At 37.9% G+C, this 144,179-nt stretch overlaps 1 protein-coding gene across 4 annotated transcripts; it reads left to right on the forward strand.

Moving 5' to 3' along the window:
- The first annotated feature begins 36,135 nt into the window (after positions 1-36,135).
- Positions 36,136-120,264, forward strand: LOC145985194 (uncharacterized). 4 transcript variants are annotated; one of them, XM_083118919.1, is made up of 22 exons: positions 36,136-36,620; positions 40,133-40,432; positions 47,354-47,635; positions 49,369-49,797; positions 50,828-51,430; positions 56,665-57,063; positions 59,658-59,759; positions 62,192-62,302; positions 63,676-63,876; positions 71,500-71,601; positions 74,680-74,787; positions 78,372-78,578; positions 81,388-81,492; positions 82,153-82,260; positions 100,360-100,558; positions 101,921-102,069; positions 102,916-103,012; positions 104,393-104,658; positions 109,657-109,750; positions 112,124-112,197; positions 117,782-117,882; positions 119,733-120,264. In XM_083118919.1, the coding sequence occupies exons 1-21, from the start codon at positions 36,423-36,425 to the stop codon at positions 117,854-117,856; spliced, it is 4,209 nt and encodes a 1,402-aa protein (XP_082975045.1). In that variant the 5' UTR covers positions 36,136-36,422; the 3' UTR covers positions 117,857-117,882; positions 119,733-120,264. The 4 variants fall into 4 exon arrangements, with proteins under 4 accessions (XP_082975045.1, XP_082975047.1, XP_082975044.1 ...); XM_083118921.1 differs by lacking the exon at positions 112,124-112,197 and adding an exon at positions 112,269-112,342; XM_083118918.1 differs by having other exon boundaries at positions 117,782-120,264.
- The last annotated feature ends 23,915 nt before the right edge of the window (positions 120,265-144,179 follow it).

A 144,179-nucleotide genomic window follows, 5' to 3' on the forward strand; every position in this document is an offset into this window, starting at 1 on the left:
TAAAATATTCGTATTTGTTCTGACGTGAGCGTGACTAATTTATGATTAACATGCTCGTGCTTTATCGCTCGAAGAGTAACGTCACGCGTTATTTTTAAATGTTATCTGTAGCTCGCATGTGTTGTTGTTTCGTAAATTTAGCTCCAGTTAAAGTTCTGTTGATATTGAATGAAAACTAGCGTCATGGTTGAAAGTATCTGTAGCTAATTACGATGCAGCAAAACTTTATTTGTTTTATAGAGGCGGAAGGTGCTTGAGATAGTCAACAAACACGGTTGGATGACAGCACAGAGGTCCTTGAATTTCTAAAGAGAGTTGTATGTTATTAATATCCCACACTCAAAGAACGCCGTTTCGTGAAATTAAGAAGGGCCACCAAATACGGACGCCCGTAGAAAACTTATATCTTCAAAAAGTGAGATATCTATAGGATGTAAAGCTTGCGACGTCCTGTTTATCGTAGCGTATTATCGTAAATTAATTGGAAAGTCTTTGAGTGATTTTGGTTTGAGTAGTGATTTGGTTTATTTTACTTCGCATTTGCAGGGACGGCGCTACAGGGGGGGCTAGGGAGGTTTGAAGCCCCCAAAAACTACTCTCTGCCCCCCCTCCTGTAGCCATCCTAGATATTTGTAATACGGTAGAAGCATTTCGATTGAAAACTTAAAAAGTAGAATCTTACATTTTCCATTATAAAACTTTCATTGGGGCAAGTTCAATACATTTTCTAGTTCGGTTAGATCGAAAGGTTACCTTAATTATGATGTGTTGTAAAATTAAATAGAAGGACAACAGCTGCAGATATGCCTGGATAACAGTGGCCACTGATCATTTATTTAGGCTGGCCTCGTGGCAGAGTGGTTAGCACAATGGGCTACGACGCCAGGGGTCCCGCGTTCGAATCCTGGCCTGGACATGGATGTTTGTGAGTGTCCATTCATCAATTTCATCACTCGTATTCATATCATCACTCATTCCCATCTTCGCAAATTAGCCAAAAGTGGCACAGAAAGCGAAGTAAAATAAAGCAAATCAATAATTTATTTGATACTAAGTAATTGGCCAATCGAGTTGCCAAACTTGCTACGAAATCTGGTGCCTGTCTGGTAGGTGAACTTATTAGTGACTGTGAGATTGTTCTTTGAATGTCGGCATCCTACAGTTTCTGAACAGGTCTAGCAGTTGTGACAAATGAATTTTACATGAATAAGTAGGGCGACGTTCAAAATCTAAAGAAGCGTTATGTTTCTTTTCTGTCTGTTAGTTCCTCATTGGAGAACCGACAATTGTACGAGTGTTAGCGATGTTCTCTCATTGGTTTCGTCGATATATCAATTCTTATCGCCGTCGTCGTTGCCTAGTAACCAAGGGGCCCCGGGTTCGATACCCGGTGGAGGCACAAGTGTTTCGGAACCCACTTTAAACTGTAGGTCCAGTCCCGATTAGCCTTACTGTGCATAAAGTGGACTTAAAACGCCAAATCAATGAATCAATTCTTATCGCTGCAAATATTCGAGAGGGACAAATACGATGATAAGAATCAAAGAGTACACGAACTACCATATTCTTAAATGCTAACATTAAAATTGGGCTCCCAGCCCCGATAGTCTAGCTGTAAACCTGATATCAAGGAGTCCTGGCTTCCATCCCCGGTCGAGGTATAACATTTCCTTAAGTGGTTCGGTTGGGATTTCACTAGAAACTGTAGCTCTCGTCCATACTGTAGCTCTGTGTGCATATTGTGGACCTTAATACAAATCTAATCAACTAATCATTGCAATACGGTACGAAAATCAGCATGCTTGGGCAATTTTATTGCTCGCAGTCTTAGTCCTACAACTTAATTAATTGAAGGGCTTGGGTGTAAAACATAGTAAGTGACATTTTGGTCATTTCTGAGTTCATTAAGGAAAAAGGGTTATTAGAAGCTATACTGTAGACAAATTGTTTTCGTGTTGCGTTTACCAATTTCAGAAGGCTTCATTGAGTCCAATGAAAATTGTATGATATGGCAATTTCACTCGAAAATTGAGCGATGGCCCATTTTACTTTGTAATTACCATAATGTCACTTACCATGTTTTACACCCGAGCCCTTCAATTATCATTTGTGAGGTTAGAAAGCAATTTCTGCTGTACCGTCATAGTGGTATCCGTGCAGGAGAATCAATCTTTGATCCAATTCGGATTTTCATTAATGAAAATGCTCAGTGCAAGGGTTGCAGCTCTCTTAATGAATTTGTAGTGAAAATATGTTTGTTCCTTGAGAGTGGCACCTCCTATGTTGGCGGTATTTCAATTTTCCTTTATTAAAGGGCGAGGTTCAGCCTGCGGCTGTTATACCACCTAACCCCGTGTCCTCCCCGTTTTTAGCCCTAAGTTCTGAATTTCAGTCGTTGAACAAGAAAACGTAAGATGTTTTATCATGACAGCAGAGAAAATAATATCATTAATACAGTTTCTATTCAAGGGTGGTATTGAATATTTCATGCCTACTTTATTAAGTTAGTACCACTTTTCTGAAGCACAAAAAGGTACAATCCTTTGCCGCTCCCTGTTGTTGTCATTTGAACAATTTAGAGTTATGGCACACTATGAGGTACTTAAAATAAAGACCCTTCAGCACCTCCTTGCAATGGTTGAAAATTAAAAACTGCCTTTTACGAACTTTACAAGCTTTGTGTTATCGAAATGTTCATACCCCCATCAACGGCTGTTTGCAGCAAATCAGGTGTTATCTTCGTAATTGAATCGGTAACAAGAGGTTGAGTGCTCCATCTATTCTCTCTTTGAGAAAGAGCTTGAAAATCTTTGGATTTAAACGAGGTTGTAGATGCTCATGATTAGAGCCCGGAAGTTCAGGCATTTATTTTCGTTAAAATAGGCAGGCAAAAAGGCATTTATAATGTGGAAAATAGGCACTAAAAATGAAAAAAGGCAAAATAAACCGATAAAAAGGCACATTTGGAAGTCGCTTACTTTTATCTATAATTTCTGGCAAGATGTTAAAATCTACATTGGGAAGAGCATTTCAATTTTCACCAAATTCACGCACGTAACCGTGTAACTTACCACTTAATGGCACACTAAAGTTCGGCATGATGACAACTACACGATCCTTTCCCTCCAAAGTGCAGAACTAAACTAAAGATAGAGAAATTGATTTTGGAATCCATGCAAAGGCCCTTGAGCATTAGTGCTGTTTCTTGTCAATAACGTCCTGACACGGACGCTGGACGTGATGACGTAATTGTGCAGATGTTCTGCAACAGGTTTTCAGCAGTCAATCATACACAAGGAAATGTTAACCGAAAGCCAATATCCTAACTCAGCATGAAATACTTTTCTCTCACACTTTTCTCCTTCAGCAATGTTGAAACATGCGTGAGTTCAATATTACTTAAGTAAGGCGAAAATTATTCACATAATAAACGGAAAAATAAATGCCAACAACGTTTTTTGGGAGAAAAATAATTTATATACACACTTTTTTTTAAAAAAAAATGGTCCAATTTAATTGAAAAAGGCAAAAAAAAGCATTATAATTCAAAATAGGCAGTGGGGTCTCAAATAGGCAAAATAGGCAAAATGAAAAGGCTTCTAAAACATTCGAAACAACATAAAAAACGTATATCCGGAAAAATTTTATCAATATATCCAGTAGATAAAAAGAGGCATTTTGCCAAACTTCCGGGCTCTACTCATGATAATATACGTATCTTATCGTATTTCTTGATGTCGTTCATTTTCTCATTTTAGCAAAAAAAAAAAAAAAAAAAAGGTACTCAAACTCTATACATAGAAATAGTGTTATGTTTATATTTATACGTTTATCCGTAGCTTTTATGACGTATTTTGTACTGTTTATATGAATAGTAATTATTAAGTCTGTGATATTATTCCACTCAAAAATGGCTTTGGAAGAGACAACAATAGAATTATTGCATTTTACTTGACATTAAAGATCCGTGCATAAAAGTACCTTTGTGTGTGATGGAACAAATTGCAGTGATTTTTCTTTGGATGTAACTCTAAATATGTTACTGGTAAAAATATACCGTAGAAAAGTTTTACGTAAATACCTTTTAGCTGGTATAAGTTAGCCTCCCGAGAATTTGACTCCGAAATCTTTAGCCCCCACTTATTTCACGCTGGCGCCGTCACTGCGCATTTGTGCGACTTTTGGCTAATCGAGAAGATAAAGATGAATATTGATAATTACAATGAAATTGATTAAGGGACAGTCACAAAAAAAAAGCCATGCTCAGTCCGGGATTCGAACCCGGGACACTTGGGGAAAGTCTTAGAAGAGGAGGTAAGAAAATGAAAGAAGTAATAAAGAGGAAGAAAGAGAAAGTGCGAAAAACAATGGAGTAAATGAAGGAAAGAGGATTAAAAAGAAGGAAAAAAGAAATATAATAGAGAGGCAGGACGGGAAAGAAAGTTAACAGATGAGAAATAAATCAAGGGACATAAAAGAGGCGAGAAAGAGACAGTAAGACGACAGAGTGAGTGGAAGATAAAATAAAGTCAAAAGAGGGAGAAAACAAGATAGAAAAAGGAGAAAGAAGAGATTAGAGCAGTGGCGTAGCGCAGTCTTCTGCGGAAAAGAAGGAATAATTGCCCCTGGACCCCATCTCCTATTGAGGTTTTGGGGCCTTTTGAAGTAAAACTTATCAGGTGTAGACAATGTGGGAAATTCATTTCAGCTCTTATTTCAATATGAAAAGGCCTGGGGCCTCCTTGAAAATATTTAATGTGAAGTTACATTGTAAATATCAAGTGTAACCTCGTATTGGCAGTAAATGCTCATGAATTACCAAGTTCGATGTTAATTGTGTAGCAATATGGAATGGACTGGTTGAGCAACTGAATCTCACTACACTACTTTTACGACAAACTGCGTAGCTATAGCGGTATGAGATGAGGGATATTTTCCTATCGATTAGCTACTATCTACGGAGCAAATAAGTTAATTCTGCATTTCGGAATGAACCTTTATGACAAGTTACCCGGGTCCCTCCTGCTGAGATAATGCACCATTCAGGCACGTATCTAGAAATATGTTTCGGGGGGGGGGGTGCGAACCAATTGTCTCAGGAATAATAATAATAATGTTTAAATTAAAATAATTATATTAAATAAAATTAATACTAAATACAATACATAAATTAATATTATATTATTATGCACAAATAGGTACAAAGACTGTATAAGAATAGAGATATAACAGCGCATATTCATTATGTAACTTAATTGTAGTTAAGATCAGAATAATTTACATGAAAACAAGTGCCCTGGCAATGAAATTATTGTCAAATTGATGAATAATTGAATATTTATCGAATAACAAAAATTATGTTACATGTAGTTGGAGAAAAGTAGGTTTCCGATTAATATTTTATGCATATTGAGTAGTAGTGTGCATAAATCTTCTTTGTAAGGTCATTCAAAGCCGTATGATCCCAATCGCTTTCTGAAAAGTTCAAAGGAAATTAATAACCATGGATTATGCAAGAAATGGTAATATTTTCATTACTTAATTTTACTACTTCATAAGTCTTTGGAGGGGGTCCGCACCCCTGAACCCCCTAAATACATCCTTCCTGTCCTTCAAAGCCATATGATCCTAATATAATCCTTGTCTTGCAATAAGTTCAGAGGAAATTATACAACAAATGCTAAACGTGTATATTTTCATTCTACGAGGGTTGTTCCGAAAGTTCGTGCACTGAGATTACTATTCACACTCTATACACCGATTCCAGTGATGTACTAGCTTCTCAAACACATGTTGCAGACCATTTTCTGAGAGTTGGTGTAAGGTAGTAGATGTGAGAGCTTTCACTTCCTGGTCTGTGCTAAACTTCCTTCCGCGTAACTCATTCTTAAGTGTTGGAAACACCCAGAAATAGCAGAGTGCGAGGTCTGGGCTGTATGGAGGATGGTCTAGAGACTTCCCACCATTTTTTTCCAAAGCTGCTATAGCTTGTCGTGCCACATGTGGCTTAGCGTTATACTGTAGGAGAAACCAACCATCATGAAGCAGTACATGTCTTTTTTGTGTATCTTTTTGAAAATTGCTCCCTTCGTGACATCTTGCTACACTAGCATTCAGTTTAGCTGCCAATTCACGAATCGATAAACGTCTATCTTCTTTCGCAGTGTTCTCAACGTTCACTGATGTTGATGGACGCCCACTTTCCACCTTGTCCTGCACATTGGGTTTACCTTCCTTAAAATGCTTCCGTATGGCCGATCTGCCCATTGCTTGGTTACCGTAAGCCTCTACGATCATCTCAAACGTTTCCTGTCCACTTTTGGGTAACTTCACACAAAATTCAATAGCGATCCTTTGTCTGGTAATTATCGGTATATCATTCTCATCCGCCTTTGTAATACACTCTGCAGTTCGAATTTTATAGCGAGCAAACAAACAACAGCTGTGCGTTGGTTCACTCATACATTAACAAAGCACGCCACAGGATATCTACACGTGCAACAATCACAGCCTTGGCTTACACAGAATCGGCGCAGTGTAGCCGATCCACGAACTTTCGGAACCTCCCCCGTATTTAATTTTCGTACTTAATAAGTCATTCGGGTGGGGAGGGGGTCCGGACCCCCTAAATACGTCCTTCCTGTCCTTCAAAGCGGTATGATCCTAATATAATCCTTGTCTTCCAATAAGTTCAGAGGAAATTATACAACAAATACTAAACGAGTATATTTACATTATTTAATTTTCGTACTTAAGTCATTCGTGTGGTGGTGGTGGTGGGGGGGGGGATTCCGGACCTTCTAAACACGTCCTTCCTGTCCTTCAAAGCCGTATGATCCCAATATAATCCTTGTCTTCAAATAAGTTCAGAAAATTATACAACAAATACTAAAGGAGTATAGTTTCATTTAATTTTCGTACTTACGTCATTCAGGGGGAGGGGGGTCCGGACACCCTACACACGTCCTTCCTGTCCTTCAAAGCCATATGAAACCAATATAATCCTTGTCTTCCAATAAGTTCAGAGGAAATTATACAACAAACTCTAAAATAATATATTTTTCATTATTTAATTTTAGTACGAGGGTCACTATTTATATTTTGAGCCTTGGCAACACTGATTGAAGTTAGGCGCAATTTGACGTTTGCACGGGATCGTCTGGCATTATTGACCATAACGTACTTCAAATGTTTTTTCAATAGCTTCATTTGTGTTGTTTATGTTGCCTTGGAGATTGCGCGACAACAATAAAATAGAATTAACTCGTGAACATTTTCGTGCGATGATTTTTTACGATTTTCGACGTGGATTATCAAGACAAGAGTGCATCGATCAACTTACTTCCACACTTGGCGACGAAGCCCCATTCTTTTGCCACTGTGAAACGCTGGTATAACGAATTTAATCGTGACCGCCATTCGCTCACCGACGAGATTCGCGAAGGTCGTCCAAAATCAGTTGTTGTTCAAGAAAACATTGATGCTGTGCAAAACCTAATACTGCAAGATCGTCATGTGACTTACTGTGAGATTGAGGCAACCATAGGCATTAGTTCCACCAGCATATATAAAATATTACATGATCATTTAGCTGTGAGAAAGGTATGTTCTCGTTGGATCCCACACAATTTGACAAAAACTCAAAAAGACGCTCGCGTCAATTGGTGCAAACAAATGCTCAATAAATACAATCGTGGTGCTTCAAAAGACGTATATAAGATTGTAACAGGTGACGAATCATGGATATATATGCATATGAGCCGGAACATCAACAGCAGTCGACTGTATGGGTGTTTCAAGATGAACCCACTCCAACAAAAGTTGTTCGCGCTCGAAGCACATCGAAACAAATGGTCGCCTGTTTTTTCGGGAAAACTGGTCATGTGGCAACTGTGCCCGTAGAACGGTCAACTCTGAATGGTACACAACAATTTGTTTGCCAGAGGTCTTCGGTCAAATACGGAAAACAAACAAACGCCGTCGGATCATTCTTCATCAAGACAATGCCAGCTGTCACACATCTCGTCTAACAACCGACTTTATGAACAGTCAAAAAATCGAATTGATGGGTCATCCGCCGTACAGTCCTGATTTGGCACCCAATGACTTCTTCTTGTTCCCGAATGTCAAGAATAAATTGCGTGGACAACGATTTTCGTCGGCGGAAGACGCCGTTGATGCGTTCAAAAACCATATTATGGAGGTGTCTCAAGAAGATTGGAAAAACTGCTTTGAAAAATGGTTCGAACGAATGCAAAAGTGTATTGACCATAAAGGAGAATACTTCGAAAAACATTAAAGCAGTTCTCAATGCCAAATTCCTGTTTTTTCATTGTTAGGCTCAAAATATAAATAGTGACCCTCGTACTTGATAAATCCTGGACCCCTCCCCTAAATATGTCCTTGGCACCACTGCTTATTATCGCAGACGTCGTCACATGATATTACTGGGGTCCAGATGTCTGTTTCGCAAATCGTCCTTTTTTTTTTTTTTGTATGGGACACTAACTGTGGAATTTCTGCTGTTACATAAAATTTCAGAAGCACTTTGCGGAGATTGCGGGGGCGGCAGCTATGCCACTGGATTAGAGATTGTACTAAGACCGAGACAGACTTGTAAATAATCGAGATCTGTTTCATTCTCGGTCTCTTTTCGTCAAGTCTCGAAGTATTTTATAGATGTCACTCTTACATTAATTAACAATATAATACTTTCTTAGGCGTTAGAGGGAAAGAGGGGTGATCTCGAATTTAGAAATTAAGTTAAGAAAGAAAATGTAAAAGTGCGAAATTTATTCCCTTCTACATTTCAACAGTGAGGGAAAATGTTTGAAAAGACAATCCAAATGTTCGTATCACAAACATTCTCACTTGGTTTGATGTAATAAAGAGGAAGGTACACTTTCGTGCTATGTCGTAAATACAGCTAAGCTGTACAGAATGCGAGTGCTTTCGTACGTAAAATAACAGTTAAATTCAAAACCAATCATGTGTTGAAAAACAACCATTCTTCTCGGAATAATTTTAGGGCATTGTAAGAAAAGAGAATGGAATTGAAATTACTGGAACAACGGTACTTGCAAATATGCTGGTATTTGTAGCAAGCTAAATATTGAAGTTCATTTCCAAGCTTGATAAAACTAGTCCCACAATTTTGTTTTAGGAACAGTGTAACTTCTCATCCCCCCCCCCCTCCAAACTATAAGCAATCCTAATAATAACCTCATCATCGACAATGTGTCTGTTCAGCATCTTCAGCTACCGTAAAAGAAATTACGGTAAAAAAATAATGGATTTCACAAAAAGAGTAATAGCACAGATAAGTTTATACCCTTATCTGTGGTAATAGGCTGCAAATGCAAAGCAGTAGCATAAGCTGATTTCGAGTTACACAAGGAGAATGACATGCTACTCGAGTATTATTTGGACTAAACGATTTTATTTTGGTAGTGTCTGCTGCCACGTTCTTTTTCTGCTGGAACCTCAAAAAAGATGCGCGTGGCAGTAGACTCGGTCTTTGTTTTATCGTGATTTCATCATGCTATGTACGCAATTACGTCTGTAACACATACTGTGAAGTTGTAGCGATTACTTTCACAAAAATGTTTTAAGGTTAGGTCCCTCAGCATTCTTCTAATAATAAACCTAAATGCTGTCGTAGTTAGGTTAGGTTCTGTTAGCATTAAAATAATATCGCTAAATGCTTTCTAAAGAAAAGGGTTCTAAATTATCTGTATATTCATTCCCACTAATCATAAACTTGCATTTCTCTCGTCTTAAGATTTGTAACATCCCCTTAGCAGACGAATTACGTGGCAGGAGCATATTTGACGCTTATTCTTACTGCTGACACGTGCGTGGCAGAAGACTCGGCCTTTTATTTGACCATCAATCACACAGAGTCCATAGGTGTGCGCACGGAGGGGCAAGGGGGCAGTTGCTCCTCCTAATACTCTCACTTAGAAATTTAGTGCAAATAAATATATTTTTACCGTTATTAAACAATATTATTCTCTAAAAAATTAAATTATTCTCAAACCGGCTAAAGTTCGAAGCAACTACGGCGGGTTTATGTCACTTTCGCTCTCCAGAAATTATTTACTGCATTTTGTTCGTTAGCCCAGTTGTGTTACACCTATATGGTCAGGTCACAGAATAAATTGGTCACACATTGTGCTTCTGGTGTGTGAAGAAAACATTTCAGACAGTGTTGCCACCAAGCGTGATTATTTTATCTCTCTTAGTACAGGAACACGGGTCGGGTGTAACTTACTTTTTGATTCACCTTAGTATGTACAAATTTTCATTGGAAATGAATAAATTAGGTGTTGTTCTTTTTAATCTGCCTGTACGAAATCATGTTTATATGTAAATTTGTTTGAACCACAGAGAAGAAAAATAAATGGGGAGGGGAACAGAACTTTTGTATCATGGAAGCTGGAATTCTTCTAATAGTGATTTACGGTGGGTCCGCACACACACTACATACACTCCTGTTTCAGCGGCGTAGTGCCCACGTAAGGCTTGTAAGTCCACCTTACAAGTTGAAATTATTGAAGAAAACTTATTTCATTCCCGTATTTATCGCTTGAACACACACAGAAATATCAGACTGCAAGTAGAACTTTTAACGAAATATTTGAGAACTTGTTTTGATTCGAGTTGTTTCTCTGTAAAGCTTCTTCAGAGGACTTACGTGTAGGTGAATGGAAGAAATGATTTGGACTCGCCCATGGCGGGTGTGTTTGCTTACGTAGTATCTTCTCAACCAATCACAGGGCACCCCGATTCTGAGCCAGATGTAATGCGCATTACCAGTGGGTGATAACTAGTGATGGGCACCATCGAATAATTTCCACCATCGACTAATTAGTCGTTAGTCGAAACAAAATATCGACTAATTAGTCGACTACTTTTTCGACTAATATTAGTCGAATTAGTCGTTCGACTAATATTAGTCGAATTAGTCGTTTGACTAATATTAGTCGAATTAGTCGTTCGACTAATATTAGTCGAAAAAGTAGTCGACTAATTTTTTCGACTAATTAGTCGTTCGACTAATATTAGTCGAATTAGTCGTTTGACTAATATTAGTCGAATTAGTCGTTCGACTTAAGCCCCTATCACACGGAACTGGATTTCTAGTTGGAATGCTCTAGTTGACGCTGGACTGGCTACCCATTTGCTAGTTTTCGCCTCACACGGTACTTGTTATACCGTACTTGTCGATAGTCTTTCGTTCCCATAATGGCGGCCGCGCGAGATGTAAACAACGTATCACTTCACACTTTTAAAATACGATAACTATCCAACTGAGAGGAATATCGCATCGCATTAAATGGTTTTAGGTAGAGAAGAACGGCGCTGATAAAATACATACTTTACAACGTTTACTATACACGTATGGAAGAATATTTTAGCTTTTTCAATTGTAAACATGTCTTTCGTGTTGTATGCACTCGGAAGCCACAGACAAAAAGGGCTACTTTACAAACTCACAGAATATCTTCACATGGCCAAACTTTGCTCTGATTGGCTGTTCCACACAATCTAGTCGAAGAAGTTAGTAGCAATTAGAACATGTCCTATTCCTCAAAACCAGTCAAGCAGTCAGCCAGGCGGCCATGATTACTACCCAGAAAGTCAGTTCATCGCCAACTAGGGCATTCTAACTAGAAATCCAGTTCCGTGTGATAGGGGCTTAATATTAGTCGAATTAGTCTTTCGACTAATATTAGTAGAATTAGTCTTTCGACTAATATTAGTCGAATCAGTCGTTAACGACAAATATTAGTCAAAGTGGAACTATATATTTTTCTTATTATTTTCAAATTCCTCCACTCTTGTGCTGAGCTGAGCCAGGCTAAATTGGACTGTTTATAAACGAATGTTTATACACACACACACACACACACACACACACACACACACACACACACACCCACACCCCCCCCCACACACATATATATATATATATATATATATATATATATGTGTGTGTGTGTGTGTGTGTGTTTGTGTAGGCGCACAGAGAATAGACCCGGGATCTCTTCATTACAAGGTCACGCATGAGAACATTGAGAACAGTCTCTGTGGCCCGAAACGTTGAGTTGTGTACTCACGATGTCAGTCACCATCAAGGTTCCGGCTTCAAATAAAGACGTAAAGAAGACATAGGCAGGCCCATAGACGGGAATTATCATGTGTCTTGGGTGGGGGGGGGGACAAATCCTAATTGGAACAAAGAAAAGATGCGAAATGTTGTTTGTTGGAGTGTCAGATGTGATCGATAACTTTACTATAGTAGTATTACAGTTAGACATACAATTATAGAGATGCTACATTAAAATCTAAAGTAACGGAACAAATCAATCTCACTGATAGATACCTCGCATACGTCGTACAGCTTTTTAAACTATATTCTTAAGTTTGACATTAGTTTTAAGTTTAAGAATATTTTCATTACGGTACAATGCTTTTAAGATAAGATCTCTAGTTCACATGAAGGCCATACATTGAGATTTAAATATTGCGATATCTTTCTTGCACCACTAATGATACCTAGGGATGGTTAGGTCTTTGAATTCCAAGAAATTCTCCAAGTCCTGAATGCGTATCTCTTGAGAAAAGACACCATTGTAAACAACAAATAGCCACATGAATGACTACAGCAGGGGCACCTTTCGCTTTCAATTTGGCATGCTGTGAGGCGGTACCGGAATTTTCCAGTCACTCACCTTTCCAAGAAATTAAATACACCTAGGCCATTCTCCCTCGCATCACTTCTTAGCGATAAGCCCTCTCTACTTCAGTGGTCTACGCTTCGTCTGGAAACGGAATCAGAATCAGTTGTGTTCGATTTTCACTGATATTAGTCGGAAATAAAGTCGATTTCGACTGAAATTAATCGTGTGACTATTTCGACTAATATTAAATGTGAGAAAATTTACTAATGTTGCGAAGTACTTACTTAAAAAAATAATTCTCTGCGTCCAAAGATCATGTGTCGCTCTAACTGGTTTCGTGTTCTGATGCGTCAATGCGTTAATGCGACGATTGCGAGATGAAATATTATGCTTTCATAGTGTTAAGCCTTGTCATTCAAGATAGAATGCTCCCCCTCCCCTCAAGTTTTGGCACCCAATCCCATCTATGTTTGAGGGCCTCCCCGATGGCGCAGTGGTAGCGTCTTTGCCTTGTAATCAAGGTTCAATACCCGGTTGAGGCACAAGTGGTTCCGATTCCACTGTAAACTGTAGGTCCAGTCCCGATTAGCCTTTCTGTGCATAAAGTGGACTTAAAACATCAATCAATCAATCAATCAAAACCATCTATGTTTGACTATCAATTAACCAATCATGATAATTAGATGTATAGAAAATGATATATTTTTAAATTAAGTATGTGATAGCAATGATACTTATAATGAAGAGCATGTCTGAACTCCACGAACTCTCCCTCAGAGTGGCCAGACATAAAACACGGAGCAAGGAAACTTTCCACACTGCAACGCCCAGACTCTCGCTCATACAACGTTCAATATTCCAAAGGCTACCGAATTAATTCAACAACATCTCAAACCAAGTAGATATATTCACTGCATATTCGTCTTTTATCACCAACTTGAAAAACATTGTACATAAGTAATGCATTGTGTAAATAATCTGTTTACCTTGGTACTGTCTTGTCTTGTTTATTATTTATATTTTGTTTATTTTCTTTTCTTTATTATAATTTTTTAATGTTTTGGTCTTGTTTAGTGTTTAATGTGTTCGTTTTAACACCAGTGTACTTTTTACTGTTGTTTCTTTCCGGTTTAAAATGGCTTCTGCTGTACTGGAAATTTCAATAAATAATTAAATGAAAAAAAAGACATTTTTTCATCGTGAATGCAGTTCGAAGAAAGTCGGGACGGGGATTTAAAACAAGGACACTCTGGGCTGAATCCGGGCGTCTGATAGATATGCATCAATTAAACCTTTAAAGGTTATAATACTAAAATTATAAAATAACCAAATATTGTAGACTGCAGAGTCCTGGAGCCTATCTCGCTTCGCGAACAACCCATTCATTTATGTAAGAATAAAATCGAATTTCTTGCAAAATCTGAAAAATCGTCAATGTTATTTTCGTAGGTTTTACAGCTTCATATTAAAACATTTCATAGTTGGAGGGGGTAAATGACCCCATTGCCCCACCCCTTGAGTATTAGGCTGGACATGGATGTTCTTTTTGATCAATTCGTCCCCATCGTCGTGGTTACCCAAAGTGACATACATCCTCTATCTTTCTTTATTATTATCCTCATTTAACATCGCTTTTATGCCTCTTTGGGCTAATCGGGATGATGAGAATGAATTGTGATTACAGGAAATGGATGAGTGGAAACTTACAAGAAACACCCATGTCCACCACAGGATTCGAACCCGGAGCCGTAAAAGGCGTGAATGTGAATGAACCACCCTGCGCGCTCTGCCACCGATGTTGCTGGCAAATTTGTACCCCATAAGGGGCAGAAAGGTAAATTAACATCTAGCGACTGCAGCAAGTTTGAGATCGTTCTGGACAGCGTATATTTTAGTATTTGCCCCACGAAAATAATTAATGTTTATTTTTAATTAAATTAATTTTACCTTACCTTGCATCAGAGCTGGTGGATTGTAAACTCTCTTCTTATATTCGACCGGTTTTTTAAGTTTAAGAATATTTCCATTCCAGTAAAATGCATTTATCATAAACCCTCTAATCCATCTGAAGGTCAGAAATGGATAGTTTTGCTTTTAAAATGTTGCGGTGTCTTTCTTGCACCAACAATGTGCACTGGCCTGTGAATACCAAGAAACTCTCGGAACTATGAATGTGTATCCCTTCAGAGAAAACAAAAATAGCGACATGAACGACGGTAGGCATCGCCCCCTGGAGGTAGGGGGGAATAGAGCTACAGCAGGGTCAGCTTTCCCTTTGCATACCAGCTCTGTCGCGGCATCAAGGGATAAAAGATTCCAGTCACTGACCTTTCCAAGAAATACCTACCTGCTTTGCTTCCCTTCTTGACAAAGCCCTCTGCTCAAGTAGTCGATTGTTCGTCTGGAAATGAGACATGTTCGGTCATTTCGACTAATATTAGTCGGAATGTTCCCGACTGAAATCAGTCGAAATGTTTCCGACTAATATTAGTCGAAATGTTTCCGACTAATATTAGTCGGAATGTTTCCGACTAATATTAGTCGAACGACTAATATTAGTCGAACGACTAATCCGACTAATATTAGTCGAACGACTAATTCGACTAATTCGACTAATATTAGTCGACTAATTTTTTCAGTCGACTAATTTTCATTAGTCGATAATTTTTTCGATGGTTTTAATAATCGACTAATCGACTAATATTAGTCGACTAATGCCCATCACTAGTGATAACTGGTATTTCTAATCTGTGATAACTGGCGAGAATATCTGTCCCCAGGCAGGCGAAGCTTACGTTGGCATGGTTGCCGCTCCGTATGACTCATATGCTTTCCACGGTCGGAAGAGAACAAGGAAATTCGACTCCCGTGTTTTTTCAACAATGCTTGACGGGAGGTGTAACAAAACGGGTGTCATTTTTAATGTGTAAACTAACTATTAAGTTCACAAACGAGATGGTTTAATGTTAGATATTACCTCCATTAGAAGCAGCGACGTTAACGATAAAAGAGGAATGTCTGGCAATCCTAGATCCGGCAGCGCTCGCAAAGTTTGGCGCGTGCATCCCAGTTACCCGCAATGTTAAAGCATGCGCGTAATACTTAGCGTTATGATTTACATAATTTTTTTTTACCTTTTCCTTTCACTAAGTTGCTTCATATGCTTTTCAAAATGTGCGCAAATATCGTAACCATGATAATGAGTAATATTCTCGAATGCATTTGCATTTGCAAATTGTATTCTACGCATTTCCCACAATAAGAATAAAAATATGACATGACCTTTCCAGAAGAAGAGTTTGTGTCCTAAACTAAGCTGTATGCAAGATTTTTCAATTGCTACCAGTTGAAAGTTGAGCTACAGGTAATTTATTCTGAAGCCGAATATCGAGTAAAGAGTGTGTTTGAACTTCATGAGTACTTGCGTACTACCCATTTGAATGAAGCTGCTGAACAAGTGTACAAACTAACAGAATTGTTCCTCACTGTTCCTGCCTCAAGCTCGTCGGTGGAAAAGTAGTTTTCTGCACTGAAGAGGATTCATATATTTCAACGCAGCACACAGACTCAGGCAAGGAAATCTGACTTGAGACTGATATCCATTGAAAAGGAGCTGCCAAAGACATTGACCAGAAACTCCCGATTCTAAGACGACGTGATTGAGGTGTTCAGACTAAAGGATCGTCGGATCGGGTTACAGTATAAATGAGAATTTTCATTAAGTAATACATATGCTATTATTGTTAACATAGAGTGTGTGCATTTTGTGTTTGAAATTGAGTATGCCCATACATGGCTTAGATTCAAATAGATTCTATTTAGTTAAAATATCTTTGGGTTTTCTTTATCCAATATTCAGATCAGGTTTATCTAAGGAAGCCTTACACCTTTCATAGAATCACGCTACGCCACTGCCCTGTTTAGTACCCACCAATATAATAAAACAGTGAGATAAAATTAGGTTTTTCTTTCTCCGACTGAAGTTTCATGAAGGCTTTGCCTCCCTAAACCAAAAGCTCTTCGCACGCCTATGAATGGGGTCAAGGGGGGCAGTTACCCCCTTTAATACTTCAACTCAAAATTTTTTCATCTTTTTCTTCGGAATATTCCAATACATATATACGTAGCTTCAAATACCAACTAGTGGTATCTTCGAAAGAATTTTCAAAGAAAGAGTGCAGAAACTTCTTTCTTGAAAATCCCTTTAGCATCGATGTAAGAAGGTTATTTTTTTCAGGGAAGGGCAAACAAGATATTTTCTTTCTGGAGCGGGGGCAAACTAGGCACATTTCCCCTTTTAATAGTGTTGTCTCATAAAAGAATGGCTTTAGTTTGAAGTTATCATGTTCCTGCAACATCCATGCAATAATTACAACATTTTATGGTAACTGAAATGAAATTATATGTATGAAATATATTAAAATTTGTTTTACTTTCATTTTCAAGGGGCGCAGTGCCCCCCCCAAACCCCTTGCTCCCCTTTCGGTCGTCTATGTCTATCATTAACAAGATGGGCTTGCCATGCTGACGCTGTGGCCGCCGTAAATAAGGTAGGTGTGCGCAATTTCGCCACGTTAAGCTTTGAACGACCGTTGCAAATTCCTGATAGGTATGGTGATAACGTCTGTACTGGAAATTGATAGTATATAGGTTAAGGTATGTGTGGAAAAAAATCACGTTCATACGCGATTAATCAGGTACTTCAAAAGACAAAAGAAAAAACCTTGCAACTGGCGAAATTGCATACACCCTGTACACAATTTTGCCACCCACTGTAAACAGAGGGGACAGGACAAACCGCGCTACAAAACAAACATATTTTCACCCCATGAATATAATGAAAGAAAGTATACATAGTAATGACAAACAGAATATATAATGATTATGAAATATGTATTAAATGATGAGTGTGATTATTATTCGGACAGGAATATGAACATTATGTAAGTTTAAGAAAAAAAGTGTCACACAACATTGAACAGTAGATAGTAAATGTGACTCCCACCACAACCCTGATTTCTTGACCACACGACCGCCAAAACCTCAAAAACTCACTTTCTCTCCACGTTCCGCGCCTCATTTATTGCGCTGACGATGTTTCACAGCGCAGAAAAGCAGTGATGAGTGAAATGCACTCTCTCATCCTCTCATCCTTCAAGGATGAGTGCACCTTATCGTAATTTTCCAAGTCCGGGACCAATGTTTATATATCGTGACCTTTGTAAACCTCTCGGGGGAACGATGTACCACACACGCGCGCGTGCCTCTCATTATTTCCGTATTGTGACGCAAACAAACAAATAATAATTGTTGTTCTTTTAGGATCCCTGGCCCCTATAACCTCGCCAGGGTGCGTGGTGGCGAAATCCTCACGAGTTTGGATTTGTATTGCGAATGTTGCCAAAAATTCAATCAACGTTGTTCGTTCTCGATGTTGGAATCTTACGTAGATTATTCCATGAAACATAAATCGATAATCCTATGCGAAGCCCCCAAAGCATTCACGCAATTTTTTGATGTTTGCGTGGATGGCGATGCTCGGTAGAACTGAATCTTTTCCGGTCCCCGTGGAGAAATTGTGTTTCGTCGCTCAATGTAATATTTTCATTACGGACCAAACGCTTTTTCAAACTGATTCAAAAACATTCATGAAAGTTCGAAATTATCGAATGCCATTCGAGAGTGTGGTGCGGAAAAATTGAAATCGATTTTCGATTCGATGAGAGCATCACCCCAAACGTTAGTAACCATTCCGGAGCTTGCACGACAAGAAACAATTATTTCGTCCGAGATGGAATTGTTGTTGTTTTCGCGCAACGTGCAAAGTATATTGCAAGCGTTTCCGAAACTAACATCGTGCAACGATGCAATTTTGGAAACAGCGATACGTGCGGGTGGTGGTGGTGGTGCGGAAATCCAACGTTCGTCGTGGCTTCGAAACACGTCACTCATTTTTTTTTTTTTTTTTGCTCCCGGTGCCTGCATACTGGAACGATCCGCAGTTTCGCTCGCAAAGCTTTTTTTGTGTTTCCTGCAGGTGTGTGATCGACTGGTTTTTTTTTCGAGGGCGCAAGAAATAATCGTTTCATCCGCATCGCAATCCATGCCCGCTTCCTCAGTGGACGACTCCACCCTCGGCAACCCCCGCAACCACAACGGAATCATCTCCCCCGAACCTATTCATCTCGCATCCGCTTCCACCCTAAGCGGATCTATTTTTTTCCCGCCTCCACGGTCATGAATGAAGAATCCACCACATCCCCCGATAACAATTGAATCAGAAGCGGATGCGGCGGAAGCGAGCACAGCAGCATCTTCCGCTTTGGAAATTTATCTATCCACATTATGCTCAACCAACAAAAAGCTGCATTGTTGCACGTGGAATTTTTCAACCTTTTCGCGTATTATTTTTATGGAATCACAAGCACGAAACGAAGCGTCCACCGTTTTTGTTTCAGGCATGGTTGAGTTTTGTGCTGGTTCTCGCAGAGCTGGGGGGGTCACCCGTTTCACACACCACACCCTGACGGGGGCGTGGAAGAGGCCGAGGAAATGATCGACAACATGCATGGGTGGAACTGTCAACGCCCGTTCATTGCTATTTGTCCCCCACAGGATATTGTGTGCATCGAAAAGTCTTTTGTTGAAAAAAAAAGTATAGCATTGTTCGTTTGTACCACATGCATGAGTGAATCGGTCAACGGGGGTTTTATTTGCTAGGACATTGACTATAGCGCTCATTGTGTTTTCACCAAAGGGGGTCGCGTGGGGTGGGGGTTCCTATATAACGTACCAGTTTCTCTTTTTGTACATCATTATCATAGTGAACGTCAATCGTGGCAGTTCAGTATTCTTTAATTTGTTTGTCTGATAGTATACATATATATCATAGTGAAAGTTTTAGTGAGCTACAAGTTTTTTTTGAAGTCTCTCTATCTCTCTTGAAAGGTGAACGTCAATCGTGGCAGTTCAGTATTCTTTAATTTGTTTGTCTGGCAGTATACATATATATCATCGTGGAAGTTTTAGTGAGCTACAAGTTTTATTTTGAAGTCTCTCTATCTCTCTTGAAAGGTAAGTTTTTAATTTTTTTCATGATATATTTATATTTTGTTTTGCGTCTGACACACACATATTCAGAGGAGTCATAAAAAATTGACTCACACTTACATGTCGCATATTTTTTACCTCCTACAACAGTGCACACACACACACACATACTGTTCGCGTCTAATATATATATGCACTTGTGGAAGGAAAAAATGTCTAGCATTTTTCAACTTTTCTTTTCCTTCTGTTTCAGTGCGCTTTCCCCTACCACCACCACCACAACCCCCGCAAAAAATTTCTCTGTATATATAAATAACAGAGAAAAATATGGAATCGCAAGCAGGTCCCTCCGGTCTTTGCGGGAAAGTGGCATGTCGCAACTGTGGAAAATTAATTTCTAAACCCAATATTGCTAGGCATTTGAAAAAATGTCGTCTACCTGAACATGATGTCCCCTCCCCCCCGGCAAAGAAATCTCGCATTGATGCACATGAAGGCGGTGCTTTGAATAAAAGTGCACGCATCATGACATATAAATCTGGAAGTGACGAAAAATGTGACTCGAGCACCTTCCTCGACAATGTGAAATCTCTGGTAGTTGATCAATTACGTGATTGCCTCGTTAATGTTGCAATTAAAATTCATCTCGTCTTGACCCTGCTGTATGAGAAAGTTGTCTCGTCCGAGTCAAGCACTTTCAGCTTTTACGTAGGGTGTGAAGACTTACATGAGGGCAATCACGACGATCTGGAGGAAATTGTGACACGGCTATTCGAGCATCTGGGACAAAAACAAGAAGAGTTTGAAGGTCGCGGAAGTGGATGGAGTCTTTGCGGTCGCAGCCACATGTTACAGCTTCGAGTCTGCAATTTCAAACCGTTACGCAGCGCTCAAAAAAACAAAAAAAAAAACAAAAAAAAAAAAAAAAAAAAAAAAAAAGCAAAATGCAGTGTTGAACATAAAAAGTAACGATGCGAAGAGTTTCTTATGGTCTGTCATCGCCGCATTACACCCAGCTAATAATGATAACCCCCAACGTCTGTCCAATTACAGAGGATATGAGGGGAGATACGAGAATATGATGAGAGGAATTTCCTATCCTGTGCCCCTGAATAAGATCAATCAATTTGAAAAAAACTATAGAGAGGAAAAAGGAGAAGATATCGATATTTCTGTGTTTGGGGTTGACGATTCCGGCAATATTCGTGTGTTAAGACCTGCGAGAAGCCAGAATAATGTAATTCGACTCTTGCTTGTAGATGGCCGTTACAGTTTGATACGGAATTTTTCTCGATTAGTAGGAAGACAGATCACCAAGAATCGCGATAAGATTGAAATTTGCGATCGGTGTTTGAGAATTTTTCGCGTGGGAAAGAAGATGAAAGAACAGCACAAATGTTTTGGCTCCGTGAATGCAGAACCCGAAGATGTCATGCCGGAACCCGGAACCAAGATGAAATTTCAGAAACACCAGGCTCTTCTCCACCATCCCGCTGTCCTTTATGCCGACTTTGAAAGCTTCCAAGTTCCCACGACGTCTTGCGACCCTGATCCCTCTACCTCAAGCACAATCCAAATTTTTCACCACGAGCCTTGCAGTTTCTCCATCTACGGAGAAAAATTAAATGATGTCATCTTGTATTGCGGACCTGATGCGGCAAAACATTTTGTTAAGAAGATAGCAGAATGCGCAAGAGAACTTGCACCCAGCCTGAAAGGCTCTTATGTTTCTCCACCTGCTCTCACGACGGAACAACAGCGGAGACATGACACGGCGAGAAGATGCGCTGAGTGTAACCAGGCTTTCACCCCCGAAAATCACAAGGTCGTACACCATGACCATCAGAATGGATTATTCCTGAGCACCATCTGTAATTCCTGCAATCTTAAAATTAAGGAGTCGCATTTCGTTGCCGTGTTTCTGCATTACACGGAAAAATACGACACGCATCTGTTCATCAAAGAGTTGTACAATATCACGACTCGAATCAGCATCATTCCGAGAACGAGCGAGAAGTATATTGCAGTGAGAGTGTGGATCCCTCTCGAAGAAGGAGGAAGTGTGGAAGTTAGAATCCTGGACTCTTACAATTTCCTGTCCTCCAGCCTCGCCACCCTTGCATCTCAACTTGGCGACGAAGATCTTGTGGCCACCAAGCAAATGTGTTTTTCGGGGAGAGATGAAAATTTGAATCTGTTGCGTCGCAAGGGCGTCTACCCCTACGAGTACGTCAACGATTTCGACAAATTTGACGAGACGGAACTTCCACCCCGGGAGGCATTTTATTCTCATCTCACGGAGGACGTCTGTTCCGAAGAGGACTACGAACACGCTCGTAGTGTGTGGACGGCCTTCAATTGCCAAACTTTTCGTGATTATCACGATCTCTATCTGAAATTAGACGTGACACTTCTCATGGACATTTTCGAGTCGTTTCGCAAGAGATGCATCTCGATCTACAAGTTGGATCCTGCGTATTTCTTCACGACGCCGGGATTGACTTGGGAATCGATGATGAAATACACCAACGTGGAACTGGGGCTCATCGCAGAGAAGGAACAGTATGCCTTCATGGAGAGTGCGATACGCGGTGGCATTGTCCAATGTCCTCGACGCCATGCTCAGACAAATAATCCTCATACGCCTGGTTACGATGCATCGAAGCCCAACACCTACATCGTCTACTGGGATGTCAACAACCTGTATGGCCACTCCATGTCCCAGTGTCTTCCCATCGGCGACTACGTGTGGATGACCGAAGAGGAACTCTCCTCCGAGGATTTTCTCAACTGGAGCGAAGATAACGAATGGGGTTGTTTCTTGGAAGTGGATCTCGATTACCCCGAAACGCTTCACGAGAAACATCACGGATTGGCCCTGGCCTCCACCAAAGAGAAGCCACCTGGAGGATCATCGGAGTCAAAACTCATACTAAGCATGGAGAACAAGAGGAATTACATTCTGCACTACCGACTCCTCCAATTTTACGTTAGTCACGGCTTGCAGCTGAAGAAAATACATAGAGGATTGAAGTTCCGACAGAGCAGGTGGCTCGAACCCTACATAGCCGAGAACACGCAACGCAGAGCGCAATCGACATCGCCTGCAGACAAGGATCTGTACAAACTGTTCAATAACGCCATCTACGGCAAGACGATGGAGAACGTGCGGAATTACATCGACGCAACGTTGGTCACGGACGAAAAGAAATTCGAGAAAATTGTCGCGTCCCCCTACTTCAAAAACTTCACCATTTTCGACGAGAATCTGGTATTCGTCGAGAAGAACAAGAAGCAAGTGATGCTCAACAAGCCGATTGCCATAGGTGCCACCGTCCTTGAACTATCAAAATTGCACATGTACCAATCGTACTACGATCAGTTTCAACCCTTTTACGGAGATAACATCCAAATATGTTACATTGACACGGATAGCTTCGTTTTTCTAATCCAAACACCAAGCCTCGAACATGATCTGACTAAGATGAAGCATCTTTTTGATTTTAGCCATCACTTGCATTCGACAGAAAATAAAATGACCATAGGAAAGTTCAAAGATGAAGCGGCTGGTAATTACATCAGCGAATTTGCGGGGCTTCGTGCCAAAATGTACTGCGTCAAGATTGCAGAAGAAAAAGAGATCAAGAAAACGAAAGGGGTAGGAGAAATAAGTACCAGCAAATTTAGCTTGAAAGACTACAAAGAATGCCTGTTTCAAGGTAAAAGAAAACTCAGCACAGATCATCGCATTGCGAATAAATTACACGAATTGTACACGACGCGCGTAACCAAGGTCGCATTGGATGCCAGAGACAACAAATTACGTGTTCTCGATTGTCAAATCCACACGAGAGAGTGGGGCCACTGCAATGGAAGCGATAAATGTGAGGTGTGTTAACTGTAACCCCATAGCCATGAAGTCCGCTGTGTCTTTTGCCATTCTTCAAAAAAATACGGAGGAAAAGAGGGGCCCTCGGGCGAGGAAAAGTTGCAAGTTGTTATTATGTCGTTAAGCCCGCTCTAAACGAGGCTCATTAAATTCAACTCTTACTTTTTTCTTCTTCATCGTGATTTAATGACATAATTACATGTTCGAGCCTTTTGAATTGCATCGCCGCAGAGGAAAATCTTCTCTTGAAATTTAAATAACTAACAAGGACAATGAATCTTTTTGGTTTCCGGAAACAGACCATCATGGACACTGCACCACCAAATTCCAATAACCTCTTACCTTCCGTGTTATCTAAACTCAATGGTCTACTAATTGTACACCTCAACAGTATTTGGACGAAATTGAATGACGATGTGGGCAAGATGTTTTACGTCTTCAATAACAATTTACATTTTTACGAAATTCCGATCGGTGGGAAACTTCAAATCACCGTGAATCCGGAGAACGCAGGCGAAATCAAAATTTCTACCGGCAAGAACATTTTTCGAATGAAGCACGACAAGGTACTTTCTAACATGGCGTACGATGTGTCTGCAGGAGATTATCTTTACATGGAACTCCTCGGAGATTACGACAAACTCGTTCCTCTCTTCGTAGAATTACGAATCGTCTATCCTATTATAAATAACCGTTAACCAAAATGCCTAACGACATTTTCGGCAACACCAAGCGTGTAGACCACGCAGAAGAGATTCTCATGTTGGATATTCGTGTTAAGAAGTTGAGGAGCGATTTGATCGCTTTGCAGGAGACCTTAAACAAAAGTTTAGAGTCGGAGATCGCTACGCTCCAAACGCAATGTCTCGACCCCATTCTGAAAATCGATTCCGAACTGAACACGCTCATAAAAAATTATGTCGACGTACCTTCTTACGACAACGTTCAAAATATACAGTTGAGCGTGGATTCTTTTCAAAATGATTTGGCCAAGTTACAGCAATTTCAATCGAAAAATGAAGATTTGGAAAAATTGAAACTCGAAATCGAAGAACGAACTTCCGCAATCGAAAAGAATTTCTCTGAACTTCAAACCGTCGTGAATGATATAGATGTAGAACGTTTGCACGTCGTCGTTTCCAAATTACAAGAAGAATTCACCGGCACGTTGGAAGAAATTAAATCCAAGTTACAGACTTTGGAAGATACAATGACGAACCTACCATCGTCAGACGAACTGCAGGTCATCGGTAAAAGCGTCGCGAACATAAAAATTCAATTGGAGGCTTATCGAGATTTCGAAAATATTCAAACCACCATCGCTACGCTTCAGGCGTCTCTGGAGTTGATCAACGAAGAAATTAAAAATATTCGCGCTGAAGCGAGCGCGTTGACGAGCATTCACGACACGTTAAGCACGGTTCAGCAGAAGATCGAATATTTAGAAAATTTGAACGTCGAATCCAATCTTGCTCATTTTCATCACGTACTGGACAACATACAGGGTGACTTGGAATCGTTACGGACGAGCGTGCCTTCGAGCGAAGATTTGGAAAAATTGAAAACGGCGGTGACGGCATTATCCGATTCGAGCGACATCAAAAGTTCATTGAGCGATCTCGAGAGTAGGGTGGCCAATCTCCCCACCTCCAAAGAATTACACGCTTTGAAAAGGAACATATCTCGTATGCTGAAACGACTGGAAACGGAAACGGCAAACGTGGAACAGATTCGAGATGAAATTAGTTCGCTGGTGTCGACGCTGCCCTCTTCGCAGAGCGTCGCCGATCTTCACACGCAGTTTACCGAGATTCGAAGCATCGTGAACGATCTTACCGAGAAGAGCTCGAAATTGAATCAAGTCGAGAACCTTCAGAACATTGTCGTCAACATCAGAGATCAAGTTGGAGTGCTGGAATCCACGCAGGAATCGACGCTGGCCTCTTTCGGTGCCAAGTTGCAAGAACTCAACGAAAACTACAAGCAGTTGAACGTGGAAGTGAAAATCAAACCGTCATTTTCTGCCGTAACGGATACCATAGTCGAGCATTTGCTGCCCATCGAAAATAAACTCGGACACGTTCACAGTAATCTGCTCGGCGTCGACACTAAATTCGCCAAATTGTTCATCTTGCAAGCCATCGAAATCAACAGCGTACCCAATCAGCAGAGAATCTCCACGTTCGTCGAAGGTAACAAACTGTACATGTTGCATCCTTATCATCCGTACTACAAGTTTCTCCTCGATGGCACGATTCAGATAAACGAATTTTCGTACTGGTCTCACGGCAGAAAAGCTAGCGTCCCCACCATGACTTTGATATCGAACCGTGGTGTCCAGAAAGCAGGAAACATTCCTCTGGCACGTTGGAACGAAACGCGCAACATATATGAAATACACGAAGACGAAGATCTTACCGTTTTCGACGTGAGTGCCGGCGATAAGCTGATCATTCAAAACACGAGCGAGGTGCCACCCTCTTTGAATCCCATCACGCTGGTGCTTTTCTTCAAACGTAATCTCTAAAAAAAAAAAAAAAAAAAAAAATGTCTAGGCAAGCCATCGTCCAAGAATTGCATAAACCTGCACGCCGCAACTACGAACGTTTGGCGGTGGTAACCAAGGGCATCGACGACCTCTGGGAAAGCGACCTCGTCGAGATGAGTAGCGGCAAGTTAAAAAACGTACATAAATTGAACAAGGGCAACAAGTACCTCCTCACAGTCATAGACACATTTTCGAAATTCGCGTGGGCTCTACCTTTGAAGGCGAAAACAGGAACATGCATCACGGAAGCATTCAAGACAATTTTTCGCGAAAGCAGCGGCAGACGACCTCGGTTTCTGCACACGGACAAGGGGAAGGAATTTTACAACGCCGTATTCCAAAAGTTTATTCGGAAACACGACGTTCGACATTACTCGACCTTCAGTGACGTCAAGGCCAGCATCGTGGAAAGATTCAATCGCACTCTGAAATCGCGCATGTGGTCACGCTTCACGCTTCAGGAAAGCTACAAGTGGGTCACCATTCTTCCGGAACTCGTTAACGACTATAATCACACGGTGCACGGAACGATAGGCATGAAGCCAGCTGACGTTACCAAGTCCGACGAGCAGTGATTAATTTCTAGCGTTTACTGTCCAAAGTACACGCCCACGACAAAAAAAGCTAAATACGAAATTGGAGACCAGGTGAGGGTCAGTAAATTGAAGCGAACGTTCGACAGGGGTTTCACACGAAACTGGAGCACTGAACTTTTTACCGTAGTTCGAGTTCTACCCGGGAACCGTCACACGTATATAATAAAGGACAGTGGCGGTGAAATTTTATTGGGGCGCTTCTACGAGGAGGAACTCTCTAAAACTAAATACCCCGACACGTACCTTATCGAAAAAGTTTTGCGCAAGAGAGGTGACAAACTTTTGGTGAAATGGCTGGGACTTCCGGAAACAAGTTGGATCGATTCGAACGAAGTGATTCTATGAGTACTTGGAATGTCGTGAAACGTTTACCTGATTCGGAAAGTCAAACGAAGAAAAAGAACGGCGAATTGCTCCCCGACAGCATACGATGTCTGATCGTAGGACCTTCGGGGTGTGGAAAGACGACACTGCTCATTGATAATTTTATCCTCGCACCCAATTGGTTAGACTGGGAAAACAGACACCTCTACGTATTTTCGAAAAGTCTCGAACAACCGAAATACCAGCAACTTATGAAACTGTACGAGGGACTGGGCATTGCAACTTTCGCATCTGAAATCATTCCACTGGACGATTGTCTCGAGAATTCCGTTGTGGTGTTCGACGACATGATCTTGGAAAATCAAAACGAGATTCGTAATTTTTTCAATCGAGGACGTCACAATGGATTGGATTGTTTCTACCTGGCACAAACTTTTTCCAAGGTTCCGAAACAACTGCTACGCGACAACGCTAATTTCATATGTTTGTTTCGACAAGACCACACCAATTTAAAACACGCACACGATGATTACGTAGGGGCTGAAATGAATTACAATCTATTTTCTAAATTCTGCTCCCACTGTTGGAACCAAGGTGATTTCGGATTCGTGACCATCGACATGACTCGAAAAGCAAACCATGGAAAATATAGAAATAAAATAAACGTTTATCTAGACGTCTCAAAGGCTAACAAGAGGACAATTTCAGATTTGCAACAAGAAGAAAAAAATCCAAAAAAATCAAAAGTCGTGAATCTAAAAAATAAAATTTGAAAAAACGTTCTTTTTTTTTCAAACGTCTGACAAGCATATATAAAATAACCATTACAACAAAAAGTGAGTGTTAGAAAAAGTGGATAGTCTCAAGCAGGTGAGAGCAAGAAAACTACGAGAACCGAACGTATAGGCTGAGAATTCGACGTTTCAAAAACGTTTCAACGTATATAGAAAAATGTCAAAACGTCAATTTCAAGAAGACGAAAATCTCAATTTGCGAGAATACCTCGTGAAGCGCTTCAAAGGTTGGAAATCCGAGAATCGCGGATCCTACGAAGAGAAGAAACGTCAGGATCAACCTGTGATCGATGCCATCAGCGGTCTAGGTAAAGAAATTAAAAGTGTCACGGAAGAAAATAACAATTTGATCAACGAACTCGTACCACTGGCAGCTAAAAGTTACGCTGTACCCACGCCCATTTCGAGCATTCCTTCGACGCCGTTCGAACTGAAGGACGTACCGGTACGACGTCGAGCCATAGGTAGCACGTCTTTGGATAAAATCGAGCTGGGACCTTTGGCACGAGACTACCTGAGCACGGGGAAGTTCGACAAGGATGAAGTGTTCGGATTGTATCCGAGCATGGAGAGCAACGAAGGCGGCGGTGTGGTGTGGAAGATTGGGAAATCGAAAGTCACCTTCGAAGGCAACGACATTAAAGTCAATTTAGGCGAGAAGGATAGTTGGACCAGGTATCCGGGTACGGTGGGACTGTGGGAACTCGTTGCCAAAAAGCAGCCGAAAGATTACACCGACGAAGATTACCAGAGTTACAAGGAAATTTTGATCATGACGGATGCCTTGTACCAAAACAACGACGCCTCGCAGAATAGGGTGAAATCGAGCAGCGGCGAGAAGTACAGGAATCTCATCAAACCGATTTGGAACGAGGTGAAGAGTGGAAGCGGCGTCAAACGCTACAACACGTTACCCAAAGAATTCGTTTGGGTGGACGACGTGAGGAAGCTCGTGGACCGATTGTTGGTGATAGCCGGCGAAGAGAATGCAGGCAATCGTAATTTCTACAACGAGAAGGTTGGCATCGTGGACATGATCAGCACGAAACTTTCCAACTTCATCGTGAACGACGACAAGGGCATAGGTTACCTCATTAAAATCATCAACACGCTGCCTCCGAGATTCTGGAACGTGGCCGAAGGAAAGGGACTCGTGAACGACATCATCAACAAGTTACCTTTCGAGATGCATTTACCTGGATACCAGTACTGCGGACCGGGTACCAAACTCGAGAAAAGATTGGAGAGAGGAGACAAGGGTGTGAATCCGTTGGCCGCCGCATGCAAAGATCACGACATCGCCTACAACACCACGCAGACGGATCTGGATGCACGTCACGAAGCAGACAAGAAATTGGAACATGCAGCTTTCGAAAGATTCGTCAGCAGAGACGCATTGTTGGGTGAACGAGTTGCAGCACTGGGCACCACCATCGCCATGAACACGAAACAAAAATTTGGGTGGGGTGTATAAATAAATAACATACAGTAAAAAAAAACATGTCTCGTATAACCGATTTGCCGCCCGAGCTGATATGTAAAGTATTCCAACACGCAGTAAACGGAGATGTTAATAAACTTTTAATCATAGCGAGATCAACGCCGAATTTTCGCATCCCTTGTGAAATGGCTGTCAAGGACCGTCTTCGGGAGATCAGTGGCATGAGGTGCGGTGATCTCGACACTCTTCTTTCGGCCGCAGGGGAAAAATTAAACGAGAGGTTGGATGAATTGCACGAGGCGAGGCAGGGAAGAAGACGATACACGGATGATTGGCGAAAGTCTAAGCAGGAGACGGAAGAAATCATCACGCACATCATCGCGTTTTCCGAAGCACGGACTTTCTTTCTCTAACACAGACAAAAAAAAATCTTCGATACAAAAAATCTCGTGAAAAAAAAGTATATATAAATAACACACATCGTGAATAAAAATTAAATTTCTCTAACACTCTGAAAATGTTTCTCCTTCGATATGACTGAAAAAAAATGAGTGACCTCCAAGTATTAAAACAAATGCTAAATTTGTCAGTCGAGTATGTAAAAATTCAGGAATTGGAAGTCGACAAACCTTACACGATAACTTCCGGTTCAATCGTTTCTACCCAGTATGGTCCCAAGGTGCGTCTGTTGCTCGACGGACAATACAGTCTATTTTTACCAGATCGATACGCTAACATGTTATCCGACGAGAAGCTAGCTATTTTAATCGAGAACAAAACTCAAATCGTGTACAAGGGGACAAAGGAACTTCTTGGTAAGAAAACGAAGCACGTAATAGAATTTGTGTAACGGGGCTGCGCGGAGTATATATAAAATAACATCCCTTGAAAAAAAAATTACACGAAACAAAAAAAAAATCTCAGAACATATATATAAATAACATACTGTAAAAAAAAAATTACACGAGAGAGGGAAACAAAAAAAATCTCAGAACATTTATATATATAAATAACATACCGTGAAAAAAATAACATATAGAGCATCAACATGAAGCCCAAGGGTGTCGTGTACCAGATACCATACTCCAATCTAAAAAATCTAGGTGCCCTCGATGGCTTACTCACCAAGAAACAACGCGAGAAGAAATGTTCTTGTTTGTCCAAAGGACACGGAATGAAATTACTTCTCAGCACACCTCAATTGAGACGCTTGCAGCGTTCGCGGAAACAGCAAAAGATCGGAGGTTTCATATTCAGCATCCCGGCCATCCTGGCAGCATTGGCGGCCGTTGGAAGTTTGGCTGGGGGTAGCGCCGCCATCGCGAAAACCGTCATCGACTCGAAGAAGAACAAGGCGGAATTGGAAGAACAGAAACGTCACAACCTGGCCATGGAGAAGAAAGGGGGGAAGGGCGTAATGAAAAAGTTTAAAAAAAGAAACAGCAGCACTCACCAACCGAGACATTGAATCTCTGATCGAACCATTACAAATCAAACACTTCAGAGGCGTTTTCATGTCCGACTCGTTACCTTCAACCGTTAAAAGAAGAGAATGCGGCGTAGTCAACTTGGACAGTCAAGAAAATCCAGGCACGCATTGGATATGTTACCACAAAAACGACAATAACAAAGCATTCGTTTTCGATTCTTTCGGAGGTGTTCCACCTACAAATTTAGTTCATTATCTGAAAACGAACAAAACCTCTATATACTACAACGACGAACGCATTCAAAATTTCGGAGACGTGAACTGCGGTCATCTCTGCCTCTCCATGCTCGCGTTTCTCTCTAAAATAAATAAGCCACAGGTGGAAGATTTCCAGAAAGCACTGTGGAACCTGAAACAGCATCACGACAATGGGCGTGTTCCATCTCACGAGCGAATCTTCGATCTTGAAACTCACGCTGCACGACGACATCGTATATCCTAAATCCGTAGCTCTGCGTGCATTCTACAGCATGTACCTCATACCTAACGTCACGCAGCACAACAACAAAATTAGCGTCGGAAGCGAACATATCGTCGTCACGCCAGGTCAATACAATCTTTCTACTTTGCAAGCTCAATTACCCAAAGGCACGTACCTTTCTCAAAATTCGGTCACGCACAGAGTGGAAATCGTGTCCGCGACGGAGACCGTGGACCTGGGCACCATGGGAGAACTTTTAGGTTTCGAGAACGACACAAAACTCGAAGCTGGCATCAAGCACGTAGCAACCAACATTCCTAAATTCTTGGCCATCGAGACTCTGAACGTACACTGCAACGTAGCGGAAGGCATGATCACGAAATCCTCGGACGGGGGGTTGCTGGGAAGTCACAAGCAGACGGGAATCATAGCCACGTTCAAACCCAGTTCCGAATTCATGGGACCGATCATCTACACGCCCTCTTCGCCGATCTATTTTCCAGTATGTCGCAACCGCATAGACGACATAGAGTTGGTGGTCACGAACGAGAAAGGAGAGGTGGTGGATTTCGCAGGTGCAACGACCACGGCCATCGTGGAGATCGACGTATAATAAATAACACACATAGTGAAAAAAAAATGGAGCAGATCGAAAGTTACGAATTGCAATCTTTCCCTCCGAACCGTCGCACGTTCGCCAATCTCAACGAAGCGAACAGAGAGATCGAATACGACGTGGACGTAGGCGACGGGTTCGTTCATCCTCACAGAGCGGACCTCTACCTTCAATTCGACGTGGTGAAGAAAGAAAGCGGAGACGCGTTCCCCGCAGCAGCAAATTTGATACTCGTGGACAACTTCGTGCCTCACCTGTTCTCGCAGGTGGAGGTGAGGAAACACAACACCGTCATCGACAGAATCGATTATCCAGGCATCACGTCGACGGCAGTGGGAACATTGAAATTATCCAAAACGGACGCGGCATGCTATCAGGCGGGAGGATTCGAAGCGGGAACCAAAATATCGACGAGAAGTCACACGGTGCTCTTTCCCATGCGTCTGCTGCCGGGATTCTTCTCGGACTACAAGGAGATCATGTGGAAGGGAGGACTGAGGATCACGTTTCGAAGAGCGGCCAACGACAACGACGCACTGATGCGATACGCTACTTTGGGTCCGGACGGCACCACGCCGCTGCCCAACACTTTACCCGAAGCAGCCAAGTGCGTCATCCGGAGCATGGAGTTGAGAATGCCGATCGTGGAATACGAGTCGAACTACGCCCTCAAGTGCAAAGCCGAGATATTGAAAAGTCCACAGGTGCCGATTCACTTTCACGGTTACCAGTGCGTGCAGAAGTTAGCGTCCGGAAGTCACATGGAATTCGACGTGACGACGCAGTTCAACAACATACAGTTCGACATGCCAGATTTCGTCATTGTACTTTTTCAGACCGGGCGCGACAACAATCAGGAAAAAGATTCCAGCAAGTTCGACGACTGCAAGATCAAGAACGTTTATCTCAAGAACGGTAGGAACGAAGTGTTCCCGCGCGAGAATTACAACCTCGACATGACCAAAGACGATTACCTCAAACTTTACGAAGCATTCTCAGCTTACAAACGCGTGACCGAGGGAAGCGTGGACATGTACTACACGCCCAGCGAATTCAAAACAGGCAGACCCATGACCGTCATCAACACGACGAAGCGGAAGCAGGTGGTGGTCAACGATCGAACCAACATCAAGGTCGTCTGCGAGTTCAACAGTCCGTTGCCCGAGGACACCGTGTGTAGCGTCATCCTGGTCGCAGAGAAGTCCTTCGTCCACGACGTGAAGAACGAGAGGGTCACAGAGCAGTTTTAACAGGTTTAACATCTTTTCTTGCACAATCAGTTACAATAAGAAATTTTTGTACTAGCACAATCAGTTACAATGGCACAATACGAATTTCACTAGTTCAGATCAGTTACAATGTCAATTTCATCAGTTATCAGTTACAATGTCTTTTTTTTTCATCAGTTTTTGCACTATAGCACGAGACAATCAGAATTTGCACAAAAATTTTGTTGTTGTTTTTACACGAGAAAATTAACAATAAAATTCTTTCTTTTTTTTATCGTTTCAGATGCTGTCGAACATCAAAAAAACACATACACATACACACACACACACACTAGAAAAAAAAGCATGCAACTTTATTTGTTTGTAACACACACATATTCTCCATCTTCATCAAGAAAATATTATAATAAACATAATTGTTATCTATCTCACAATAAGAACTCTATATCCAAAAATTACAACATCAAAAATAACACTAGAGTCGTTAGTACACGTTGCATGCATTACGGAGGTCCTCTGTAGAGTTTCATGGAAGTTTGAGAGAAAAAAAAAACACGTGAAACTCTACAGAGGTGTGGTTATCTACAACCGCAGCCGTTAGAACCTTTACTTTTTTTGGTTGGGCACCACGCACCCTGGCGAGGTTATAGGGGCCAGGGATCCTAAAAAAAAAACAATTATTATTTGTTTGTTTGCGTCACAATACGGAAATAATGAGAGGCACGCGCGCGTGTGTGGCACATCGTTCCCCCGAGAGGTTTACAAAGGTCACAATATATAAACATTGGTCCCGGACTTGGAAAATTACGATAAGGTGCACTCATCCTTGAAGGATGAGAGGATGAGAGAGTGCATTTCACTCATCACTGCTTTTCTGCGCTGTGAAACATCGTCAGCGCAATAAATGAGGCGCGGAACGTGGAGAGAAAGTGAGTTTTTGAGGTTTTGGCGGTCGTGTGGTCAAGAAATCAGGGTTGTGGTGGGAGTCACATTTACTATCTACTTTGAACCTTTGTTGATTTTACCGAGTGCATTCAGGACAGAAAACAATTCTTTATCCGCTTTCGTCAAACCAACACACTCTTCATGAACATAACGGTCACAACTTTCACAAAGTCTCATGTCTCTGACAACATCCTGTGCATACAGAAAACAAAACCAACTTGGACGAGTTGGTGTACACCCAACCCCACCCTGTGTGGACCTTGGCCTTTTTGATGTTCCCGGTGATTTTTATGGAAATAAGGATCTGGTAATAACAGTAGCCCGACTGTTGATGGCTTTGCGCGTTTTCGTCGGAGGGGCTTTTCTCCTTGGGGTAGACAGAATGTTCTGAAAGGCGCGTATCGTATTCATCGGATTGCTCTGTGCAGCTGAATCGTGATGAGAATCAGACGTCTCATTCGTATCAACATGCTGCGTCGCCGTACTTGTAGGTGTCTGGTGTACGACATTGCTTGGTCCAGGGACTGCGACGTCTGTGTGTTCCTCGGGTACAACAGGTATTGCTGTAGTTTCACTGGGCGCGAAACCTTCATCAGGGATTCTATTAGGATTCCATGGAAACAAACCACATGCTTCAAATCCGGACACAACATTTCTCGGAACTGTGGCCTTTTACCAAGCAGGCGTGAAAATCGCACCAAAGTATACGCATCCCGGAGGCCCCGGTCCAGGTCGCCTCAACAAGTTAGACATCCTGTAATTTTTCAAATGACTTAACAAAGTTCTCTAGAGTCCTTTCCAATTGTCCTTCGTCACCAGAACGGAGATCCTGAAATGTTATGTAATACCTCAATTTGTTGTGTGTTGCTGGTTGCATGACTCTAAGGACATCGTAACATTCAGATTCCAAGGACGTATCTGTACTCCTTCTACATTTCTACTTAGACACAATTTTTCAATTTTGACCCATCCCCTTTGGAATTATTTTGGGGGTCGCCCATACATGCTACTGGAAGTAGGAAACTGTTGCATTTGGTGTAGCGGTTCTGGATTCGAATCCCGACGAGAACCCCACAATGTCGACAGTGGCCCAGAATCTTGAGAAATGGAGGTATTTGAAGAGAAATGGAATAGCAGTGACGTAGAGGAGGTTGCCCCCAGTTTTCGCCACTTTTGCCTCTGCACTATGCTAAATCTTATCTATAAAGGAAAATACACTGTCTTTGCCCCCCTAGTTTTGGCACCTTGCCCACTCCGGTTTTGGGACCCAATCGCCGCCACTGCTTGCATAGCGTTATGTGTGTTGCCTAACCCTATGGCGATGGCAGAACTTACCATTGGAAATTTGCTATTAAAATCCACTCTTCGCCGTATAGTTAGGCAACAAAGCTTTTTCATGTTATCCACAGTCAAACTCCGCAATTTTGTCTGTGAGGATCATCTTATATACTGAAAATAATCTTTCAACAAAAACATAGTGAGTGGTGCAAATTTCAATGTTGAAATGTTAGTTTGCAAGGTGTGAATGCCACAAAGCACCGAAGTGATGTAAAAGTGAGCAAGACCACTTTGGATTGTACAGGTAACAGTGGCACCAGAGATTTCTTTGTTTAGAGCTTTGAAAAATCACCATGGGCTTGGAGGAAGGGAAATCGACAAGAGAGTACATTTCAAACATGTTCGTCATTGATTTTTTTCATGATAAAACAAAGCAAATGCCTCTGTGTGACATAAAAATTCTGTAAAACCTTTAAAAATATATAAAAACCTAAAAAAACTAAAATAGGTTCTAACAAGCGAAATATTTTTTTTGGCGCTATAATACTTCATCAGTTGTTGCGTTTTTGAACGAAACGCTGATATAACTTATTATTTCTTACATACCTGTAAAGGAAAATATAGGTTAAAAACCTAAAATCCGAGGTCTACTTATAAGGGCAGTAAATCTACCAACAGAGGAGGTCAAACTTCCACCAATCCCACTTAGGCACGCCGCTGAAAGAGAATACGTGAATAATTTTCTTTTAACCAATTGTAATGTGCACGGCATAACTTTATTGATGGAGGTGGTACCTAGAGAAATCATTGCTTAACCTTGAAGAATATCTGGAGTTGTCGCAGTACTCTTGCTTCACTGGACAGCTGCACATGAAAGCATCAGACTCTTTGGAACATTCGTGTTGTACAAAACACATTTACAGGCGTTGACAATACTTGTGCAATCAGCTGAGTTCTATTACTTGAGGTGGCCTTGCTCTTTGTAATTAAAAATAGAAAGTTTTCTGAACTGTTCGAATTGCGACGCACGTTTCTTAAATTGCAAGTGCTATAATCTTCGTTGCTGTAAAATGAAATTGTAAAGTGTAACTTTTTTGCATATCATTTCACTCCTAAATGGCTGTGACGAAGTGTGTTCTTGTTTTCGTAAGTTTGTGTTTAATAACATATATTAATGGAAATGAAGATCACGTATCCACCGTAAATAATGATCAGGAACTTCAAGAGTTAACCCTCTTTATACTAAACAGACTTACCGGCAATGAAGAAAATTCGAATAGCGTTTCAGTTCGAATACTCGACGCTCAAAAACAGGTAAGATTAATATAGAACAGATAGCCACCCTCATTTCCGAAGTGTGTGTATTTAATTATTGTGCAACAGATTAATTTCAGTACGTAGTTAAACACATTTTTGGAGCGAATTGACAATATAGAGAAAGTCTCCAATTTTGTTAATTTTCGGTATACTAACTAATTTTGGCCTCCTAATCACGAATCTGTTGTAAAAAACCGGGGGTCACGTCTGGAAATTTGAAAAAAGCCAGGTACTATTATCGTATGAGGGGAAACACCTACGAATCATATATTTCGGACTTCTTTACATTGCTAACGTGTTATTTTAGAATGTGGAACATTTCTTAAGGTGAAATAATGCATTTGTAACTAAGATAATGTCTATTTCTTCGGTAAATTTCTCGTATCGGACAAACGGATTTCTTCAAATTTACAGGAGAAATTACTTACCGAATGCAGTTTCTTTATAGTTGTGGAAGTTCGGGGAAGTGTTTTCTCGCATTGTTCATTGAATTTTGCTGGTTGATCATCTTTTTTTCGATATAAATGTGTGACCGTTGCACGAGAGCTATGCATCTATTTACTTCCAGGTGGATGTAGCCTGTACGTGATGACGTAATCTGGGCCAGTGTTTCCAAATATGCGTTTATGTAACTGGTCACACGTTTAAATACCTATGATCAGTTGAACGTGATCAACGTTTTGAAAATGACGTGCAGGATGCTAAATTGAACGAAAGGAGTGCTAATGGAACCTAACCTAACAGGCCTAACCTAACCTAGTAGGCATATCTCGTCCCTGTGATGGTCAGTGGGGCATCCAAAAACCATTGACGTTAGCCTAAAAATTCACGAAAGCCCCACGGACCATCACGGGGACGAGGTATGCCTACTAGGTTAGGTTAGGCCTGTTAGGTTAGGTTCCATTAGCACTCCTTTCGTTCAATTTATCATTCCCGAACACGTTTCCGACATTCGGACAACATCGGCTTCTAGCAGCAGCAATAGCGTGTATTGTGCTCTCGTGCAGAAAGCAAGTAGCGGCAGCAGCAATAGCTCGTCGGAAATAGATTTTCGTAGAAAACCACATCCATTCGCATTAAAATGGATCAAAACTTCATTCCCGAACACGTTTCCGACATTCGGACAACATCGGCTTCTAGCAGAAGCAATAGCGTGTATTGTGTTCTCGGTCAGAAAGCAAATAGCAGCAGCAGCAGCAATAGCTCGTCGGAAATAGATTTTCGTAGAAACCCACATGCATTCGCATTAAAATGGATCAAAACTACATTCCCGAACACATTTCCGACATTCCTCCTCACCGGTAAATAATGAGCAATTGTGCCGATTTCGCTTATCTTGCACTTTCTACGCGTGGTGGGGTGGAAACATTGCATATGGACTACAGTGGTGAAACTGTGACGGCCATTTCCCGTGTTACGGAAGGGAAGAAGCAACCAAGAAAACTTACTCGATATGTCGCAAATATAGCTTTTTTCGGTGAAATTAGCGAAGTCTCACCTTCAGGAATGTTTGTCAATGCAGAATACGTAAGTACGAATATTAAAATCAAAAGAAGTAGGAAATTTCAGCTGTTTGTCCGATACGAGAAATTTACCATTTCTTTTATTTACGAGGGTACTAGTTTACTATCCTTTGGACACCTATAACTTCTGAGTTTCGTCAATTTTTGACATTTGTATTTACCGATCTGCTTCGTGGATCATTTTTTAATGTGTATTCACGTTTTTTGATCATTTTTTTTTTTTAAAAAAAGTGTTTTTGTAACTGAAGAATGTACGTTTCCGCAAATGGTTTGTGTCAATGGTTCGTGGGGCTATGCGAGAATGGTGTGTGGGGCTACGCATATTTTTTTCGAAACCAAGGTACCAGTTAACTTAGATATACCGGAAACACATTTAACTCGTTTAATTCATTTCTACTTACCTCATATGCATAGCGGAACATTTTTTCAACTAGGGATTACTTTTTTTAAATAAAAAACCGTTATTTTTAACATTATAAGTATTTATTGGTCGTTGCTAATTGGCTGCTAAATTTTGACTCACGTTGTCTATCGTCAGCTGATATGCTGTGTCGTCAACTGATATGCAGTGTTTCCAAACTTATGAACCGATAAATGCCACACAAGCTATTCACAAAAGGTTTTTAAGCGAAAATTGATCCACAAACCATTCACGGAAGGTTAGGTTAGGCAAACAGAAAATTGAATTGGGGAAAAAAAAAATGCTCACACGTCATCTTGTAAAACTACTGCGTGGTTGTTACACTAACACTTATTAACCGAAAAATGATTGTTTTTAATCCACAAACCATTCACGGAAGGTTAGGTTAGGCAAACAGAAAATTAAATTGGAAAAAAATCCCGCTCACGGCATCTTGTAAAACTACCGTGTGGTTGCTACACTGACAGGGGGTTATGTAATCGAACGCATGGAACATTTGATTCACGTAGTCGACGGTAATGGTGGCACGAGCTATCGTGCAACGAAGGTACATGAATGTCGAAAAATACCTTATTTACAGGCCGAATAACTTGCACAATTCGAAAAAACACTTTTCCCAGCTTCAGAAAGTCCACAAGAACTAAATTCCGTAAGTACTTACTCGTCTTTTCTCCTGTAAATTTCAAGAAATGTGTTTCCGGTATATCTGATCGTTACCTTTTTTTTTATATAGGTGTATATGCGTACTTTTACGAATGAAATGTTATAAGTTTTACGAACTAAATGTTATAACTATGCTTGCCTAACCTAACCTTCTGTGAATGGTTTGTGGGCCAATGAACACTTTCAATAAGGAATTCCTAGTTTTGTAGCACGTAACCAACGAACAATGTTTCACGGAACACGCCATTTTGCCTGAAATCAGTGGTGGAGTATATGCATAGTTTTACGAACGAAATATTATAACTATGCTTGCCTAACTAAACCTAACCTAGCCTTACCTGAAATGGTTATCTGTGAATGATTTGTGGGCCAATAATCACTTTCAATAAGCATTTCCTAGTTTTGTAGCACGTAACCGACGATCAATGTTTCATCACTAAGGAACACACCATATGGAGAATTATCGCTGTAAGTAACAACATTATTTTACAACTTGTACACGTAAATATACAATTTTAACGTGCGACCCCCACATCGTAACTCCAGATACGTCACCAGGAGTGCATAAGAAGTAGGAAGTGAATTACAGACTTTCTCTATATTGTCAATTCTTACCACATTTTTTTTATTCATAACATTTCTATTAATGAATTAGGTTCAATTAATGAATTTGATTCAAGGTTTATTCTGAAGTACAACAAACATCTAGTAATTGATGACAGCATGATGACACAATGTGGAAGATGCCATTCATGTGTCTGTCAAAATATCCTTTTCAGTCACAGTTCTGATTTTAAGGATATGTACATTATGTTTTTATAAGTAAATAAACTTCAATACAATTAATTTTAATGAAGTTGTTTATTGATTTATTTGTTGCAATTATTTACCTTTTCTTTCAGGCTGGAGATGGAATTGATAAGTTTTTTATGTACATTGATATGTCATCACCCACTGACGAAAAGATTTGTCATGTAATTATCACAGAAGATCCTGTTTCTAAGGAAAGAAATCTTTTAGAAGACAGAATAGAATGTGCAGAGAAGGAAGGAGAAAATAAACTTCCTGGTCATGGCCAAGGTTTCTCTGAACTCCACTTGGACAGCGAAATCCACTCCCTAGCCAACTTAGCGGTGCGACAGTTGGAAGAGCAAGATAAACTGACACGAACTGTCTTACGTATATTGTCTGCAAAGAAAGAGGTAAGAAACTTTTCTTTTTCAGTATAATTACAAATTCCATGTGGCTTGTTAGAATTATTAACATTTTTATTGGCCCAAGTTTCGTTTGTTTAATTCCGAATTATTCATGGTACACAGGCATTTTTACCATTTCGGTTTGTATTTATTTTTTTATTTTTAGCAGCCATTTCATGTACTGTCAGGGGCGGCGCCAGAAGTTTTCGACCAGGTGGGCAGAAGCTGCATATTGATAAATTAGGGTGGGCAGTACAAACGGAAGGCATTAGGTAAGTTTGACTAACACGTATCCCCCCCCTTCTCTCTCTCACTCGAGATTTCCCTCTTATCATGTGTAGAAAGCGATTTGGACACAAGGAATTCATCAAACCTAATCATCGTATCTTTTTTTACAGATCATTTGGTCTATAAGTGTGACCTTTTCGAATTTCAACCTCCCTCCTGAATAGTACACCCTGGAAACTGTATTCTTGTAGGCAAATGAATCTCTGGCACATGTAACCGCAGTAAAGATATTCGTCTTAGTGTTTTGTGTCTCCTTGCGTGTTTGTGTTCGACCCTTCATGACGTTCAACCTCACCGTCACCATTGGTCAAAACTAGCAGACTTGAAATATAACAATGAATCAAAGCAGTCTTGATTACTTTCCACAAATAAAGTATCAACAGTTCATAGCACTTCGAAAGTTGAGATAGTAATTTCAACTCCTGCTTCATTTTTTTTTATCAAAACAGATAACTCTGCGAACAACGACGTGGTTTTATCGAAGTCTCAAATATTTTTGTCCGTACGTGAAAGAAATAGTTTAAATCTCAGGCCAATCCATGGGTGTCCGTTAAGAGGGGGTGGGTGCAAGGGAGGCACGCCCCCCTGGAAAACGGGTCTTACCATAATCTTATACATTACACACATATATATTTAATTTCATTCACAGTAATTTATGTTAATTATTGGAAGGGTGCTGGAGGACCATGATAGCTTCCATTTTAATAAGTGTTTTTTTTTTTTTGAGGGGGCAGCACTATTATTGGGGGGGATATTTCTCGCTTGCCTCCTCTGGAACAAGTTACCATGCTTTTCCATCCTTGGAAAAGAAATGCTGCGGACGTCCATGGACCAATCATAATAATAGTGTAATCCACCTCTTAAATGGATGCATCTTATGTTAATAAAATGATTCGTTTGACGGAGCTCTTTCTATATATCATCTCTCCGATCACATAACACTCTCGTCTTATAATTAAGTAGTCCTGGGTTCAATCCCCAGTGGAAGCCAATGCACACTCGTTAGGATTACAGTTTGAAATTAAGATCTAGTGACAATTAGCCTATTTGAGCATGTGAACTTTAAAAAAAAATCACTCCTGGATTATTGTCCTGATTATTTATTTTTGTATTTAATTTGGCTGCCTCATAATAATAATAATAATAATAATAATATAATAGGTATCTGATACCCTCGAGTCAAGGTTTCTTTCCACCCCTTCCTTCATCTTTCAAATTCATGCAAGTTAATCATAAGAACTGCATAATTGATAGTGTTGGAAGAAAACTTGTAAATAGTGCTAGCCACTAATTACATCAGTTCAGTAATACTATAGATTTTTTTTCAAACCTACAAAACTGTTACATTAAAATTTGGCCAACTCAGTATGGTAGTGATTGTGATTACTCGTTATTAATTAGAACAAATCGAAAATTGTAATTTTAGAAACATTGCATTATTTGAAGATGACATGTAAAAAAAACTGTGCTCGCAGTGAGTTATGACATCATTCATAATCATCATTGCGATTCCCCGATGGCGCAGTGGTAACGTCATCGCCTTGTAATCAAGGGGTCCCGGGTTCGATACCTGGTGGAGGCACAAGTGGTTCGGATCCCACTTTAAACTGTAGGTCCAGTCCCGATTAGCCTTACTGTGCATAAAGTGGACTTAAAACACCAAATCAAACCTAACCAATCATCATTGCGATTAAGGCAAAGAAGATGTTTTCTTTTTGTTTATTGTTTATTACTTTGATCAGGCCAAGATTTATGTGAAGGACCTGTGCTGACAACATCAAAAACTCACTCCCATCTATGCACAGTTTCAGTTAGTCTATAACGTTTAGCCCAAGTCATGTCAGATGGTTAGTTATAGTTTTTATACTTTCACATTCCTAATATCTTTTTTTTCTTCAATATATGGCTGATTTCAAAGCAATTTTTCCCCATGGAAGGCTGGGAGTTGCAACCCTCCAATTCTCCAAATTCTCCTAAATCCTGATGAACTCTTGATCGTATACCTCATAATTGTGAGTATCCCATAAAACTTACTAAGCCTGTTGATGGCTTCTAACCATAGCAATGTTTATTAGATTACATTTTAGTAAAGAGTTCTGAGAGTTCCTTTAGCTTTCCAATGACAAAATTAAGGAAGTAGAAAGAGAAGCTTATATTAATGTCATTCAACAAGATATTTGCTCTAATCTTCATAAACGTACTTATTAGAGAAAAGTTTCGCCAAATCACAGCAAAGCTTGCTATGGATGAATTGAAACTTGTGAACTTTCTAGTATCTACAATATTCACAAGTAAAATATACACTGAGTGAGGACCAGCCTATACTTACAGAACCGTTTACATTTCCCTAATTGTATATATGTATTGAATTTGATTGGGTGGGCAATCGGGTGGGCACAGGAATTTTTGGGTGGGCGCTTGCCCACCCGTGCCCACCCCTGTCGCCGTCCCTGTGTACTGTCATCTTGAATGCGAATGTATGTGTGGTTCAAAGGGGTGTTCCATCACTAATGCTGCTGTTAGGCAGGTCAGGTTAGCATTAATAAAACAACCCTAAATGCTTTTGTTGTAAGGTTAGGGAGGTTGGGTTTAAGGCTCTTAGCATTATAATAATGTTTCTGAATGCTTCCAACACCTGATCATGTAAGATCTGCTCTCAACCACGAAACCGCCTTTGAGCTTTGCATAAAAATCGATTTCTGAGACAACAAGAATGGCTGCTCACTGTAAAGTGCGAATGCTCTCGTAATCTACTTTTCAAACGATAATTTCTCCATTAGTAAAGCTGTTAACTTGATATCGTTTCTAATTCTAATTTAATATAAAATTCATCTTATGTAATAATATGTACCTCTCTTTATAATTTAAATTAAGTGCTAATTAGTTTCTACAAGCTTTGAACTTCCTTCCACAACCATTTTCAGTATTCTAAAGTTCTTCCTAATACTCCTGCAAAACGTGAAAAATCATTAAACATTCGATCCTAATGCCTTTTTTTTTTTGCTACTTATGTACCATATGGAGCACAAGTATATGGAATTTCGTATAGACTACAGTACCTGAAATCATGCCACTTATAAAACTTCTCTAACAAACCTTCGAGATATAGTAGTTAGTGTGTTACTCTGTGAAGCGGTAATCCTAGGATCAAATCCAAAATAAGATGTGGATGTTCTTTGTGGTAGACAGGTGACTGGGTGAATGAAATAAAGTTATGTTTAGATTTTGTTTAATTGATAGATTTCGATGTAATGTAAAATTTGTTTCAAGACATTAAAACTACGAATATCCAGGATATTTGCTACTGCGATGTAACTCTCCATCCATTTATTTTCAAACATAGGTGTGAGGGTTGACCTTTTGAGAAGCCACCCAATGCCAACCTCTCTTCCACATAGTACACTTCAGTAACTGCAATGTCGCAGGTCAATGAGGCTCTGGCATCTGGACCTACAGCCAGTATAATCTTCTGTACGGCTGTGTTGTTCTGTGTTTGCCCTTATATGTGCTGAGCGCCCCTTTAAGCCTCAGCTTTTAAGTAGGTAAGAAATTTTAGTCCTTAGAGACAGATGTTGATTTTAGTTGGCTGGTCCCTGTATAATGTGATGGGTACAAAATAGCCTAAGTGCTGACACACCCAAATTTTTCAATCAATCAATCAAACCTAACACTCCAAATCTAACAAAATAAAATATCAGGTGTAAAACAAAAGCATAGCAAAAAAATATCCATCCATATATCTTGAAATTTATACTTCTTTCACTTTGTGATTGCAGGGACTGTGTGTGCTAAGTGGCAGATGAAGCAAGTAATAACAACAGTGATAATTTACAGAGTATGGGGTATCAAATATACAACAGAGTCTATGTAGAAAAATGCTGAATATTCAGTTTTATCAAGCATATGCTCAGGCTTCACTACACTGCACATATGAGTAGACCATTACCAAATAGCATCGTGTCCACTGAAAAGAAATTTTGAGAAACCACGAAAAACTGATTTGGACACTATTTTGCACCGTAAGATATTCATTTGTGAATATAAGTATTTATAAACCATTCCAAATTTATCTAGTAAGGTATGACATGAAATATGCAAATAGTTTTCTCAAAATAATGAAAATAAGTGTGGACAAGAGGCCATTTGGAAATGTACAAGGGACAAGAGCATATTTGGAACGCAATGCTTTGGACAAGAGAATATCTGAATCTGTAATTTTCAAACAGTACTGCTTTATTTTGATACTAACGTATACACTGGCATTCTTTCACAATGAGATATTTTTGTGAAAATGATATTACGTGAGAGTTAATGATGTGTTATTAAGTAAACCAACAAAAGATAGTGTAATTGGGATACAAAGACAAACATCCTCAACATCTGCAGTGTCAAATTAAAACATCTGTATCTTCCATGCACTCATCGGCACAAGAATTCTCATCGTCAGTAGAATCATTGTAACAACCTCCCTCACTGCGGTAAATAATATTTTTGTAGAAAGAAAGTTGCACCATTACTTGCCAACCATTGCCGAAATGAAGCCTCAGGAGTTTCTTGCATTGCTTAACTGATTGATTGATTGATTTGGTGTTTTAAGTCCACTTTATGCACAGTAAAGCTAATCAGGACTGGACCTACAGTTTAAAGTGAGATACCTCCACCGGGTATCGAACCTGGAACCCCTTGATTACAAGGCGACGACGCTACCACTGTGCCATCACGGAGGCCCAGCATTGCTTAACTGAAACTGGACATCTAATGACACTTGCGTTCACATCTCTTATGTCTTTGTTAACACGACAAACTTTTTTGTCCCGTCCAGTGTCAATAAAATATCCTAGTTCTCCCCTTACAACAACTGAAGTTGTTGGTGTGGATCCTCTGCTTCTAGTGAACCTCTTCGCTGTACTGAAACGGAAATGCCAGTTTTGGGGTTTCTTTAGAACAAGCAGCAGCAGTTTTCCAGTCACGAATTTCGAAGTCCTCCCCGATTGTCTGTACTGTGCCATATCTTTTAAAAACATCATAATATTCTTCAGGTTCAATAATAGTGTCCATTCGTTTTAAGTCTTTTTCAGTCCTCACAAACACCCTATCAGGGGGCATATAGGAGTGACCTGGAAAAATTATTTTTTTTGTCCCACAAAAAAAATTAAAAAATCAGGCAACCAATACTGCAATGTAAACAGTGGAAAGAATGAAACCATTTGTTAAAGTTTATTGTTGGTATGTTTTTCTAAATTTACAGTGTTGCAACGTTGTATTTAATGCAAGCGAAGTATTTTTTCAAGGCAAATATCTCTACAAACATTATGTTCCTGAGTTTTGCATGAGAAGGACAAGAATCCCTTATGAAAGTCACAACAGGAGCTTCCATAACAAATACATAGGACTTGAGTCACTTTGTTTCGGTATTACGTGTCTTTCTGTTCCTCCATGTTGAAATATTTTACAGTGGACAAGATTCCGTTTGAAAATGTGATTGACTTTCCCAGTAGATTTTAACTTGCATAAAACTATAATAGGAACTGAATTTTGGTGGATTCAGTTACCTCTATACCAACTGAAGGCAATGAAACCAAAAAAAGCATTTCAGAAAAAAGTGGACAAGATGCCATTTGGAAATGGACGCCTCATATACACTACACTCAAATTGTTGTAGCTTGAAATTCACCTGCACATGCAATGGAGCGAATGTAGAATATGGAGATTGTCTCCAATTTCGCTAATATTAGGTATAGTAACTAAATTTGGCCTTCTAATCACAAATCTGTTGTTAAAATGTGGAGGTCACGTGTGGAAATCGGGAAAAAAGCCGATATAAGTGGATTTTTTTTTCTTTAGAGGTGTATCGCATTTTTTTACGAAGAAAATTTTAACTAGGCTTACCTAACCTAACCATGAATGGTTGTGGGGCTACCCGTGCATGGTTCGTGGGGCTGCCCGTGCATAATGTACAAATGTATATGGATGCGAAACTTGGTCCCTTGCATTGAAAGAGGAACATAATTTGAGAGTATTTGAAAATAAAATCCTTAGGAAAATATTTGGGCCTAAAAGGGATGAGGAGACAGGTGAGTGGAGAAGGTTACATAATTTCTATTTATGTCCAGATATTAATAGAATGATTCAATCAAGAAGACTTAGGTGGGAGAGGAGAGAAGAGTTTACAGGATTCTTGTTTGGAAACCTGATGGTAGGAGACCTGTAGGAAGACCAAGACAAAGATTGAGGGATAATGTTGAGATGGAAAAGAGTATATAGATCTTGCTCAGGATAGGGACAGATGGAAGGCCTGTGTTGGCGCAGCCATGAACCTTTGGGTTTAGGAAAGCTAGAGAGTTAGTTAGTTAGTTCTTTCTCATAGGGTCACTGGCATCCCCATGGTTGTTCCTACATACATTTCATGAATGCGATATTCATCATTGTTGCGGTTAACTATAAAATAATTGATCTTTTCAATCTCATCATCATTCATTGGCAGAAACATTTTATAGAGTTTCCCTGATAGGGCAAGAACTAGAAAAATTTAGTAGGAAATACATTATGTAGTATTAATTTAAATGCCAGTTTGATAATTTGATACTTACTTCAAATACATTAAATCCTATTTTGATATCCTTGTTTAATCTTTAACAGGTGAATAGTGACAATTATTACCTGACGCTCAAAGTAACAAAGTCACAGGAAGATGGAGGCGATGCCTCAGAACTTGAGGTGTGCGAGTTGCAGTTATCAAAATCCCCAGAAGTCGTTCTGGAGAGCAGCTCCAGTTGTTTCCCGGTGGACAGTGAAGAGTCTCTCCTGCCAGAAGCCAGCGACATCAATGAAGCAGCTGAAGAAGCAGCGAGTCATCTTAGCAGCCTCACCTCATCACAGTTTGTGAAGAAACTGCAAGATGTCATGAACGCAGATCGATCTGTAAGTACATGCAATTTCTTGACATTGGAAATTATTTAGGTATGTTTTTCATATGTTAGCATCCTGATTTTCTTAATCAGTTTCTTTCTCGGACTGGACATAACAGTTTAAAGTGGAATCCAAACCAGTATATGCCTTGACTGGGTATCAAACCCAGGATGCCTTCATTGTATGGTGACGACGTTACCAGTGTGCCATTGAGGAGGCGATTTTCTTACTAAATTCCACAAAAATATGTTTTTATACATATTTAAGTATATTTTGAAGATGGAAAATGTTATTTAATATTGGAACCCAGAAGAACTTGGCTTTGCAGTTCATTATGCTTCACAAATCAATAATTATCATAGCCATTACCTCCCTGATACCACAATGCTGGTACATTACCATTAAGGGTCCCAGGTTTAAGTCCTGGTAGAGATACATAGTGATTCCGATCAAACTTTAACATTTAACAGATTGAAAATATTGTGTTATTCGATGTAGGCTGTTCTTCTTTTTTTTTTTAAAGAAAAAAAACGACATGAAAAATAGTTGTTGTTCATGAGACATTTCTAAAATCTGCAAAACATCATCTTGCCACAGATATATATAATATGTTACAATTTTTGTATAGTTTCACACATTTGTTGAAAGAAAAAATAAAATTTGTTGAAAATATATTTTCAATAGGTAATATAGAAATAATCAATGAAAGATAACCTGAACACTAAATACACCATATCCTCTTCAGAGTTAAGATTGTCACTAATTTCAAAATCTGAAGTGAAATCCACCACAATGTAATCTGCATGCAAATTGTTCAGTGCCATTCTCAAGAGTATAAGCAAAAGCTCAAAAGTAATTCAACATGAGAACAAGTAAAGCTCAGCAGCAACAAAGACAATACACATTCACAAGAGAGACTGTGCAGATATAGCCTGTTGTTCATTCACAATATGGATGTATAGTGAAAGGCAGGCTATATCCGTAGGCGTCGTATTGGACAGTAGTTGTATGAACATGCTATCCCCATCACACATCCTAAATGTGTTAAACTGTGTCAGCATAAAGTCAACCTGAAACAAACTTTTAAAAATTGACCTTTCTGAATGAAAATAACTACTAAAGGAATATAACTTCCTGACAAATAAAACCTTTTTTTCCAGCGGAAGTACAGGGTGGCCATATATGGTTTCCAGAGATTTCAGATCCCGGATTTTTACAGCACACCTCGTATTACAAAATTTCCCTTATGGCAAAGTTATGGGTTTGAAGTCAAGTGATCATGGTGCCCATTCCACTAGCTCCTTCTCCCAAAATTTTCTTTAGATAATTTGTCACTTACTGAGCATTTGAAAATATCTGAAAACAATTCTGCTATTGATTCCAGAATTTATGGTCACCCTATATCATAAGCTCTCCTAAGGATTGTTTTTTTTTAAATTTTATTTAAACTGCTTACTGTTCATTCTGTCTTTCAATTTAGTTGATGATGTGAAAAATTCCTTTAAACAGTGCATCGGTAAAACTGACCTCATAACCTTGAATTATAACATATGTATAGAAATATCAGATAGTTAAAAGTATCACGTATAAATACATTGATATTCCTATATCAACAAATACCTATGGAGTGTCAAATTAATCTGCCCCATTGTATATTGTTTATAGACATGAAGCTGTAACTTGTAATTTGCTATTTACAGCACTAAAATGAAACATCATTATTGTTATATTAATAATAATTTCAGGTGACAACTGGTTCAGGAGGTTCATTAACATCACTTCAACTGAGGCTTGCATCCACATTCTGCTTGAAGTCTATGCAAAAACCTAGCACAACTATTCATTGTCCAGTAAATGAATCTCAAAACAGAATTGTTTGCTCCATTATTAGTTGGAGAAGGCAGTGGATGAATGACACGTTGTACTCGGAGCCATCTTGCATTGTGGAGGATGGCCCATCTGAAATATCACGTGTCCTTGAAGTTCACAGAACACCGGTCAGTGAGCCACTGTTTGAAGCTCGCAGGGTGTCATGCCCTGGATGTCTTGAAGATGTGGACGTGAACAATCTGCATGTTAAACAGTTGGCGAATCTTGGTGTGGCACACTATGACGATAACTCCAATGAGGTCTTTGCGCATGCAGTTGTTCGAATTAAGAAGGCACAGAGACAGGTAAGTTTCTCATACATTGCAGATTTCTTTTGTTTATAAGTACAGTGGAACCCCAATTTTATGTTCTTGGATTTTACATTTTCCTGCATACATTCAATCTTGATGGTTCCAGTGTAGCAAAAAGTTATAAAATTTCCATCGATTGTACAGTTTCCCGCATTTTGAGTTTTTGCAGCTTGGTCCCCTGAAGAACGTACATTCGAGGTTCCACTGTAATTGCTGCTGTGTCAATTTACTAAATCTAATGTTATTTGTATAGCTATAGGAGAATAAGTTTTTCTCTATTGACAGATAAATGTACTATTTTCAGCATTTAGGTCAGCCATGTCATAGTTAATGGAGTGTCGTTCTTAATTTTCATTTACTGCAGACCCCACTTGAATATATTTTGTTGTTGTGCATCCCAAGATATTTGGAAAACCTCATCATCATCATCCTCCTCCTTCGCCGTTCCCTGCCTCTGGCTGGGTTGGCATAGAAGTCAATCCTTTCCATTTTTTTCTGGTCTTCCACCACTCCTCTTTTTCCACGGTGTTCCAATCTTGCCCTCTTCTAACATTCTCCACTATCTACTCTTTCCACTGCTCCATACATAGTTATTGGCACAATACCTTCTTGTATTTCATAGGTACATCCCTGTTCCATATTAAATGTTTATTTAAAGTTTCTCATCAAATAGTCCTTTATTACAATTGTACAATACAAATTATTGTGTTACTAATATTTTTATTATAGTAATAATACTGAACATTGAATTTTGACGACATTCCAAAAGTCACATGAATTTAATGTGCGGCTGAATTGAAGCCACTTTGACCTGGTACTAGCAATTGTGAATGATATGGAGACAAACTGCTCATACACCACTCTGCATTTCACCCATTTTCATTTTACCACACTATGTATGATATTTTGTAACGCATCACAATACTGAATGTGAAAAAAGAACAGTTGAATGTATTAAAGGTCAAATCAAATTTCAACCTTTTTTTTTTTTTGCATTATGTAATAAATATGGCTCCTTTTACAGGTTGTGGCTGGTTATAAATACATTCTACTTCTTGACATCGCAGAAACGAATTGCGCGAAAATGTCGCATATGCAAGAAGTAGACCGAGCACAGTGTGAGCTGAAGTCTGATGCATCTGAAGTAACTTGCGAAATAGAATTTATTCAGCCAGCAGTAGGAAATACGCTAGAGCTTATCAGTAACAATTGCACCTTACCTGACCAACAACATGTTGTTTATGACCAGTTTTCTTGGGACCGAGAAGCCAACACACCAAGCAGGGAGGGAAGAGTTAATGATGGCACCGTGAATCTTGAAGAGATCGAGAGCATGATTGTCCCACATAATATGGAGAACAGCGAGGAGTCTGATGAATTTTCACAGGTTCACGATGTGAGTCTTAGAGATGCTGCTAATGCTGGTGGCAATGAGGCTACTGATAGTGTTCAAGAATCAAACACGGCCAGACCAATTCATCATATGGTGGGCGGTTTGGCAGATACTGATGAATCTGAAGAGGAAAGCATAAGAGAGATGGCAACATTTGCACTAAAAACTTTAGATGAATATGATGAAGATACTTTGAAACGAGTACTTCTACAAATAATTTCATCTAAGAAACAGGTTAGTTTATTTTGTTTTTTGTAATAATATCATTCCAGACCAATTTACAATTAACCTTTATTTTTTATTTTATTATTATTGCAATTATTCTTGTAAATAATGTTATATTTACACATTGTAGTATTCACACTATTTTAACTTTATTATTCAGATGATTTAAAAAAAAGATGCTGTTGTAGTGGTAGAATTTCAATCTCGCTTCTAATGTCCCCAGGTTTGAATCCGGACCTTGACGTGTGTGTTCTTTGTGAGTGCCCCTTTCATCAATTTTATCTAATCATCACTCATCCTCATTGTCAGTATTAGCCAAAGGTGGTAGAAAAGCATCTTGAAATAAGAAAAATACAAAATTAAAGAAAGAAATGCTCTCACAGTATAAATATTGTGAATAAACAAAAAGAAAAACTTTAATAATCACTAAAGCACTTCACAATCATGTGTGTTACCACAATCAATCATACTTTGTAAAAAGTAGATTTAAAAATTGTACCTTATAGTCGTGTGTTTTGTAGCCACTTGACGTTTCAACGAGCCAACACATTGATCTTCATCAGGATGCAGTAGAGATATATTTCGGGTAAAATTGTTGTTTTGCACTTTTTAATATCTTAAATCGAATTTTCGTGTCATTTTAAGACCATTTCAAGGACATCTCCACTGGTTCCTGATGAATACAAATGTTTATTGATCAAAATGTCGAGTGACTGTAAAACATGCTACAAGAAAACCTCGTTAATACGAAGTTCAAAGGACCAAAAAATGCTAACTTCAAATTAAACAACTTCAAGTTATCAAAACTTTTCAAGATGATGCCTGTTTTTCAGGTGTAAATAAAGTAGAGTATAAATTACTCCCATAACGGATGTTTTATACTTGGTAATAGCTCAAAAAATAAGTTTTATATGACCATATAATAATATTGTAAGTTTTAAAGAAACTGTAAAAAATGTTACACAAAATGAGAGCACGGAGCTCTAAACTCTTCCTCGACTTGCATTGTAATCTATCCTTAAAAAGGAAACACCCAACTTGTGATCTGTTTGCATCAAATGTGGATCCAAGGACACATTGAACAGCGCTGCAATTAATAAGTCTGGTTTGGATTCCTCTTTAAATTGTATATTTAGCACAAAATGAACTCAAAACAAGCTTTATGAAACTTGCGCATTTTCAGATTCAAAATGGGGGATTGTTATTTACTCTCACGTTAATCGATAATTTATTGTTGAATATTCTGGTTACCTCCTGAATAACTTTTTTTTTATCCGTCTCTGTCCATTCCTACATTGAGCATTGTGTGATTTATTATTTTATAGCACTCGAAAAAAGCTGCGATTATATTGTATCGAATGTTGTTCCTTCTAGCACTGATCTGAGTGTTGAAGTTATTTATACTTGTGTCAGGTCCAAAATAAAAGTTACAGTTTTGCGTGCCCAGAACAGATAGTCATTTTAACTTGTTTTTCTTTCTGGAGATCAAATTTCATTATCGTCAAATCAAAACAGCTTTGCGAGATTCAAAACAATGACTTTTCCTTTGCCCTGGATGAGTCATTGCTGTTATTGACTTTGCAGATGCTAGACAAAACACTGGTGCCAGCTGCAGTGTAAACACAATGAGACCGGCTGGAAGTTTGAGATACAGGTGGCGGAAGGGAAAATACTCGGCATTTTAAAGATAATGCAATTGTCGAAGATCAAACTTTTATCAACAGTGCGAAGAAGAAATGATCCTTGCTTTACGTTTTACCATGCAACAGACAAATAATATGGACAATATTTCCCATGCAGACAGCTGCATTCAAACAAAAATAAAAAAAAAGGGCAGCCTGAATTCTGCTATTATCGCATTACCATGCACACCAGTATTCGGAGAATGAGCTGTTGTAGAAGAAGGGGGGGGGGCAAGGGAATCACTTTTTTTCTTATCTTAAGGTTTTAGTTCGTTTCGAAGAACTTTTAGACGCCAAAGAAAAGGAGGAGGAATCCACTACCACCTTTGCCTGTAATCAGCCCGTGTGCACACGTGAGCAAGATAATCGTTGCCGAAACAATTAGCATCGACCGCTCCTCCCATTTGCCGACAGGAAAAGAGGGAGAAGTCACTCAGCTAAGAGAACACTTTTTTGGGAAATTTTATGACCGGCACAGTTGGGAAACGTATGGACTGGAGTTATAATATATACGTAAGATCGAGGCAAACTTTTGTGTAAACCTAGATGACAACGCATTAAGCTGGTTGTCCTATGTGGCTTTCATTATTTGTAACAGTTTCCCGTTCCTATGAATTGCTACAGGGCACAAATAGCATGTTTTGAATGAAAGTGGTTACCGGAAGTTGTCGGCTACCAGGCCAAGAGTTGCTCGCTCACGGAAAATTGATGAATTTCGACTTCCTGTGATCTTATCACATTTCTCGTTTGGCACTGGTGAATATTTGCAAGGTGGCACATTCTGCGGTGGAAGACCTTGACCTGCCATGCAGATTGACAAAGAATGCAAGTCCAGCAGGCATTTCGGGCTGATTCCCTCCAGTTGTCAGCTGCTCTTAGGACAAGAAAACTTGTCAAGGTCAAGTTAAAATAACATCCAAGCTCTCTCCACATTCCATCTTCTCTTGACTTACGCAGGTGTCTACTTCGAATTAAGCGAAACCAGTTTTTCTGAAGGGTCTTGTAAACAACTTCGTATTAAAAATGATCCATGCCGAAATGCTTTAAAAATCCTATCTTATTGGCTGGGGAATGGGAGGAACTTTGGATTAAGGGGTACTTCGTATTAACCAATATCGTATTAACGAGGTTTTTCTGTACTTCTTTTAAATTTCATCTTTTCAAATTAGTGATGAATGCGGTAACTTGGATAATTTTGAAGTACTTCAGTGATTATTACACCTTTATTGTGTTATTGTTCAGAAAGCTGGAGAAGTCAAGGAAATTATTATTATTAATAATTGCACTGTATACCACGGCTAATCTTGAGGGTTATGGGTTCCTTTCTTAGGAATGTAAATCAGAAAGCAGAGATATATATGCCAATGGATATAAGGATGAGAGTCCATATTCTGAAACCTTCACAGTTACAAAGATAATATGCTTAAAATTCTCAATACAAAATGTTATTCTTCTTCTTCTATGAATGAGGTTGGCTTCTTCTTCTTTCTTCTAATGGAAATGGTCAACTTGTTCTTCTTCTAGGAAAGAGGTTGGCTTCTTCTTTCTTCTATGACAGGATTAAATATCTCTTCTATTCTTCTGTAGAAGGATCATCTATTTCTTCTATTTTCTTCTATAGAGGGATTATCTATTTCTTCTATTTTCTTCTATAGAAGGATCATCTATTCTATTTTCTTCTATAGAAGGATCATCTATTTCTTCTGTAGAAGGATCATCTGTTTCTTCTATAAAGGGATTATCTATTTCTTCTATTTTCTTCTATAGAAGGATCATCTATTTTTTCTATTTTCTTCTATAGAAGGATCATCTATTTCTTCTGTAGAAGGATCATCTATTTTTTCTATTTTCTTCTATAGAAGGATCATCTATTTCTTCTGTAGAAGGATCATCTATTTCTTCTATTTTCTTCTATAGAAGGATCATCAATTTCTTCTATAGAAGGATCATCTACTTCTCTTATATAGAAGGAATTAACTACTTCTTCTATTCCTATGAAGAAAATTAATTTGTTGTTTCTTCTATGGAAGATCAACTTCTTCTGGCATGAAGCCCAAATACCAATAGCAAGATTCAATGTACAAATCTGGATATAGTGCCATCGAGCTAACGACCAAAGGGAGAACCCAGGATCACTAATGTAAGAGTGCTACCTATGGTCCAGTGCGACTACAGTCAGCTAGTGCAATCGTAGTGCTTTGGGGTGACTAATATCAAATATAGTGCCACCAAAAGGAAAAGAACCAAAAACTTAACGAGGCGTTCCTCCTCGCCAGAGATAAAAGACATGGATTCAAATTGACATCTTGACTTCCTTACTTTCCTATATGTCTAATTCATGAGTATTTTGTTAATCATTATAATTTCTCTATTATTTTATGTTGCTTATTTTATATTTACAATGGTTTAATCTATGCTCATTATCTTTCATTTCTTTTGTTTAATATAATCACTTTCTGTGTCCTAATTTCATCAATCGATTTACTTCCCACCTTTCTGTCGCGCTGCCACCTATTGTTGCTTCCGCCAATTAATTCTCCCTATGTTGATCATTGGGTTCGGCCGTTCAGGCACGTAACATAATAATAGTATTATTATAATTTCTCTTTCCTAAGATTGTAAACTGAAAACAAATTTCACTTTCATCCCCCTTTTCATGCTGGTTTTTCTTCTGGGAAATATTTAGTTTGATTGATTTGGTGTTTTAAGTCCACTTTATGCACAGTAAGGCTAATCGGGACTGGACCTACAGTTCAAAGTGGGATCGGAACCACTATGTGTTTCCACCGGGTATCGAACCTGGATATTTAGTTTGAAAATGCTCTTCTCTTTTCTCATTTATTTTCAACAAAGCTGAATAAATGTGATTCATTTGCAAAGTTGATGACATAACACCTATTTATTAGTATGTTAAACCACTGTAGAGTTATTTAAAGACACGTGGACAAGTGAAAATTTTGTTCTGTTTCGAAAATGAGTGAATCGTGAATCAGTTTATGAAGATAATTAACCAAAATATAAACACAGAATACATAAAGTCTTGTGACACTGTCTTTAATTGCTGACAGCCTCCAAATGATACAACTTTCTCACACATATCATGTGAAAGAGAAACTCAAATTGTTTTTATTTTCATTCAAATCTTGTAGTTTCTTTTTCTGCATTTGACGCTTCTTGCAAACATATCTACCATCAGTGTGCTTTCTGTGTGTTGCAATAAGACTAAAGTAAATGTACTGTAGATGTTCAGTGAAAAGTCCAGACTACTTTTCACAAATCAGCTCTAGACTACTTATCACAAATCAGCACCAAGCAGGAATGCAATATATGCTTGTTTGTATGACACATTTGTAATCAGCACTTGCTTCTGACCTCAGAATATGCAGGGGAAATATGGCAAGAGTTTGAGTATCATGCAGGCATCTCCCATGTGATATAAGCTTGGGAGAATTTCTTTTTAACATTATTTTTCATACACTCTATTATTCATTGTACTCATACACTGTATTTTCATACCGTATTATGTATATGAGTGTTTTGAGAGAAACATATATTTTACAGGTTGTTGCTGGTATTCTTTATCACCTCACTATTCGTGTTGGTTTGTCCTCCTGCACAGAAGAGGAGGAAGTAACAGATGCATGCATTGATAAAGTTGAACCAACGAAACATATTTGCAAGCTGAAAATATTGTACCAACCATGGATGCATATCCAACGAAAGCTTGTAAATTCTGAATGTAATCCCGAAACTGACTTTGAAGGTGTTGAGCAGTCCCAAGTCCGAAACCGGAGGTCTGCAAGTGGAATGAGAGATAATGTTGTTGGGGGGAAAGAGCCTGCTGATGTGAATGATCCGTACATTCAGGAACTGGCTGATTTTGCTTTGTTCGAGTTGGATAAGAAAACCAATTCACTTTATCGGCTAGGTTTGGTACGAATCATCAAGGCTACAAAGCAGGTAAGCTAGATTGTTTTTTAGTCTATCAATTACCCTAGAGTATGACCCTTCTGTGCATTTTACCCACTTGTCTCCCTATATTGTAGCACAACCTTATCTAAGATATGTTTCATGCCTTTAATTGTAATGCAGACATTTTTTAGGAATGTTTATGCCATCCACTGTCTATGTGCTGTTGCTCTGTTATTGTTAAGGTTGCTACTTGCTACTCATAATGTTCATGTTACGTATAAAATTTACTAATATTTAGTGGATTTAAGAGTAAAATTTGACTTGCGTAGATGATCTACGAACAAGTGAAAATATTCTCTTTCAGTGTTGTTGGATCTTGTTTTTAATTGTATGCCAAAATGTTTCTACGTAACTAAGTTTTGAAATAAACACCAAAACATAAACCGTATATTTTAAGTTTACTTTTCATTTAGAACATTATTAAAAGATGAATCATTTCTACTCATGGGAAGTAGCAGCTGTGAGTAAAATAAGGTTTGTATTTTGTAGTTAAATTATAAAGAGGTACTAAATCATGGTTTTATCCAGTATTTTGCATTGTAGGGTGTACGTGTTTGTGTTTAGGGGGAGGGGGAAATGAGCCAAAATGACCCTAAATTGGGTCTTTGTGCAAAATTTTAAGGGGGTGCTGAAATTTTGTATGTGTGTGGATAAATCACTGGTACTAAATTATAAAGCAAAGAGGGTACTGGTAGGTAAGCATCAGATATATGCCAAGAAAAGAAATTTTGGAGTGAATACTTGGTCATTAGACTCTTATCTTGCCCTTGATAAGATTAGATCAGGAAATGGCTGCAATATGGATGCATCCGCAGATCAAGTTTTCATATCTTTTAAACAGGTTTTATCCAAGTCCTAAATCTTTTTAGTCCTATGGAAAATCTGTATACACAAAATGAACTATTATGTGTACATTGAGGTGCCTCCCCCATGATGCAGTGGTAGCATCATTGCCTTGTAATCAAGGGGTCCCGGGCTCGATACCCGGTCTAGGCACAAGTGGTTCGGATTCCACTTTAAACTGTAGGTCCAGTCCCGATTAGCCTTACTGTGCATAAAGTGGACTTAAAATAGCAACTCAAAACCAAACCAATGTGTACATTGAATTGAATTGAATTGGTGTTTTAAATCCACTTTGTGCACAGTAAGGCTAATCGGGACTGGACCTACAGTTTAAAGTGGGATCAGAACCACTACGTGCCTCCACCAGGTATCAACCCCGTATTATACAGTATGTAAATATTACAGCATATCATACCCTCAGGTACGTGGGATCTCTCACCGGGTAGATGTAGCTCACTGATCATTCATCCTTGAAGGTAGAGCACTCGTTGATCATGGTGAGCTCGATGGTAAGGTGCAAGAGGTACAACTGAAACAAAATGTACTACAAAACAACTGGAAATGGTAAATAGTCAGCACTTGGATTTTAAAAGCTTCGAACCTGAATCATACATGGTAAACAAGGATAATTAACTGTCTAATGCTTGAATGCTGAAGTGTCAATCAGGCGAACTCAACTTGTTCGAAGAGCAACCAAAAAAATCCCTCCTGACTATTTCAAGTCAATTCAAAGAGTGTTGCTACTCCTGTATTCCTGTCTCAGTGGAGACTTCTTCCGTGCCGATTCATCAAGTATCAGGCTTCCTATTCTGTTGGCAAATTACTCTCTGTTTCCCTGTTGTTACACCAACACTTCAGGAAGCCTGCTAACCACTTGACTTAGCATATTTGAAATACCTAAGAGGAGCAACAGCTGGTAAAAACAAGTGAATGACCTTTGCTCAGATTGAAGCTTTTACAAAATGTACAGGCTTACGTTCGTTACTATAGTTATAATTTTAATATCAACTTTTTAATGAGGTTTTAACATTATGTAAATTTCTTTGCAAAACCAAACATTGCTTACCATAGTTAACATAACATAACATAGCTCATGGCACAACAGCCCTTGAGGGCCAAGATCCACCTATCAACTACAGCCTCACTCCCATATGCCTCAACACATGTGGGCAAACATCCAACCAATTTACGGGTTGACATGTGGTCAGCATAGTCATTGTTGTAGGTTTCTATGACCGGGTTACACTACTCGTTTATAGCTCCCCAATTTCCTCACGATGGTGGTTGGCCACCAGTCCCATACACTGGCCGAAATCTAAGTAAAAAGGTTGTTACACTTCCTCCCAGGAGACTTGAACCTGCACCCGTCCTGCAGCCTGATGCGTTAATGTACATAACACGCATGGTGCAGAACATCCTTAACATAGTTAAAGCCAATAATTCTCATTTTGTGTGAGAACCAAATTAACTTTAAAATTTCCACCGTAAACTGTTTCCCTTTTTTATTTATCCAAGCTGAGATGAAAATTTGTACGAAAGAAACTGCAGTGTATGAATATCTACCTCCATCAGTAAAAGATACATGTAGAAGTCACGTTCAGTGTTATTGTGTAAAAATTGATCAATAAAGAATATTTTAGGAGTACTGTGATTTGTATTGTGAATAGTAGAATTTCTTTTAGACAGTGTTAACTAGCATGTTGTAAATGTTCATTTTTGAAGTCTTATTTTTATTTCAGACTGTAGCAGGGTTATCTGTTGAACTGGATTTAGAAGTTGGCCTCACTAAATGCAGGAAAAGTGGTCCTATGCATGAGTCATGTGCTGTTGATAAAAATAGTGTAAGTTTTCTTATTTGTGATAAACAGTGAAAGTAGTTATTTATACGAACAAGTGTTCTCGGGTTACCAGCCAGGTTAAATTGAAGCCAACTCCAATTTAATCTGGCTGGTAACCCAAGAACACTTGTTCGAATCACGTCGCCAGGAAATTCCAGTTATTTATACTTGTAGATTTTTCTTGCCAGCTTGTGGTCATGCACGTTAAGAGATCAAATTATGATTTCGTCATCGTTCCCAAATTTGAGTCTTGATTTGCGCATGGGTGTTCTTTCTTGTCATTTAAATTGAATCATCACTCATCCTTATCGTTGTGATTAGCCGAAAGAGGCAGAAAAACAATGTTAAATAACAAAAATACAAAATACAAATGCATATTTTTCTAAAAAGTTTTGAACAAATCAGATTTTAGACTTTGAGGGAAACAGCCTACGCATGGTAGAGTTTATCATGCTTTTATCAAGTCATAGATATTCACAGCTTCATGTTTTCCAAATACAGTGAAATCTCAATTATACTTTTAAGAGAAACAGAAGGAAAATAACTGAGAAATACGTATTATTGAAAGGTAATTATAATGGTAAAATTAGTTACACAGAAAGAAAATGAGTATTATACACCAGGGAAAAAATAACAATAAATTATATCTTGAATATAACGTACAGCACAATTCAGGTTCAAGAAAAGTCTTCTTTAGTTGTAGGTCACAAAAAGCTATTGCTATGTAGCTCAAGAAAAAAATACATGCCTGTTACATGTTGCTATGTAGTGAGTGTATGCCCTGTAGACAATGAGCTACCAAATCATGTAAGCCCCTCCTTCCTCCCTTCTCTATGTTTAGCATTCCAAACTGTTACTTTTGTAACCACCCTTGTTGATTGTGGTGTAGAAGAAAACCACAACTTACAACTTGAAAAATTGTATAACTGAAATGTAATAGTGCACAACCTTACGGGAATTGGCAGGGATCGCCAGAAAAAAAAAAAAAGGTAACATAAAAAACATGTTAACAAGACACGTAGAACTGCGATTTCACTGTAACCTGGGTAGCAAGGAGTTGGACATGCTGTTGCAAAGAGGACTTCACATCAGTATATAGGATACAGTCATTGACAGCAAGTACTGGATGTTACTAGGAAATAATATGAAATTGACACATTTTCAGTTTCCAATTCCCAAACTTATGACCAACAGGGTTACCAGATGGTCATGATGAAACTAAGAGACAAAATTGCAAAAACACAGTAAGCATTTATACTCACCTGTTCATGTTCACAAGGTTTTTTTCTGGTGAAAAATTTACTAATAGAAGCTGTAGGTAAAAATGATACTTTGTTTTTCTTGTGTTCCATTCCTTGAGCATGCTGCATTACATCACCGCAACTCCCATGTGCCATTGATTTTTTTTTTTTGTTGCAGAATTTCAATCTGCTTCATATTTATTACCACTTTTCTTCAATCACAGGTGAAAATGTTCTTCCTCCAACCATGATTTGTGAAATATACACAGTCATTTTTGTTCTTTGTATCAGGAAACTATGTTTAACACTCACAATGAAATATGTAGAACAACACGTACAACAGCATCCACTCACCACCCTTGCTGGAAAGAAAGTAGAAATATTGCAGAAGTACAGTGATTACAAACAGGCGGGGACTCAGGAGTAGATTTAGCACCTAACCCACACTCAGCGAAAAATTTATTTTTCAAATATGGGTCAATTGATGACCCAGAAAAGATTGTCACAGGACGTATTACTTAATGGACTGTTCCTTAAAATCCAGGATGCCTGGTAACCCAGATGATCAACTACTGCTATATTTATTTTCAACAACACTTCTCTGAGAAGCCAGTTTTGCTCAAAATTCAGTTTTGGTTAATTACATCTGAGCCACAGTATACAGGACGATCTCTTATTTTCTTCTTCATTAATGAATGATTTGTTATTACCTGGGTGTCTTAGAAGTAATTGATTAATTCTAGATTTAAGGGAATGTGATGGCCTTCAGGATTCATATTTGTATAAATTGGCTCTTTTTCGTTAGTTTTAGATGACTCAGTTGAGATGATTGTGTTATATTGGATGCTAGTGAGGTAAGGAAGAGAGTCATCAAATGTCATTTACTGTTTATGTTAATTGTTAGTTTTTGATGTTTCAGAAGGTGGTGATCCATAAATTATTCACAATGATATAAAGGTATGAAGACCTATGTGTAAATGCTTAGTGCAAAATATTAGTACAAATTAATTTTATATTTAAAATGATGATTGTTTATATAACAGTTATAATTTTTCAACTTAATTTCTTGGAAAATTTGCCTTGAAGAATTATACATGAATTTTTTTTTGGATGATAGAGTAACACCCCGTAACCCCCCAACCACTCTCCTACTGAATATACCTACTTTTGATGTTATGCTATTTTGTTTTAAAGATGCACATGATATGCCGAGTTAAGATCTGGGATCAGCCTTGGTTGAAGAAACGTCAAGTTACAGATGAATCCTGCGCACGAGTGAAACAACAAATTTTCAAGAGAAATAAGGTAAAACTTTGCATGAAGCTTAAGAAATGGAAGCCTGTCAGCTTCAGAAGTTTAATATTGCAGGGTAGTAAGGACAGCAAATTTTGTGCCAGCATATGAAGTGTTGCTTGCTTAATTAAACATTGCTTTTTATGTCTTACCAAAGATTGAAGAGCAAAAGTTAGTTGACCATTAAAAGTGTTATAGGTGTATTCAGAATATTTATACCCAGTGATAAGTAGATAAGATGGAATATTTAAAACATCTATACACAGTTCACCAATTAATTGTACGTAAAAATTCAGCTGAATGTTGGAAAGAGTAAGTAATGGAGAGTTTAAGAAGAGGAGAATATTGGGACTAAGAGATGATGAGAAAAAAGATGGAAGGCAGGTTCGACTTGTATGCCAATCCAGGTAGAGACTGGAACTGGAAGGATGATGATGAATTCAGCATATCTGCATCCAGGAAGAGATATGTATTTCATGCCTTAAATCTAGAATTCAGAAGTGGGCAGTATCAGTATGGCATTATATTACATCAACGATTTAGTGGTTACAATAAAAATGGATTACAACTTAAAATGGAAAAAGTTACGTAACATACTCTTTTTGATTAAAATAAAACTGATGTGGACAGGTTTTCCTCTTCTAAGTAATTCAGCATGTAAATTACACAAAGTATTCAATACTTTCTGTACAGCTGTCCCATGTGCCTATTTGTAGCAAACACTGTGATGTACATTCTCTTTCATCCACATGCATACATTTCTAAGTTCTCCCTCTTTCGCAACAATACTATGCCTGATGCCTGAGTGGTCACGGATATGCATCATAAATCGATTGGTTGCCTGTATAAACACATCCTACATGTGCTCTAAAATATGTACTGTTTCTAGGAAATATGCGAGAAATGTAATATGTAATAATTGTTTGGGTCTTTTGTGAAAAACTACTTTATTTGTCTGTCTGTTTCGGTGATTCATTGGGATCATTCACAGAAGGTTGTTGATTGACATTCAGTAAATTCTGTCACAGTTAACGTGCATGTATAACATGTCAACACCAGCCTTCTCTGAATGGCGATAGTGAGTTATGAAATTCAATAAGCAAGTAAAGTAAAGGTTCCATGGAATTATTATATATTTGTGTAAGAAGTGAATTCAACTATGTGCTAGGAATTTAAATATACAGAAAACTTGTTTCTGGACTGTCTCTTGTATATTTATTTTGTTACAATAAATAAGTTTGCAGCAAGCATTAGGTACATATTCTTACCACATTAAGTCAAGTCACGTCTATGTTAGAAAGTGATTTAAATTTAGATTGCATGCTTATTGAGAAGAGTAATGTCATTTTTTTCTTATTCTAAGGTATGTGTTCCATGTTTTTCAGAGGGCTGATACACAGCAGTCCCAAGTCCGAAACCGGAGATCTGCAAGTGGAAGCGAACATCTTGTCGGGGGGAAAACCCCTGCTGATGTGAATGATCCATACATTCAGGAACTGGCTGACTTTGCTTTGTTCGAGTTGGATAAGAAAATGAATTCAATTTTTGAGCTAGGTTTGGTACAGATCCTCAAAGCAACAAAGCAGGTAAGCTATTGTGTGTTATTTTTTAATCTGCCTGTAACCCTAGACCAGTGGTTCTTCACCTTTCTGAGATTATGACCCGGTACCTTTTTTTTTTTTTTGGTGAGAAGGGAGCCCATTCCCAACAAATTTATTTATAAATACCTTTTTATTTTTTTTTTACATACTAACATGATTCATTGATTTGCTTTATTTTACTTAACTTTTTGTGCCACTTGCCGAGGCTGGGATTCAAACCTGGGACCCCTGCTCATTGTAACGTGAAGTGATAACCACTTCGCCACAGGGGCCAGTTTACATACTAACAGAAGTACTAATAATTAATTATATATAATACATATTATATTTGTATATAATATATATAATTATACAGTCAACTCTCGATTCTACAACTCTTTTCCCAGGAACCGTGAAAAATTTGGAAAAAAAGTTGAAAATTGAAGGAAATCGGCCAAAATAATACGTTTTTTGCACTCGTTTTATTTGCACTCATTCCCTTCACGAGCACTCTACCGCTCACAAGTGGGTCTGATCTAAAGATAGACACCACCACACCAAGCTTGAGTGATATCCAATAGCACTTGATCTCTACCCTCCCCTCCCCCAAGCGTGCCAGTGTTACTCCGTACCTGACGGTTGCTACTCAAAGTGCTAGACTTGTTTTGCCATTGTGATTTCGCGTGCTCTTGAATACGCAAGAAGAGAAGATCGAATGTGCTTGGATGGTGTTTTAAATCGACCTTGATTTGTTTCCTTGTCCTAAGGGCTGCTGACAACTGGATGGGGGGAGGGGGGGAGGAGAACAGCCGAAATGACTGTGCTGGACTTGCACCACCTTGAGAAATGAGAGATAAGATCGCAGGAATGTTCCAAAATATAGACGTGTGGCACCTGGAAGTCTTGCCCATCTGTCCAGCTCTGACCTAGAGTTCAGCAGGTTCCCGTGAGTTAGCAACTCTTGGCCCTGTAGCCGACAACTTCCGGTAACCACTTTAATTCAAAACACATTCTTTGTTCCCTGTAACACTTCATAAAAAAGCAAAACTGTTAGAGATAATGAAAGCCACATAGGTCAACTAAAGATTGTCATTCAAGTTTCCGCAAAAGTTTACTTTGATCTTACGTGCATCATAATTCCAGTTTCCCACTTCATACGTTTTCTTAACTGTGCCGATGTCGTAATATTTGTCAAAAAAGTGTTCCGTTGGCTAAGTGACTTCACTCTCTTTTCCTCTCAGCAAACGTGTAGGGGGAGGGGGTCGGGGATGCCAATTGTTTCAGCCACGATTTTCTTGCTCGTGTGTGCACACGGGGTGATTACAGGCGAGGGTGGAAGTGGACCCCTCTTCCTTTCCTTTGACATTTAAAATGGGACAACCAGTTCTGGATACATTCTTGAAAAGGAATAAAAATCATAGGACAAGTAACAATAAAAACTAAAAATAAAAACTCCCCTTCCCAGCTTATTCTCCGCCACTGGTATACACATCAATGCGATAATTGCAGAATTCAGGTCCTGTTTTCTTTAATGCTATTTACTGCATAGGAAATATTGCCCATATTATTGTATGTTGCATAGTAAAACGTAAAGCAAGGGTCATTTCTTTCTTCTTCACACTGCTGATAAAAGTTCCATCTTCAACAGTTGCGTAATCTCTTCGACCACCTGCTGCTCGAACTTCCAGCTAGTCTCCTTGGGTGCCAGTGTTTTGTCTAGCATTTGCAAAGCTGTTCCCTTGCCCGTAACAGCAATGACTCTTCCCGCACAAAGCAAAAAGTCATTGTTTTGAATCTCGCAAAGCTGTTTTGATTTGAAGATAACGATTTTCGATGTCCGAAAGAAAAACAAAGAGTTAAAACAACTTTATGTTCTGCGCCTTCTCATAAGCAAAACTGTAAATTTTGTTTTGCATCTGACACAAGAATAAACTTCCTCAACACTCGGAGCGTGTTGGAAGGAAATGCACCCAATATAATCACCGCTTTTCTTAAGAACCGTTCATGTGGGAGAAAAAAGTGCTCAATGTAGTAATGAATGTTGAGACCGATTTAAAGAAACATTATTCAAGGGGGAAACATTTGGAGGAGCGGATGTTTGACATCGAGAATACTCCTAAATCCAACATTAAATCGTCAATTAACGTGAGAGTAAATAACAATCACCCATTTTGATATCTGAAAATGCGCAGGTTTCATAAAGCTTGTTTTGAGTTCATTTTATTCTGATGGGCTAATCGGGACTAAATATACAGTTTAAAGTGAAATCCAATTCCAAACCCGAATGATTATCAACTGCGGCGCTGTTTAAAGTGTCCTAGAATATGCATTAGGTGAAAAGAAAACAGATCGCAAGTTGCGTGTTTCCTTTTTCAGGCGCTGGATTACAATGCAAGTTGAGGAATGAGTTTGGACTGCTCCCTTGAATGGGGGAGGGGGTGACTGAAGTTGGTTGAAGCAAAGAAAACGTGACTTTTTTTACGATGCATTTTACACAGCCGAACCAGACCGAAATTTACAGCCCCGCTCCCCCCCCCCCCCCAGAAAGGTTGTGTTGTTTCTCTCAAGAGATCTTATCTTACCAGTTTATCTTGTAACAGACAATGCTCCAGTAGACCCGTATAAAATCCAACATTCATTCTGCTCGATTATCTCCCGACCTTTGCTGACGCCAGTGTGACTGGTGTCAAGATTCGTCAAGCTTTGCTTGCAATAAGCGAGAGATTGTTTTCCTTTCTATAGGTCTCAGTGCAAACTAGAATGGTAAGAATTTTCTGGAATAGCAACAACTGTGCACAATTGAAAGAAAGTAACATTATTTTAAATCCTTTTTTGTGAAAACGTTTTCATGTTCTATTTTCCTTCTCACAACACACGTCCTGTGCATAACAGGTTGTATAACTACCATGATAAATGGTTTTAACGTCTCCTAGGAATCTTTGCATCCGTTTGACCTCCGTTTAGCCTGAAAATTGGAGCAAATTTCAATAACGACCCTTTTTTCGGGAATTGTGAAAGGTGGTTGTATGGAGAGTTGACTGTATATCGTAAAACTGACAATTATAGACAAATCATTTAAAGTAGTTATCACTCACTGGACTAATACAACAATGTAGCTCTATCAGGCCAGCATCATCAAATTTGTGCTCATTTTTATTGATCAGAAATGTATAAAATTATTCAGTGTAAAAAAAAAGACAGTTCTGGGAAATTATATTTTTGCATTGTAATCTGCTGATAGAAGTCAGCTGAGCAGGGGAAGCAGCAGAAGGATCTAACTTGTCAGTGAAACCATTTTCATCAGATTCACATGCCAAATATGTACATACATGTAATTTAGTCAATAGACAATAGTTCCAACACAAATATTTTGACTTCCATCGGTATCGGCTGATACGAAAAGTATTGGTATCGGAAAGTATCGGCTGATATTTTTGCACCGATTGTAGCCGATACCATTGTCTTTGAGTATGGCCAAAACCAAAATTTATTCCTTTTCAAAGGCTCATTCACCTTTTCCAACTTACCTTTGGCTTTGAAAAAACTGGAAAATACATATTTGTGCATTTTTTAGTTGAATGTGGACTCAAGTTCCATGAACGGCAAGTATGTGACGAAGAATCCATATGCAGATAAGACTAGCGGTCAAATCCCAATAAGGTCCTGGAGTCAACAAGGCACCTGGTGTTGTATTGTGGACATCTCTCTCCTTGGAGACCTACCTCAGTCAAAACAGTCATCGCCCGCGTGGTGGACGTGTCTCAGACATACAGGGTTCCCACACACCTGGAAAACCTGGAAAACCTGGAAATCTCAGGGAATTTGAAAAAAATACAAATCTCAGGGAAATCTCAGGGAAAATGTTGTAATTGATTAATGGTTCCCAATGAAGCAAAACTGAGGGATTATAATATGCTCCTGTCTGTGGATAATCCAAGCTGTTGTAGCATTTCTCTTTCTGCAAGGAACTCATATCTATTTGTTTGTCTGTTTCTTGTTTTTAAATGTGATTCCAGGGCTGCTGACCAAGTGTATACCCTCATAAATTTTGCGCTTTTTAAAATTTAATTAACCGATTTCGAACTTTTACATGACGTAAAATATATTTCAAAATGTGGAAAACGCATAATAAAGATAACCTGATGTCTAAAGTTAACCAATGTTCATCTGATTTCCCTTATCATGGAGTAGTTTTAAGTTATTTCTTCCTTCTTTTTTTAAAAAATAGTAAAAAAATTGAGTGTCCTGTTTAGGGAAATATTTATTTTCTGCCATCTTTGTGTACAATATTGTTGATTGTGTATTTACTGCATTTAGAACAGAATTTTAAATATTTACTTACTAGTGCCATATATGAATTATGTTTTGTTCATAAATACTTGTTCATATTTTAAGTTTTTGATCATGTTCAACTATTGTTATAGTCATGACATGACATGTGAATTTTTACATGCCTCAAAAGCTCACATATGTGTAAAATGGAATTACTTGTAGGACCAGCAGATCTACATTAATATCATGTAGTGAAATAGTTTTCTCAACAGATATGCCAGAATGACATATTTGACAATGTTCCAAATCCCCAAACCTATGTTCCCATTTCTTTATGACTCCCTAGAAAGTGTTGTTAGAGATGTAATGGGGAGATTCATAAAAAGTGACATCTTGAACAATGCAAAAAATAGTTTTAAATTAATGCAAATTGATGTCAGGAATTCTGACAACTTGATTCCTTTGACAAAGATTGATATTGGAATTGGTGTGCCAAAGCTGCTTTGGAAGCTAAAGAGGTGAATGAAAAGGAGAAGCTTATGTTTTTACTAGCTGCAGAATTTAACCAACAACAGGAGAAGATTGTGGAACGTAGTCCCCTTAAGTTCAGGTTGGTGAGAGCTGCTAGTTGTTTAGTTCCGAAGCAAATTACTCAGTTTCCAAAGCGATGTGTTCAGCACATGGAAGACCTTATACAGGAACTTCTCAGAAGAAAGAGAATGAACGCTGTAACTGGTGATAAAGTAATTTGCCAGTTTAAAGGAATTGAAAGAGAAGTTTTGTAACTTTTCAATAAAAGCTGATGCACTAGATTCTTTTTTTACAGGTGTCGTGAAGAGCAAGGATGACTTCTCTGAGTTATGGAGCACTGTTAAGTTGGTTTTGATTTTATCACATGACAATGCATATGTGGAAAGTGGGTTTTCTGTAAATAAGCAGGTTTTAATAGAAAACTTGAAAGAAGAGTCTGTTGTGGCTATTCGGCAAGTTTGTGATGCAGTGAAAGTGGTAGGAGGAGTGTCAAATGTAGAAGTAAGCAAAGATATGATCCAGTGTGTTACAGGTGCACATATTAGATACGAAGAAGCATTACAGAAGTTGAGAAAGAAATGGGATCACAAAGAAAACAAAGGAAAGAAATGAAACGTAAAGCAAGTGAGATCTGTGCTTTACAAGCCAAACAACAAAAGATGCAAGAAGAAGCAAAGGCTATTGCAGAACCATTAAAAAAGCTTGAAGTTTCTGAGAAGTAATGTTTCTTAATTTGCAGTATCCAACATTAAGTACATTTCTTGTTTTATGTTTCAGTCTCAGTAACTTATTATTCCTTTTTAAATTTGTACTAAGAATTGTCACTTCATTTTTATATGTTTTAAAAATTCCAATAATTTCTTTGTCTTAACTAGTGTTGTACGTATTACAGATTAATCGATATTGTATCCATTTATAAACACATATGAAAAGCGTGAAAATATTTCAATGTTCTATATCAGATATGTTAGAAATTGTTTCAGAGTTTTTTAAAGTTCTAGAAAACTGGTCGTCTTTGTTCTTAATTACATGCAAAGAAGTGTAATTTTATTTTATTAATGAACTAGTTTTGTTATTTGCATCAGAAAACAACAGTAATAAAGAAGGTGAGGAAGGTATGGCTATGAGGGAATGAAATTATAAAATTATAGTAGTCATTTACTGTGCATTCAATACTCTGGAAAAAATATGAGGATTCTGGAAAACTCAGGGAAATCTCAGGGAAAATGGATTTGGAGTTTGCGTGGGAACCCTGGACATAGTACATAGCATATTCCTGGAAATTCAAATACCTGGGTTAATCCCTTTTTCCTTTCCAACTTTAGACTTTTGTTTGTCCCTATCTCGATAACTGGATTTCAGCAGGCATGTTTCGATACAGGGACGTAGCAGGTGAATAATGTTATTTGAGCAACAGATAATGGCAGGTACTTTCTGGAACGTGTAGCGATGGATTTTCTTCCTCCATGCCAATGGATAGAACTATGCAATTACTTTTTTTTTTAGAAATCATTTGCCGAAAGTATATATGTCGAAAGCAAAGTCACGTTGGAATACCACTGTACTGAATTCAATCACATGATATGGAAGCAAGAGACTGGTTAGCCATCATTCTCTCCTTACATTTCGTTTACAAATTTTTATTCTCTTTGTTAGACAAAAAAGAGACGAGATTGACAGCTTTACTGTTAGTTTTAGACGTTGTGTCCGGCCGGGGCTGGTGAATCGCCAACTATTCTTGTGTTCACAGATGATTTAATGTTAGTTTGGGAAGATTAATCCCTTAGTTTTAGAGGAGGTTGAAGATGCATGATCTCATTTTTCAACATTGGTGTGGGGGGACGACGACACGATTATCTTGCTCTTAGCTTCTTATTATATTTCTCTCATATTTGAACATCTGATAGATTGTCACTGATCTAAAAAGACTGTAAACTTGTTATTTTAAATTGGAATTATACAAGTATCGGAATCGGCATCAGTATCGGTGGGTATCTGTGAGAGTATCGACATCGGTATCGGTTCAAAGTGGTATCGGCACAGCCCTACTTTTAATACACATTACTTTAAAACACAGCAACTGTGAGTTACTGAAATGTTAAAACTTAGTTTCTTTTATTACAACTGTTTTTTTGAAAGTAAGTTATGCTATGAGATTTCTGTTACTGTTTTCCATTCATTAGGTTATTAATTGTAGGATGAATTGAAGTGATAGCCAAATAGAGACAGTCAGAAAATTGCAGGCGCTTCCTCTGTTCTGTTTTAATCACAGTCATGGCAGAAAATAAAGTTTCACGAAGATATGTAGTAGAAAAGGAAACAAGAGATTTTATTGATGTTTCATGTAAATTTTCACATGCAGTTTTCATTCTTATCCAAAATTATGAATTACTCATAAAATTAAAAGTACTTTCCAGTCCGTTATCCAATGATCATCCATTAAGTTAAAGGGCTTCTTCATGGGAATGTCTTCATGGGCTGTCTCTTTGGATTCAACGAAAGGGTTAACAATCCACATATTTATCTGTTGGTTCAGAATAATGCTTTTCAAACGAGACCATCATCATCTTCAAATGAGCGCAATAACATCTGAAAGTGAATTCTGCGAACAGAAATCATATACTTCGATAATATTATCTGAGGAAGACTGAAACATTTCACTGTCTCCTTCTGCAGTCATTTCAAACCAGAGTTTCAGTTTCTTTTTAAATAACTCAATCTTTCTATTCTGAAATAATAGATATTATAACTAGGTGTAATTGCTCTCAGACAATGTTAACTGGCATGTTGTATTTGATAATATTTTAAGCCTTCTTTTTATTTCAGGTTGTGTCTGGTGTGTCTGTTGAACTGGAATTAGAAGTTGGCTACAGTAAATGTAGGAAAAGTAGTGGTATGCATCACTCATGTGCTGTTGATGAAAATAGTGTAAGTTATCTTTATTCATGATAATCTGTGGAAGCAATTATTTAGACTTGTAGATTTTTCTTGCCTTCTTGGGATCATGCATGTTAAGTGGTTGACTTTTGATCTCGTCATCTTTCCCAGGTTCGAGCCTTGATCTGGGGATGGGTGGTATTCATCATCAATTTAATTGAATCATCATTTTCATTTCGATTAGCCAAAAAGTGGCAGAAAAACAATGCTAAATAAGAAAAATACAAATGCCAATTTTTCTTAAAGGTTTGTACAAAATAGATTTTCGACTTGAAAGGAACAACTTCCACATGGAAGAGTTTCTCATGCTTTTAAACAGCAGGAAGCAAGTATCACACAGCCTAGATAATATTCACAGCTCTTCAACACATTTGTGGTCTTCATATGCTTTCCAAATAGGCTGGTAACCTGGGTAGCAAGGAGTAGGACATGATGTCACAAAAAGGACTTCACGTCAATATATAGGATCCAGTCATTGACAGCAAGTACTAGATGTTACTAGCAAATAATATGAAATTGGCACATTTTCAGTTCCCATTTACCAAACTTATGACCAACAGGGTTGCCAAATAGTCATGATAAAAATTAGAGACAATATTGGGAAAACACAGTATGTAACCTTAATAAACATTTATACTCACCGGTTCATGTTCACAAGAGTTTTTTCTGGTAAAAAGTTTACTAATAGAAGCTGTTGGTAAAGAAGATACTTTGTTTTTCTTGTGTTCCAGTTCTTGAGCATGCTGCATTACATCACTGCAACTCCCATGTGCTATTAAACATTTTTTGTTGCAGCATTTCAACCTGCTTCATATTTATTACATTTCTCCAACCATGACTTGAAAAATATACAGTTATTTTGAGTTCTTTGTATCAGAAAATTCCACATTTACCAATCATCTTTAAATATGTTGAATATAACTTACAACAGAACCCAGACGACACCACCATTGCTGGGAAGAAAGTAGAAAGATTGCAGAAGGATGTAACAGTTGGGCTGAAAAGTTCGTAGGCTGACTCATAGATGGCGTTACTAGAATTAAATCCATGTGATTTTTACTTAGTACTAACCTTCAAAAGATACGTGTATAAATTTCACAGCTGCCGCATAATTAGTTTGTGAGATATAGCATTGTGAGTGAAGCAGCTTTTGTTATTGTGAAAAAATGGATAAAAAAGAATTTCGTGTGTTAATAAAGCATTGCTTTTTGGCGAAAAAAAAATACTGTTGAAGCCAAGGCTTGGCTTGATAAACATTATTCGGACTCTGCACCAGGAAAATCAACCGTTGAGAAGTGGTTTGCTAATTTTAAACGAGGCGAAATGAGCATCGAAGACGATGCACGCAGTGGATGCCCCAAAGAGGCTGTTACCGACGAAAACATCAAAAAAGTCCACAAAATAATTTTAAATTATCGTAAAGTGAAGTTGATCGAGATAGCTGAGACTTTAAAAATATCAAAGGAACGTGTTGGACATATTGTGCATGAATATTTGAACATGCGAAAGCTGTGTGCAAAATGGGTGCTGTGCGTGCTCACAGTCGATCAAAAGCAACAACGTTTTGATGATTCGGAGCAATGTTTAACGATATTCAATCGTAATAAACACGAATTTTTCCATCGATATATTACAATGGATGAAACATGGCTCCATAACTACACTCCAGAGTCCAATCGACAGTCAGCCGAGTGGACTGCACGTGATGAACCGAATCCAAAGCGTGGAAAGACGCAACAGTCGGCTGGCAAGGTTATGGCATCAGTATTCTGGGATGCGCATGGTATTATATTTATCAATTACCTCAAAAAGGGCCAGACCATCAATAGCGATTATTACATAGCGTTGTTGGAGCGTTTAAAGGATGAAATCACGAAAAAACGGCCCCATTTGAAGAAGAAAAAAGTGCTGTTTCATCAAGACAATGCACCGTGTCACAAATCAATGAAAACGATGGCAAAATTATATGAATTAGACTACGAATTGCTTCCCCATCCACCATATTCTCCAGATCTGGCCCCCAGTGACTTTTTCCTGTTTGCAGACCTTAAAAGAATGCTCGCTGGAAAGAAATTTAGCACTGATGAAGAGGTAATCGCCGAAACTGAGGCCTATTTTGAGGCTAAAGAGAAATCGTACTATAAAAATGGCATCGAAAAATTGTATGACCGCTATAATCGTTGTATCGCCCTCGAAGGCAACTATATTGAATAATAAAATCGAATTTTGTCAAAAAAATATTTTTTACTATGTTAGCCTACGAACTTTTCAGCCCAACTGTTAGTGGTTAAAAACATGTAGGGAAGTGGGATTGTTAATATCTATCCCACAATACACTCCAGGAAAAATGTAATTTTCAAAAATGGGCCAATTGTTGACCCAGAAAAGATTCTCAAAGACATGTTACTTAAATAATGGACTGTTCCTTAAAATCAAGGATTCCTGGTAACCCTGATGATCAATAACACTACTACTACCACATTTGTTATTAACAGTACTTCTCGGAGGAGCCAATTTTCCACAAAATTTTAGTTTTGGTTAAAATTACGGCTGAGCCACAGTATACAGGACAATTTCTATTTACTTCTCCATTAATTAACATTTTATTATTACTTGGGTGTTTAAGGGTAATTGGTTAATTCTAGATTATAGTGATGATGATCACTTTTTAGTCTTTAAAACTGACATTCACGATTAAGATTTACATTAATTGGCTAATTTTTTTTGTTTGTTTTAGATTACTCACGTGAGGTGATTATACAATTTTTGATGTCGGTGAGATAAGGGAGTCATTGATCATAATTTACTCGTATGTTAAATTATTTTTTGGTGTTTCAGAGGGTGGTGGTCCATAAATTATTCACATTCTTAAAAACATGTATGAAGACCTATAACTAAATGTTTAGTGCAAAATATTAGTACAAATGTATTTTTTGTTATAACAATTGTTCCATTTTTTCAGCTTAATTTCTTGGAAAATTTGCCTTGAAATTGTACATGAATTTATTTGTATATAGTACCCCTCCCCCAAATATACCTATTTTTGATTTCATATTTTTTGTCTTAAAGGCCCACATGATATGCCAGGTTAAGATCTGGGATCAGCCTTGGTTGAAAAAACGTCAACTCACATATGATTCCTGCTCACCAAAGGAATCACTTTCCAAGAGAAATAAGGTAAAACTATGTGTGAAACATAATTAATGGTAGCTAATCTTCAGAAGTTTCATATTGCATAGCAATGAGGACAGGAAATTTTGTGTCAAAATATTAAGTGTGAATATTTAACATTTTTGTTACTTCTTACGTCTTAATGAAAAGCTTAAAGGTCAAACAAGTTAGTTGACCTTTAAAAGTGTCATACTTGTATGCGGAACATTTAAAGCCAATGATATAAGATGGAATGTTGAAACGTTATGAAAATCAATAAGCAAATCCAGGTAGAAACTGGAAACAGAGAAGGATGATGATGAATTTAGCATATCTGCATCCAAAAAAAAAAGATATGTATTTCATGCCTTAAAAGGCATGAAGAGGACAGTATTAGTATGGTAATATATTATATCAACAATTTAGTGGTTACAATAAAAATGGATTACAACTGCAGTTGGAATATACCAACAATGTATTAGAACATAGAACAGAGTTGTGTTGAAGAAAAGTTGGTGGTTGAGCATCGGATGTGTTGCCGATGATGAGATACGAAAGTTAGGAAAATGACTCTCAGCTTGTGAAAAAACAACTCAATGAGAAAAGTGATGGTTTTGGTATCCTTTTAAACCCAGAGCTCTGGTAATAATTTAGAAAGAATGACTAGAAATTAAGTGTTAGTGCATGCGATTCACAATTTAAGGCCTATTAACAATAGCATCAACAAAAACAAATTGAGCAATTGCATAAATTTTCGAGCAAGCACATGTAGCCAAACCACTAGAGTGACTTTTAAATTTTTATCCGATTACTGTATCTACTACACAGAAATCGACGTAATAAATCTTATGTAACTGTATGTATATGTTTTCCTGCAAATTAAATATTTTCTTCTTTTGTATAAGATTTGGCCTTATTCAAAGTACAGTATATGGTTAGACTTAGATCATTGGTGGCTGCGGTGGCTCAGTCGGTAACGTGTCTGACTACCATGCTAAAGGTTCGATCCCGGGAACTTTTCTAACGTTGGAAGCAGCCCCGATGCCCACCCAGCGTCAAATGACATGGGTACCTGGGGGGTAAAGGTTGTCAGGGGCATGATGCTGATCACATCACCCCCACTCACGACTGGATCAAGAAAGTGTGGGGCGTTACCCCCACACACCCTATATGCCTTGATGGCGTGGTGCTAAGCACAGGGGAGCACTTTACCTTTTTTTTTTTTTTAGATCATTGGTATAACATTTCAACAGTTGCATATTTAAGGACCTTCACTAGAATGTGATGTACAATGTCTTAGTGCATAAATTTAACAGAGTTCTCTTACAGGAAGCACTACCTCATCAGTAAATATAAAATTCACACCCTATTCCGTCAGTTCATACATCTTCTTACATCCATTAGGTATACTAGCTAGCTGTGCTACCCACAACAGGTCTCGAAAGGTCTCATCCTAAATTATCATATAATCCCATTCACTTGATGTTTGTTGTCATCATGGGTGGGTAATCTTTGTTGCTGTTGGTGATTGGTGCTAAGGTGAGGCTGATAGCGGGAAGCACGTTACAGTGACTCATTACATGGAAATACAGATAATCTAGATTAAAAAATACCTTTCTATTGCAGATTATAATAGATAGGTATCTGCGTAATGTATTTCATGAGTATCTGAATAATTATAATATCCAGATAACTAACGGACACATATGAATATATTCCTGGTACAGCTACATTCCTTTTAGCTGCATTGGTATTTGTTTGCGCCAAACCCGGAACAGCAAAATATCAATAATTACTATGTGAAACACAACTTGCAGTGCAAAAACAAGTGATATATTTTTTAATACGCTGACAAAGTAATAGTGCCAGCAATCAATGGCTCAGTACGTTAACAGCAATGATAATTGTCAGTATATAGGATCAATTATTTTCGTGATAATCTTTGTTCACAAATTTTAAGATTACATTTAGATCACCTGGTTTATACACATCAGTTTCTTCAATATATTTGATATTGTAAAATGTACTTACAAGTTATTGACTTTCCTGCAGAATCGACAATTTTCTTTAGTAAATATACCTTGCTTTCAAATGTATGTATTTTTCCTACTTTTGCATCGGTTTTCTGTAACTTTTACTAATCATGGCAATGAGGATGAATGGTTTATTTAGTTTTTCTCTTATCTATAGTCGTTTTTTGCCACTTTTGGCTAATTGTGAGAATGAGGAAGAATGATGAATGGTGATTACCAGTGTGGGGAATGGAGGAGCAGGAGGATCCCATACATCCAACTAGGCATCTGTCCTAGTTTTTGTTTTGAGTCCACTTTACGCATAGATAAGCTGATCCCGAACCACTATGTACCTCCGCCGGATATTGAACCTAGAGCCCTTTAATTACAAGGCAACACAATTTCCACTGTGTCTTCAGGGAAGCAATCCCAACATGAAAACTTACGTAAAGCATCACTCTACGTGTTTCTCATTTATACCATTAGAAGCAGCGCCCAGCTATTCCCATGGTTCGAGTAAATATCCCCTCTCCCTCCCCCAACTAACATTCTGTTTAAGTGCTGAGAAGATAAAATTGATGAATATCAAATGTTTATCTTATTCCCATTTTGCACAACACATTGTAGTTAATTTCTGTACACATGATAAATTCCAATTAACTTCTAAAATGTCGTCAGTCACAGAAATATTTTTGATATGACAATGAGAACAACACGCACACGTGTAAGACCGTTTTCGTTAATATTTCACGTGAGCAGCAGGAATATTTAATAAGACAAATGATCGTTATAAAGCATAGTTTACCCTCCAATATGTACTCTTTGTTCAAAATGCTGCCTTCATATCAGTCTATTAAAAAATGAAATATTTATTCTCAAGAAAAATATTTGATATGTGAACATAAATATATAATCCTACCAAATTTTATTTGTGCATAGTTGTAATCATTAATTTGGGTAACACCCAAATTTCAATGTTCATATATCAAATTTGAATTTATACGTTATTCTCAAACACTATAGTAAAAATAAGTAACTGAGGTAACACTGCTAAAAAAAAACAATGACAGGAATCATGATAGTAAATAACAGAATCTATTTTCTAGTAAGTACAACTATCATACTAGGGGTTTCTTTTGAATATCCATATGCTTGTTTTAAGTTTTATATGCTGAAGTAGCACAAAAAGTAATGGACAGGAGAAGCGTAGCTGTAGCGAAGCTACTTTTAAAATGTAGCGTTCTCATCACTGCATGTCAAGAATGTCAACAACAGCTTTCTCTGAATGGTGACAGTGAGTTGTGAAATTCAATAAGCAAGTAAAGTAAAGGTCCCGTGGAATTATTATATATTTGTGTAAGAAGTGAATTCAACTGTGTGCTAGGAATTTAAATATACAGAAAACTTGTTTCTGGACTGTCCCTTGTTTATTTATTTTATTACAATAAATAAGTTTGCAGCAAGCATAAGGTACATACTATTACCACATTTAGCCAAGTCTGTGTTAGAACTTGATTTAAATGTGCATGAAACTTTGCTTGCCTGCGGAGAAGAAGAATGTCATTATATCTTATAGAATATGTGTTCTATGTTTTTCAGAGGGCTGATGAACAGCAGTCTCAAGTCCAAAACCAGAAGAGATCTGCAAGTGAAAGTGGACGTTATCTTGCCGGGGGGAAAAACCCTGCTGATGTGAATGATGGGTACATTCAGGAACTGGCCAATTTTGCTTTGTTCGAGTTGGATAAGAAAATCAATTCACTTTTTCGGCTAGGTTTGGTACAGGTCTACAAAGCAACAAAGCAGGTAAGCTATTGTGTAGTAACTAGATTGTTATTTTGAGTTTGTCAGTGACCCTTCTGTGCATTTTACTCACTTCACAATATCCTCCCTCTTCTGGTATTATAGCACCACCCTTTCCAAGAAATGTTTCATGCCTTAATTGTAATTCAGACTTCTTAGGAGTAACATTTAAGTCATCCACTGTCCATGCATTGGTGCTCTGTTAAGATTGCTACGTTTAATTTTTTCTTGTGGTTACTTTTTGTTCATATTCATGCATAAAATTTACTCATATTTAGTGTATTTAGGAGTAAGACTGACTCACTTAGTAAAAATATAGTCTTAGTGCTGCTAATGCAGTGGGATTTGTTGCCTGTGAACCTCCTCTTCTCCGTGAAAGAAAAGAAACTCTTGTCATGCTCTTGATAAGATTGGAAGGATCAGGAAATAGCTGCAATATGGATGCAATCTCAGATCAAGTCTTCATACCTTTTAGCCAATTTTATTATCCGAGTCTTAGATTTTTTAATCCTAAGGAAAGTCTGGATATACAAAGGAAGGTATATGTTATGACTATCTTAATATCAACTTTTTAATTAGGTTTTAATATTAGATTAGTTATGTAAATTCCTTTGCAAAATCAAAAAAATCCTTAACATAATCAAAGCCAATAGTTCTTGTTCTGTGTTAAAACCAGAAAAAATAAACTTTGAAATTTCCATCATAAACTTTTACCCCTTTGTCGATTCTATGAGGTTCCATTTATTTTCTATTCATCAAGCTGAGATGAAATTTTGTATTGAAATTGCAGTGTATGAATATCTACCTCCATCACTAATAGATACATTCAGAAACCTTGTTCATTGTAACAATGGATCAATAAGGAATATTTTAAGAGTACTGTGAACAGGGTTCCCACACACCTGGAAAACCTGGAAATCTCAGGGAATTTGAAAAAAATACAAATCTCAGGGAAATCTCAGGGAAAATCTTGTAATTGATTAATGGTTCCCAATGAAGCAAAACTGAGGGATTATAATATGCTCCTGTCTGTGGATAATTTAGGCTGTTGTAGCATTTCTCTTTCAGCAAGGAACTCGTATCTATTTGTTTGTCTGTTTCTTGTTTTTAAATGTGATTCCAGGGCTGGTGACCAAATGTATACCCTCATAAATTTTGCACTTTATAAAATTTAATTAGCTGATTTCGATCTTTTACATGACGTAAAGTATATTTCAAGATGTGGAAAATGCATAATAAAGATAACCTGATGTCCAAAGTTAACCAGTGTTGATCTGATTTCCCTTATTAGGGAGTAGTTTTAAGTTTTTTCTTCCTTCTTTTTTTACAAAATAGTATAAAAATGGAGTGTCCTGTTTAGGGAAATATTTATTTTCTGCCATCTTTTGTGTACAATATTGTTGATTGTGTATTTACTGCATTTAGAACAGAATTTTAAATATTTACTTACTAGTGCCATATATGAATTATGTACTGTTCATAAATACTTGTTCATATTTTAAGTTTTTGATCATGTTCAACTATTGTTATAGTCATGACATGACATGTGAATTTTTACATGCCTCAAAAGCTCACATATGTGTAAAATGGAATTACTTGTAGGACCAGCAGATCTACATTAATATCATGTAGTGAAATAGTTTTCTCAACAGATATGCCAGAAATTTAATATCATGAGGTGAAGGCCAGTCGAATGGTGTATACTTAACCCCCCATCACATTTGCACTTGCAACTGTCACTAACTTACCATTACGTACTAGCATTCCTCACTTCTTCATCTTAGATTAGGATTTTTTGGAGCACTGTTAAGTTGGTTTTGATTTTATCACATGGCAATGCATATGTGGAAAGTGGGTTTTCTGTAAATAAGCAGGTTTTAATAGAAAACTTGAAAGAAGAGTCTGTTGTGGCTATTCGGCAAGTTTATGATGCAGTGAAAGTGGTAGGAGGAGTGTCAAATGGAGAAGTAAGCAAAGATATGATCCAGAGTGTTAAAGGTGCACGTATTAGATACGAAGAAGCATTGCAGAAGATGAGAAAGAAATGTGATCACAAAGACGACAAAAGGAAATAAATTAAATGTAAAGCAAGTGAGATCCGTCCTTTACAAGCCAAACAACAAAAGATGCAAGAAGAAGAAAAGGCTATTTCAGAACAATTAAAAAAAGGTGAAGCTTCTGAGAAGTAAAGTTTCTTAATTTGCTGTATCAGACCTTAAGTACATTTCTTGTTTTATATTTCAGTGTCAGTAACTTATTATTCCTTTTTAAATCGGTACTAATAATTGTCACTTCATTTTTATGTTTTAAAAATTCCAATAATTTGTTTGTCTTAATTATTATTGTACGCATTACAGATTAATTGATATTGTATCCATTTATAAACATGTATGAAAAGTGTGAAAATATTTCAATGTTCTATATCAGATATGTTAGAAATTGTTTGAGAGTTGTTTAAAGTTCTAGAAAACTGGTCATCTTTGTTCTTAATTACATGCAAAGAAGTGTAATTGTATTTTATTATTGAACTAGTTTTGTTATTTGCATCAGAAGCAACAGTAATAAAGAAGGTGAGGATTGTATGGCTATGAGGGGAAATGAAGGAGGCCATTGTAAAATTATAGTAGTCATTTACTGTGCATTCAATACTCTGGAAAAAATATGAGGATTCTAGAAAACTCAGGGAAAATGGATTTGGAGTTTGCGTGGGAACCCTGTGTGAATTGCTTTGTGAATAGTAGAGTAATTGTTTTTAGCTAACATTAGCTAGCAGGTTATATTTCATAACTTTTTAAGCCATTTTTTATTTCAGGTTGTTTCTGGCCTATCTGTTGAACTGGAATTAGAAGTTGGCTACAGCAAATGCAGGAAAAATGGTGATCATAAGGATCAATCATGTGCTGTTGATGAAAATAGTGTAAGTTTTCTTTATTTGCAATATTTATTGGTAGCAAATATTTAGATTTGTAGATTTTTTTTTTTTTTTGCTGACTGCACTTTTGATCACGCTGTCTATGAATTGTTAACTAGCTTTTTCATCAGAAGTAGTTGTTAAATTACTATTTTTTGGTTTAAGAGACCATTACTTACTTTTCAGTCATCTGATGATTTGAGTCTTGATCTGGGCATGGATGTTCTTTATCATTTATTGAATTGAATCATCACTCATCCTTATCATTACAATTAGCCGAACAAGGTAGAAAAAACAATGCTAAATAACAATAAAACAAAATACAATGCAGACTTTTCATAATGGTTTGACTAAATTATATTTTTGACTACAAAATAAACAACTTACACATGGAAGAGTTTCTCATGCTTTTATACAGCAGGAAACAAATATCACACAGCCTTTGTTTTTGATGTTTCAGAGAGTGGTGGTTCATGAATTATTCACATACTTAGCAACAAGTATGAAGACCTATACGTAAATGTTTAGTGTAAGACATTAGTACAAAGTAATTTTTTATTATAACAATTGTTTCATTTTTCAGCTTAATTTCTTGGAAAACTTGCCTTGACAAGCAGGAATTGTTCATTATTCCTAGTTTTGATTTAATGTTATTTTGTCTTAAAGGAGCACATGATATGCCACGTTAAGATCTGGGATCAGCCTTGGTTGAAAAAACGTCAAGTCACAGATGATTCCTGCTCACCAGTAAAATCACTTTCCAAGACGAACAAGGTAAAACGTTTGGGTGAATGGTAGCTTTGGGTGAATGGTAGCTAATCTCCTTCAGAAGTTTCATATTGCATGGTAATGTGGACAGGAAATATTGTGGCAAAACATTTTTTGAATATTTAAACATTGTTGTTAACTTTTTATGTCTTATGAAAAGCTGAAAGATCAAACAAGTTAGTCGACCCTTAAAAGTGTCACACTTGTATGGGGAACATTTAAAACCAATGATAAGTAGATAAGATGGAATATTGAAAACATCGTCCATATACAGCTAACCAATTACTTATTAATCTGTCCCATCAGTACAATTAAGAATAAAATGGGAAAAAGTTCACCAGATACTCTTTTTAAATAAAATAAAACTGATGTGGATAGGTTTTTATCTTAGTAATTCAGCATGCAAATTACAGAAAGTATTCAATGCTTTTTGCACAGCTGTCCTATGTGCCTATTTGTAGCAAACACCGTTATGCACATCCTTTTACATCCACAAGCACACAATTTCTTCACAACACTACTATGCCAGTGATCCATGAGTGGTCAAGGACACGCATCACAAATCAAGTGGTTCCCTGTATAACCACATTCCACGTGTGCTCTAAAATATGTGCTGTTTCCAGGGGAAATACAAGAAAATTGTGCAAATATATAATAATTCAGTTTGTCTTTTGTGAAAAATTACTTTATTTGACTGTTGATTTTGGTGACTCAGTGTCACCGTTCATAGAAGTTTGTTGATTGACATTCAATATATTTTGTGACACATGCCCAAAATGTCAATAACAGCCTTCTGGATGCAAATTTTTCTTGTATGTATGTATTGCTAGCATTGTAGAATTATTACTCTTGTAGGTTTTAGTTTGGTCGTTGATCAAAGTCTGAAGATAGCCTATGTTCTCCTGAAACATTACATCAAAAAACGTGTTTAAATGCACATAACAACTGTAAAACTGCAAGAGGAATAACAACCTTCTGTAAAAGGTGACACCTGAATCAGCAGGTGAATACATTTATTTTTCATCCAAGACACACAAAATTATTATATGAGCAGCTCTGGAGTAAAATTTAATAACCTACGCTCCATTCAAAATTGAGTTAACATTAGATGCAGTTGCTGTAAAGTCTCTGGTTGCTGTAAGTAGTAGCATTACGATATTACTAACATACAGGTTTTAAAAATAAAATGATACAATAGCTTAAAATAGCTATTTTATAGTGTATTTTATACCATGATAAACCAATTCACACCTTTTTTACCCATATTTTGGAATCTTGAATCCCAATTGGGAGATGTTCTTGAGTCGGATCACATCAATTACCGTATTTACTCATGTATAATGCGCACTTTTTTCCAAAACTTTTGCCTCCAAAACTGTGGTGCGTATTATGCACAGAATACTTCAGACAGCAAACATGAAACCGTACCGGATCATTCCATGATTTTGGGACACTTGCATTGATTTTTCATGTTTATGGAACCCAGTCATGTTATATATCATTGTAAAGCTTGAATCCTGCAGTTTCTGAATATGGAAACAGTATTCCATACAAGATAACGACACTAATTTGAAATGCGGTTGAAATAAGTTCATCAAAAATGAAGAAACGTTTTGATTTTTATGGTACTTTGGATAAAAGAAAACATAAGGAAAAAGTTAATAAAAAATGAAATGTATTACTGGCCAAATAATATGAGATACGTGGAATGCGTAAATTCCTTAATGGAAGAAATCTTGTGGTGCTGCTAACTGCTATTTGGAAGGTCCTGAATGTGCCTCGTATAACTTGAAGTTAAAGTTGATTTCCCATAAGGAATACATGGGATTCTGTAAATACTTGTTAATCATATTTTTCAAACATCGTGTCTAGCTTACTAATCAACTTGAAAAACAGTTTCCACTTGCAACATGGAGAGAAATTCATACTGTCTTGCATACTAAACCCTTTTTGAAATAGAATTCCCAATCTGACGATATTGAAATAAATGCAAAACTAGTGCCTAATTGTCCCTCCTCGCCTTAATGTTTTTTTTAATGCGTTGATATGTTTTAAAAATGGGGAAATGTTTAAAAATTTCTAATAAATAAATCAGATATGTGGTGTGGAATGCCTGATATTTGATTTCAAATGTTGTCCTGTTTTCTATTCACACAGTGCTTAATTTTCTTAACTGTGTAAATTTTCCCTTACCACAAAAGTTGAGGGGGGGGGGGAAGAATCAAACTGGGGAATTTCCTACCAATGCATTATATTCAATCGATGGCAACCGAGAATTTTGTATGACCCAGACATGTCAAGTATATTTGTCATGTGTTATGATGGTAATCGAGAATCCCACATGCTCAAACGCTATGGTACAAATAATAGAAGGGAGATTTGTCACAGCGATAGGTTTGCTTGCAGAATTATCTATCATTTGTTTCTCTGTTCTGACATGTGTTCGAGTTGGAAAAATAGAGCAAGTACAGAGGTGAAGGGTGGGATATTGTTTGGGGTTTATTCCATGCTATTTCATCAGAGACAGGTCAAAATTGGCCCGTTGCTAACGATGCCAACTGTGTTTTGTATTCAATGTCAAGGGATTGCAACATGTGTTACAATACTGCATAGGCATAATATTGGCTTACTGGAGAATATCTATGCAAGCTGGTTTTATTACAAGCTTGACACATACTTTTTATCTCTCGGAAGTGGATGAGAGATTTTTTGTTCCTGCTGCCCCAGCTGCTTTCAACTAACTTTTCTAGATTCAGCTTTGGTGATTTCAAACTACAAGAGATGTGGTGATAGTGGAGTTCTGTTTATGTTCAGCAAGTTGCATATCAAAAAGGATATTTTCTGTGGTATGTTATTTACCAGTGATGTTTATGAATTGTGTGTGATAAAAATAGCAATAGGATGCCAATGGACATCTTTGGATTTAAGAAGCATAATATTCTTCAGCCGATGGAAACTTCAGTGAACGTGGATGTGATTAGAGAAATTCATCATAAATTACATGGGTTGATTATTGTGCATTTGAACAGCATCTAACAGAAAGTTGATGACGATACAGGTAAGAAATTATATATGTATATTTAATAACAATGAGAATTACTACAAATTTCCTGTTGAGAAAAGCTGCAGATTAGTGTCTCACCTTCAAATGCAGCGATTGTCCATGTAGGCCAAATTTTGTACAGAATCAACGTGGAAGCAGGTGAATTCTTGTTTGCTGAAATGATTAGTGAATATAACAAGCTACTTTCTCTTTTCATCGAATTGCGAATTGTTTATTCTCTTGTGAGTCTCATGTAAGTACGTAGAAATACCCAGCTATTATAATGCCTAATGATATCTTCGGAAATACACAGTGTCAAGAGATGCCACACAACAGTAGCAAACTTGTCAGATTGGACGAACGTGTGAGGAAACTTTGCATAGATTTGCAGAATACATTAAATTTGAGTATACAGACTGAGATTACCAACCTTCAAACCCAATTAATTGACCCCATATTGAAAATTGATGCTGAACTCAAATCTTTATTACAGAATTATGTTAATTTAGCTTCTATAGAAAGTGTGCAAGATATTCAATCAAGTGTAGGCTCGCTACAGAGCGAATTACTGAAACTACAGCAACTTCAAACTAAAGATATTGAACAATTGAAACTTGAATTTCAAGAGCAAACTTCTAACATACAGATTAACTTGACAGAACACCAAAATTTAGTACAAAATATTAAAAATTGTTTTAATGTCGAACAGATGAATAATGTTATCACTAATTTACGCAAGAACCTTGAATCTTACCACAAAAGTTCTCTGATATTAGAAATAAAGAAAAACTTCAAACGGAAGAAGTTCACAGTACTCTTGCAGAAATTAGAAATAAATTACAAATTTTAGAAGATACCATTACCAACTTACCCTTCTCTGAAGAATTAAAAGTAATCAGTTAGTGTGTGGCAAATATAAAACTGCAATTGGAGACGTAAGAGGATTTCGGACGTGTCCAAGCAAGAATTGCAAATATTCAATCAGCTTTGGAGTCGATGAATGATGAAATTAAAAATATTCATGCTTTGATCGAAACCTTCCAAGATTACTGGTCTCTGTTGACCAGTATTCAAGAAACATTAGGTACTATTCAGCAAAAGATTGTTTATTTAGAAACTTTAAATGTGGAAACAAATCTCACACATTTTCATCATGTTTTAGATATTATACAGCGTGACCTTGAGACTTTGCAAATATCTGTCCCATCCCAAGATGATTTAGCATAATTGAAAGCAGCTGTGTTGGCATTATCTGAGGCTAGCGATGTAGAAAGTATCAAATCTTCCTTGACCACACTTGAGAGCACATTAGCTAGTTACCTTCCAAGAACTACATACTATCAAAACGAATATTGCACACATACTGAAGCAACTAGAATCAGAAGCGACAAACACAGAAGCAATTCAAAATGAAATTGCTACGCTTTGAAGCATGGTGTCTACTTTTACTATGATTCAAAATGTGACCAAACTCCATGCCCGGTTTACGGAATTGAAAACCCTAGTGAATGATCTCACTGAGAAAAGTTCTAAACTGAATATTGTGGAGAGTCTTCAGCTAATTATTGCCAGTGTCAGAGAACAGGTTGGTATTCTCGAATCCAATGCTGCCTCACATGAATCAGTGCTGGCTGCTTTCAGTGCTAAATTACAAGAACTCAACGAGAAGTATAAGCAATTGAATGTGGAATAAAATATCAAGCCATCTTTTTTCAAATATATCTGACCATGTTGTTGAATGGCTGCATTCCATCGAAAAGAAACTTTGACAAATTCATAGTAATCTTGTCAGTATCGATACCAAATTTGCCAAATTGTTTTCTTTGCAAGCAATTGAAATTAATAACATACCAAACCAGCAAAGAAGCTCCACACGTATTAAGGGGGCCAAATTATATATGCACCACGTTTAGACCCTTTACAGATTGAATAAACAACGTAAAATTGTATTAAGTTAGTTTAACATTACTTACGTGAGTGAGTATGAAGCTTTTTTGTAACGACGTTTCAGGGTCCAACTGCCCCCTTCATCAGGTTCGTAAATATTTTCCTAAGCACTGAACATAGTGCCACATTAACTTTTTTTTTTTAAAAAAATGCCTGACATCGTTTCAGAAAATCTTCATACTCACTTACGTAAGTAATGTTAAACTTAACTTAAAACAATTTAACGTTGTTTATTCTATTTGATAGTGAGTAATACACACCAAGCTACAATATGTTATCACAGATTCCTACTTGATGGTACTATTCAATTTCATGTATTTTCCTATTGGGCTCATGGGATACAACCCACTGTCCTTACTGAGTTTGATTAGTACACGTGGTGTGATAAAATCCCAGAATATACTGTTGGCATTTTGGGATGAGACATTCTGTGTATCAAATAGCCGACGATGAAGAATTGTCTGTTTTTGATGTACAGGAAGGAGATATCGTATGTTCGTACATAATAGCAACGATGTCCTTCCTTCTAAGCATCCATTTACACTAGTTATTCTGTTCAAATGTAATCTATCACTTAATGTCTCGGCAAGGTATCGTCAATGAACTTCACAGACCAGCTTGTTGACACTACAAACGTATTTCAGTTGTAACAAAAGGTATCGACGATCTCTGGCAAAGTGATCTTGTGGAATTGAATAGTGTAAACCTAAAAGATTTGTATAAAATAAATAAAGGGTTTAAGTATATGCTTACTGTAATTTATAGTTTTAGTAAATATGCTTGGGTCGTTCCTTTGAAAACAAAATATGCTGTCCATATTGTAGATGCTTTCAAACATATTCAGTCAAGGCAGGATACCGCATTATCTGCAGACAGATAGAGGAAAATATTTTTTCAATTTTATGTTCAGTAAACTAATGGAACAACATGGTATCAAGCATTATTCTACGTACAGTGACTTGAAAGCCAGCATGATCAAGCTCTTCAATAGAATATTAAAAAACCACATGTGGATGCAATTCACATTGCAAGGCAATTAGCAATGGGTGAATATTTTATCTGATCTTGTCCATCATTACAATAACACAAAATACAGTACCATAAACATAAAACCCTCCCAAGTAAATAAAAGCAATGAAAAGCATTTCATTTCTAGTGTCTACTGTTCCAAATATCAATCTACATCCAAGAAACCAAAATATAAAATAGGTGATCACATAAGAATCGATAAATTTAAACATACATTTGACAAAGGATTCACTAAAAATTGGAGTACAGAAATTTTCACCGTTGCTGAAATTTTACCAGACATACGTACATGGTAAAAGATAAACAGGGGGAGATTTTGAAAGGACCTTTCTATGAAGAAGAGCTGAATAAAACAAAATACCCAGATACGTATCTTATTGAAAAAGTAATACGTAAAAATAAAGGTAAGTTACTTGTCAAATGGCTTGGCCTCCCCAAAACCGAATGGATCGAGCCAAGCAACGTGATTGTGTAGTGTGGCATGTGATGTGGTGAAACGACTTCTGGATCAAGAACAAAATAGGAATTGTAATGGTGAATTGTTTCCAGAGCATCTTTGCTGTCTCATCGTAGGTCCCTCTGTCTGTGGTAAAACTACCTTACTCCTAGATAATTTCATACTTGCACCAGGGTGGTTGGATTGGAATAATATATATTTGTACATATTCTCCAAAAGTCTAGAGCAACCTAAATACAAACAATTGATGGAATTGTACGATAATCTAAACATAGCTGTATTCTCACCTCAAATTAAACCTCTCTCTCAATGTCACGAAAATTCTGTTGTGGTGTTTGATGATGTGATGCTTGAAAATCAAAATGAAATTCGAAATTATTTCACACAGGGCCATCACAAAAATATGAACTCTTTTTATCTTGCGCAAACTTTTTCCAAAATTCCTAAACTACTACTTCGCGGCAATGCTAATTTCATATGCTTATTTTGGCAGGACCACACAAATTTAAAACATGTACGTGATGATTATGTGGGAGGTGACATGGGATATCAAGAATTTCAAAATTTGTGTGCACGTTGCTGGGAAAATGATTTTGGATTTGCTACCATCAACATGACAAGAAAACCTAACAATGGGAAATATAGAAAATACCAAATAAGATAATATAATAAAATAATAAGAAAATGACGAAACAAAAAATTGATAACTTAAAATTATACGAATATTTAACCAAACATTTTCGAGGTTCGAAAAATAAAAATCGCTGCTTCTACGAACAACACAAGAGTGAAGAGCAACCTATTATCGATGCTCTTGGTAATCTTGGAAAATAAATTAAAACTGTCACCGAACAAAATAAAGATTTGATCACAGAACTAATACCTGTTGCTGCTAGTAACATTCTACATTATCCACACACTAGCATTCACACTCCATCTCCTCCCATACCACCACCATGACAAACCATCTTTGGACTCGTTTGAATAGCAACAAAATATTTAAGTAGCAGAAAAGATGATAAGCATGAAGTATTTGGTTTGTATTCAGACACTGAACGTGATGGAAGCATCATTTGGAAAATTGGTAATTTCAGGGTTAGCTTCTTGGGTGGTGGTGATATAGTTTACAAAACATTATTTAGAAGAAAAAAATAGTTGGGTGCAGTATCCTGGCACCATAGAATTGTGGGAACTTATTACACGTAAGCATCCAGAAGGTGACACCAATGAAGATTATGAAAGATATAAAGAAATTTTAAAAACATCGAATGCATTGTATCAAAATTATGATCCCACACAGAATAGAGTGAAGTCTAGCAGTGGTGAAAAATATAGAAATCTTATCAAACCTTTTTGGAATGAATGAAAAGTGGGAAGAAGCATTAAACAGTATACCATTTTACCAGAACAGTATGTTTGGGTAGATCATGTAAGCTTATAGATCGTTTGTTTGTCATAGCCGGAGAAGAAAATGCAGGTAACAAAAATTATTACAATGACGAAATGTCTATCATGGATATGATCAGCACAAAGCTCACTTAATTTTATTGAGAACGATATGAAAGGTATCGGATATTTGATTAAAATTATCAACACCCCCCCCCCCTCCCCGGATTCTGGAATGTGGCTGAAGGTAAAGGTCTTGTCAATGATATTATTAATAAATTGCCATTGGAATTACATATCCCAGGATATCAATAATGTGGTCCTGGCACCAAACTCCATAAAATATTAGCTAGAGGAGATCAAGGTGTGAATCCACTGAATACAGCATGATATCGCTTATAATAAAAACACAGATCTTGATGCTAGACACAAAGCAGATAAAATATTAGAAAATGCAGCTTTCAGGCATCTTATTAGTAGAAATGCATCATTAGGTGAATGTGTATCAGCTCTGGGAACCACCATTGCAATGAATACAAAAAGAAAATTAGGATGGGTCTTATAATAAATACCCTTAAAAGTATGAAACCGAAAGGTATAGTCTATCAAATGCCTTATTAAAATCTGAAATATTTAAATTCTTTGAATTCTGTTCTAACAAAAAAAGCAGCGAGAGAAGACCAACAATGTCTACACAAAGGACATGGAATGAAGTTATTGTTAAGCACATCCCAATTAAAAAACTTGCAGAAAATAAGAAAAACATCACATAGTGGTGGATTTATTTTTAGTATCCCGGCTATATTAGCAGCTTTGGCTGCTGTGGAAAGTTTAGCATGAGGTAGCGCTGCAATTGCCAAAACAGTCATCGATGCAAAGAAAAATAAAGCTGAATTGGCAGAACAAAAACATCTTAATTTGGCCATGGAGAAAAAAATAGGTCATGACATGAAATTCAAAGCATTGAAAAATGAAAACCAAGACATTGAAACTTTAGTTCAAATATTTAATATTCAATATTTTAGAGGTGTCTTCATGTCTGATTCTCTACCTAGAAATGGTCCCTTGTCGCAAGAATGTGGTGTGCTGAGTTTGGATGTGTCTAAAATATCAGTACACACTGGGTCTGCTAGTACAAGCAAAACAATATTTCCTTCAGTATTTTTTATTCTTTTGGTGGGAGGCCACCGTTAGAATTAGTCAACTACTGTATTTATCCCATTCTAGCATTTATTACAATAACGAACGCATCCAAGGTTTTGATCAAGTTACCTGCAGTCACATCTGCATTTTGATGCTTGCATTGTTATCTAAAATACACCACATCACATTACAAGATTTTCAAAAAGCACTGTGGTACGTAAAATATGGGAGTCTTTCATGTCTCCAGCGAGACTTCGGTCTTCAAATTGCAACTACACAATGATATTATTTATCCGAAATCTATCACTTTGAGAGCTTTCTACAGCATGTACCTCATTCCGAATGTAACTTTGTACAATAATACCATCAATGTGGGCAACGAAAAAATTATCATTTCTCCTAGGCAGTATAATTTATCCACTTTGCAAGCTGAACTTCCAAATAACATGTTGCTTTCTCAAAATTCAGTAACGCATAGAGTAGAGATTGTATGTACAAATGAAATGGTGGATCTATCTAGGATGGGTGAGCTTCTAGGATTTCCGAACCATACCAAATTACAAGCAGGGATCAGGCACATCAGCACTTTCATCCCAAAATTTCTAGCTACTGAAACATTAAATATTCACTACAATGTAGTGAGAGGTATGATCGTAAAAGCAGAAGAAAATGCAATTGGCAGTCACAAGGAAACTAGCATCATTGTTACATTTAAACCGAGTTCCGAGTTCATGGAACCAATCATCTATTGTCCTGCTCCACCAGTTTATTTTCCTGTTTCGCAGGATAAAATTAATCACATAGAGATAACAGTCACAAACGAGAAAAATGAAGTTGTTGATTTTGCTGGTGCCACTACCACAGCTGTGATAGAAATCAATATATAAAAATAACCATGGAACATGTTGAAAGTTCCGAGTTGCAGTCCTTCCCTCCGAATCGGAGGACGTTTGCTAACCTTAATGAACCGTACAAAGAAATTGATGTTCATATTGGAGATGGGTTCATTCATCCACACAGAGCAGATCTTTACATAAAATTTGATGTAGTGAAAATATAAAATTGTGAAGAATACTCCCAATGTAAATTTGAAACTCATCGACAATTTTGTACTTTTCTCTTCTCTCAAATTGAAGTTAGGAGGCATGGTACGTACGGTCATCGACCATATTGACTATCCTGGCATTACTTCGACTATGGGGGGACATTGAAATTATCCAAAGCAAACAGTACTTACTATGAAGCAAGTGGATTCGAAGCCAGGACGAGAATCAAGACAAAAAGCTACACAGTGCTGTTCCCCATGCAACTGTTATTGGCTTTTTCTCCGATTACAAGGAAATCGTGATTACAAGGAAAGGTGGCTTCCGCATTACGTTTCGCAGAGCACCCAACGATAACAATGTTCTCATAAGATACAAAACATTGAATGCAGATGGAACAGCCAACAATTATGTTACCTGAAGCAGCAAAATGTGTGATGAAATCCATGGAATCATGCATGCCTGTGGTAGAATGTGAACCAAACTATGCCCTCAAATACAAAGCTAACATCTTGAAAAATCCTCAAATTCCTTTGCAGTTTTACACTTACACTTACCAATGCATACAGAAACCAGAAATAGTTGGATTTCGATGTAACTAATCAATTTTCTAGTGTACAGTATGACATGCCCGAGTTTGTAGCTGTGCTGTTTGAAACAGGAAGAGAAGATGATCAGGAAAAAGACACAGTCAATTTGATAATTGCAAAATTAAAAATATTTATCTTAAGAATGGGCGTAATGAGGTTTTCCCGCGAGAGAATTATAATTTGAACATAGCAAATCAAGATTATTTAAAATTATACACTGCATACAAGCGAGAGACAGAGGGGAACTGGGGAACATTAATATGTACTACTACAATCCATATGAGTTTATGTTACGCAGACCGATATTCTTAATTAATACATCGAAAAGAAAGTAGGTGGTTGTGAATGATTGAACAAATATTAAACTTATATGTGAATTTCACAATGTGTTACCTGAAAACACAATATGTAGCGTGATTTTAATTGTGGAGAAATCATGTGTGTACGATGTAAAAAATGAACGTATTATAGAACAATTTTAAATTATTTAATTCAATCCTTGCATTGATAACTTGAATTACAATGCCCATATTCTAATGTGTGAATATTGCAATCTAGTATTCGAAATTTATTATTGTTCCTGTCCAGTGCCAATTTATTCATCACTGTGGTGTGCAAGTGATGGTGCTCGCTGGTCATGCGATATTTTGTCATCATTTTCGATTTGTCTTGGAAAAGGCACCATTTGAAATCTTCTATTGTACGTTTGGCATTACATGTATGATTCACACCCCTTGGCTTTTTTAGTTTCTATTTTATTAAGCATTTTAATACAATACATTTTAGCCTGCTGCCTCATCTTTCATCTTACCAATTCTTAATTTATTTCAGTACTCAATAATAGTAGATTTTCTGGAAAGTTGCTGAAGTCAAAATGTTCTTTCATTGTTGCAAGGTCATCCTATAAATCATCTGTTTTTAAAACATAGACAAATAAATCTGTGTCCATGTATGCAATTTCAATATTCTCTTTATACTTTAGCCTCGTGATGTAATGATATTGATACATTGGAAGTTTAGATAATTCGAGTATAGCAACACCTACAGCAATAGGCATATCACATTTTACGAATGTATTGGCTCTTTCAATAAGAGCTAAATTTTCAGAGATGCAAGTGAAACTTTTGTAAGTAGAATCAGCAATGAGTTTCAGCTGCTTTTTCGGATGGGATACCAAAGTGCATCTTATTCTGTTTTGCTTTTTTTCCATCGATTTACCATATATTGCATTATTTAATAATTAATAAAAATCTTTCTCTGCTTTTGAGCTTGCTTTCATACGACATGCTGTGTTTTTGTCGATATATTGTGCTAACATTTCCTTTGACAGAATTTCAATCCTCTGTGTACTTTTGCAAGCTTCAATCCTTGCTTCAGATAGTATTGCAGAAGATGATAATGCACCACATAATTTTTTTGATTTTCGAAAGTGAGCATCAATTTTGTTTTGTTCGTACCTGGAACATGTTGAGAAACGGGTGCCATGGCAAAGCCGTGATGCTTATCATGAAGATCGGATGGACACTCTAGATTGACTTACAGGAAACAAACTTGCAAATAATCTTCGGACCATGTCAAGAATTCTTTTCTTTCGACTTCTTCGAAAGTCATCCATTCATAATTGCCGATATAGTGTGATTATGTCCAGTGGCGTAGCATGGACATTTCGGGTGGGAACGCCAAGTCCGAAGGAAGAGTCGGCCCTTTCTTGCTTAATAATTTACTTATGGTATTAATCGCCACAGGTATTATTTGCCTGAAGTAAGCTGGGTCCAATAAAACATCATCATTGCATGTTTTAGCTAGAAAATTAAATGCCTCACTATGCCACAGATGTTTTGAACTCTGGTGTTCTATACCTTTTTTTATATCTTTCTGCATGATGCAAGTCATTAAAAACCTACCTGAATCACAAGCGCCTCTGCACAACAGTAGACATCATTGTTGTGAGCGATCCAACTACTGATTGATTTGGTTTATTTTACTTCGCTTTTCTACCACTTTTGGTTAATTGCGAATATGAATATGAGTGATGATATTGATGAAGGGACACTGACAAAGAACACCCGTGCTCACGCCGGGATTCGAACCAGGGACGTCTGTCGTCTTGGCGCACTGTGAACTGACGTAACAGTGCCGATTAGTAATTCAGACCACTGTTAATTACATCTTGAGAATGCTGATAAACATTTTAAAATAATTTTCTCCAGAGACCATTCGATATTAAGAGTTTTCAAATGAATGCTAAACATTTCCATTCACACAATATTAAGTAGTTAGATAATAACGAAAAAATACAATAAAAAAATAATAGTTTTGCGGGTTAAGTGGTAGAGCAGCCACAGGCTGAATTTCTATCACGAGGACTTCACCAACTTATTTGACAAAAACTGTGTTGATCTTTTAGTTTCTAATACACATCGCTGTTCGTGCGATAAATTATACAATGCAGTGGCCATTAAGAAGCAGTATACTTGAGATTGGTAAAGTTACGTCAGTCAATATTGCGTATTGTAGCATCACACAGCACGAGTTGCATGAGCGCTTAGAGCGAAGAACCGGGTAGGAATTCTGCTGCTGTCGTCTGCTTCAGAAAGCAGGAAGGGTCACATGAACCAATCACGGTAGACCTCTCGTACGCTGGCGTAAGAGAGCCCATTTACGCGCGTGCTGTAGAAATGGAAGCTTTCCCTCCATAAAGGCAGCAAGGAATATAGGAGTCCTGTACGCCGAACCTGCTCGGCGTCCGGCCGGGAAAGGCATTGAAAAGAGATGCTAGAACGAGTGTTGAGAGTGGAGCGTTGCAAGCGGATCGCGAAAAATAGCTATTATAATGCCATGAAGGTCAAACATATATGAAATTAGTCACGTTTTACTTTATAATCACAGCATTTAAGCATTTTTGAAATTTTAAATCTGGGAACGCCGGGCGTACGGGCGTACTATAACGCTACGCCACTGATTATGTCATACCTTACTGTAAAGATTATTCATATAATTAGGGGCATCAAGATTATTTGCTTTTGCATGTCGAAGAGGACATTACACAATTCCACCTCGCTTTCCATTTTCGATAAACAAGAATTGGTCAACATCAGTGAGGAGTCTGATTTTAACTTCAGTATATTTCAACATCGTTTGCCATGAGAAATGAGGTGTTGTGAACATGTACACAGGATCTAAATCATATGTTCAAAAGCAACGTTTTCGAAAAGCTTCAAACACATCTGCTAACAAGATCATATCCAAAATTAAATAGATATTGTGATAACCACCTATGGTCTTACAATTCAATGTTCCAAATCTCGTGAGCACGTTCATAATCTTTTTCACTGCATTCACAGTCTTGAATACGATTGTAGAATTCATCTCGTGATTGTGACTGAGTCTCCTCAAACTTAGCAAAATTGTTCATATTTTTGTAAAAAATGTTGCCTCACGTGTACGAATTCGTCATTTTCTAATTGATTCACTAGAGTAGCCAAGCTGCTTGATAGAAACTGGTAAGAATCCAGGAACCTGAGAGTAACCAATTTTCAATTATCTAATCTTACATTCTTCTCTATGCAAATATATTTTTCTTTGCTGCATTGTATGATGTTAATTCTCTCTTTATCGCATCCAAGTTCTTTGATGAACAGATGTGCATCGAAATTTTGTAAATTATGAATCAACACTAGAAGAAAATATCGTTTCTTGATTTTCAAATTACATGCATTGCAAAGTGTGACAATAAAATCTCCAGTGTGATGATTGTGGTGGTGCTTTGTCGCAATTTGAAACAAAGTGTTTCTTACAAAATTAACATTGTATAACATTGTCGTGTTTGCATTGTTGTTCCAGTGTGAGATAGATGTTTCATCAGTTCGTCTCTATGTAAGAACGGAGCAAGCTCTTTTGCCCACATGCAAAGAGTTTCGATGAAAACTTTCGGAGCATCTTCTCCTCGATCTAAACATGGCTTTGGACTATTTTATTCATAGGTACATACTAATTTCAAAGCAAATCTGCAAGCTACATGCTTAGAAATATGCGTTGAATTGGGCTTTTCTGGATCTGGAATGCAGGAGGCATTTTGTATTGTTTTGAAATCAGCATAGATTAGAAAAGGATACTGCACTAAAGCTGAGTTATAATTAAATTGTATGGTTTTGGATGGAAATTGATAAGGGACTGCAGGATATCCACAACAATTTTTCATATGTTGCTCTAATTGCTTTTGGCTTGTTTTCAGGCCTCTTCCATAAAATATAGTGAGACAATGATCGCACATTTTAAGTTTTTTAGTACAAGTGGTAATTTGTTTCCTCACCAAGCGTGGCAGAGCTTGTATCAGGCAATAATGTTGCTTCCTTTTCTTTGTAACATACAACAATCTAATAATGCATGCATTAGCCGGTGGTGGATAATGTCTAAGTACATAGATGTTAAAATATTCATCATAGCTGTACACATGCACGGGAATGGGTTGCTTTTTATCTTGTTCGTATTGCCTTTCGAACTTGTCAATAGTTGAAAAATCTATCGGATATTGGATGCCTGATATCACCTTTTCAAACTCGGCGATGTATTCAAGGCGATCGTATTGAAAAACGCAATGCATTGCTGGATGAGAATGTTCAGTGATGCACCTGAGAAAACATTTATTATTGGTATTTTGTATATTTAATATTGCTTTCTTGTTCTTGATTTCTGGAGGTAAGTCGATGTAACTGTTTCCACAAAAAGGCACATATTTGGCTATTTTTGCACGAAGTTCGTGATCAGTGCCGCAGAGGAACCATCCCAATCCTCGACCTTCAAAATTTTGATACATTTCTTCAAGTGCTGGGGAAACATCGTCATAGAAAGTATTTAATCAAGAGATATCATCACGATGCAGAGAGTTTGCTATGGTATGATGGTAATATTTTTCTTTTTTATCACGTGAGTTTACATAAAAAGCTGATAAAATAAAATGTATTTTATGGAATGTTGCAAAAGCAGATTGCGAATTCTATTTGTTATTTGTTGTTCAAGGATATTAAGAAAATAAGAAATGTCTGATGGTCGATTTGATATGTCCAATGAAGTGTAAATATGATCATACAGGATTTGTTCAGCAACTAGTGCTCTTTTGTTCGATGTCGAAGCAGTTGTACATTTACGTTTAAGATCAGGATGCATCATTGCCTTATGAATAGGCAAGTAACATTTTGAATAATATTTTCCACAAAATTTTGGGTTCGCTGTGTTGATGATGCGAAGAATTTAGGTTGTTCATTTTTGTTGTGTATATTTAATTTAATAATATGAATACGGGAAAGTATACATACTTTTGTTGGAGAAGAATTTACGCAGCTAAAACAGCCACATATTATGTGAATGGAAAACAGGAAAACATTTGAAATCAAATATGAGGTATTCCACACCACATATTTGATTTATTTATTAGAAATAATCCCATTTTTAAAACACATCAACGCATTAAAAGAACATTAAATATATTTGATTTATATATATTTATTTTAAAAATGCATATCATTGATGTGACCCAACTCAAGAACATCTCCCAATTGGGATTCAAGATTCCAAGATATGGGTAAAAAGGTGTGAATTGGTTTATCATGGTATGAAATACACTATAAAATAGCTATTTTAAGCTATTGATCAATTTTATTTTTAAAACCTGTATCTTAAGGCGAGGAGGGACAATTTCCCCTAGGTCTTTCTCGCTGGGACAGCTGTCGTTCACTGTTGCCAACTTCGCTCTTTTGGAGCCAGATGTGGCTCTTTCGTGCACTCGTTACTGTGAACTGTGGCACCCGCCCTCTACCCCACCATGATGCCAGCACTGGCTCTGGCCCATAAGGACCAACCTTTGCCATGAGTGTACATTTTGCAAGTGACGTGATATACATATATAGGCTGTGTCACCCACACCCCTCTTTCCTCCCCAGGTATTTTTATATATAGAGCTGTGGCTTAAGGTGAAGATGTTAATATTATTATCCGGGAATCCTTTATTTTCTATTTCATATGAACATCATAAAATTATTGAGATGGGTAATGCCGCCAAATCTAGGCGGTGATAACTAAGAATACATTTCCATCACTTTAAAGATAACGGTAATAGCAGCGCCCCCACCCCTCTGACACCTAACTTACCCTGGGAGACACTTTATGCAGCCTTCGTTAATCTAGATCCTTGAAAGTCATCTTTAGCTCTTGGTGAAATGTAGCTCTTTTATGCAATCAGGTTTGGCAACACTGCCAGAATGGCTGTAGGAGGCAAGGAGAAATACATTACGCTTATAGGAGAATTATTTTACTCGTTTTCTTGGAGATATCAAACTTCTGATGGCGGAAAAAAATATATGATCGGGTAAAGGATCCATTGACGATGATATTTTTGCTAGAAATAGTCGAAACTCCCATTTGTTTAGCCGTAACTTCAATTTGAAGTTGTCTCTCCATAAGGAATGCATGGAATTCTGTAAGTACGTATTCATCACATTTTTCAAACATGGTATCTAGCTTAATAATCAACTTTAAAAACCGCTTCCACTTGCAACATGGGGAGAAATTCATACTCTCAAATTATGCGTGGATTTTCTTTAGTAGCAGTGCCAATTCCGACGATATTTAAATAAATGTATGCCTGGTGCGAAATTGTCCCTCCTCACCTTAAGCCCCATGACAGGTTAAGTTTGAAGCAGATTTTATGTATTAAACCACGTGAGAATGGTGCTCAGCATCTCCCATGCAAGTCTTGCCTCAACTGCAGAGCTGTTCAAATCACAGACAGTGAGAAAATCGGCAGTATTGGAGCAGGACTACATTCTGTGTGCATGTTTGGGTCTATTATATGTGAAAAGTTGCTGCAAACTTAACCTGTCGCGGGGCTTAGTAATATCGTAATGCTACTACTGCTGTACAATGTTGAATAAAGTTCCTTTAGTACTGGTGATGGTCAGCGGGAACATCTGGGTAACCCTTAGCCATAGTGTTTTGGACAAACTTTCACCTGCATTTTCTTGGATTTCATACTTTTGTGGGTTATAAAGTTTTACTCCTCAGCCACTCATGTATTTGTGTAAGAAGTGAATTCAACTGTGTTTGTATTACGAATGTAAATACAGTGGAACCCCAATTTTACATTTTTCCACATTATACATTCAATCGTGATGGTCCCAACAGAACAATTTTTCCTCGATTTTTCATTTTCCCACATTTTAAGTTTTTCAGCTTGGTCTCCGTAGAAACAAAAACTTCCACTGTATACTGAAAACTTATTTTGTGACTGTCCTTTGAATATATATTTTTTATTACAATGCAGCAAGCATTAGCTACGTATTATTACCACATTAAACCATGAAGTCAAGTTCATGTTAGAAAGTAACTTAAATTTGCATGAAACTTTGCATTCCTATGAAGAGGAATAATGTCATCATCTCTTATTGTAGAATATATGTTATATTTTTACAGAGGACTGATAAGCAGCCAATTGGGAGTATGGCGTCATTCAAAGAGTTTATGAAGAAACACAAGAAGCGATATTCAAATTCTATGGAATTGAAACATCGTTACAAAGTGTTTAAAATGAACATGAAGAAAGTACAGTTCTTGCAGAGGACCGAACAGGGTACCGCTACATACGGAGCCACCAGATTTGCAGATCTGACAGGTACAGTAAATGTTTAGAGAATGGTTTTTGTGCCATGTTAATAATTTATTCATTATTCTTCTTTAAATACATTTTGAATATTTGTCATTACTACAAAATATTCACATTTTACAGTAATGAATTTATGTTCAAATAATGTAATATAAATTTTTTTCTGAATCCAAGTGGCAGCATGATGTACAAATGTAGCTACTGGTTTTCATCATAAATTTGTTGAAGTGCCATTATATTGTTTATTGATTTGCTTTATTTTACTTTCCTTTTTGTGCCACTTTTGGCTAATTTGCGAAGATGGGAATGAGTGATGATATGATGAAATTGATGAAGGGACACTCAAACATCCATGGCCAGGCCAAAATTTGAACCCCAGACCCCTGGCATTGTAGCACGATGTGCTAACCACTCTGCTATGGGGACCGGCAAAGTACCATTGTAAAAATTTAGCAGTACTGATAGCTGATTATGTACAGCAAGGAGAGAATTACTGTTGTAAGGGACTTATTGAAAAATTCACTGACATTCCTACAACTTACACCTCTATCCTGAAAAACCACCTTGCATTATACAACATGTTTCGTAAGTCCCTCAAGGATTTTGAGGTTTGGCCATGCGGGAGCAAACCCACATACAAGAGATGAAAGCATGCCAATGGGCAGGGGAAATGTACAAGTTTGTTTTGTGACAGATGGCTTATTTACCTGTTTCTCCACTAGGAGGCAGTAGTTTGCAATCATGGCATTTTTAGGCAAACAGAAAGCTTTTTGTCCTGTAATTTGCTAAAATAGAGTCAATTGTTACAGTGCAGCATGATTTTCAAACCAAATATCATTACCAAGAAATTTACCACAGCTTCGACAAAGTATGGAAACTGTCGGCTTACTAAAGATAAACTGAAATAAATACTTATTTTTAAAGCATGTCTCATAAACTAGTGGTATGGTCAGCATCTTCATTTGTGTGCCAATAACACTAACAGGTTGTCACTTAACTCATCATTGTCCTTGTTATGTGCACTGTAGTCCACTGCCAGGAGATACATTTGTTTCAGTGGCCCATCAATTCAAGAAAGAAATGCCAAGAGTTGCTTCAACCCCACTTGTTCACCTGGTATCTTAACATTGTAAGATTAGGAATTTGCAGCATTTTCACATTTCTCAGTATTTCTGTTTCCGATTTTGTCCTTTACCGAAATTTCAAGAAAACCTGATTTTTCCAAATGGAACGGTCTCAAAAACAAGGTTCAGCTTATACATGTGGGCACCCAATGTATCGTAGTAAGAATTGAAAAGAGAATAAATTCATATGTATTGAAAGCTCTGAGGCATATGTTGTAGTAATGTAAGTCTGTTACTTTTGTTGCAGTGAAGGAGTTCAAGAAGCATTTACTAGGCCTTAGACCGGATTTAAGACAGCCAAATAGTAACATGAGGAATGCATCTATTCCAAATATTACAATACCTCCTTCATATGATTGGCGACATTACAATGCAGTGACGCCAGTCAAGGACCAAGTAAGTAAAATATATTAACTTACTAAAAAGCCAACCTTCAACCTTTCCATAGTTCCCATGGTATAAGTTAATATGGGGCAATTCCATCTCAAATCAGGCAGGGTGTACCCCATCACCTATTCTTTCAAGAAGGAAATATGTGTAATAGAGTGTTCAGACATACATTATAATCTGAAATATTTTTTCCCCATAGCTTGATATAACAATGTTACAGGCATGCAAGATGTGAGAAAAATTAGAAATGGCCACCCACCAATGTAAGGAAATTTGGGAGCTAGGAATTAGCAGTGTAACACGATCATTGAAACCTACACCAATGACTGGGGGTTTGTCATGCTGACTACACCCTATAACTGGGTGAATGATTGCTCACCTCTGCTGCACCACATGTTATTTTTGTTATTATATTTACTTGTCTGGTTCGATACCCGGTGGAGGCACATGGCACAGTGGTTCGGATCCCACTTTAAACTGTAGGTCCAGTCCCGATTAGCCTTACTGTGCATAAAGTGGACTTAAAACACCAACTCAACTCAACATATTACTTGTATTGCACACATTTCAATCAATACTGAATATTTGTAGCATGGCAGAAAAGTTTTAGGCTAATAAATGTTATGGATATGTAGCAGAGAACCTAGTGCAATGCTAGTGAATTGTGGAAGAAATTTTGAAGTTTGGTGCAGAATTTGTGCAAATTCTACATATCATATCATTGGTACAACAGTAACAATGCAGTTACTGAATATGATAACATGTTACTTTCCTTTACGTTACCCTACAACTATATGTGATTCCTTCACATAATGCTTGAAGTGTTTTTTTTTATATATTTTTTTTTTTCAGGGATTCTGTGGTTCCTGCTGGGCCTTCTCTGTGACTGGAAATGTGGAAGGGCAATGGGCTTTGCACCGAGGAAAGCTGGTCTCCTTGTCAGAGCAAGGTATGGAAGTTTAGTGGTTAAATTCATTTACAGCAGCCATGGTCGAAAATTAATTACTTTTTATTAATGCATAAAAGGATAACCGCAGGTTGTCAGTGGCAGATTAATACCACTCTTTCATAGGAGACAGATAATCTCTTTCAACTGCCACCTAATAAGTTAAGATGCCTAATTTTAGAGGTTTACGTGTGGCCATCACTGCAGTGGAACCTCGATTTTACATTTTTCACGGGACCAAGGTGTAAGAACTTAAAATATGAGAAAATGTAAAATTATTGGGACCATGCATATTGAATGTATAATGAAGGAAAATGTAAAATTGAGGTTCCACTCTATTTATTTACTCTTGTGTTAATTGAGATTTGTGACAGCGTTAAAGATTCATTCTTATTTTGCGACATTTCGAGGACTACCACATACTTTTTACACCTCAAGGTGGGAGGGATTGATTGATATATGAGGAAGGCTCCAGACCCTCCCAAAGCCTCTACTACTTATACTTGAAGTTAAAATATCACCCACAAAGATTTAGGTTTGCAAATGTTTTTCTGGGACAATTTGGGTGTAATATCCCTTTGCATCACTTTACCATCAATGTTCTTGTTTATTTTCAAGATAGCAACAAGGTCCTGGTCAACTTTAGATCACATCATTGAAGTTTCCAGGTTTTTTGTGGATGTTTGTTCACGAGTGCTTCTCACTCCTTCTCATCATCATGATTCACGCAAAGTTGAACTAACATTTATGCATTAGTATGTTAACTAGGGTTGAGCCGATACTCTTGCAGATTCCCACAGATACTGGTACCAGTGCTTGAAAGTTATAACTAAAAATTGTTCAAAATTTTGATTAATATTATCATGTAAGTGTTCCACTCCAATTACATGTATCAGTTTACCAAATGTTTTGCTTTAGCAGAGTATTAAAATACCTCATATGTAATCACATAAACAATTTTGCACACAGTGCTGGTGTAAAATATTTGCAGGCACTGTAAAAGACCAAAATGCTGGAGCACCTCCCCAATGGCATCTTGTAATCAAGGAGTCTTGGGTTTTGGAGGCACATTGCAGAACGGTTTGGATCCGACTTTAAACTGTAGGTCCAGTCCCGATTAGCCTATCTGTGCATAAAGTGAAATTAAAACAATAATTCACACTCAAAATGCTGGGAAAGTATTAGCAAGTTTCAGTAAATAAATTCCAACTGTCTGTATTGGGTCGATACTAATGTTAAAGCATTGTAAATTTGTTTTGCCTGAAAAAGTCTGGGCATTTCTTTTAGCAGAATGAGTGGCAACCGTGCGTAACCGTGCCATGCCATTGAAGCATGTTGTTAATGCATTAGGAATATATGTGCTATATGAATTTTCTTTTGTAGAATTGGTGGATTGTGATAAATTGGATGATGGTTGTGGAGGAGGACTCCCATCGAATGCATACGAAGCCATCATGAACTTGGGTGGATTGGAAGGAGAGAGTGATTACCCTTACGAGGGCTTTGACGAAAAGTGTCACTTCAACAAGAGTGAAGTTAGAGTAACCATCCAAGGTGCTATGAATATTTCCAAGAATGAAACCGAGATGGCGCAGTGGCTGGTGAAGAATGGTCCTATCTCAATTGGCATCAATGCAAATGCGATGCAGGTATGTGCATTCATTTGCTTTGCAAAATCAAATTTTTCAGTTTTATTGTTATGAACAGAGCTTAGAATTAGGGAAAAAGTCCTGTTTTTTTTAGGCTCTTGAAGAGGATGCTAAACATATTGATAATACACAATCAATTTCCTTTTAATTAGAACCATGGGCATTGTGAGGGACTGCCCTAACTGTCATCACTTTGTACCGATACCGATTTCCACTGATGATTGGTAGTATTGGAAGCTCGGCCTTCACATGGAATTTCCTTTCTGTTTTGTCATTGTAAAACATGGAAGCAACTACAGGAATCATTCAGGCTATTGTGGAAGTTAATTTGTGTCAGTTAATTATAACACTGTGTATGAAGTGCTTTTTCTTCAATCTCGTTATTTTTATTTTTCTTGACTTAATGTTATTAGTAAAACTGGGATTCTTAAAACCTGAAAGTCACCAGAATACCTTCTGTCAAAAAAGTTCCGGGAATTTGTAATTTAAAAAGCCCACGCAAATGATTTTTTAAAAATCTTTTTTTCCATAAGTTGGTAGCTCTGTACTTAATTACTATGCCAAATATGAACATGTTTTGTCAACCAGTTTGTTTACAGCAGCAGGTTGAATCAGTCCACTTCAGTAGTGCATCACAATTTTTACAATGAAGAAAATTATCGAACAAAGAGTTTGCCTTAAATTTTGTGTTGTGAACGGAATTTCGTGTGCTGACTCGCTAAAAGTGTTAGAAAAGACTGATGGTGAATCAGTTTTATCAAAAACATGGGCATACGAGTGGTACAAAACGTTCAAGGAGTACCGAGAAATCGTCGAAGACATGCCTCGTTCTGGACGACCTTCGACCTCTTCAACCGATGAAAACATCGAAAAAGTGAAGGAAATTGTGCTCGATAATCGCCATTCCAGCTTATGAGAGATAGTTACTGACCTTAACATCTCTCACGAGTCTGTTCGTTCGATTTTGGTGGATATTTTGGGCATGAGACGCATCGCCGCACGGCTTGTTCTAAAACAGCTGAATTTTCTTCAAAAACTGTACTGTGAGCAGGTCTCTTTAGACATGCTGGATCGCGCCAATTCTGATCCCGCATTCATGGAACGCATCATAACTGGTGATGAGACATGGGTCTACGAGTTTGACATGCAAACAAGTCAACAGTCATCAGAATGGAGGACAAAAGACGAGCCGAAACCAAAAAATCCACATCAAAGACGCTCAAAAGTCAAGGTGATGCTCATTGTTTTCTTCGATATTCGTGGTTTGGTGCATCATGAATTCGTTCCAGAGGGACAGACGGTCAATAAAGAATACTATTTGGCTGTATTGAAGCATTTGCGTGAGAAAATCCGTCAGAAATGGCCAGATTTGTGGAAGATCAATTCGTGGATTTTACACGATAATGCGCCATCGCATAGACCGACAGTTGTGACTGAATTTACGGCCAAAAACATAATAAATACCATCGAACAACCACCGTATTTACCAGATCTGGCCCCGTGTGACTTCTTTATGTTTCCAAAACTAAAATTGCCGCTCCGGGGTACCCGTTTTGACTCGATTGAAGCCATAAAGCAAAATTCGTGGAAGGAGCTGAAGGCCATACCGGAAAGCGCCTATAAAAAGTGTCTCCAAAACTGGAAAAAATGCTGGCATATGTGTGTTGCATCAAATGGGGCCTACTTCGAAGTCGACAAAATAAATAGTGATGAATAAATTAAAATTGTGTTTTTTATTTAACAATTCCCGGTATTTTTTTGACAGAATATATGCAAAATCTAAAAAAAAATTGAAGAATAAAAACTAGGGCTGAGCCAATACCACTTTGAACCGATACTGATGCTTGAAAATTGTAATAATTAAAAGTTGTTTGAAATATTGATGAATATTTGTTTGTAAGTATTATATGCATCAATTTACCAAGATTTTTGCTGTAAAATATTCAAGAATTACGAGGGTTGGGGCAAAAGTCATTGCAACTATTTTTTTCTTGTAGATACCAGCCTGGTTGGAAAATGCGACATATACAGATGAAAGGACGAGGGGGGAACTACATGTGGGGACAGTTGAAACACGCGAACAATGTGCCTCACATATTTATTACGATAGTGTACAGGACAATACTGGTTTGATCGTGCAAAATTAATTACATACCTGTTCTACAGTTGACAGAACAAAACTGGGGCTAAAGGCTATCAAAGTAGTCACCTACCATGTGCAACACACGCTGCCAACGATGTGGGAGACTCGGAATACCATCTTCGTCACCATTGGCCGCACCATGTGTGAATCGGGTAATCTGTTGTTGCACAGCATTGGCAATGTCGTCTCGTGTCGCAAACCGCCTTCCACGTAGTGGTTCCTTAAACTTGCGACGTGGCGTTCGGGAGAAACGTCCGGACCTTCTGGACAGTGCAATCATCCTGCACGACAATGCTAGACCACATAAAGCAGAGTGTGTACGGCGGCAACTACAACGTTGGTAATGGGAAGAAATGGAGCACCTGCCGTACTCTCCTGACATTTTGCTCTGTGACTTTCATCTCATACTCAAGGTTAAGGAACCACTACGTGGAAGGCAGTTTGCGACATGAGACGACATTGCCAATGCTGTGCAACAACAGATTACCCGATTCACACATGGTGCGGCCAATGGTGACGAAGATGGTATTCCGAGTCTCCCACATCGTTGGCAGCGTGTGGTGCACATGGTAGGTGACTACTTTGATAGCCTTTAGCCCCAGTTTTGTTCTGTCAACTGTAGAACAGGTATGTAATTAATTTTGCACGATCAAACCAGTATTGTCCTGTACACTATTGTAATAAATATGTGAGTCACAATGTTCGCGTGTTTCAACTGTCCCCACATGCAGTTCTCCCCTCGTCCTTTCATCTGTATATGTCGCATTTTCCAACCGGGCTGGTATCTACAAGAAAAAAAATAGTTGCAATGACTTTTGCCCCAACCCTCGTACATCAAAATATTAATCTACATGTTATGTAATCCCAAAATTAAGTTTTTCACACAAAACTGGTATAGAATAAAAATAAACTTAGAATTTTGCATAATTTCCAGGAAAATTTGACTCCCCGAAACTGTCACATGGCATTTTTTCGTAGCTTGTGAAAGACCAAAATGCCGGAAAAGTATCAGCTGGTATCGGTAAATAAATACCAACTGATACTTTCAGATACTGATACCACTAATATCGGCAGATACCGATACATCGGCTTCAGCTCAGCCCTGATAAAAACACACAGGGAAAAAATAAAAAAAATATGAAATTTTAAAATGTGTTTACTTTATTTAAGATAATCATTATAATTCATTCATTGTTTTCTGCCCAGGGGCAGGTCTTTCCTTGCAACCACCATGCTGTTCGATATTCAGCTCTTTGCTTTGTAGCAGCATATGACCCATTTATTTTGATGTCGTCAATCATTTGGAATCTTTTTCCCCGGATCTTCTTTACCTCGACCGTTCCTTCCTGTGCCTGGTTTACAAGGGTGCCGCGAAATATTCCAATATTTTCACTGAAATGACCATTACTTCCAAATATGTGCTTATTTAGTACTGTTTACACATAAACTGTTGCTGAACTTGAAACATATATGTTTATTTTTTTAACTTAAGGCAGACACCCTAACCACACTAACTGAGCATTGCAAGTGTTAGATAGGCCTACATTCTGACTTGAGTGCCGCGGAAAAATCTTGAAACGCTAAGGGCACCATGAAACGAAAAAGTTTGGGTACCCCTGCCTTAGGATACAGTTTCTTCTCATCCAGTGGCCCAATCAATTTCTTTTTCTCTTCATGATTATATCCAGCATTGATCTCTTTTCCCCAACTTTTTCTAGCACTGTTTTATTTCTCACTTTTTCTGTCCATTTCACCCATTCCATTTGTCTCCATAACCACATTTCCAAAGCTTCCAGTTGCTTTTTCTCACTTGTTCTCAGTGTCCATGTTTCCGCACCATATAGAGTTACACTCCATACAAAGCACTTCATTAGTCTTTTCCTCAGTTCTTTGTTCATAGATCCACGGAAAATATTTTCCTTTCTATTGAAGGCTTCCTTCGCCATTGCTATTCTTACTTTTATTTCTTGGCTGCATTTCTCTATCATTGTTTATGATGCATCCAAGATATTTATTTATAATTAGGTAGTATATTTCAACATACTTCTTGTTAGTTCAGTTCATGAGCCAGAGTACAATGACTACATTGTGTAAATTTTCTAGGCCTGAGTCAGAATTACTTTGAACTGATCCTCCCAATACCGAAACTGGTACTTGAAAATTGTAACAGTTCAGAGCCTTTATAAATTTGAATGTATAAGTTCTTTTGTTGGAACTATACCATACCAATTTACCAGAATTTTGATGTATAAATATTCATAATTTCACATGAGGAAATCATTTAATCACAAAACCAATCTTTCCACACAATATTGTTGCAAAAATGAACAATCATGCATTTTACATAATTTGAAAGGCTTTTAGACACCATAAAGTATCACCAATGATATTGGTATTGTTATCAGCTCGGCTTTAAAATTTTCAAATATATAATGTCGGCATAGTGTAAACCAAGAAAGAAGCATACATAGGAAAGCTCCTTTCTCCTTCGACTGACAGAGGAGCAAATTTAATCCATCTTGGAAATACTTATCTTAGTGTAAAGGAAAATTCTTTATATCTTACGAAAAGTGAAAATGTGCTTAAAATGATCAAGAAAAAATTATAAAAATATGCTATATCATGTAGAAAATGATCCAAACCCTAATGAATGATCTTAATATAATTAGTTCTTCATAATAGTAAATTTATATATAGTTCATGAATATGTCACTCTTACCAAAAAAATATTAAAAATTATGAGAATCATACCCTCTACTCATTAGTTATACAACAAAAACCTTTCTGTTATACTTATTTACTTTTCTAAAATTTCTACATGTCTTAAATACATTTATAATGATTTTTTATTACAGTTTTATCTTGGTGGTGTGTCTCATCCTTGGAAAGTACTGTGTAATCCTGATAATTTAGATCATGGAGTTTTGATTGTTGGATATGGCATACACAGTAAGTATCCTTATGCAGTACATCATAAGTACAATTTTGAAATAAAATTGTAGCACCAATTAATTGAATTCATAAATCAATCATCAACTAGAAAAATAATGCATAATAAATTACTGAAAATGATTAACCTACACAAACATGGGTTTTAAATGTTCTATTGCCGGCCCCAGTGGCGGAGTTGTTAGCACATCATGCTACGACGCCAGGGGTCCCGGGTTCGAATCCTGGCCTGGGCATGGGTGTTTGTGAGTGTCCGTTCATCAATTTCATCACATCATCGCTCATCTCCATCTTCGCAAATTAGCCAAAAGTGGCACAAAGAGCGAAGTAAAATAAAGCAAATCAATCAATCATTAAATGTTCTATCAGCATATCACATTCATTGCATAAATTTTCAATGGATATTATATACTTGTTTACATTAAATTATGAAGTTTAAATTAAAATGCACATAGAATTATTTATTTCTTGTTAATCATGTTGATCTTGTTGCGACAAGTGTATTCAGAAACAGCACTTATTAGAGATTGACTGATAGGATTTTTTTATCAAGAAGAGTAAAGTATCAATATAGAATTTCCCAATATTGATAGCCAATGTTCTATTGATCAGTATAAAATTGAAAATACTCCACGAAGATCGTAAATAGTTCATTCACATTCTTAAGTAATGTATGTAACCAAGTGACTACAATGGATTCAGGGTGGCAACAGATCTGAAAAACTGGAAGAAGTCGAGGAATTTGAGGGCCAGTAAAAGGTCATGAAATTTTGTTTCAAGGTCAAGTCAAAAGGGAAGAACCGAAAAAGCAGCATCGAGTTCTGACTACCTTTAACAACTTTGGGTTGTTTCTATAGTGTCATATAATTAGAGAATATGTGTGTACTCCAGGATATTTTGGACTGTGTTAAAACATTGACTGCACATTGAGTTAGATCATTTTCATTTACCAGGGTGAGTCAAAAGTTTATTAATTTTTCACATGGACATTGAGACTGGAGACACAAGGTGTGACATCGGACTTATTCGGCAAAGTATAGGCCATTCTGTTGTATGGTCTTCTGCCAATGTTCCGCAAGAGACACGATAATACCATTTGACTGGTTTTGATGCCACAAACTCTTGCACCCCTGTTTCCACAGCATCCAATGTGTCGAACTGTCATCCTTGCAGAAAATGCGCAAGAGAGCGAAACAAATGGTAATCGGATGGTGCAAGATCAGGACTGTACAAGGGATGAGACAATACTTCAATTCCCTCCAAGTCCTGCAGTTTCTGGGTAACAATTCGTGACTAGTGACATGGGGTGTTATTGACCTGCAACAAGGCTCTCTTCTGACGCATCAATGTTTTGTACTTCTGGAACATACCATCATGGACCTGCTGCACTTGTACAGCGTAAAGCTTCACATCGACAGCACAACTATGTGGTACAAGTTCCCAGAACACAGGACCATCGATATTCCACCATATGCACAACATGACCTTCTTTCTTTTCAAACCATCCCCTTTGAACAAGTGGCGTTGCTTGATGTGACCACAACCACTGCTTACCACTGGCAGAATAACTTAGAAAGAACCACTTTTCGTCACCTGTTACAATTCGACACCAAAACCTGTCGTCCCATGGAATTTGAAGCAGTTGTTGACAGATGGAGACTCATCATTCAGCCTGTTGTGGTGTCAAATTAATGGGGAACAAGTTGAGGCCATTGAGAGACAAAACCCATTTGGTGAAGAGAGCGGACCACGGTGCTTTGAGATGATCCAATGTGTCATGCTAGTTGCTGTGCAGGGTATCTGCAACCATGGCACCCGGTCTCCCACATCGGGGCATGTCTTCCATACTCATGTCTCAGGCGAGAACCGCTTGAACCATTTCTGTGCTGTCATAATGTTCACTGTGCTCTCACCTTCCACGAAACAAATTTCCCTCGCAGCTTTCACCCCTTTTTTTCAAGAATGTCGTAACAAGATACACACGGTCAATTTTTTGACTCGTGACAAACTGCCATAATTGCACTGTGCGTTGTCGAAATGCATTGTGCCTGTTGAATGGATGTACCAGGGGTGGTGTGCACATCACGTGCCCACCACGAGGTGCTCAATTGGCTTTCAAGGCTCTTTCTTTGGCTTCACTGTTTCCCACATGAAAAAATGAAAACTTTTGACTCAACCTGGTAGCTTCTTAGTTACAGAAAATAGTACAAGAAATTTGTACTGTATAAGAAAGCATTTGTTCATGATGTGCACAACTTTTTATGCAGTTTCTTCTTAAAAATTACATCTCGGTCAATGTAGGATAATATACATAATGTTACATTGAGAAGCTGATTCTCTGAAAACTGGAAATTCTCCAATCCTCTTTTCCAGGGACATCAATTCTACACAGAACTCTTCCCTATTGGTTGATTAAAAATAGCTGGGGCGAATCTTGGGGTGAACAGGTAAGGTTTATTTATGTAGAAAATATATTTTAAATTATACTAACAATAGTCATTTTTTACACTTGTTTCAGCCTATCCAATCTTTCACAAAATTCTTCCATTCTGGATAATTAAGAACAGTTGGGGTGAAAAGTGGGGTGAACAGGTATCGTAATAATTTATTTGCATTAAAATGATTACTTACTTACTAATAATAGCATCTCTTACTGTGTGTGTTTTGCATGTTTTGTGTTGTAATTGTATGAAAATCTGTGTGGTTCTGCATCTTTCATGATTGGTTGAAGAATCATTATGATTAGCCTAGATCGTTGATTCTCAACCTATGGGGTGCGACCCACTGCTGGGTCCCGAGCCAGCATTTGGTGGGTCGCAAAGTCTGACTCGAAAATGTATTTACTGTTACATTTAAATTACTAAGAGATAATGTTTTAAAAAATTAAATTCAACTCGTAGTATGTAGTCTAAAGTCTACATTTCTGTTATTCGTGCTCTACCATTGCTTTTTACCAGCATCACTTTAATATTTAACTCAAGGGAATCGTATATCTGTCGATTTTGTTTCGGTCGCAGCAAAGAGTTCTTCATTATCTGTGTGTCACATGCATGTCGGCTTGATATTTCCGACTGCCTGTATGTATGTGTGTGCAGTTGTTGAAGGTATCAACTCTCATCATTTCACATTGCTATCGAGACTGCTTGAATTACAAAGCTAGCTTTAAGCTTTAAACTTAACGAAGCTAAGTTTTCAATTTCAGCACGTGTGATGTTAGACTAGACTAAATTAGTCTTTTAAATTACATATTTACTTTTCTAGAATGAAGTATGTGTTATTTGTTTAAGCAAGCATAAAAGAAGGCTTCTTAAAGTACTCGATGTTAGCAAAAATATGATTATAAACTGGGTGCATGCCCCTACAAGTAATTCTGCTTGCACCCATGTTTTGGGGTCCCATGAAGTGTAATATTCTTCAAGGTGGGTCACAGACTGAAAAAGGTTGAGAACCACTGGCCTAGATAGATAAATATAAAGTATCCAAAATCTGCAGAGTGAAAAATGAGTTCATATTAAATCTGCAATTCATGATGGATGCGGTAAACTCGGTGTAAGTATTACCTATGTGAAGTTTCATGTTTCCGCATTGCACAATTGGAGAGTTTTTTCTGATTACTTCCACCACCTGGGAACTAACAAAGAAGTGACGTGCTACCATCTCTGCTCCAGACACCGTACCGTTAGTGAATAAAGGCAGTGAACCTTCAAAATAATTGGAAAAAACTATCCAATTGTGCAATGTGAAAACACGAAACTTCACGTAGGTAATAAACCTGTTCAGAGGGTGTCCCATTTCTAATTTGACTCTTCATATTAAATGCATGGTTTTCTTTATATGCATTATTTATTTATTTATTTGAAGTTTCAGATACAGTATTGAATGACCATTTTATACTGAAACCGTAACAGAAAAAAAAATATATATATATATATATAGCACTCAGAAATTGTGTTCTGGCAAGGAAATGTCAACATTTGGTAGCAGGTTACTATATAAGTGTGGAAGCTTATAGAAAATAGACTGTTGAAGAAGGGGATAGCCTTTGTGGATATTGTGAAAGAGCTTTACATTGCGAATTGGTTGTGTATGTATTTGTAGATTAAATTGATTTATTATAATTTGGTTCAATTTTTAATATTGATGATTTTATGCAAAGACTTCATGCGTGCTGGTTCATGATGATTGTGTGCTGGTTGGGTATTCAAAACAGACATAATGTTGTTTTATGGAGGTGTCTCGGAGAAGGTATTCTATGGTAAGGAAAAACATGAGACAGCCGTGCTCCAGATAAGGAAGATATAAGATTTTAAAAGTACACTAATTGGTGATTGGTGTTGGATTTCAGTAAACCTGTACAGAAGACCAAAGAGAGAGACAACTCATTTAGTAGTATCTGTAATGTACTCATTGAAGGTTTTATTTTTTTTGTTGATAACACAAAGATCTTTTTGATAGGAAACATTTTTGGTGAGATTGTTTAAAGAAAGTAAACAGAACTCTTTGTTCTTTCTGTTATGTACACACACGTCCTGTTGTAAACACTGGGAATGAACAAACGTATCAGTTATGCAATCTACCACAGCCCATGTAACTTTGCTGAATGGTACTCACAGCAAAGAGTAACTTGCTTTTTTTTAACATAATTGACTAATTATTATATATTGTGGTAGTTGTGTACAATCATTGAAAAATAACTGCTACTTTCACCAAATTACACCATTAACCCTTGTTTCCATGATATGAAAAACTCAATATGCTGACCAAGGCAGTAATTTATTTCATTATAAAACATAAACTAAACGTAACGTTTCAACCTTCTAGCAAGGTCTTCTTCAGACTCTGCACCAAGTACAAATGTATCAAGGTACAAAAACAGGACGATATATATAAGCAAACATTACTCCCCTCCAGACTATTAGAAAGTTGTTTTGGAACATTCTAGCAGGTGGCTTTCCCTTGTCAACTGTACTTTCACCTAAAAGGCTAAGCATATTTACTTCCATCTAGAATGTGGTTGTACTCTTTATCTCACGCTCTTTTCCTTCATTCTTCCTCCTTCTTCTCTCCTCTTTCTCTTGTCCTTTCCACTTTTTCTAACACCTTCTTCCATTCTTTGTTTAATTTCAGTTCATTGTGTCTTATTCACATTTCTTCTCTATTTCCTTGGCCTCCTTCCATTTTCTCACTAGTATTCTCTTCTCCCTTCCTATCTGCTTAGCCTCATCCCACTCTATGTCATGTCCTGTTTCTCTTGTGTGTTTAAATATTTCATTCTCTCTCTCTTAAGTCATACATCATCCCTATGTTGTTTCAACCTGTCTTTCAGCCTTTGTTTCATTTATCCTATGTACACACTCTGACATTCTTTACATTTCACTTCATAGATAATCCCTTCCTCTTCCTCTTCTCTGTTTTCCTTTTGTTTGCATTCTTCGCTATTCTTAAGATACTTCTTCCTCACTTCCTGTAAGTTTTAATGCCTGCTTTTCTAAGCACTTTGCATAGCTTTTCTGTGGTCTTCCCCATACTCCTTATTCCAAACCACCTCTCTCTTTCTTTCTTTTCCTGTTTTTCTTTCTCTTCCAATTCTCCCCTGCCACTTTTCTTCCTTCTTCTGTAGAAGGTTGAAACGTTACGTTTAGTTTATGTTTTATAATGAAATAAATTACTGCCTTGGTCAGCATATTGAGTTTTTCACTTTATTGTAGAGAATATATACAGGTAATGGACAAAATAATATGAACACCTTGGTTTGCAAAGGCCTATATATGCCATCGTGGAAAAGGAACAACACTCAGCAGAGATTTCAACCATCTAGTGGCGATGAAAGCAAACATATCAGTCTATCAGAAGCTGGTGTGAGAGTTGCATGCGAGCAGTCAGGTATCCGTCAAATGCAGGTATGTCCGACCTTTCAGACTTCAAAAGAGGCATGATCATAGGAGCCCGCCTGGCTGGAGCATCTGTGACAAAAACAGCTACACTTGTTGGTGTAGCACGGAGCACAGTGTCAACTGTTCTGACAGCCTACAGACAACATGGAAAGACAACGTCTGCAAAGGAGAATAGTGGGCGAAAAACAAAGTTATCCAACAGGGATCGACGTGTGTTGAAGCGAATAGTGACTCGAAAGCACAAGACAACACTGTCCCAGATAACCACAGAGATGAACAATCACCTCCAGGACCCTGTATCAACGAAAACCATTCAAAGGGAGCTGCATTCTGTGAACATTCATGGCAGAGTTGCCATCCCCAAACCGTTGGTGACTCCACGTAATGCAGTGACACGAAGGAGGTGGTGCCAAGAGCACAAGAATTGGACACAGCAGCAATGGGAACATGTGATATGGTCAGAAGAATCGTCTTTCACATTATTTCAGACCACAGGATGTGTTTATGTGTGGAGAACTCCTGCTGAAGCATTTGATATTAACTGCTTAGTGCCTACCGTGAAACATGGTGGGTGGGGGTCTGTGATGGTTTGGGGGCTATATCTTGGAATGGTGTTGGCCCACTTGTCGTCCTGCGTGGGAGAATCAACGCAGAGAAGTACTGCACCATCCTGGGTGACCACCTCCATCCCATGGTTCAGACTTTGTTTCCCGATGCATGCCCCATATTCCAAGATGATAACGCCCCTATTCACACTACTAGGTGCGTTGATGCATGGTTTGATGAGGTAGAACATCTCATCTGGTGTCCACAGTCCCCCGATCTTAACATCATTGAGCCTTTGTGGGGTATTTTGGAGGCCAAAGTGCGTAATCGGTTTCCACCTCCAATGACACTTTCGGAACTTGAGACTGTTTTGTGCGAGGAGTGGCTACGTATTCCAGTTCACACTGTACAGGACCTTTATTTGTCTATCCCACGTAGGATACAAGCTGTCATTCAGGCAAGGGGGGGGGGACCTCCTACTAATTCAAGTTTTCTGCAATTGCATTGGTGTTCATATTATTTTGTCCATTACCTGTATATGTAACTTGTAACATTTATTTCATGCATGAACTTGTTCCTTCATGCTGTTTAAAATTATAATTATTTTTCGTTGTTAAATATAAAATTTAATGGCAAGAAAATTCAAAGCAAGTACAGTGAAGCCTCAATTTTACATGCCCAGTTTTACATTTTTCCTGCATTATTCATTCAATTTTCGTGGTCCCAATAGATCTGAACATTATAAAAGTTCCTCTAATTTTATGTGTTTCTACATTTTAAGTTTTCTTGTCTTTGTCATCTAAAAAACATAAAATCGAAGTTCCACTGTACAGGGCAGAAACATGCAAAACCTTAAAGAAAAGTAACTGTTAAACTAAATGTACCATTTACAGTTGCTTTGAAAAATAACTGTCACTTGTAACTGCATTACAGATAACTAGGGGCGTGCATATTTCGTTTTTGATGAAAAAACGAAATTTAATAAAACACATTGTAGTGTTAATTTTTCATGTTTTTGAAAGGTGTGAGATGCATTTTGTGACCATGTTTTGTCACGAAATAATGCGAAATGAACTGCAAAAAGTGAAATTAACTCTTAAACACGAAATTTACCGTTTATATATCGACGCGGTCTGAATTATCCTAAGAGTTATGCAATTCCCGGAAAATTGATTAATTGTGCTGTTAATATTGGAGAAGCAAAAATGGACTCCTTTACACAGAAATAAACTTAATACTCTGATAACTACATAAATGTGCTATTAGAAGTGAAATGTTAATTCTGTGGAATAACTGTAGTTTTTAAATCAAATTTAGGATTATATTCACAATTTTAAAACCAAAATGTATTTTTATATACCACCTTTCATCCAATTTTTCACCGCTATAACACCAATATTTTATTTTATTTACCACTTTTGAACCCGAAATTGACTCAGTTTTTGTACCGAAATTTTGCTTTTTTATTTACCAAAAATATGTGCCTCTACAGATAACATGTTACTTTCAAAGACTGATTGATTACATTTGTATGTGTAGTAAGAGTTGACATATTGAAATTTATGATTTTAATAACATACTTCTTCTTTAGGGTTACTACAGAGTTTTCAGAGGAGATGGCACGTGTGGCGTGAACCAGATGGCAAGTTCAGCAACAGTTGAATAATTCACTGTTCTTCTGTGATGTTCACGGTACGATTACTCAATATCCAGTGCAGATATATTGCTTTAGTTACATTAGAATTTAGTGCAAGGGTTGAGCAAATAGCATATCTGCATAGCAGTTACTGACATGAGCTTTCTATTGTTTATTTGAGTTGTATACCAGTCGATGCTGTGCATATCATAATTTTGCTACAATTACAATGGTAGCTTCTCGTTTTAGTGTGGAAATTTTTACTCGTGCACATAAATTGAAAAATTTGATTAGTGGATTAAAATAATGATATCGGCCCCCTGGCTCTCTATAGAACTGGACAAACCTGAAGAAACGTGAACCTTATCTTTTTCCTTAAGGTTTTCCAAAACTCTATGGAAAAGGATTAGGGAATAAATTTGCTATAACTTTGTGAAATTTTTACTAAGATGTGAATTTGTTTAAAAAAATCCATAGAAATCAGCATGGTAAATTTTTAACTTGCAACATGTTTTGCTATATTGAATATTGCCTTTTCTTTTAACTATGTTATAAAATGCAACCATAAACTTTTTAATGCAGAATTTTTGTTACTTTACAACGATTTCAATGCTAGTCCAGGAAGCATAAGCTATCTTTTTTTTCTTGTGAAGGTGTGATGTCCTTTTTATATTAGTTTTATCATAAAATTTTTATGCAGGTTAAATTTTACAGGCAAATTTACATGATCTCTGTGATAGACTCTTACACACTGATATAGTGTTCTTGAGGGTCCATGTATTACTGATATTGCTTAAAAGTTTATTACAAATACACATTTAGTGTTGCTTGATACAAGGAAAGAGTTTTCTTTCATTTCTGTTTGCTCTCTGGATTGAAATGTTTACATAACAGATTTTTTTTTTTTGCAAAATACACTCAAGTTTCTGTTTTTCGCACATTGCTTTTTTTTATATCATATATATATATATATATATATAATACTCTTTTCAGTTTAGTTTATATTGTGAAAGTACAATGTTTATTGTAGAATATTTTAACAGATTGAACATAGAGAAATGTTTCCCTATTTTTTTCTCTATAAGAAATATACATACATATAACATTGCTGTATTTGTACATATGGTGCAATTTTCTGTTGAAAAGAATGTTTATGATGAATGAACTGTTCAAAACAGCACCGAATGACTGCATTTGTTGAACATTTGCAATTTATGTTTATAAAAAGGTTGTTGGGATATTTGTTGCTTGGTTATAAAGTCATTGTTTTTTTTTCTTCTTTTAAAAGTCACTTTAGCAATATGAATATTTTTTTTGTTTAGAGTAACAAGTGGAGCTCAAATAATAAAAGCCACTGTACAAAAGTGCTAGTCTTCCATTAGATATACTACACATTACTTTGTAAAAGAAAAATTACTATACTTCTGCTGTAAGCAACCTGTACATATCTTTCTGTTAATTTATTTTAACCAGTGGCAGCGGATGGCGGGGCTGCATAACTGCATCCCCCCCCCCCCTCATTGGCTGCCACTGATTTTAACCCTTCACCTAATAAGCACTAGAGGCAGTTTGTGCGTCTATATGTATCCATCCTATACAGTGTCTGAATGAAAATTTGAATGAAATAATGCACACTCTTCTGCAGTGTGTTGGTTAAACTTAACAAAATCATTAAAAATGATTTTCACTTGTACTTTTTCTGGAGAATTATAATTTTACGTGCTATTGGAAAATCAGTACTGATTCTACTATCCCCGTTACAATCCTTGAAATATTATTTCTGTAATAGGTGTTATGTAATTTGTATGTAACACAGCTCTGTTGTATTTTTTTCTCAAGTTGATGAAAAGTTTTGTGAAGCTCATGTTGATTTGCTGTAGATATTTTTCTTTTTAATATCTTTCAGTGTTTAAAATGCAACTAAATACCAGTTCTCTGATCCACTGTATGATTTAGAAACTCGGATAACAAACCTATAACAGCAGTTTGTCAGAAAACCTATGAATTTAAAATATTCTTAGCACTTTTTACCTGTTTTTTACTTTTTATTTGTGATACATAAATGTTGTTTGTACACATTTGTTAGCATTAAGTAATTCAATTCATTCTTTGTATGAACTCTTTGACGTCCAAAGTTTTTTGCATATATGAAAAGCCTATTGTCATAATGAGATGTCAGCTTTAATTTGTTATTGTGTTGTGGTAATTTAGTTGGTACTTCTTGGTGAAAACTTGTAAGGTAAGGAAATGTATAATTGCTTGTATAAACTTCAAACATTGTGAAAGGTATAAGGAAGCAGATGAGTTTTTAAGAGAATTGCTAAGTACGCTAGTACCAAAACAAGGAAAAGAAGTAATGCACTAATAATGTCAAATTTTGTAATATTTTGCTGTAAGTAGATCTATTGTTTAAAAATATAAAACAAATGACAGGCGTATGTTTCATTTTGTTTACAATAGCTGGTATTTTTATGTTAAACATGAGATGTTCAGAACTGGAAACAATATTTGGAATCTTAAAATATGTGAATCACTTAACAGGCGGGCCTCCTCGATGGCATAGTGGAAACATCGTCGCCTTGTAATCAAGGGGTCCTTGGTTTGATACCTGGTTGAGAGGCACATTACACAGTGATTCGGACCCCACTTTTAACTGTAGGTCCAGTCCCAATTAGCCCATCTGTACATAAAGTGGACTTGCATCAACAATTCAAGTGATCACTATTTTCTTATGCTTTTTTTTTTTTTCAAATTAATTATTATAGAAGTATGTGTGTCACTGAATATTGGGACAAAATTGTATTTGGAAATTACGAAGAAATTTTCTGGGAACAATGAAACTCTTCAGTTGCTCCAGAAAAGTATGTCATGGAATAAATTGGGGCTCTCTCTCTCCTCCTCCTCCCTCTCAACACAGACACACATTTGCCGTATTCTCGCGTCTATTAGCCGCACCCCCTTTTTTGGCCTTACATTTCAGGAAAATAAAATTTCTCATATATAAGCCGCACGATTGACTTTTTTTTTTTTGCGTAGGTAGCCAATTTCAAGTAAGTATTTTAAAAGTATTTAACCTTTATTTTAACACAATGACCGTATCATTCAGTTTGAGTCCTCAAAACCCTTATTCACTGTCGTTGCTGTTACTCGTTGAAATATTTTCTGCACAAGAGGTATTGTCATCTTCATCACTAGCATCATCATCCCACAACGTTTCATCCTGGGTACCATCTAGGGTATTGGATATGCCGCACTTCAGAAAACCCTTCACAATTGTCTCCGACTTTACACTTTCCCATGCTGCCAGAATCCATTCACACGCTTGCTTGACAGTCGGACGTTTGATCTTTCTTGTTGCTGTAAGCTTGTGGTTTCCTGCACTAATCCAGTCATTATACAGACGCCGGAACGCAGCTTTAAACGAGCGAATTACACAAACTTCTAGTTGCTGCAGTACAGACGTTAGACCCCCAGGAATCACAGCTACATCCGTTTTCAACTGTTGTATTTTTGTCTGTATTCTGTATGTAAAGTGACCACGAAAGCTGTCCCACACTAGCAAACTCTTTTGCTTCAGCAATGCACCAGACCTTCTATTCCACACTTTGTCTATCCAGTCCAATACCAGTTCTTCTTCCATCCATCCTTTCTGCTCGGCACGTATGATAATACCCAGCGGAAATGCCTCCTTTGGCACATTCTTACGCTTCAGCACAACATACGGTGGCAGTTTCCTTCCATCCACGAGAATACCCAACATTAAAGTGCATCGTTGTTTCTCTCCACCCGTGGTCTTGATCGATATGGTGTGCGAGCCTCTCGGTGCAACTGTGCTGGACATAGTCCACAGTCCCAGTAAATAGGTGTTTCATCCACGTTGCCGATCTGAGACAAGCTATAATCATTGGACTTTCACATTCGAATCACGTATTTGTGAACTTTAACAATTTTCTGATCAAAGTCTGCAGGGAAACGTTGCACAATTGTTGTCCTACGGCGAAGCGATACACTTTTCCTACGCATAAAACATGAACACCATCCCGCACTAGCTCGGAAACCTTGACGACTGATGTCTAACTTTGAAGCTACTTCACGAGCTTGAAAACGTATCATGTCTACGGTTACAGCATAGCCAGCACTTCTTCTTCTTATTTACAAAGGCCAAAACTTCTTCTTCTACCTGTGGAAATTTGGCTCCTTTTCCACGAAATTTCTTTCTCTTGCCACTTGTTGCAGCAAGTTGTTCCTTCTGATTTCTCCATCGATGAATGTTAGACTCGTCCACATCGTAATATTGCGCTGTAGATCTGTTGCCGTTTTCTTCAGCATATCGTATTGCTTGAAGTTTAAAATGAGCATCGTAGCTGATTCTTCTGCCAGACATCCTCCCTTTGATAGTACCAACCTTGACCTCAGGCTCTTTAACAACTTCACTTTACTGAATGGTTTCCAGATCAATACGACAGTAAGGATGATTCGTGTTCAAAGATAAGATATTATCATATTGTTGCAAAAAAAAAAAAAAAAAAAAAAAAGAGTTTAAAGATAAGATATCATATTGTTGCAAAGCCTGCTACAGATGCATTGTTGTTGGATTTGCTGTTAATGAATCCGTTATGTGATAAAGATAACAAATCAACATACGTATTTTAGTATCCTAGCAGTAGCTGCACTTTCTTTCATTCGCCTGTATAAGCTGCACCCCATTTTTTGGTCCACTTTTCGGGGGGAAAAAGTGTGGCTTATAGACGCGAGAATACGGTAAGCATATTATTAATTTGTAAAAGTTAGAAATTCTTCATTTATATTTTGAAATATTAATATTCGTAAAGTACAGCGTGTCCACAAAAACATTCCGTGATTAGAAACACATATAGCATCACTCTCGGTACTCATATTTATGTAAAATTTGTGCCATTAGAAACAGAAACTCAAAAATTTTCATACCTAACTACCTACCTCAGTGGCACTCAATGTGTGCTCCTCATGTCACGTTGCAAACATCAAGGGGATATTCCCACTCATGCCAAACGCATTCCAACGTATCTACAGTGACGGTCCCAATGGCAGCAATGATACGACGTTTCAGATCTTCCACATCTTGAGGCAGTGGAGGTACGTACGTATACAAGATCTTTTATGTGACCCTATAAGAAGAAGTCTCAGACAGTTGGTAGCATCCCCGTGAAAGAAAAATGGCCCATACACTTTCAGTTTTGATGCGGCACGAAACACATTTACCTTAGGGGAGTCACGTTCAACCTCCAAAACAAGATGTGGATTATGGGTCCCCCAAATCCTAACATTGTGTTTGTTTACTTTCCCATTGACGTGGAACATTGCTTCGTCACTGAAAATTATTTTCGCTGACAGGTCCTCATTATTCTCCATAAGTGTGTAAACGCCCTCCCTTGCCCGGGAAAACAAAAACTACCACTACCTAGATAGAGGCCGCAAAATCTGCCTCGGCAAGTGAAAGTGCTTAACGGTCCAGGTTGAGTTTGTGTATAGGGACGGTGACCAACAGTGCATAGCGATTAGCCATATCAAAAAAAAAAACATATACTTTCAATTACCAGACCTTTACCTGTAGCCGGGAAGCGGCTAGCTGCATACCTGAAAATCACAGGTAGCGACATACGTATGAAATGATATTGCCCAAATTAACATAAAAAAAAAATATATTAAATTCATAACAAACAAAATCAATTTAGTACAGGTCCCCACTCTTGCATTCACACATTCTCTCACAGATCCAGACTACGGGGTCATCAACAAAAAATAATACATAAAATGCACAGGTTTTTGACGACAAGCCCTAATTATTGCAATCGCATTTACTTTTACATTGACTTTTGTTTAATCAGGTCATTTGTGAATTTGCTCCAGTGCTACTTCAAATCACTAGCCAGCCCTTACTTAAGTTTACGTTTAATAATAGGTCGGTGCGGTGACAATACATTATTTGTCCAGAATAGACAAAGCATCTCAACGGCAATTACGCTCACGTGGGCGGACGTTTTTCCTTTTACTTAACCTCACGTGGTCCTAAACATAACAATAACCTCCATTGAGTGACGCAAACATATACTCTCTAGCGGACGGGACTTCAACACTTCGCCGCGACGTGCAATTAATATTACAAGGCAAATACTTTAACAATAATCACATACGCAACCTGACGTAGCTAGCAGCGACACGGTGCTGACACATATTAAATTGAACAAACCTCAAATAGATAAAACAATTCAGTGGGCGGCGCTTTACTCTAGCAGTACGCACTTCAATCAAATTAAAAAAAGGAGCACAAAGAACAGTGAACTTAAGAACATTAAAAATCACAAGCAATGAGTAAAATTGACCTGAGACAATTTAAATACAAAATTAAGCGCAACGGGAGTCAGATACGAAGTGTCGAGTTGCGTGGGCGTTTTCAAAACATCGACGAATTTCTCGGGCATTCTCTAAATATCAATTGAGCCGGTACGTGTTGACATTCATACAGATGAATACGTTACCATCTCTCTGGTTCCACGGTGCATCCTGGTGTCTTCGCGGAAATTGAAATCACTTAGTATGCACACGAAAGGTTTTCTTATTCTTCCTTGGTCGCGACGACAAGAAGGTGAAGAGCGTTCACGCATATGGTTCCTCGGCGGGTCAGTGACGATGGGTCGTCGGCGTCGCTCGGGGAACGTCAAGGGTCTCGGCATCTCTTCCTCTCGGGGTCTGTGAGCATCTCCGTGGTCAGGCGTGATTCAGACATTGCATCTGGGCGGTGGGCGGTAGTTCATGGGTCGTCGGCATCTTCTCCATCATCTCTCTCTCTATGGCTGCTGGTAGGCATCAGGCGGCGTAGCTCGGGTTTTCGGCATGATGTAGGCATTAGTCGTGGTGTATCGTCTGGCATCAGGGCGAACCGAGGATGACCCCTCTCCTCTCTTCTACAATTAACTAGCCATGCTTATGAGCGTTTCACTTCACGAAAAGGACAAAATCTCGCTTACAGCCACTCCTCACAAACTCGCTCGGACGACTACCGTAGGCTGGCGCACTTCCGTTCGTCCTCACCAAAAGGTAACAACACACGACGAGTCAGCACAATGGTAGTCTCAACTTCCGGAGCATGAGGATGTGTTCTCCTTGGAACTCGCGGTAAAAACTGTGTGTCAAAATGGCAGGTCCTTTCGTTTTATGCGGATTTCGAAAAAGGACGCTTGGCGGTCGTTGAAGCTACGCTTCCCACGAGGTCATTCCACTTCGCTCCATTGTCTGCCAGCCTGGACAGAGCGTGCTTCTGGTATGGTACATTCGGATTAGGCCGCCATCTGCCCGGCACCCACAGCTCAACTGCAATCTGTGCCCATAAACTGATCGATTATAACCAATTTGATCTGGCATCCGTAATTCTTACTTGATTGCGACGAATCTCCACACATTCGTCCTTGCATACATGTTGCTGCGCTGGTAAAAGTTTCACTTCAGTCCGGCCGCTGGAACCCGAGATATTTGAATGGTTGTCGTTAAGGTCGAATTTCCTAAGTTTCAGATGCAAAACGTGACCTTTCTAGTGCTCGCCCATCAGACTCACGACTTCCTCTTACTCCCGTTGGCTTGGCAGATCAAATATATATATAAATACAAATAAAAACACTCATTACCTTGATTAAACACATTTTTCACCGCTGTGGATTAGAATAATAATAATAATAATGAGGCAGGTCGACGATAAACATGACTGTCACAAGCAAGTCTTTTTACACTGTCATCAGGTTTCAGCTTCTGCAGTAACTGCAGTTTGTAGGGATGAAACTTCAAACGAGTACGTAGGATTTTGGGCACGGAAGATTTAGGGATGTTTAACTGCAGGCTAGCTCTACACACAGACTTCATAGGACTACGTACAAATGTCTCCCGCACCTGTTCCACAATTTCCACATTGGCAGATGGTCTCCCTGAAAGGCCTTTCCTATGATCACATATGCATCCTCGCTCTACAAAATCTCTGTACCATCTCAGAATTGTCTTGTCAGTAGGTACCGCATGCGTGAAGGTCTGTCGGAAGGCACGCTGAATTGTCACTACACTTCGTGTGTTATGGCATTCCTGTACACACCTTGTAATCAAGGGGTCCCAGGTTCGATTCCCGGTGGAGGCACATAGTGGTTCGGATCCCACTTTAAACTGTAGGTCCAGTCCCGATTATCCTTCCTGTGCATAAAGTGGACTTACAACAAGAAATCAATCAATCAATCCAGTACACAACAACTATGTTACTGTGGGTCCGCCATGAATCTCTAAACGCTACAGAATTCACACAACTGAAATGCAAACCTATACATCCAGTAAGCATCAACAGTAACACAATTTGCTTCTAACAACAATGCAATTTACAATAACACATTAACAAGCGAAAGATTTTTTTCATTCTTTTATTGTTATGCCATCTATTGTTGTAGTTAACGCCAACAATTACCCACCCGCTAAAATTCTTTGAGCTGTTCTTTCTAATGGTATCTGTATAGATTTCGTAATATACATAATTAAAATTTTCTGGTCGTTTATAATCACGGAATGTTTTTGTGGACATGCTGTATAAATGTAAAGAAATCATAGAGTGCAATCACATGTTTCTCGTGCACAAAGAGCTGAATGAGAGGAAATTTACATGCTCTTTTGTTGGGAAATTAGAATCTTACATAGTCTTTTATGTCAGTATTGTCTGCTTTTTGTGCTGTGGGAATATGTTTCTTATATAACTACACAAAGCACATGAGCAGAAACAACAATTGAAGAACTGACGAATGTTGCAAAGACTTCAAATACATTGCTCTGAAGAGTGAATACTTTAAGTTGAACATTTTCATTCTCCGTAAGAAAAATATGGGAGTCAAACACATTTGTTGATGGTATTTTTAATAAAGTTTATTTACCTTATTAATAGATCTCGGATTTTTAGGTTCTAACAAGTGTGGTTTTAGGTTCCTACAAAAGGCTCTTAAAAATCTGAAAATAGGTTCTAAAAATTTTAAATTAGACTCAAAAAAATCATGAAATAGGTTCCAAAAAACTTCAAATGGTTCATAATTCCTGAAAAATACAGATTAGGTACAATCGTTAAAAACAAAATTTCAAAAAAACCTTTAGAAATTTTAATAGGTATGTATAAAAGCCAAATTTTCCTTTTCAATATTATCCACAAATGATTGTAATACTATACTTGTGCTGTTATCAAAAGTTACTTGTTGATATGAAGAATGAATTACGTATGAATAATTTGCTGCACATACATAACAATCTCTTTCATGTTATCCACAGTCAAACCCCGCCTTTTGTCTGTGAGTATCATAGACTGAACGTGATATTTCAACAGAAACATAGTCATTGTTGCAAATTTGGATGCTGAAAGGCCACAAAGCACCGAACTGGCATGAAAGTTAGCAAGACCACATGGATTAGAAGTTTGCACTTTCGACTGTGCAGGTAACATTGGCGCCAGACATTTTGCTTTGTTTAGTGCTTTAAAAAAACAACCTGGTCTTGGAGGGAGGGAAATCGACAGAAAGTAGGTTTCAATCATGTTAGTCATTGAATATTTTCATCACCAAACAGAGCAAATACCTCTTGTGTGAAAAATCCTGTAAAACCTTAAAACATATATATATATATATATATATAAAGACCTAAAAGAAGGTTTGATTTAGGCACATAAACCTAAGTAAGGTTCTAACAAGCAAAATAGGTTATTTTAGGCACTATAAAACTTCATCAGTTGTTGCATTTTTTTAATAAAACGTTGACATAACTTGTTATTTCTTTACCTACAAAGGAAAAAAATAGGTTAAAAACCTAATATCCGAGGTCTATTTATTAATCGACTTAGAAAGCTATTGCAACTGCTACCTGCTGTAAAAAGAGACATATGAGTAAGTAGTAATTAAATGTACTCAGTATAGTGACTGCAACCAAGAAAGAAAGTGGGGCACATGGTGGATAGCAGGCCCCTATTTGGGGTGTGTGATTCACCTTGTGCTTCCAAAATATTTATGTAATATTAATGATTGATATATAGACATTCATTTCTTGTGTAAACATGATCACATTATTCTGTTTCCAGCTTTAAAACGAAGTAGGTGTGGCCAATAAGTTACCGAAATTTGTATTAATGCGCGCGGTGCCCAGTTTCTATTCGCCAGCACTTGCCCCTCCCTCCCAGCGCACGTGTTAGCTTCAGTGTCAGTATTTTCCACAACGTTTCGAGACTAAATGACTTTTAAAAATGTGCAAATATCAGTTTTAAAATGAACACTGTTGTAAATACGAGAGATGAAGAAAATATAATAAAATAGAGGTAAAAACTTACCAACGATGTCAGTTCTCGTCAGTGGTAATATATCATGTAAGAAGAATTCACACAGCTGTCCGTTGTAGCGGAGTGGTTATCACTGTGCGCTACGACGCCAGGAGTCCCGAGTTTGAATCTTGGCCTGGGCATGGATGTTCTTTGTGAGTGTTATTTCATCAATTTCACCATATCATCACTCATCCTCGCGATTAACCAAGTGTGGCAGAAATGCGAAGTAAAATAAACCAAATGAATCATGCAATGATTTAACCAGCGTAGACAAACTCGTATCCATGAAAAAAAAACATCCACTTTCCTGCTAACGGCAGCAAGTCCAAAATCGGCTGAAATGTGCCATCCGCGTTTTTGTTCGGCTGAATTTCCTTGCGGACCCCATAAATGCTTGTTTTTAAGACACCTGTTCAGAAGTTAACGATTCAACACAATACTCTGGATCCACCGCAATTTTGGAATCGCCACTTGTTCAAAGTTTCAAATGTAGATGTTTTGTAACACTTGCTGTTGAAGCCACATCAACATTCAATGATATTTACAACCTATAAACACTACGCAAAATCTCGAGAACCACCACAAGGCAAGGAAGAGGAGGGCAGGTTTTGCAGGGTCGAGGGGAGGAAAGCTATAAATAGACGTGTGCTTGAGGGTAACAGTGTTTCGGAAGATTCTTGACCACGAGAAGTAGTGTCTCCAACTATGTTATTTTTTCCCTTACGAATTAGATACAAGAAATGTGAAGATCTTATTACGTACACCCGTGTTGGAAGATTAATAAAACTTTGTAGTTGCAAAACTGGCTATATAGCAATTAGATACGATAACATCTTTGGAATATTACCGAATTGTAACGATGTTTCTATAAAGGTCGGGTAGCAACACTGAATGGCACAGTTTGCCCATCTGTAACGCCAAAAGCTTGTGTCCCCGCCCTCTACAAATTCCTTCTTGGAAGCAGTTGCTAGTGTATGCATCTGGCATTTTTCTTTGACAAGCTGGGGGAATTCAGGTTCCTGAATTTGAGCATGTTTTATGTGGGAAGTAAAGGAAAGGAAGCGTAGGTGGATCATTTAATAAATGCTAAAGTAACATTCCGTACGATTTTAAGCATCACTGGTTATATTTGCACCAAGCACTTTGGCTTTTCTAAAAGGTTTCCCTACAATATTTTGCAATGTGTTGATTTTACCATTCTAGATAAAACGCATGAAGTTGAAAGTAGTGTGTGCGTGTTTGTGGTATATACATCAACACGTGTGTAATCTAGAGATTCCCATGTCAGTCACTGTCAGTCTAAATCACGTTTTCTGATTCTGTCTAGTCCGGTGTTTCAAGATTATAGACTTTACTTAATATTGCGAATTTGCAACACTGCACAACACAGAGTGACGGACAAGTAGCGGGAATTTCGTTAATTTGAATGAGTGAATGTCACCGTAGGTGCTTTTCTAAAGAATGATTCTGAATTCATAAGCAAGGATAAGGCTAGTAAAAGCTTTGAACAACATACAATGCTGTATTACTCTAGTTTCAAGACGGCATTGAATGGACTATCTATCAGGGTGCAAAAGGTCTGCGGAGGGACTACTGCCAGAATCCACCAATAGGGCTGCACTGGCTTTCTCTGGAACACGTGCTTTTGTTTACATCCACTTCGTAGTGGAAAAAAATGGACTTTAGAATGTAATATATAGGGGCATGCATATTTCGTTTTTGACGAAAAAACACATTGTAGTGTTAATTTTTCATGTTTTTGAAAGGTGTTAGGTGCATTTTGTGACCATATTTTGTCACGAAATAATGCGAAATGAACTGCAAAAAGCGAAATTAACTCTTAAACACGAAATTCAGGGTTTATTCACCGACGCGACACCTTCCGAGGTCTGAATTATCCTGAGAGTTATGCAATTCCCGGAAAATTGATTAATTCTGCTGTTAATATTGGAGAAGCAAAAATGGACTCCTTTACACAGAAATAAACTTAATACTCTGATAACTACATAAATGTGCTATTAGAAGTGAAATGTTAATTCTGTGGAATAAGTATAGTTTTTAAATCAAATTTAGGATTATTTTCACAATTTTAAAACCAATATGTCTTTTTATATACCACTTTTCATCCATTTTTTCACAGCTATAACACCGATATTTTATTTTATTTACCGCTTTTGAACCCGAAATTTTGCCTTTTTATTTACCAAAAATATGTGCCTCTAGTAATATAGAAAAGAAACCTAGTAATACAGCTCCATGTACAGTTTACATAGTATAGAAAAAAAAGGAAAGCAAAGTTTCAAATGGTGACCGTAAGTCTGCTGTGAAATGATCTTGTGAAAGAAAATTTCCTTCTGAACATATAGAATTTCTTATTTGGGACCCCAATCTTTTACCAATTTCCTCTCATAAACTATTGTTCTTGATGGTGTAGGCACCGTGATTATATTGAAACTGAAAACACCAAATTTGAGGGTGTGCCGCATCTGAGCTGTTGAGGAAAGATGAACAGAAGAGGATATTCTGTGGTGTATCAGAAATTCTGTTACAAAGCTTAGACAGGAATGGCAACACTGGTTGGCAAGGTAACCCCGCAATGTTGGATCAAACAACAACCAGTATCATTGTGGTAGCGGAAAGGTGAATTTCACTGCGAGTCGAATGGAGTGGGGTGTATACGAGAACCATGTGGCAGTAATCGCACTGCACAAAGTTGGCAAATCACCATCGGACATTTTCAATACCCTGAAAAAGCTGAATATCAGTAGGGTCATTCCACTTCAGATCGACCAGGGCCCAGTGGCGTACGCAAGGGGGGGGTTACCGGGTTTAACCCCCCCCTTGTGCTTTTGAAATATTATGGAAAATGCTGTAGAAAAAAAATAAAAATGGCTAATTTATCAGTCAAAGATCGGCGACAGTAATAATAATAATAATAATTTGAATTATTATTCCCATGCAGCATGAAGAAATACACAACATTCCAAACACAATCTAAGCGGCTGCAAAGTTCAATTTTGCATTTTTTTTTTGCAAAAAGTCGCGCAGTGACTCTTGCGAGAATTGTGAAAATTCCTTGCTTCCTCGTAGTGTGCCGACCTTATTGCAAATGTTCTTCCCGGTACTGATTTCACATCCCCTTGTGAACTCTCAAGTGATGCTGAGTCTACATCCACATCATTAAATAATGTTGAAGAGGTGCTTTGTGAATCACCTAGAAGTGATAAATGTGTTGGAATGTCTATAAACTTACTTTTCAACGAAAACATAGACTCAGTAGAATTTAGCAACATGTATTCTCGCGCTTCATCATCATCCTGGGCGAGTTCCATAGGTAAAGGTAATGTAAATTCCCCCGTGCATACAGCATCGTGCCATGAAGGCACACGTAGTGGTGTGGTGGGTCCCAAAGATTCTCGATCTTGAACTATTTTGCAGGTAATGTGATCAGCACAATGCTCCGGCAGCCTTCATCCCCCAGGGTTGCTCTCAGGTACCCATTGCTATGAGGCTGGGTGCGGAGACAAGGCTGGATAAATTCTAACCAATTCCAGGAATCGAACCCGGATATCCCACGAAGTTGTCAGACTAGACCAGCGCGGCTCCTTGAATAAGTTTTATATTTCGATTATTTCAATAAATTTAATATATTTGCTTGTTTTTATGGATTTTCTTCACACTTAAAATGTCTCACTTATCATATACAAATAACCGTTGACTAGACAATTATTTTGTAACAAAGAAACAAAAGAAATGTAATTTTGTTCTATTTCTTTCATAAATAGCAGCTGCATTAGTAGTAATTATTAGTAGTAATTAAACTAATTAATTAATTAATTATAAGAATTATTAATTTTTTATTATTATTATTAATTAAAGTATAATAAAACAATGGTAATGTGAATTTGTAGAAAGTTTTCTAAATAACACCCCCCTTGATGAATTCCTGCGTACGCTACTGGCAGGGCCTCCAGGTCATGGTTATTTGATTTGCATGAAATTTGGCATGAAGGATCAATCATATCTGGAAGGCTTGTATTCCAAGTATTAGGTTCCTCTGAGAAACAGTTCTAGAGTTATAGCCTGTGGAAGAAGGAGGTTCGCAACAGAAAATGTGATCCAAATATGAGAAAGGAGCCTCAGAGCTAACTTCAGGACTCGATAACTTTGGAACTATTGATCACAGCCTAATGATATTTACACACCAAACGAACCTCTCACCAATGAACGTGCATATTGCATCAAAATACCCTCAGCTTGTTTACGTTAGCAAATAAAATACCCCAAAATATGCCTTAAAAAGCCTTACATGTCAAAAAATGCATATTTTGTGTGCCTGCTTTTAAAACTGTAATCCAACCAGGAAGATGGCATGAATTTTTCTAGTAACCCTGATGTGAGCTCAGTATGCACACATTATGTCGTCTCTATATATATCACCCAATCCATATTATATGTGGTTTAATATGCAAGAAATTGAAAAATAACCGGAAAATTGTGGATTTTTTAAATGGTGTAGCACAAAATGGACAAGAGATATCCAAGCCAATTTGGATACACTACATAATTAGACCTTCCTCTAATGTGTGTCAAAATGTCAACTTGTTATTGCAAGGCCCTAGTGCACAGTAAAGGTAGACCCTTAAAGTTTAAAATTGCGCAAGGTTTAAATGAAGATTTATATATCCGTAACTACGAATGCTATAGTTACAAATTATAGCTTGTTTCTTTCAGTACAGTCTCAGCTACACACCTATTGTTGAAAAGATCCAATTTGCACTAACCAAATAGAAGAAGAAGAAGACGAAAGTTAATAATCTTATTTTTTCATTACAAAATTTCAATTTCGTTGGGCTGCACGTAGGCAACGCCAGGACGTGAGGGTTCAAAACAGTTCCTGCGTATTGCCTAATATGTATTTTATGCTCGTAGCAAGAATTGTGCAGTTATTGATTACACTTTCGTAGAAAAATATTTTCTAATATAAAAGTCATGCTTTCTAACGGGAAATTCAAAATTCCAAAAATTGTTATATCTCAAACTATGAATCCTAGAGTTAAAACTTATATATCGCTTTCTTTCGTACACACTAAACAATATGCTCATGGTCGAATAAACTTCATTTTCATTTATCAAGTAGAAGAAGAAGACGAAAGATAAATAAAACTATATTTTTTATGAAATTTGCCACGTAGGCAACGCCGGAACTTGATGGTTGAAAACGGAACCTGCATATTGCCGGATATGTGTTTCATTCTCGTGGCAAGAACTTCGGACTTGCTTCGGATACTTTTGGAGAAAAAATATAATGTTTAATGTAAAAGGAGTATTTTTTTTCTCGGGGCAAATTGCACCCACTCCCCCCTCCAAAAAAATATATTCAGAATCAAATTGAACTTTACTAAATACTAATAGGATGCTTAAGGCTCTTTGTGTAGTACTGAATCACAGTATGCTCCAAAAGTCGAAGAAACCAAATGTGACGTATTTCACGTCTCAGCGTTTATTGTTTGAAAACATGTAATGGAACAGATGACCAATTTTCTGTAACAACCACAAAATTGGGCTTTAACCTCGCAAAAAATCACTAGAAAGGAAGTAGACGCTATTTACTTCAGTTGTTTGGTGGTATTTTGACAGAATGAACCCATGGACGTCGTAGGAGATTTTAAAAAAAAAAGCTCTGAAACAGTTTACATGCTTTTTTTTTAACGAGAAATGAATACAACAATGCATGAGGACGTGTCTACTACTTCTTCTTCTCTTCTTGACCCTGTCGACCTATGTCCACTTTGGTCACACGTACTGAATCATTGTGGGCAGAAGCACACTGAACACTGGGTCCCCAGCTGTTTTTTTTTTTTTTGTTTTTTTGTTATATAATAGAAATTTTTGTAGGGAGTGATATTAGCATGTGCTCAAATGAGTAGAGGACGTGTCTAAAAAGAAAATTAATTTCCTTAATTTTTCTATTTTCAATTGTTCTGGGTTGTACGTAGAACGTATTTTTTTTATTTATTTTCAATTTTACTTATCCTACGCCAAATACACCAAGTCTCGTCTCCTGCACTTATGGCCTCATACGCCCGTAGTTTCTTTTGTTTGAACACTCTTGGATCACCTCCTATTCAGTGGCGGCGATTGGGTCCAAAAACCTGGAGGGGAAGGTGGCAAAACAGTATATTTCCCTTTGTAAATAAAATTTAGCATAGTGCAGGGGCAAAAGTGGCGAAAAGTGGGGGCAACTGCCCCCCTAATCGCCGCTACTGCTCCTATTCATGGTTGACTTTATAATAAGAAGAAAAACTCTCAACACTCTACGACAGCACAGACTCTATACTCTCCTGAAAAAGTGTTTACATTGATCGAGTGTCCGTAGAGTTTACGCGCGAATGAAAAAATCGATGGGGGGAGGAAGAACTCGGTCGAGTCGCTGTCCTCCTTGGACAGCCACTGGACTGACTACTGGAGCGAGTACTGGCTCCAGTGCTACCCCGATATTTTTTACACAAGAAGAGTAGCTCGCTTTACCTCACTCGGTCCAGCTACTCTCCTGTCTACTCGACTGATGTAAACCAGGCTTAAGGCTAACCGGGACTGGACCTACAGTTTAAAGTGGGATCCGAACCACTATGTGCCTCCGTTGATTACAAGGCGACGCCGCAACCAGTGCGCCGTCAGGAAGACCCTGATACCATTTTTGTTCTTGATCAACTTTTAAAACAAAGGTTATGAAACGCAGCCATGTAATATCCATCAACAGCCTCCTCCGGGAAAGAAAAATCCTCCGTACGGCAGTGGTCTCAAGTACCGGAATCTATAGCTATATAAACTATGGCTCTGCGCCTCCCCCACCGCCCACGCCCAATTGATACGTACGATATTCCTTGGCACGCTGCTGATGGTGATTGACGGGTATATTCACTCCTTGTCCAATCTAGCATTTAGCTCTTCCTTTTTCTGGAACTATTATAACTATGCATATAAATCTTAAGTAGCTCGAATGGGTTAGAATAGCTGAAGCATCGTATTTTTATAGTTTTCTTACCACATTGTATTTGAACCTTGCTTGTATTTGAATGTGACTTTTTCCTCTTATCTCTATGCAGGGCCTCCCCGATGGCGCAGTGGTAGCGTCGTCGCCTTGTAATCAAGGGGTCCCGGGTTCGATACCCGGTGGAGACACAAGTGGTTCGGATCCCACTTTAAACTGTAGGTCCAGTCGCAATTAGCCTTACTGTGCATAAAATGGACTTTAAAACACCAAATCAATCAATCAATTATCTCTATGCAACACTGCTTGTAGCTTAGCACTCTTATTAACAGAGGGCTGGTTTGTCTGTTTTACTCTAGTTTTGGAGGAGAATTGTTACATGATTCATGACCTGTTACAGTTTTCCGCCTTTCAGAAGGAAGTGTCGTGTTCAATGAAGTGTTAGTATTGTATAACGCAATATTATGGTGGGAAGTCTTATAAAGTCAAATATTCGAAAAGGATTTCAAGGGATCTCATTTGTGTGGTGATAACCTACAACTCTGTAGTTTATATTGACAGTAAATTTCCTGTATTGAGGTGTTCTAAGTGCAAAAGTAGACGCTAAAACTGTTACCCTAAAATTACCAAACTCTCACCGAGAAATTTATTCTGTGGCCTAAAAGAAAAACATCCATGATCAAAACCATGTCGTTATGTCTCAACAATCTCGATTTATCAGGTATGTTTTAATCTCTAGTTATAAATTCTGAATATTCACACATTGTAAGTGGTGCTGGTCCAGTGGCGAAGCGTGCTGTCTCTGGAAGGGTAGGCACAGGACGGAGCAGGGATTGGGGGGAGGAAGATGTGATTTTTTTTAACAGTAGTATGTTAAAATATAGCCCCTAGAAAATAAAATATAACATATTGCCTAAATCTCGTCTACTGCTGTTCGAAAAAGTCGGGATAGTGATTGTAAAGGATAATGTAGTGATTAACGCTCTCGCCTTATTATCAAGAAGTAGATGGTTCGATTCCCCCTGGAGGCATTGGTTCAGATTCTACTTTAATCTAGTCTCGATTAGATATCTGAGAATAAAGGCGCTTCTGTCTCAAAGGTCAGAAAACAGTGACGATGGGACTCGATGTTCTGACCACGCGTCACCCAATGAAAAAGCCGTTCTGTGAGGCCCATCCCTCTTACATTTCTTATATTAAAGCTGCTCGTAAAAAATATTTGCTACTTCAATAACAGTATTGTAAATGTTTCTCGCATTAAAGAAATGGATCACTTGATCGTCACTTACTGTTTATGTCTTTTTAATGCTGACCTCCGCGGCGGATTGGTTATAACAGCGTGCTACAACAAGGGCCTGAGGTTCGAATCCCCACCTGTGCATAGGTGTTCTTTGTGAGTGTCCCTTCGTCAATGTCATCATATTATCGCTCATTCCCATCTTCCCAATTAGCCAAGAAAACCAAGTAAAATAAATAAATCTATCAATCAATTATTTCTTTTTAACTCTTTTATGCATATAATTCTTCTTCAACACGCGACTTTTTTAAAAAAATTATAATACGATTTACAAAATGATGAAATGCTAAATGTTAAACTAAAAGTTAAAATATACAAAACAGTAATTTTGCCTGTAGTATTATATGGGTGTGAAACTGGTCCCTTACATTAAAAGAGGAACATAAAATGAGAGTTTTTGAAAATAAGATCATTAGGAAAATATTTGGACCTAAAAGGGATGAGGAGACAGGTGAGTGGAGAAGGTTACATAATTTAGAACTACATAATTTGTATTCATGTCCAGATATTATTAGAATAATTAAATCAAGAAGACTTAGGTGGGCAGGCCATGTGGCACGAATGGGAGAGGAAAGAGGAATTCACAGGATTCTTGTTGGGAAACCTGATGGTAAGAGACCTATAGGAAGGCCAAGACGAAGATGGAGGGACAACGTTGAGATGGACCCAAAGGAAATCGGTAGGGATGGAAAAGAGTATATAGATCTTGCTCAAGATAGGGACAGATGGAAGGCCTGTGTTGCTGCAAGATAGGGACAGATGGAAGGCCTGTGTTGCTGCAGCCATGAACCTTCGGGTTTAAGAAGGCTAGAGAGTTAGTTAGTTAGTTTATGAAATGCTAAATGAGAACACGGACACCTTTCTGTGTAACACACCGACCAGAAAATTTCAGTAACATGGATTTTCTCTATACGTTTGCATTGTTTACTTTGCCCCATTATAAAAGTAGCGCGTTTTCAGTTATGCCACTAATCACGAAAGGAAATTTCGCCTCAATATCCCTTTCCTCAAAGAAATAAAATACTTTCCCTCTCTGAATCGAGATTGGTGTGGGGCACATCCAGCAGCTAACACTTCGCGAAAAGTGGTTCCTCAAAAGAGCTGAAAGCACCAAACTTAACACTGGTGACCAACTTGCATGCATTATTTGCAGTTAGAATTCTAATAATGCCTACTTTGATAGGTTAGGAGGCCAGACTTAGCAACACATTCTCGCTACATGTTAGCAGCTGGGTGTGCTCCGCTCCCGGCACAGCTCTCAATCTTCCATGGAAACGCTGCTTCAACAAACTCTGTGCGTCCACTGCCTGCTTCGTCACGGGCTCGTACACGATCGGCACTCTTCGGAAGTCAGGGAGAGAGGGTGAGAGAGAGAAAAGAGGCCGGCCTCTCAGTTTACGTTACAGGCGAACGCGCCCCTGGAATTATGTTTTCCCGCACGAATCACATAGGTTGTTAAGGGACCAGCTGAGGCACTCTCAGGCGGGCCTCGCTGAATGCGCAGATACGGTTCCAGGCAGGGTTGCAAACTTGCGGTAATTATCGGAAGACCTAGAATTTCAGTTTTCTTTAATTAAGCGTCGTTTAATGAAATTTATAAGTAATAAAATAAACCGTAATAGACAAATATATTAGGGTAGGCCCGGCCTCCGGGTCTCTTAGGACGCTTCGCCACTGTGCTGGTCCACATATTCATGCATGTGTTACTTATGCATTAGGTTAGTTTCACACTCGCCCCAACATGCTAACTTTCATTTTCTTCACAAAGGTGCATGATTTTATACCGAATCCTACCCTCAATATAGTAAATTTTCTACCAAAACGTCATATTCTGTTATTCCTGCGCTCGAGATTTACTCTACATTTGCCATAATTCGATGTACACCTTGACCCTTATTTAGCGCCACTGCTGTTTTCCCGGTTTCCCCACAATATATTGGAAATTTATTTATATATCTTCGAGCCGTGGTGCTTTAGTCGGTGTAGGGCGTACCGATGACGCGGGTTAATTCCCGAGGCGGGTGAATTAAAAGTCCGAATTTTTTCGGCATTGCCCGTGCATAAATCTACCCTAGGTACGAGGTACGAGGTTGAAGTGAAAACACTGCTATATGAAAGTTTTGATTATATTATGATATTGTAAATGAGCAGCAGCCCACAAGTCATGTTATTAGGAATGAGAGAGAACTTATACCAAGATGAGTGAGCCCATATTCAAAACCATTTGGAAATTGTACCTACAGGTAAATTTTTCCGGGTAAACTAAACTTTTTTAGTGGTGGGAATAAATTAAGGAACTCTCATTATACCTACGGTTTGGCAATTTTTTGATGCCACGAAGCAGGGACGTAGCTAAATTATTTAGTTTGGGGGGTGCGGGGTGGGCAAATCTGAAATTTATTCCCATGAAACTTTTACCGGAAACGAAAGCTAAAAAACAATGTTTCAATATTGCTATATTAACGAGCAAAAAAATACGCGTTAATATGATTTATTTTTGCCAGGTCCAAGTTAATTGATTCTTATGTAAAAATTATCACAAAAAAATAGGAATTTATTCATTAAAAATAGAAACGCATTGCAACACTTTAGAACTCTTCCCACACACAAACAATTACACATTGACCGCACCCACAGCAACTCGAGATGAGGTACTTGCAAGAATACAAGCTCTAAAGTTGAAACTTCATGTCTCTCTTGATCTCCTACTCGACAGAGACTTGCATTCCATCAGTATGAGAAGGGTCATTTGCAACAAAAGGTTTGAATCTCTGGTTTCTACGAACTTCAGGCAAGGGTAATAACCTCAAGGCAGGCAGATTATATGATTTCGGTTACAAACAGGAAAGCAACGAAAGTGTGGAAATTTTGGGGTCCTTCATTTGCTTCTGAAGATTTTCTTCAGAATCGCAAGTTTGTTCCCTGCGAATTCTACAAATTTACCGGATCATTTAGGATAATTTTTAATGGATCAAATTTTTTTTTTGAGAAGGCTACAGTTGAAACTGGTGGAGCCAGGCCCCCCCTGGTCCCTGCCCTAACAACGTCCCTTCAACGAAGTAGGAAGCCGTAGGGATAGGGGGAGGGCGAGAGAGATAAGAGAAAGAGATCCATCATCCAGTCACCTACCTTCATCTGGATCGTAGGATATCATAATCTGCAGAGAAGGTATGGAATGCATGGAATATTTATCATTTATCACTACTTTTTAATAGTTTTATGTAATAATTTAATATTTTGAAATAGATTAATTGAAAAGAAGCAATTGAAGGTACACATACACACAGTGCAACACTACATCTTTAAAATGTAGGATGTTCGACAAAGAATAAGAATATACTTGGTAATATATATTAGGGATGGGACCGATTAATCGGTACTCTATCGGTATCGGCCGATATAGGCATATCGGTGTATCGGTTTATCGGTAAAATTACCGATTATTTTACCGATCCGATATATCGATAAATATCTTATAATTTAGTGCAAAATTCTGCCATTTCATTGTAATTTTTATGGATATTCTCCATGCCCTACTTTCTGAAAAGTAAATTTCTAAATATTCAACTTCTTTTGCATTGCAATCAGCTTGAAACACACATTTATTACGGAGATCAATGAAAATTTCAGGGTCTTCAAGGACCATTTCTAATTTTATATCGGATCGGTAGAATATCGGGTATCGGTATCGGTAAATTTTATATCGGTACTGTATCGGTATCGGCCAAAATTTCATATCGGCCCATCCCTAATATATATGCATCCCACTGAACCATCCTTACTGCGTGTAGAGAGGGAAATTCTCCTCTATCTACCGTAACACCCTCTGGCGGCCAGGTCGTAAAGAAGCCGGACGTGGGACAAAACTAGGTGAAGATTCTGGCCTTGGGGGCTGCAAGGTGAGCTAGAACGCCAACTGCTTGAGGAGTTTATTCTAACAGCTCTTAACGGGAGTGTTCTCTCGTATTTTTCTTTCTCTCTCTCTTTTTTTTTTCCTACATCACGTTCTTCCTTTGTGCACAGAAGTGCGTTGTTTGTCTATTCTCTGCTTAGCAAGAGCCATGTGAAACCTTTCCCACGTTAACAGAAGAGGTTAACCTGGTTACAAGTGGACAATGTAGGCTATGGAATTCATGTAATGTACGCGGCAACAGTGGCGTTACAGAGGGGGACAGAGAGGACTTTACCCCCTCATTGATGTAGATTTCTTTTAAAAATGGATACCTTTAATTTGATATAAAAATCTGTCATATTGTTATTATTTTTATGAGTACTAAATTGTATAATTCACATCTCCAAGTTGTGTAAAGTGAATGTCTACCTACGTATCATTTTTTTCAAAGCAAAACAGTTTTTTACTTGCATAAGATTAATGAACTATAAATAGCCACGGTGGCCCAGTCGGTAGGGCATCTTCCTGACACGCGGGGCACTCGGGTTCGTTTCCTGGCCTGGATGATTTCAGGTTGTAAGTGCCTGTCTCGTTATCGCCTCGACGAAGGATGAGTCTCGGTCTTGCCTCCTTTCTTTCTTTCTTTCTATCTATCTCTGATATTTTACGTTACTTATTCTACTTGTTTGCTTAATCGCGACGACGACAATGAATTATGAATTGATGAAATGGATAATGGAGCACAATGCAAAACACCCAGGGTTCGAACTCTGAAGCTGTAGCATCGTAGCGCGTTACGGTGACCATTCTTCCACAGAGACTGACTCACCTCGCTCTCGTCCCAAGTCTCGCAATGTAGCTGTAGTACGCATTTGTCAGCGTGTTACGTACAAACTTTGACGGCGTATAGAGGTCATTAATAACGCTTTTACGTTTTCGGTCTCGTTTCGGTGCTACGATTCCTCAAAACTGAATCGTATCCTGAATATATCTGGAACCATACTGCACAGGTTCACAGTTGTTACGAATGTGTTAACTTTACAATTACGATGAGCAAAATATATTATGACCTATCTATAAATTATCGTTTAAATAAAGGCTTGGCATGTCTGGATAGGTCGCATAGTAAAGAAATGTTGGTTCAATTTTGAAGACTATGTAATATCTGGATTGCCTAAGTCTCAGATAATAAGTCTCGATTTTACAAAGGCCTGTCTCGTTCCCGGTATATTCTCACAAATCTCGAAGGGACTGTTCTCGTCTCGTTACCATTACCATCCCCAACATCAATTAATTGTGTTTGTAGTGCTAGTAGTACGCGCGCGCACGCACGCACCCCCCCCCACACACACAGGGAGAGAGAGTTGGTGTTTTAAGTCCACTTTATGCACAGTAAGGCTAATCGGGACTGGACCTACAGTTTAAAGTGGGATCCGATCCACTATGTGCCTCCACCGGGTATCGAACCCGGGACACCTTGATTGCAAGGCGACGACACTACCACTGCGCCATCGGGGAGGCCCAGAGAGAGAGAGAGAGAGAGAGAGAGAGAGAGATATGAGAGAGAGAGAGATGAGAGAGAGAGAGAGAGAGAGAGATGAAGATGGGAGAGGAAAAAGGGAAAGAGAGAGACAGATAAAGAGAATGGAAGAGGAAAACAAAGAGATAAACAGAATAAGAGCAATATAGCTAGCGAGAGTAATAAACAGAGAAAGAGAGGAGAAACAAAGAATGCGAATAGAAAAAGAGAGAGAGGGGGAGATAGAATGAGAGAGATCGGAAGACAAAGACCGGCGGACAGGAAAAGATTGAGTTTATTCTACTTCGTGTGTCTGCTACTTTTGGCTAAGATTAAAATGGATAGTAATAAGATGAAAGATGAAGGAATAACCGTAAACACATATGGACAGCACAAAACAAAAGTTGACTTTTTGTGTGCCACTTACACACCCTGACAGAAGAAGAGAAACATCAAATAGCGATAAGGGGCAGGGACCGCGCTACAGAGGGGCTAGGGGGGGCTGAAACCACCCAAAACTGGTCTCAGCCCCCCTATAGCCCCCTAGATTTTTTTTAAATACGGTAGATGCATTATATCGAAAACTTATAAAGTAGAAGTTTACATTTTCCATTATAAAACTTCCATTGCGGCAAGTTCAATGTTCAAATACATTTTCTAGTTCGGTTAGATCGCAAGGTTACCTTACTTATGATGTGTTCTAAAATAAAAGGGGGGAGAGATCAGCTGCAGATATGACTGGATAACAGTGGCCACTGATCATTTATTTGATACTAAGTAATTGGCCAATCGAGTCGCCAAACGTGATACGTAGGGAGACAAATTTATGGTAAATAAAAACTGAGGAGAGCGGTAAATAAAATGTTAGATCAGCGGTATATACCAGCGGTGGAAAAAAATATGGCACACACTTTTTCATTACGAGAGGAAACAACATACAAAAGAGCTATAAATTGATAAACTACTTCATTTTGATATACTGTGCACATACACACACAAGTACTTAGCTGTCCAACCAAAAAGAAAACATCAACACAAAATCACTTCTTTTCTAAACTGCATATCTCAAGTGATTTATTCATTGTATGTATTTAAAGGATATCCTTGCTGTCCAACAAATAAAATAATCACTACTGCACATACACAAACACATGTTGAAAATCACATGATGATAAACAAAATTCATTCATGACTGAATACAAATGACACGATTGTTTCCCTTGATGTGCGGGAACAGACTAATCGTATCGCTGCTACAGCTAGCAAGTTCAATGAAACTCGAAGTTGAGTAGACATTCGGGGGAAGAAAGGAATGCAGCTTGACAGGGAGCCAAGTTTTCGAACTGAGATTATGTTCATGGGAAATCCAAATTTGCAGCATCTTCCTGATGTGATCGAAGATAAAACGTTCTTCAGCTGCAAGTGGTAGGAAACTTTATGCAAACGTTTCGTTACAAATCGACAGTTTACGCGCACAACCTCGATTGCCGGTTTTTGCGTGATTTCTACTTAATTTGATGATATTTCACGGTTATTTCGCAAAAAAACGTTCATTTTGTGGAAAAGCACATATTTCGCATTACTTCGCGAATAAAACTCATGCATATTTCATCATTGGGGGTGTAGTTACGTGCAGAATGTTCAAAATTGCATCTTTTTTTTCGCATTTCGCGATTTCGCGCATCGCGAAAATTCAATGTCCCTAGTGATACGAAATCTGGTGCCTGTCTGGTAGGTGAACGTATTCAGTGACTGTGAGATTGTTCTTTGATTGTTGGCATCCTACAGTTTCTGGATAGGTCTAGCAGATGTGACAAATGAATTTTACATGAATAAGTAGGGCGACGTTCAAAATCTAAAGAAGTGTTCGTTATGTTTATTTTCTGTTTGCTAGTTCCTCGTTGGAGTACCGACAATTGCACGAGTGTTTCCAATGTTCTCTCATTGGTTTCATCGTTATATCTTTTCTTATCGCTGCAAATATTCGAGAGGGACAAATACGATGACAAAGTATCAAAGAGTAAACGAACTACCTGATTCTTAAATGCTAACATTAAAATTGGGGTCCCATTCCCGATAGTCTAGCCGTAAACCTGGTAGATCAGCATTTGCTGAACCTCGCCCAAGAATAAAGACCATTGAATTGAATTGAATTGAATTGAATATCAAGGAGTCCTGGCTTCCATCCTCGGTCGAGGTATAACATCTCATTAAGTGGTTCGGTTGGGTTTTCACTAGAAACGGTAGTTCTCGTCCATACTGTAGCTCTCTGCGCATATTGTAGCACTTAATACAAA

The sequence above is a fragment of the Lepisma saccharinum genome, chromosome 3 (genome assembly GCF_977018435.1).
Source record: "Lepisma saccharinum chromosome 3, izLepSacc3.1, whole genome shotgun sequence".
NCBI classification, from domain to species: Eukaryota; Metazoa; Arthropoda; class Insecta; order Zygentoma; family Lepismatidae; genus Lepisma; species Lepisma saccharinum.

Bases quoted from the DNA above. Each gene is read 5' to 3' on its own strand.
- LOC145985194 (XM_083118918.1), top strand. From the start codon at position 36,423: ATGGCTGTGACGAAGTGTGTTCTTGTTTTCGTAAGTTTGTGTTTAATA. The intron at 47,636-49,368 runs GTAAGTACATGC...TAATAATTTCAG, and splicing joins TCATGAACGCAGATCGATCT to GTGACAACTGGTTCAGGAGG. The intron at 100,559-101,920 runs GTACAGTAAATG...CTTTTGTTGCAG, and splicing joins CAGATTTGCAGATCTGACAG to TGAAGGAGTTCAAGAAGCAT.